We start from the raw sequence: 144,179 nt of genomic DNA, 5'->3' as shown, positions 1-144,179 counted from the left end.
TCTAAGATAAATCAAAGGTAACCTGAGTAAACACAAAATACAGTTTTTAAATGATAATGTTATTTATTGAACCAAAAAAGTTATCCAGTACCAACTAGGCCTGTGTGAAAATGTATTTGCCCCCGTAGTTACTAATTCCACAAATCTATGAAACTGCATTCATAATGAGCTTCAGCTGGACTAGACGCAACCAGGTCTGATTACTGCAAACCCTGTTCAATCACATCAACACTTAAATAGAACTTTTTCAACAGCATGAAGTTGGTTAAAAGGTCTTACAGAGTAACACAGTATGGCAAAGTTTGAAAGAAATTTTAGAAATGATGAGGAAGAAGGTGATTGAAAGACATCAGTCTGGGAAGGGTTACAAAGCTATTTCAAAGGCTCTGGGACTCCAAAGAACCACAGTGAGAGACGTTATCTCCAAATGGAAAAACTCTGCACAGTAGTGAACCTTCCCAGAAGTGGCCGACCTTCTACAGTTCCTCCAAGAGCACAGCGATGACTCATCCAGCAAGTCAGAAAAGACCCAAGGACAACATCAAAGGACCTACAGACCTCTCTTGCATCAATAAAGATCACTGTTCATGACTCCACTATCAGAAAGACTCTGAGAAAAAATGGCATACATGGAAGAGCGACGAGGTGAAAACCACTGCTGACCCAGAAGAACATTTATGCTCGTATGAATTTTGCCAAAACACACCTTGATGATCCTCAAACCTTTTGGGAGAATGTTCTGTGGATTGATGAGTCGAAAGTGGGACTGTTTGGAAGACGGGGGTCCCGTTACATCTGCCAAACACCGAATCCCACAAAAAGATCATCATACCTACGGTGAAGCATGGTGGTGGCAGTGTGATGCTGTGGGGATGCTTTGCTGCTTCAGGGCCTGGACAACTCGCAATAACTGAGGGAAACATGAATTCTGCTCTCTACCAGAAAATCCTACAGGAGAATGTCCGGTCTTCAGTCTGAAAGTTCACATTCAAGAGCAACTGGATTATGCAGCAAGACAATGATCCAAAGCATAGGAGTAAATCCTAGTCCTAGAAGTAAGTGAAAGACTGATCTCCAGTTATAAGAAGTGTTTGTTTGCAGTTATTGCTGCTAAAGGTGGCACAACCAGACTTGAAGTTTAAGGGGACAATTCGTTCTTCACATTGCTGATTAGTGTTGGATAACTTTTTTTTTTTTGCTTCAATAAAAAAAAAAACGGTATTGTGTGTTTACTCAGGTTGCCTTTGTTTTATGTTCTATTTCATTTGAAGATCTAAAACTATTTAGTGTGAGATATACACAAAAACAGAAGAAATCAGGATGGGGTCAAATACTTTTTCACACCATTGTACATACATGTGTTGCATAGCTGAAGAATCGGTGCACTTTAGGTATGGCTATTCAGACTGAAAATGATCCATTAGTCATAATTATCATAATATTATGGTCAGTTTAAATGAAAATTCACAGACACAAACAAGAAATCTGAAACGCGTGAAATGTGTTTAGGCTATATTTGTGTTGTTCGGTGATTCTGTTGCTAATTTGCTGGTTGCTATTTTCGTTATTCACGTGGGAAGTTAGCAGCTGTGTTCCACACTGACATCACAGGGGTGATTCTAACTACTGGCAGCTTGTTCTTAGGTGCAGGTAGGATTGGTAGAGCCCAACCATATACAGTGCATCGGCCATTTAACAAATTCTAGTCTCTCATTCACAACTCCATATATACTAATAAATCAGTTTTTAAAAAACTAATTACCTCTTTGAGTGACCTTTTTTTTTAATGTTGCTGTTTGACAGATATAATCTGAAGTTCCATTGATTTGCTCATCTTTCTAGTTGATGCACAGTTGTACGGCAGCATGCTCAGAACCCCATTTAGCTCCACAGACCTAAATGACCTTGCACCTAGTGGTTGAAAAGGGGAACTACAACAAGCAATAGTAAAGTCCCATGGGGAAGAATCATGCTGCCCCATGGTTGTTCTGTGCATGTTTTGGTTATGCTGACAGGACAGTTAATGGTATTAGATCTAGTAGAAAGGATGTGATTAATCTGCACTGTTATCTAGTTGGCTACATAAGTAGCTAGTTTGTTAGTGTCATCGGCGTGCAATTATCAGAAACCATCATAATTGCACCATTTGCTTAAAAATCATGTTTTCAATAAAGCAATGAACGACAAATTGTAATTGAGACAGTCCTTAAAATGGCCGACACTCTGATCAGTGCCCCGACTATTGAACTAGGGAGCTGATTGAGACATACCCAGCGACAGTGCCTCACAAGCTGTGACTTAAAGACTAGTGCTCATTAAACATAAACATGAATCAGGTCATGTGACGTGAGTGTCGTGATCAGATCGTGTGATGTGACGTGAGTGTCACGATCAGTGCAACCATGAAAATATGTACGTCATTTTGGGTGGTTTTTCATCCATTAGAGATCGTGCTGAATGTACTAATAATGTTTTTTTTTTTTCATCTGGTTATACTCTTTGAACATTAATGCATTTCGATCCATACTTTTGATCTTTTAATGGCCATTTTCAGCCAGAAGTTGATTCTGACTTGGTCAATAATGACCAGCACATTTGCACAGCTTAAAAGGCTCCATGGAAGTGATACTGTATGAGTCATATACTGTATGTTAAATTTAATTATTATAATATTCAGATAATTGCTTTTTGTGCATTTATGTCCAGTGTAACTGTGTGTAGTCGACCACAGACGTGATTATAATCCATGATTGTCGGTTGTTGTAGATCATGGGTTGTCTCGGCATCATGTTTAACCTGCAATTACTGCACAACATGTTCACTTACTCCTTTATGTTTAAGTGTTACCATGCAATCTGAAGAAAGCTTTTTCCGCTGAATGATCATATTTAATATTTGCCTACACAAGCTCATTTGCTTCTTTAATCTACTCTCAACTGGTTGTGTGGTTTCTATTTTTATAGTTTAATCACAATGAAACATTAATCAGGGTAATTAAGTGAGTAAGAATTGCACTGCAGGAGCTAAGTAAACACAGGACAAATTATATATGTCATTATGTTACTAAGTCATTAACTTTTTTCCCCCGTAATATTTTAGCCCCTAGCGAAAGATGAATCAATGTCTATCACATTGAAACACATTAAAGTTCATGGCAGGCAGGGGGGACATGTTCCGATGTTTAGATGCAGGGGCTGCTAATCCATCACTTCACCTTTTGCTCAGTATTAGTGTTCACCATTCGCTCAGTGCTTCACCATTCTTCAGTACCTTTGGGCGACATTTTAATCCATCTTATCAGCTAAAGTGCACTCCTGTCTTCTCAAAGGTCACTGACACCATCATATAATGCTCAATATTTTTGCTATCCCCTGCCAGACTCACATTCATCTCACCGCATTGCCCCCCCCCCCCCCCCCCCACCACAACAGACCACCATAATCTCAATTCCTGGAAGTGCTCCGACATAATGGAGTGTATCCACACAGAAAGCACAATGAGCCTACTGGCTCGTGTCTGTTGTCATACAACGGTGATGGACGATACAGTGTAATGTAACGGGTGTGGCTGGTGGCTAAAATGTTTTGTATTCCTTATGTAATGCATTTTGAGGTCCAGTGTGAGTATAACCCCATGGTGTATAGTTGCAAAGCATGACAGTAAAACAGACAGACAGACAGACAGACAGAGCGAGAGAGAGAAGACCGTATAGTATTCAGAACAAATCTTTGCTGAAAATGATTCCGACAATTAACCGAAAGTCTTACAACAATTCATCCATGATTTGTGACCAGTTTGTAGACATTTTCATATTAGATACCACATGCTGGCACATGATGTGGCAAGTCAGTCTTTTTTCCAAATATTTTTTGACTGAGAATGGCAGCACAGTGTCCCTTATTCTTTGTAAATAAATAAATAAATAAATAAATAAATATATACACATACATAAATCCGACATAGACCGTCAGCTGACCTGATGCCCAGTGAGTGTTTGTCAGTTATTTAAGATAAAAACCACAAAATTAGCCAAAAGCAATCACTAGTGAGGAAACCTCGGGCAGTTTATTTTAAGATTCTGATTAATTAATGAGAAATCCAGAGTGCTGGAATTCAGAGCCAAATACACCAAAAGAAAATGTTCTACGGTCAAATAATTTTATAATATTTAATTATATATTAAATATTTACTGGATATAAACTGTATATAAAATTTCCCTCAGTATATTGCTATAGTATTGCAACGTTATACAGTTGTACTCATAAATTTACACACCCCTTGCCGAATCTCAAAATGTTAATAATTTTGTTGTGTATTTAGTCCTGTCCTGAATAAACTATTTCACATAACAGATGTTTACATATAGTCCACAAGACACAATAATAACTGAATTTACACAAATGAACCAGTTCAAAAGTTTACACACGCTTGATTATTAATCCCGTGTGTCGTTTTGTGATAGTTCTTCATCAGTCCCTTGTTTGTCCTGAGCAGTTAAACTGCCCACTGTTCTTCAGAAAAATCCTCCAGGCCCTGCACATTCTTTACTTTTCCAGCATCATCTGCATATTCGACCCTTTTCCAACAGCGACTATATGATGTCGAGATCCGTCTTTTCACGCTGAGGACGACTGAGGGACTCGTACACGACTATTACATAAGGTGCAAACGTTCACTGATGCTCAAGAAGGCAACACGATACATTAAGAGTCAGGGGGGTGTAAACTTCTGAATTTTTTTTAATTGTTATTATTTTGTCTTCTGGGAAACATATAATATATCTGATATAGCTTCTGAAGGGAAGTACTAAATGAAGAAAAAAAAATTAACAAAATAATAATTTACACTAACCATCCTGTTCAAAAGTTTACACCCCTGAATAGTTTATTCAGGGCCGTACTAAATAAGAAACAAAATGCAATTTTTTATGATCCCTCTTTTATCTTTATTATTATTATTATTATTATTATTATTATTCTTAACATTTTGCAGATTCTGCAAGGCGTATGTAAATTCATGAGCACAACTGAATTACTGTATTTTACATCTTAAATGTAAATGCTTAATCAAGCTGGCTACATTACTCAACCAGTGACACATGCTAAAAAAAAAAAAACCAACTGGTTATAGCTGGGGATGTATAAACAAGCACAATGTACACAGCAGCACACAGTATACATATTCTGAGAGTGATTCATCCAGAAATCAGCCTGAAACAGAAGCAGAACTGTAGCAAAGGTTAAGCTCTGTGCAGATATGGAGATGAATACAGCCACTGAGAATATCAACTGCTTCTTTATCTATGCTGGGCCATGATAAGGCCTGGGAATGCAATTATAACCCTGAAGAGTTGCCTTTTTCAATATATTCAGCGATTTATTAAATCCACCCACGATATCTAAAAAAAATGCGTACTTTCCTCTCTGCCTGAGATGGTACAAGCAAAGGTCTTACGACATGATTTTGGTTACAGGCATATTCAGGCCTGAACATTTTAACATTTGAAACTCATTTTGACATGTGTTGCGTGTACAAAGAGTAAACATAAGAGAAGATCTTTCCCAAGAGACGTTAGTGTGTAGCCTGAGGCGCAGCTCAAAAATATATCTTCTTGTATATTCGCCATGTTAGAGCTCCAGAGGGGCTATGAAGAACTGAAGCACTTTTCAAGTGTACAAAGGCACCAAGTGGATTTCTTGCGGCTTTCCTTTTTTGTTCCCGATAAGGCTGTGTTGCTTCCATCTAATATGCAAGAGGTTATGTAGAGGTTAAAATGGAACAATTTCCTGTTTGACTGTGTTTTCTGTTTGAATGACTGCATCCACATAAATATTCATAACATAACAGAAGGGCATATATTCTTTCACTTTATTTCATCAGCCGCTTTTTGCAGTCCACAGGAAAGTCCACAAGACCGAAATTAAGAAAACCGAGAGCCATGACAGCTCAGTGCAACATAAGAATCCGAACAACAGGACTTATAGGAACAGAAGAGATGTTCAGATGAGCACACATTCCAGCATGCGGAGAAAGCAGAAAGTCCTCCAGCGAAATCTCCCAGAGGATCCGTTCAAGGGGAAAGAGCCTTGGTGAGTGGGAGAGCAAGGAGCAGAAGTCATGGAACAGAAGAAATAAAAGATCCAGGATGTGAACAAAGCAGTGGAGCTGGATAAGTGGGAGGCAACAGCTCAGAGCATGAGATGCGTGGGAAGGGGTGGACCAGGGTTGCCAAGCACTCTCACCAGGAAGCAGGAAAACTGGGTCCAAATGGACGGAGTTACAGCCTCGAACATGGCAACCAGAAACAGTTCATTAGCATTGAACAGGGTTTGTATAGGAACATCTAAGTCAATGAGCATGACATGGTGTTTTGAGTGTGTCAGAAGGTCTAAAAGGATATTGTTTGCTAAAGGCCATGGTCGTAGAGAGCTAGATAATCTGATAAGTGGAATATACCTAAATCAGTACATTCCCTATATGACACGCATAGCAGCTTTAACAAGTTGTATAAAATATCCCAGACACCTCTGTGACTGCTTAGTGTTTTACTACGATGTTTCCATGTCGCCTGACACTGCCTTGATGCATTTATCACCTTTATTAGTATATGCAAAAATATGGCTAATGCATAACTATAGTTTGTAAAAAGACTCGATGTTGAAAATGATTTTCAGAACACCAAATCTGCATGTAACATTCACATCTAACGCTCGTGTTGGTACAGCTCTATAGCACAGCAGCAAGTGTTTCCACCTCACAGCTCCAGGGTTTGATCCTGAGCTCGGCTTACGGTCTGTGAGGCGTTTCATGCGGTCCGTACAGGATTTCATTTTCTTTTGTGTGATTGTCGCGGTCAAAAATGCTAGATTTTGCCGCAGCTTTATCGAGGAAAAACTACTTGAATTTGGCAAAACGCAATTGCACGAAATTGTTTCGCGGTGATGTTTGTTGGTAAATGAGACCTTTGAGCTGTATTCATGTGCGACGGACATGAATCGAAGTCGGCGTCGACTGAAGGCGCTTTATGATGACGTCACACCACGTGTCTTGGCCCATATCTGTGGAAAAGCTGCGGTAATTTTGAAAAATTGCAAGCTCCTCCGAATATTGTGGCGTTTCCTTGATTTTGCGATCATTTCTGCAATTGCAAAATCACCAAATCGTGGAGGGACTGGTTTCATGTTCTCACCATGTCTGTGTCGGTTTCCTCCAGGTTCTCCAGTTGCCTCCCAAAAACATGCTGGATTGGTGGATTGGCTATGCTAAATTGCCAGTAGGAGTAAATGAATGTGCATGGTACCCTGAGTGGTACTCACCCATGGTGTGCTCCCGCCTCATGCCCAGTGTTCCCTGGATAGTTGTCCGGATCAATCACAACCCCGATCAAGCTAAAGCACTTACTGAAGATTAAATGAATAAATGAATGATTCTTATTAAGGGTCTAACAGCACTTGCATTTTCACCCATGCCGACAAACAACAAATCTAGTCAATGAGCAATAGTGCCTGGCTTTTGGAAAAGAAGAGAAAAATAAATAAATAAATAAACAAACACCTTCAATGACTGCTTTACCTTTAATACAGCATGCAATATCGAACAGACTAGATTACTGAAAAGCTAGTGCTTTTTCAAGACATTATTTTCAGTAAATCCCTGTTTACACCATTTCGGTAAGCAGCAGTGAGTGTAAATGACCTGGAGCATGTTTGAGGTGGCAGCATGAACAGTGTGATGGAGCCGGAGTCCATCTGTGAGTGGAACAGTATGAGGTGGGAAGATATGCTGGTTGTTTCAAGCAAAAATCTCAATTCTGTGAGTCAAAAGCAACTGCAGAGGATAAGCCCTTGAGCAGTGATGTGATCTTACTGCTGCAGAGAGAGATAGGGAGAGAGTGAGAGCTCTCGACTCTGCATTAGACTCATTTATAAATTGCTTATGCTTTACTGATGCCCTCAAATACATCCGCTGATGCAGAGAGAAGACAATATAGTCACACAAACCACAGCCTGTTCTCACTACCGTGCTCAGGCAAATGCTACTGCAGCATGAGAATGGTCCACGAGCCGGGCGGAATTTCTTTTATCTCCGTTTCGTGGACACACACTCACTCATCCAGCTGCACCTTTGAGAACTTGGACTGTTCTCACATATCATTGATTCCAACGGATTCATTCCATCATACGAATCAGGACGTTCGTGTACATATTGTGTATCGCTTATATGCAAGCTCGTCTGATACTGCAGTGCACATTCTGTATTAAGACGTGTATAGTTTATGTATAGTCCGTATGACGAGCGCATGAAATACACCTACTGTAAGTGTAATATTTGAATGCTTAATGGACTCTGAAGGCCTGAAGTGTTTTCAGTGTACTGACACTTATTGAACGGTGTATCACTTCTCATAAGCCTTCGGAGTGTTGGAAAGGCACCTCACGGGGGGGAAAGTCAACTTATGAAACTGAAACGCCTCCGCCCACTTCCACACCAATTGGCAGGTAGCAATGTGTAAATGATTGCGGATGGGGTTGTGGAAGCTGGTGGGAGCTTCGACCCTGCATGTCTGACACCCTTTCTTTAAACGTGTTAATCACAGTGTTGAGCAGTAGTGACGCTACCATTCTAACAGCGTTTCCCATTACAAGGTGGAAGCATTTTTAAATCGAGCAGCTTGTATTTTCTCCACCACGTGACAGCTCTACACTCTACACTGATTTAAAAACTACTGTAAATAACTCTATACAGTAAAATGTAGTTTAGACAGTGCTAAAATGATACAAACAGCGTAGAGTTTACTCTTCTAATAATAGTTGAACAGGTCATGCGCGGCATATCCTGTTGGATGGGAAAGGCCGTTTATCGCATTCAGTTCAGTGCGGTGAAGCTGTTTCTTATTGAATCAGCGTTTAGGGACTTTTCGTAGAATAACTTGCAATATTAAAGTAACTTGTCAAACTGTAATACCTTATTCAGTTGATTCATTTTCCACAGATGAGGTGAAGGATTGTATAAGTATTTTATAAGTATCTTGGAGTTGTTATTTGCCATGATGAAAGGCCCAGACTCTGCAGCAGAAATCCACAGATATGGATAGGGAATGACCTTGATGCCTTGGAGAGCACATACATACACACACACACACACACAGACAGTGAGAGACGGAGAGATTAGCAGAGAGGTTTTTTTTTTTCTTCTCGGGCAGAATAGTTAGAAAGTGTGCGTGTGAAGACAGCGAGCCTGTTAGATTGATCTCTGTTAGAAGATTGTGTGAAGATCCAATAAACATCCCTTCTCCTACGTTTTGTGCCTGCATGTCCCTTAATTGTCACTGGAACCTGGGATTGAAGACAAACAGCGCAATCTAACAAATTCAGGAGGCCACAGCGAAAACAGTAACATCACTCATCACAGTCAACAAACCATATTATAATATGTAATTTAAAAAAAAAATAAAAAAATTTGCAATTGTGAATATACTTAGCAGCCACTTTATTAGGAACACCTGTGCATCTGCTCATTATTTCAATTATCAAATAAGCCAGTGCATAAAATCATGCAGATACAGGTCAAGTGACTTCTCTGCTTGTTGGTACCAGACAAGCCAGTTTGAATAATTCAGAAGCGTCTGATCCTTGGATTTTCATGCACAAAAATATCACCTGGTCTTTTTCCAATACTCGACTGAAGAGTTTAAAATAATAAAGAATTTAAAATAAATTGATCAATGAACGATCGTCAGCTCAGCTAACGTGATATTTGTGAATGCACACAAATAACCAAATGGCTTAATTTTAAAACATTTCATTTGAATGTATTTTGATACATTTAACAAATAAATATATATATGATATTATTTAAACATTTTTAAAACTTTCCTACGGACCTGCTGCAATTACACCACTGACCACTAGGGTAACACTGCACTAGAGTAGAGAACACAGTGCATAGTGTAAGTGTATAGTACGTCATTTGGGGCACAACATTAGTATTTACTCTCCGAAGCGTGTTTTCGGAACAGAAGTAACGTAGTGAGTAAACGTACCGTGTGCAGACCAACTAATCGATAATGAGATTCGTTGACAACGATTTTCATTCTCGATTTTAGCGATTAGCCGTTTCAGCTCGACATTTTTCCCGATTTTGATGTTTGATGTGAGCATTAATTGAAGCTCTTGACATGTATCTGCATAATTTTATGCCACATGACTGGCTGATTGGATAATTGAATGAATATACAGGTGTTCGTATTAAAGGTGAATTGCCCTGAGGCCCACTTTGGGAAACGCAGGTCTATCACAAAACATGACTCCCTAGATCGTGAATCAGTATATCGTGTAGAGTCCGGGCACTGGTAAGGAATGTAGCTCATTACACATTAAGACTCTGATGACTCAATGTACGGCGACATGACTACGTACTCACATGTCACCAAAAATAAAAAACTTTAAAATATTTCAGTTTTATGTCATAAATTTGTCAGCGTAATCACACACATTTAGTACTTCAAATCGTAGCCAGATCATAGGCTAGCTTGTGGATTTTTTTTTTAAAAAAAATCATTAAACACTTAAAAGTCATTGGCTCAAACAAATCGTATATATAGAAGATCAAATAAAGTTAAAATCGCTAATATAAGTAATCATTTGAGAGCTACAAGCTACGTATATTTGTAGACGGATGTTGGTTGAGCATTCGTCCCTGATTTTTTTGAGCTGAGAGGCTTCATAAAACATGATGTCATTTCCAGTAAGGGAACATAGTGAGCATCAGTGCTCCCTGGTTTTTGCGGTCCATTGTGGGAATTTTTAGGGAGCAAACTTTCCAGTGAACTGGAAGGATTTTGTGACCGAAACAGCCCTTAAAATGTCTGACTCTCTGATCAGTACCCTGACTATTGAACTAGGGAGCTTGATCGTTGGTGCATTACATCATCTGCAAAGCTTCAACTTAAAATAAAGTGCTCGGATACTTTGGTTCTCTTGACACCTTAGTGTCAATCTCTGCTGAGGCCTTCTTCCTGTGGTACACATTATGATCAGTGTGTGTCTATGCTTCCCTCCCATGTAATTGTTCCTCTCTTGTAGCATACAGCCCTCTGAAGGACGGAAAGGCGGCAAGAAAAGCGAGCACCGGGAGTGTGTCGAGGCAGCACACCCTCCACAACAGCACAGGGGGCTTAATTTGACAGGGCCGGAAACAAAAGGCCAAGTGTAATCATTATCTGGTGCTGACTGACACTGCAGGTGCTTAATAAGCATTCAGTGACGCATTTTTGCCCTGGCTTTAGTCAGCCAAAGACCCCTGTCTCAATCCCTGATTGGAGCATGAATCTGCTGTGGTACAGACACTAATTTGTGACTTGTGAACCAACTGCTTCTTAATCACTGTAATTAACTTAATTAGTTTGGACACGGGCCGAGTTGTCGAGCTACTGTGGCGTGAAATGCCTTTTGGTCTGGAACGCATTTGCTGAAGATGTGTGCGTGTATTAGAGTCTATTTATGATTATTCAGTTGTGGCGTCAAAAGGAAACGTAAACATAAATAAATAATTATATCAGTTCATTATCAAATCAAAGATTATCACGTTGTTCCTCGAGTGATCTATTTTGAGTGCAGAAACGGAATGACAGAAATCTTACATCTCTACATCTAATAGATTACATTTGGATAAACGTGTTGCAGGGTCGGGGGTCCGATTCCCACCGTGGCCCTGTGTGTGTGGAGTTTGCATGTTCTCCCCGTGCTGCGGGGGTTTCCTCCGGGTACTCCGGTTTCCTCCCCCAGTCCAAAGACGTGCATGGTAGGCTGATTGGCGTGTCTAAAGTGTCCGTAGTGTGTGAATGTGTATGTGTTTGTGCCCTGTGATGGACTGGGTATCCCGCCTTGTGCCCCATGCTCCCTGGGATAGGCTCCAGGTTCCCCCGTGACCCTGAAAAGGATAAAGCGGTGTAAAAGATGGATGGATGGATATTAATGTATTCAGTGATGTTCAGAGCATGCATGTAGCATTACTAAGGGTTTGATTATTTCAGCACCTAACATGTCCTTGTGTTAGAAACTACTTTCTGTGATACAAATTAGTGAGTGAGTGAGTGAAGAATGCTGGGAAACAGTTTCCAAATTATTTTATCTCCTCCTGAAAGCCCTGCAGCATGTCTGTTTAATCTGTTTCCTCGCTGGAACTAAGCTTTCTATTAAGAAAAATGGCCAAAAACCAATAAAAACACAAGGATGCTCCAGTCTCTCATCTTCAAAGACGCTGATTCAGAATACATTCCCTAAAAAGCCAACAGTGGCCCTGTTGCTAAGCTGAAGGGCAATGGAGCCTATTAGAAACGTGCTTTTTGGTGCATTATCGAGGAAGCAGTTCCCTACAGCCGAGCACTCAGTATAATACCATTAGCTGTTTTGTTCCACAAGCTCTTTTGGGGGCGTAATTAGAGTTGCAGTGGTCACATAAGATATCATTCATTCCTTTACAAAGGAAATGGGAGACTACTACTACAGTAAAGCTCCTATATGATCTATACACTTTACTGTATGTGAGGCCCTGTTATGGAAGCAAGAAAAAAGAAAGACACAGAAAGATTTGAATGTTTTAAAGCTACTGATTTTTTTTTTTAATAAAGAAATGTAAACACTATTAAATTCATAACATTTAAAATAAATGACCTAGAAACAATACGTCTGTATTTATTTGTTTTACATGAACCTCCTTTAAATTTCCATGTTCAGAGATTCACATTTTAAATCTCAAGTTTAAATAAAACAGCAAGCATCTATGTTCAAAAGGTTTCACAAATTCAGATTCAATCATTTTAGAGATATATAAAAAAATAAATAAAAAAAAAACAGTACTATTCAGGTTGAGGTTCCAGTGCTGAGATTCGACTAGTCAAATCGATTCATTCATTCATCTTCAGTGACTTCTTTATATAGCTCAGGGTCGCACTGGATCCGGAGCCTATCCTGGTAACCTAGTAACAGTCCATCGTAGGGCACCATGCACACACACACTCATTCACACCTACAGGCAATTTAACATACTCGGTCTACCTACCTGCATTTTCCTTGGACAGGTGGAGAAAACCGTTTAACATGGAGGAAACCCATGCAAACATGAGGAAAATGTGAAACTGTAACCCAAACTCGGGATTGAATTGGAGAAAAAAAGCATCCAAACTATCCGAAGAAAACAAAGCAAAAACGATCGAGCCTAGAATGAAATATCTAGCCATTCAAGCCAACCTTGGCAAACATGTATTCATGTCTTGAGTCTACAATTATGTGCTTCTAACACTGTGGCAAGTATTTTTGGGGAGACCCACAGATGTGTGTGATGGTCAGGTGTCCACAAACATTTGGCCACATAGGTATGTAGGTATTTAAATTTCATTATTAAGAATTCAGTGGGTTTACGTATGTTTTTTTTTTTTTACTTTGATACCCTGTATACTTTGTAGCATGACATTCAAATGTTGTTTGAAATATCTTTTTTAAAAAAAAGACTATAAAATAAATGTGCTGTATATCTAGAGAAAGTAATATTTCACTAACCACAGACAAGACCACCAACGGAATATCTGATTGGTAAAATGAAATTACCTAAATGAAATTAGGTAAGAAAGGGCTGCCCCAGATAGGAATGACAGATTACTGTATTTATTTGAGTTAGTGTAATGTGCTTGGCAGTGAGGGCATTCTAGTCATATAATATACTCCTAGCCATGTCTATTTAAAGTGTGCATGTGGGTTCACTCTATCTGTCTCTGATAACAGGCGGTACCTGGTATTACTTTACTCCATTACTGTTGAACAATCACTGACATCGTTGGATGTTGATTTTATGTCCATCAGCAACAGAAGTTAGTATATAGAGACAGCCCCAGGATTATGACGTTGAGTTTGTGTTCCTGCGAATATTTCTGTGTTGATTTGGATGTACATTTAAACTCATTATCTTGCTAAATAATTAATCTACGGTTATTGACTTAAATCTTAATTCCCGTGGCCAGGGTTTGGGCTAAAATATTGATGCCATCAACCTTCACAGCAGCCATGGGATAAAAGCCTTTTCCACATCTTGTTGGAAACGTTGTTGTTTCTGTTGTTTCTGATTTTCAAGAGAATTTGTTTATACTAAATTTATTTGTTCCATAATTTTATTTTTGGCATATAACCTTTTGAGAGAAAGGTTTAATGTTGTAATGTCTACTTTAGTGTATATAATTAGGTTCCACCCATTATTTGATGGTTGCCAGTAATTTTGGATTTGACTATACGCATATGGACTGTATAATAACTCATTTGTTCATCATTCCGTTGTGTAGGTGAGGGCCAGTGAATAATTGCTGGCCTCCAGGCATGTGAGGCGCTCTGAGATTGGAGGTGTGCGGATGAAAGATGACTTTACTGGCTGGCGATGGCTCTGACTATGACTACAGTGCCTTGAGCTGCCTCTCGGACACCTCGCTGAACCCACCACCCATCCAGGATAGTGAGGCCCTTAAGGGTGTTTACTACAAACGTGCCCGGTGCCTTGCTAAGGATCCTGACGCTGATGCCAGCCTCTTGCCTGGCTCCCAACGCTTACATGCCATCATCAATGTGGGTGGCCTGCGCTACCAGTTGCCATGGAGCACGCTGGATGACTTTCCACTGTCACGGCTAGGCCGCCTGCGTCTGTGTACAAGCTTCGATGAGATCATGTGTGTGTGCGACGACTACGATGTGGCTCGTAATGAGTTCTTCTTTGACCGAAGCCCGTGTGCTTTCCGTGCCATCCTGACGTTCCTGCGTGCCGGCAAGCTGCGTGCTTTGAGGGACACTTGCGCTCTGTCCTTCCGGGAAGAACTGCTGTACTGGGGTGTCCCAGAGGAAAAGCTGGAGTGGTGCTGTCGAAGGCGCCTGATTCAGCGCATAGAAGAGCGAGACGAGCTTGAAAGGGTGGCCGATGAAGATGAGGAAGAAGAGGATGATGAGAGTGACAGAGGTGGTAGGGAGGAAGGCACTGACAGAGAATCTCGACTGGGCCGCTGCATGGTCAAGCTAAGAGACATGGTGGAAAGGCCGCACTCAGGTCTTCCCGGAAAGATCTTCGCTTGCCTCTCAGTGCTTTTTGTCACTATCACAGCCATTAATCTGTCCATAAGCACCATGCCTGCCATGAGAGAGGAGGAAGAAAATGTAAGTTCCTGAATGTGTGTGCCTGCAGAATAATCAATCTATAGTTCAGGTCATAGTACTAGAACCTGCATCTGAATTGAATTCATCATGCTTGAAAGACTGATTTGAATGAAACTGATGTGAAAATATCTGGCCTCCTTCTAAGCAGCTTGGATGACTCTGAGGATGATGCAAATGTGAAATGAGCAAATACTGCCATCCTTTCTTTAACTGCCCAGAATAGTAACATCCTATAGCTAGTAAACATAAACATGGCATTTCACAATTGCTTTTTTTTTCTCACCGAGTTGATGTATGAATGGCAGAAGAATAACACTTTAGTTGTCTTCCTTTTGTTCACAGCTGTGCAGAGTGAAAGGAATGCAAATAGGCAGCTTTCTGATGTTTTTTTTTTAAAAAAAAAAAACAAAAAAAAAAAACCAACCCAGTCAGAACATCCTCCCAGTCAACATTCACAGCATCATTCTCTTTGTTTTTACAGTCTGAATTTCCATCGCTTATGTTTCCAACCATGTGACTATGAGTTGCTGAATGTTATCCCCGCACAGTTTTTAAAACCTAAATACTAAAGAGGTTAACGAAATATACAAATATCTACAAATCGGAGTGAAAAATGATATTAACATGATTATGCAGGGATTTTTTCTTTCAGACATCATGACTGCTGGATCTGCCCATGTGGAAATCTGATATGTGGACATATAGACATTGGCTATACTGTAGTATGTGTATGTGTGGCAGTGGGGGCGTGGTCAAGCATCAGCTGCAGATGGCGAGGAAGAGGGGTGGAACTGGCAGTTAATGCGTGATGAAATTAAAAATAAAAGAAGCACAACGCTTTGTCTCCCAAGTCCTCCTTTCCACCCACATACACCAGGGTTCTACAGTGGTGCCGAAACCCGGAAGGAGATACCATTCACCATCGTGGAACATTTTCCCGGGTTTAAGCACCAGTGTAAAACCCTGGTGTGTGTGGGTGCTATGACTTTATATTATGGAGGAGCTGGATAATTTACTTCAAATAATAAAGCTTGATTGGTTACAGTGCTAATATTGATCCTACAACAGTATGTTCTCTATTGCGACCATTGTGGCAGATTTGATTATACGTCTTGAGTATGTATATAAAAAAGAAGTAATAAACATCGCTATCAGAAGTGCACACATCTTCCATGTCCCATGTCTTCTCCCCTAAAGTGAACTGGCTTGGTGAATTTTATTCACCTTTGGACTGACCGCTGCTAAAAAACAGAAAAGTGTTTAGGTGTCTCCATATCACTGTCAAAAATGATATAAAAATATATACATTCCAGAGGCGCATGGTGGTTAGTGGTTAGCACGTTCGCCTCACACCTCCAGGGTCGGGGGTTCGATTCCCACCGTGGCCCTGTGTGTGCGGAGTTTGCATGTTCTCCCCGTGCTGCGAGGGTTTCCTCCGGGTACTCCGGTTTCCTCCCCCAGTCCAAACACATGCATGGTAGGCTGATTGGCGTGTCCAAAGTGTTCGTAGTGTGTGAGTGTGTATGTGAGTGTGCCCTGCGATGGACTGGCACCCTGTCCAGGGTGTACCCCGCCTTGTGCCCCACGCCTTCCGTGACCCTGAAAAGGATAAGCGGTATAGAAGATGGATGGATATGTTCCAGAGAATTCTGAGAAAAAGGCTCATGAATTTTAGCTAACTGTGTTAACGCAGTCTGCTGCCACCCTCAGGTGAAGGAAAAAATTGCAACATGTTGGTCTGTGGGCTATTGTATGATTATACATTCTAATAGAGAAGCCATGGGCCAGTAACCTGTCCCCGAGCCAGACTTTATATAAAGACACCCCTTATATAAAGTATGTTAGCAATCTTGAAATAATTGTACACTTTATAGCCAAAAGCTTGTGAACATCTCACCATCACACCCATATGTGCTTTTTGAACGTCCCATTCCAGATTTAGTCCCCCTTTGATGTTATAAAAACCTCCACTCTTCTGAGAAGGCTTTCCACTAGATTTTGGATCGTAGCTGGGTGGATTTGCACATTCAGCTACTAGTGTTACTGAGGTCAGGCACTTATGTCAGACAAGAAGGCAGCAGTCTATGATTGGTAATGATGTATTCGCTGAGGAAATTAGTCCGCCTTGGCCTTTTGTTGTCCGCTTTTGTTAGTCCGCTTTGGCCTTTTTGTTGACACGGCAAACAAATAGCTTGTTTTAATGGTCTATAGTACTACCACCAAGACAGCAAGGTATCTCTTTGCATGCCAAATAAACTCCCACGCATGTGTTCCAACTACAGAAAGTCATGAACAGCGACATGCACTATTCATGGTCAGTCTGCCTGGTGATGGAGCAAAAATGAATTTGCGAAATGATGTGTATCATTTCTAAGAACCGAGGACACTTCAAAAAAGACAGACTGATTTTAAATAAGAAACGTGCTGCAGTTACGCCGGTTTACAGATTCAGCAGCCTCTTATGCTAATCGAATTTAGATGCCGCTTGAATATAAATGAATATAAATAAGAAGAGAACCAGGGCATGTGATTATCAATTATGACGTATTCAAACATTGTCCTACCTCGACAGACGTTTTAATGTCGTGTATGCTTGAAATGAACCGTATATACAGTACGAATCCCATTATATTCTACTTAAGGTATTACATAAACACAGATCTACATAGTGAACCTGCTACAAATGCATGCAACCGCCAGTAATGCAGCTATAATACATTAATATTTAATAATGTGCATAGAAAAAGGGTGAAATTCTGCCGAAATAATTCATTTGACCATTTTTTCCTCTTCGTAATCGTATCAGAGAGCATGTGTATTTACGCACAGTATATCCATTACAGCTTTTACATAATTATCCGTATATTTCAGAACATTTATGTTTGACCTTTTCCGCATCAGTACTAGTAAAGGCGCTGAGTTTAATGCATCACTTTAGTACTTCAGTACCACTTAGCCTTAATTCTGCATTTGTGGGAGTATGTTTCGTAACACCGAAGTCTTTCCTCTTAAGCCAACATCAAAAGTAGTGCTGAAATGCAGGACTGGATGTAATTTATTAAAGGACAGGGAGATTAATTCATCTCAATTTACAATTCCGAACGAGACGGTCTGGGGTTTCTTCCCGGGAGACATGTAATAACAGCGTCCTGTGCTCATCTGTGGAAACCTTGTTAGAATGGCAATATGCTTAGTCATTCCTAACGTTTTCAATGCGGCAATGGTCACATACACGGTTTTGCAGAACATATCAACAGCAGCATGTAGTGCCAGGGTGCAAGACGGCTGTTATTGAGGTCAGGAGATCTTGAAATCGATAAGAATGAAGATGCGCGAGTAGAGAATACCGTACCGGTTAAGAGAACTGAAGGAAATCATTCGAGTAATACTTGTTCTTCAGATAGTAAACATTGTTTACACAGTGTTTGAAAGAAATGCAAATATGTGGCTTTCGGGTGTTTTTTTGTTTTGTTTTGTTTTTTAACCCAGCCTCGTAGTGGATATTTACATCACCATTCTCAATTGTTCCATGACATAGATCTTCATAACCATATACAGTAACTTTAAATTGTTCAATTTACAGACAAAACCTAAATACTCCATAGGTCAGTCTGGATTTCAGACTCATGTGGACATGAGATCTAAGGCCATATACACGTTTGTATACTGGATATGGATGTTAAATCCTCACACATAGACATACTGTACTGCTTATACCAAATCTGGAAACTGGCTTAAAGATTTTCATATATGGGGCTATATTTACACAATAAAAATGAACATTAACACGTATAGGGGGCGCATGGGGGTTAGTGCTTAGCACGTTCGCCTCACACCTCCAGGGTCGGGGGTTCGATTCCCACCGTGGCCCTGTGTGTGCGGAGTTTGCATGTTCTCCCCGTGCTGCAGGGGTTTCCTCCGGGTACTCCGGTTTCCTCCCCCAGTCCAAAGACATGCATGGTAGGCTGATTGGCGTGTCCAAGGTGTCCGTAGTGTATGAATGGGTGTGTGAGTGTGTATGTGATGGACTGGCACCCTGTCCAGGGTGTACCCCGCCTTGTGCCCCATGCTCCCTGGGATCCTGAAAAGGATAAAGTGGTATAGAAGATGGATGGATGGATTAACACATTTAATCGTATATGCTCGACAAATGTATATGACTTCATATTATGGTTGAGTGGTGGAGTTCTGAAATAAAACGATATGATGGGCCACTGTTAATATGGAACCGAATGTGTGTAAGGATGTGTAAAAAATAGCACTGGTTAAGACTAATGAAGAAATTGGATGAAGAAGCTGATTTCTGTAGTGACACAGTGCTGGAATCTGGAAGGTAATGCTTCCCTCTGCTGGTATGTGTTCAGCCTTGCAACCGTGAAAAGCCCAGACCAAAATGATTACTCGTCGCTATCAAAAATGTCCTTCCTTACACAAATAACACGCTTTTCGATAGTTTTATCTCCACCGCACGCTTCAGTCATTTTCACATGATCTGTTTTGTCGTTTTCTCGCGCGTTTCATTCTTCATTTTTATTTCTCCCAGAAGGCTAAATCTTTCCTTTTCACACGTGATATCCCAAATGATTCGCATGATGTCACGTGTTTACTTGAGTTCTCATTTCCTGGCATAATAGTGAAATGCGTGTTCACGTTTGTCACGTGAAAATCTGTGATCGTGTGTAATGTACGCTATGTGTTTTTTGTTTTTTTTTTCATTTTGAGCACATTAGTACTGTTTCTTTTCTCTCTCTCTCTCTTTGTTTTTTAATCTGATAGTTTAACGTGAAGTTACTGATGAAGATATACTGTAGTGTGTATGATTAGGATATTGTCTTTTTAAGGAACTGTGCATGGAGGTGTGGTAGCGATATACAAGGATAACATTCAAATATTTGTAAAAAAAAAAAAAGGCTTACTTTGAAAGCGATACAATACTAATTGCTCTTGTTGCATGTTGTAGGGCAAATGCTCCCAGATGTGCTACAACATCTTCATTGTGGAGACCGTGTGTGTGGCATGGTTTTCTCTTGAGTTTACACTGCGCTTCATTCAGGACCGCAGCAAGCTGGCCTTCCTCCGGCATCCGCTCAACCTGATTGACGTGGTGGCCATCTTGCCCTACTACATCACCCTGGCTGTGGACGGCACCTCCACGGGCTCGGGCAGCAGCTATCTGGACAAAGTTGGGCTTGTTCTGCGTGTCCTGCGGGCTCTGCGCATCCTGTACGTGATGCGTCTGGCACGGCATTCACTCGGGCTTCAGACGCTGGGCCTTACTGCACGCCGCTGCACGCGCGAGTTCGGCCTGCTGCTGCTGTTCCTGTGCGTGGCCATCGCGCTCTTCTCCCCGCTCCTGTACCTGATCGAGAACGAGGTGGCGGCCACGCAGGAGTTCAGCAGCATCCCGGCCACATACTGGTGGGCGGTGATCACGATGACGACGGTGGGCTACGGTGACATGGTGCCACGCAGCATACCTGGCCAGGTGGTGGCACTCAGCAGCATCCTGAGCGGCATCCTTCTCATGGCCTTCCCCGTGACATCCATCTTCCACACGTTCTCCCGTTCCTACGTGGAGCTGAAGCAGGAGCAGCAGCGCCTCCTCCAGCGGCGGACTCACTTCCTCTTGCGAGGGCGCGTGCCCGGCCTCGGGAGTAACGGGTCACTAGAGAGCGACGTCCTGTTTCCCAGCGCCTCGTCCGACCCGAGAGACCTCGAGGACTGAAACAAAAAACACGGCAAATGACGTGAATAAGGACAGAGAACTTTTAGACGTCAGTTTTCAGCAATCTGAACTTTGAACCGAGGTCAAAGTATGCTTAGCTGTTTTTCAGGAGTCAGCCATTAACCGACACAGGGTGAATTCAGGTGCAGCAGATAAAATGATCACGTCTCTAAGTGGTGGTTTCCTACTTCTGTTCTTAAACTGAATACACTGGGGGGAGAAATGGTAAGAGAACGTACATTTACGGCATTTGGTAGACGCCCTTATCCGGATCGACTTACATTTATCTCATTTATACATCTGAGCAGTCGAGGGTCAAGGGCCTTGCTCAAGGGCCCAGCAAATTTCCCATCAAGACGTGATTTCATTGCATATACCAAACTTACCTAAACAAGTTCTAAGTAATCGAATGAATTATGTAAGCATGAGCGATTCACACTGTATTAACCGAAACCACGAGACAGTCACGAGACTGTCGGCACTGACCGGAATGATAACTAACTGCTGTGGTCGTACATCGCAGTTGCAGCACACACACTTATTTCAGGGCTTTGAAAATACACGATCGAATCATGTCGGATGTATGAAAACGAGCTATCTTACTGTAACTCAGTGAAATCACATGGAACCGACGTTCACATTTGAATTCAACGAGCTTCTTTCTTTTCAGTGTACGAACGTGGAGAAAATAGCATTTTCCAAACCCTGTTAATAGACACTGTATGGCCAAAAGTATGTCATCATAGCACCTATAATATGAAGGTCTTCGCTAAACATTTGCCACGGAACGCACAGTTGTCTGTAATGTCTTTGCATGCTGTAGCATTAAGATTTACCTTCAGGAACGAAGAGGCCCAAACATAATATTCCAGCATGACCATGCCCCTGTGCACAGAGTGAGGTCTGTAAAGACATGGTATTTCCAACGCTGGAGTGGAATCTGGAATGGGATGTTCAAAAAGCACCTATTAGTATGAGGGTCAGGTTTCCACAAAAATCTAGCCCATGTAGTGTATGTGTCCCAAACGAACAAATGTGTCATTAAAAGTGATCTTTTATTATTATTATTATTATTATTATTATAATTCAAATAATAATAAAAAAAAAACTGTCCCAATATATCTGAATTCACCCTATTAAAATGCACATTATACAAATATACCTTGTTCTCCTTTCTAACCGTTACAATTCCCATGATATAAAAACAAAGAGGAGGGTCCCATGTTTAAAGTAATCAAGCGAACTACTTATTCCTTAAATGGTTATAACCTGTAAATCATATATATATTGTTTGTATGTATGCATTTATTCCTCATAATATTTCTGAATATTGCCAACTTCAAAGCACGAGTTTAAATCTAAAGAACGTCCTGTCCTACACTATAGGCTATTTAAGCACAACGCCCTAACGCTACGTTTAACACATTAAACACACTAATCACATAAAGAGCCAGGTCAATGGTCTTCTCTACTACTGTTGAATGAAGTCAGAATTTTGTTTAGTGACTTGAAGAGTGATTTCTTAAATACACACATGGAGTATTAAAGGAATACATTTCTTTTGATTTGTGTTGGTGAAGATTTACTCTTTACATACAGCTTCTCAAGGATACATGGTACATTGTAGCTCTGATTATGTTCACTTGAATTGTTTGTTCCTGTGGATTGTTATGGCATGTTTTTTTTTTTTGGCTGGAGTTGATGTGAGTGAACACCAGAGGGCAGCACCATATCTACTTTGCTGCAGAATTCCAGTGAAAGGTGTATGGGATTCTGGGAGGCGAGACAAGGCAAGACAATTTCACCAGCTTCTGAACATTTCTTTTCACTCGAAGGAAATTTATTAAAACACCAGAATATGGCGCTTCTTTGTATGTGTACATTAACATAAGTATGTATTTTTTTTATTATTATTATTATTTTTTGTATATTTATCATTTTAGACAAACATAGGGTGTCCCAAAAGTCTCCATGCATGGGGGAAATTACCATTTTAAGAATATCTTTGACAAAACAATGTATTGAAATCATTCTCATGGCTGGATCAGGAAGCTGCCGCCATGTTGGAAATGCTGCGAGCACATCACACACAACACTGTCGCCAAACTTATTAACAAATTCAAAAAGACTGGAAGTGTTGCGGACCGACCGAGGAGTGGACGTCCACGAACATCCACTGAAGAAAGCACAGTCGACGTGATACTGGTAAACATAGTCCCCAGAACAAGCACTTTTATGTCTAACTGGCAACGTAGACTTTGAACGCTAGCACAGAATTCATTTGAATCCTTTACTGAATAGTATCTTCTTATCCATCATCAACAGAAACATAGTGACACGTCCCAATCACTACCTCTCCTTATTTCATATTCCACTCTGTTAAACCTCCCACATGTGCACTTAATCTACTCCATCCCTCTGCGAGTCAAATACCTCAAAGTCACGTGCCAACGGAGGTTATTATGTATGCAGGAGCAGAAATTGCAGAAAGATAATTAACATCATCTGGGCTGGTGATCAGACAGAGTGAAGTTGCATCGGGTGAAGTATGAGACATCCTCTAATACAGGGGTTCCCGAACTTTTCCAGGGCAAGGCCCCCCAAATGGCATTAACATTTGACCGAGGTCCCCCTTTTGCGAGATGTCTTTAAAACACATTAAAAATACAGACTTCTGAATATATCCCCCCTTTTTTTTTATTAATAATTACATCTTACATCTTTACAGTACATTAGGAATGTTTTGTCTGTTTAGCAATTAGCAAGTTAGGTATAGCAAATGTGATTTTAATATGTATTGTTACAAATAACATGTTATAGTAATGCATATATATATATATATATATATATATATATATACACATACACGTACACACACATATAAAATCATGTATTTATTTATTTTTCACATCAAATTTTTGAGGCCCCCTGGGCGCCCCCTGGTGGCCCCCACTTTGAAAACCACTGATCTAATATATGAAAGCTTGTTAACATTTGTACAATAATCTAAAAGGATTTTACCCTAAGCAATGACCTGCTTTGTAGTCAAAGAAAACAAAGAGTAATTAAGATATTGACTGAGTTATTGGTCAAAGGTTAGTAGGATAATGTAGAACACAGACACTGGCAATGTTAAATGACCATCGGAGCAGTATTAGTCACCTTAATCTAGAAGTCATACAAAGCATAGAACGCCTTTGGTACAGTATGTTCACCACACACACACACACACATAGATTATATATATTTTATTTCACCTTCTTACTCTCAGATCAATGTGACAGGAAAATCATCTAGGTAATATAAACGTAATTTTTCATCATGCTTTTTTCACTGTTCATTAGATAAATTAAATCAAGAACATAAAGACTATACAAATCATTTTTGTGTTGCTCCGTTTGTAATATCAGTTTAATATAGAACGTTACTCTTGATGCGATGGCCATGGTCACTATTCCGATGATCACAATTTGACTTAACAGAGCATGACGATTGAGTGGCCCAGTTACCTTATGTTTCTGTTGGGGCAATAGGCAGGGGCTAAATGTGTGCATGCTGGCATCACTGCTGGATGAATGGAAAATAAACCCTAAATTAAATCTTATCCTAAGCTCCAGTTTAACCTTTAACTTCCAGTTATCAAATGGCAAAGTTGGCTAGCCTGTTTGACATTATTTCCACTTTCAAATGAGCATTTCACTTATTGACGCTACTTCCTTATATAAGCCAAAGCGACAGCGTTGTTTATTTCAGCAGGCAGTGGAGCAGCTGTTCTTTATCCTGTGCCAACCAGCTTGGGCTGTGTTTGACCTCATTTGACGTAACATTCATTGATCAGTGGTATGGGAATGTGAGACATCTGTTGATAGGGAAATATCAATGGAGAGAAAGTGCCACTGTTGGTAGAGACTAGACGTAAGACAAGAGTGCTTTTCAAATGCCCTTGTTAACTTGTGTTCACCATTTTGTATTTAGCGGTTTAGGCTCTGAGTTACTGATCAGAAGGTCGGGGGTTCAAGCCCCAGCAATGCCAAGCTGCCACTGTTGGTAGAGACTAGACGTAAAACAATAGTGCTTTTCAAATGCCCTTGTTCAATGCCCTCTCTGCTCCAGGGGGCGCTGTATCATGGCTGACCCTGCGCTCTGACCCCAACTTCCTGGCATGCTGGGGTATGCGAAGAAAAGAATTTCACTGTTCTGTCATGTATATGTGATTAATAAAGACTCGTTATCAGTACTATACATGTACACATATACACCTTTACAGTACATCTGTTGTGCTGTGTAGCTGTGACTTGTGAAGACGGAGACGCTGTACAGTACTCTCCATCTGTAAACCTACAACATGTAACAACAAGGTAGATTTTTTCTAATAATGGGGGCAATAGATCTTTACTGTGTTTAAAAATCAAAGCTACTGTACCTGTTACAAGTGTACCAGTGATGCACACACACACACACACACACACACACACACACACACGCACAACCATGCTACTAACATGTCAGTGTCACTGCAATGGCCCACCACCAAAATAATAACAGATCAGAAGTGATGAACAGGGTCGAGGATAACAAACTGTACATGGCTACAGCCAATAATTTCATACCTGCAATAATGTACATGGAGGGTAGCTAGATGAACACTGGGTTGCCTGAATGAGTAGTGAAGCTCCTGGATGTTGTGAATAACAAAATGAGTAAGCTGCAATATCCTGTTTCTCCATCAGGTCGACTGTCAGTGTTGGGAACTGCTGCGCAACAAAGAGACAGGACCTCAACTCTAGCATCTGTCACAACTGAGAAAGAAGTAGCTGAGAGACAACATAGCTAATTATATATAAATTCTAGTTAGTACACTTCTAGGAAACACATTGTTAGGATGGACCTCCTCACTACATTCACTGCATTATGAGTGCATGATCTGGATTAGAGTTTGCTTTGCCTGGGTCAAATGAATATATGGTGTATACAATATATATGGTAAATTCACCCATTTACACTCACACCAATGGGAGCAGAGCTGCCATGCAAGGCGCTAGCTTGCCATCAGAAGCAACTTGGTGTTCAGTGTCTCGCCCAAGGACACTTCAGCATGTGGAGTCATCGAACCACCAACCCTACGATTAGTGGACAACCCGCTCTACCTGAGCCACAGCCACCCACAATATATAACAGTAAATAGTTCTAACTGTTCAGTACTGACCTCTGCTGGATAGCACCTTATATTTTTTTTTGTATGCAGCAGCCAGCATTATGGGTTTTTTGGTCTGAAAATAATGTTGGGAAATATTTTAGTTTTTTTTTTTACTGACTCTATGATTTAGAAGTGATCAAATATATATCGATAACAAATACATATAAACAATGTAGTAACAAATATACGTTGCCTGAGATGAGTCGAAACGGATAATATAAATAACAGTGATGTAGTGTTGCTGTTGCACAGCTCCAGGGTCCCTGGTTCAATCCAGAGCTCAGGTTACTGTCTGTATGGAGTTCCACCTGTTCTCTGTATATGTTTGTTTGAGGTTTGAGTATCCTCCAGGTTCTGTGGTTTCCTCCCACCATCCAAAAACATGACGGTAAGCAGATTGGCTATGCTGAACTGCTCCAGTTGTGAATAATAGCTGTGTCTTGCAGTGCACTGGGGACCCATTCATGGACCTTGCAGCCAATTTTATTGGGATAGGCTCTGGATGCACTGCAGCCCTGACCAGGATAAATGTTGTTCTGGAAGAAAAACTATTACAAAACTATATCATTGACACAGTGGGGTTCAAAAGTCTGAGACCACTTATCTTTATCTTGCTGAAAATGCTTCTATTTTGCATTCTTTTCTAATTTAATACAACAATTCTCATTTCAGTGCCCTGCGATGGACTGGCACCCTGTCCAGGGTGTACCCCGCCCTGTGCCCGATGCTCCCTGGGATTGGCTCCAGGTTCCCCCGTGACCCTGAAGAAGGATAAGCGGTATAGAAGATGGATGGATGGATTCTCACTTCACGAATTACACTGTTTTATTGACAAGAACTGCAGTGAAAAGTAGTATATCTTTGAAATGTTTACATGAATTCAGTGTTTGGTTTGTCCCCTTATTGCTTTAATGACACTGTGCGCTTGAGCTGGCATGGAGTCCACAAGTTCATGCAAAACCTTTTAGATCAACTCCATCAGTGTGAACTGAACAGGTGCTTCAATAAAAGAGATTAGGCATTAGGAAAATCTGACCTTTTGTATAAAGAAGATAACATGGTTAACATCACAAATTTGCTTAGATATAAATGCGGAGGGGACACATTGGCCTAGTGGCCATTTGTCTTTCATCTCCAGGGGTGAGGGTTCGAATCCTACCTCCGCCCTGTGTGTGCGGAGCTTGTGTGTTCTCCCTGTGCTTCGAGGGTTTCCTCCAGGTACTCTGATATGTCCAAAGAAACGTGTTGTAGGCTGATTGGCATTTCCAAATTGTCCATAGTGTGTGATTGTGCCCTGTGATGTGTTGGCACCCTGTCCAGAGTGTCTTGCGCCCCAGGTTCCCTGGGAAAGGCTCCAGGGTCCCCCGCGGCCCTGTGTATGATAAGCGGTGTGAAGTCTGTACAGGATTTTTCTGAGTGTTTTGTGATTGTTGTGGCCAAAAATGCTAGATTTTGCTGCCAATTTTTTTGGCAACTTGCAGAGTTTTTTTAAATTTATTTATGTTTTTTGTGGAAAACGACTTGAATTGGTGAAATTGCAAATGCACCAAATTGTTTTTTGCTGTCTTTCGTAGTGATGAGATAAGACCTTTCAGCTGTACTCATGTTCAACGCACGTGAACTGAAGAGCGCTTTGGCTGAATGCGCGTTGTGACGATGTCACATGATGCGTCTTGGTCCAAACCTGTGGTAATTGTGAAAAACTGCACGCTTGTCCAGATATTGTGGTGTTTGCTTGATTTTGCATTCATTTCTGTGATCGCAAAATCACAAAATCCTGGCGGGATAGAGTATTGCAAATAGATGGATGAACATATACTTTCTTTGTTTTAAATATTTCAAAATTCGAAAACCGTCTGTTTATTTCCAGTTTTAAATGAAACAAAAAAATTATTAATGTGGTCTCCGATTTTGGGACCCCACTGTATAGCGATTTATCATAAATTCTTTTGTAATGCTCCTGCTGAAAAAACTCCAGTAAAAACCATCACAGAATTTATAATGTTTTTAATGGTTATAATAAGAATTGTATTTCTTTTAATGGAAACTGTAATGGTCCCTGTGGGTCTCTACTGGTAATTCGTTGCCTCCTATTGGTGGCATATTACGTTTAGTGGATACCACCAGGACAGCCGGGAACCTTGGGGTGACTTTTGATGACAGCTTGACCTTTACAGACCACGTTTCAACAACTGCAAGAGCCTGTACGTTCATTCTGTATAACATCAAGAAAATCAGACCCTCTCTCACCGAACAGGCTACACGGGTACTCGTCCAGGCTCTTGTCAAATCAAAGCTGGACGACTGCAACGCACTACTCTCGGGCCTCCCAACCAGCTCCATCAAACCCCTTCAGACGATTCAGAACGCAGCAGCACGCCTCGTCTTCAACCAGCCCAAAAGAACCCATGTCACACCCCTCTTCATCTCCCTCCACTAGCTTCCTGTAACCGCCCGCATCAAATTCAAGGCCTTGATGCTCACCTACAAAACCTTATCTGGAACACCACCCCCTACCTCAACTCTCTCCTGAAGGCTTCCGTTCCCTCACGCAATCTGCGATCGATCAACGACCGACGCTTAGTAGCGCCTACTCAGTGTGGCTCAAGATCCCTTTCCAGAACCTTCACACTAACCGTCCCTCAGCGGTGGAATGAACTTCAGTCCGGACCGCAGAATCTCTCACCATCTTCAAGAAACAGCTGAAGACCCACCTCTTCCCTGAACACCGAACTAACCCCTAAAACGCCAACCCACATTATCCTTTCTAAAGAAAATAATAATAAAAAAACCTTCCTCTGGCACTTACTCCTCTACTCTGTGCACTTTGCTTTTCTAGAACTCAATTATAAGATCCTGTACAGTAGCACTACTTGTACTGTTCTCTGCTTGATATATCGCTTTGCTTGTATTTCCTCATTTGTAAGTCGCTTTGGATAAAAGCGTCCGCTAAATGAATAAATGTAAATGTACCATTAAGGGCCAGTAATGTTAACCCTTAAACAGGCAGCGTTCACCACAAGATGCATGCTCTTTAGTTTCTTGTAGAGAGCATGAGAAAGAGTTTTTCACCCAATCCTGTCTAATCAAAGTTGGGTCTGTTTTCAGTATATCATTGAGAGGAATAAAAGTAAGGGTGCGAGTTATAGAGCAGATCCCAGCGAGCTCTCCAGATTCTGAGACCAATTTTAATTTAACTTATAACAGTCATTGATAATTTGTTGTTCTTCACGTGGATTAACTTGGACATAAAAAGTCTACACACACCTGTTGGTAAAATTTCAGGTTATAAATCATGTCAGAACTTTTTCCACCCTCAATGTGAAATTACAACAAATAAAAATTCAGCGGAAAACTATTTTAAAAAAATACCTTTTAGGGAAACTGTACAATAACCTGGTTGCATAAGTGTGCGCATCCTTTTATAATTGGGTATGTGGCTGTGTTCAGAATGAACCAAACACATTCAAGCTTGTGTTCAAAAGTAATTAACATACAGCAGGAATTAACCTCAAATAAAGATCAGCTGTTTCTGTAGGATTGTCTTCACATCTTCGTGGTTTCATCTGACTGCTGAAGCCATGGTCTGCAAACAGCTTACAAAGCCTGTACAGGGTCTCACTATCAAAAGATATAAATCAGGAGAGGAGTACAAAAACAATTCCAAAACATTTGATGTGCCATGGAACACCGTGAAGGCCATGATCAAAAAGTGGAGAAAATGGAGCGCCACAGTGACATCAGCAAGCACAGGACATCCCTCCAAAATGTATAAAAGGACCAGACAAAAACTTACCAGGGAGGCTGCCAAGAGGTCTACAGCAACATTAAAGGAGCTGCAGGAATGTTATGGTCTGGTGAGACTAATTCCAAAAGGTATAATAATTCCATATTTTCAAAAGGTATGTTTGGGGGGAAATAAATGCACATCACCAAAAGAACAGCATACCCAGAGTGACGCGTGGTGGTGGCAGCATCATGCTTTAGGGCTGCTTTTCTTCAGCCAGAACTGGGGCTTTTAACAAGGTGGACACTGCATGAAAAGAGCTGTAATCGGACCAGTAGACTCCTGTATACACCACTGAATTTCAGACGTATTCAGAAATGTACTGGCCGGGAGTGTTAAATTGCATGTTCATATACACCTGGTTATATACCAATTCAGATGTATAGTGACTGACGTACCCTTCTGTGCTATGGCCATTTGTTGCCATGGAAGATAATCCTGTCAGGGGATGTTTTCACACCCAAGTGATAATTAACATTTCTCACCTAATGTTCATTAATCTCAAACTGGATTGGTTGCCCTGGATTGGGGGCGGCTGTGACTCAGGTTGTAGAGCAGGTTGTCCACTAATCATAGGGTTGGTGGTTTGATTCCCGGCCCACGTGACTCCGCATGCCGAAGTGTCCTTGGGCAAGACACTGAACCGCAAGTTGCTCCCGATGGCAAGTTAGTGCCTTACATGCCTTACAGCTCTGCTACCATTGGTGTGTGTGTGTGTGTGTGTGAATGGGTGAATGAGACACAGTGTAAAGCGCTTTGGATAAAAGCGCTATATAAGTGCGCCATTTACCATTTTTACCATTTACCCTCAAACTTAACCTACCCTGAAATCTTGACAGCCATTAGGTCACTGCATGGATTGGCTTTCATTTTATTGGTTAGACTTAAAATTCAGCCTACCCAAAACCCACAGCCTTAGAATATACACCTTGCTACAGGCCTTCAATTAACATTGTTTACAATATAAATTCTGAGACAATAATCGGGCTTTAAATATCTTTATTAAAAGAATGACATATACAAAACAACAGGAATTGGCTCCTCTGTGCCCGTGGTTTAACAACCCACACCGGCCTCCCATCAACAATACCATCTTCTTCATAGGACATCATGTCCACGGTTGCTGCCTCCCACAGTTCTCTTTCCAAGTCTGTCTGCAAGACCTTAGACCTGGACTTCACCAACTAACATAACAACAACTTAACCACTGAATGGCTAATAGCATTTTGAAAAGAAAAAAAGCTACATTAACTACATCAATCAAATTCCTTAACTTACTCTTCTCTTTCTTTGCTCGTTTTTTGCCGCCGCTTTAACAGAGTTTCTCAGCTCTGCTCTTTCTGGCTGGCCCATTGAATGTTTCCTCCTTAGAGTTTCATAATATGAAGGTCATTCACAGCCTGGAGGTCAACTAGCACGATAAATCATTCTGACCTGAAACCAGCTGCTTTATCTGACTGGACTTGCTGTTGGCTGTTGATCGACTTCTGCATGCCACTGTAAAAATTTTGCAACGTCATGTGTATTTGTATATATTTATCTGAAACACAAATACGATGCTGCGTTATCCTTTTCTGCCAACATGGAAAGACAATCTGCTATTGATAACAAAACGAAGAAAAGAGAATGGTGCTTTTGCCAAGCACTGCAACAAGGTTTTATCACATGCACTGTTTTATTGTCACACAGTTTGGAGCAAGGTTTTCGCAAATGACAGCACAGCAGTGTTTCAAAAAGGATATCTTTGACGAAGAGTTAGAACACTTGGAGGATGATTGTTACATAATAAGAGCTTTATTAAAGAGAAGCAGGCAGACAAATCCAAATCGTGAGATAATAGTGTGGTCTAAAACAGGCCAACAATCATAAACTAGCAAAACAGAATCAAACAACGGGGTCGACAACAGGATCAAACCTAAGAGACACGACACTATAAACAAAGGCTTGGTACACAGGGAAACTCATGCAATACTTCGCAACGAACAAAGAGACACAAGAGGTTTAAATACTAAACATAATCAGGGTAAACACAAAACAGCTGAGACCAATGATGCTACTTATGGGAAACATCCAATGACAATACAGGGGCGGAGACAGGACAGAACTCACAACAAAACACACGTGTCAGAAGTAAACAAAAAGTCAGTGTCACTGACAAACCCGGAAGCGCACTCACACTTTGATCTCACGCTTCGGGTTTCAGAGCGCACCGTATGCTCCAGCGCTAGCGCGAGGGGAAATCGCGACAGTGATAATCTGTTGGGTAAGTTCTTTAATTGACTTTGGTAATGTAAAAACAGAAGTGCTATTTTGAAAGGTAATTATTTATTTGTAAGTTAGCTATGGTATGCTCACATAAGGGTTATTGTATTAATATTTTCAAGAAATCTTTCCGTCCATCCATTTTCTATGCCGCTTATCCTTCCGCAGGGAACCTGGAGCGTATCCGGAGGTACACCCTAGGGTTAGGGGTTAGGGTTGTGGACGGGGTGCCAATCCATCGCAGGGCACAATCACATACACATTCACAAACTACAAACACTTTGGACATGCCAATCAGTCTACCATGCATGTCTTTGGACTGGGGGAGGAAACCCTCACAGTCCCTAGAGAACCTGCAAACTCCGCACACACAGGGCACCGGCGGGAATTGAACCCCCAACCCTGGCGATGTGAGGCAAACGTGCTAACCACTAAGTCACCGTGCACCCCTCGAGAAATTTTTTTATTGTATTTATTGCCGCTTATAAAGTTATGTTAGTTAAGTTATATAGGTTATAAGTTAGTTGCAACGTATGGGTATTATGGCATACTTTGATTACGTTTTGTGAACTCATTTGGTTATGTTTTCTTGATTTGTTAAATTCACGAAGACCAAACAAACAAAAGGTCCTGACTACGTGAAAACGTCTGTCCACCATTTCATTTGTTGTCATGAATGGCACTTCAGCACATGCATAGGATAACAAAGTGCACAACTGCAGGGTGATTAACAGGTGCTCTCAGGAGATATACAAACATTCACTCCCTGTCTGAGTTAAGGCATAATGAATAGTTCCATAACAAGGTGTAACATCTCAGATATTAACCCATGGCTTTACAAGAATTTATAGAGTTATCTTCTATCACAGTTGAATAACTAGGTACATAAATAACTATAGCTGATTCTAAATTTATTTCATTTTATTACAGGCAACTAAGGCAATCCACACAAAGGGAATCTGTGCATGCCTAATGAAGACATTCAGTCGACTGAAGTTCCAGATCCACCAGAAGGTATGCTTACTTTATCCACAATCACCGAAGGTGGGAGTAGAAAAATGTCGAAATGTTCTTCCAAGATAAAATGATATAACATGATTTTCTCAGTTGTTTCTTCTGTGATTGCCGAAATGCTTTTCTTATTATTTTGAAGATGATGACGGCGATGAGCTCGTGCTTTTCCTGCAGTCCAGTGAAACAGAGTCTTCAGATGAATACCATGAGCCCTTGAACATTTGGGTTTAACAGCAGATGAAAACAAGGATGCAGAGGAGACAACCGGAAATAGCTCTGGGAAGTTATTTCAATCAATGATGCTTTTAACCTGGCAAGCTGCATTTAATATATCTGATAATAATCACATCACTGCTGCTATGCCTACGGCAGATTATGTGTTTCATGGGAAATATTCTCTGTGTTAATTCGATTAGCAGTTTTGCCAGTATGATTCCCAAGACTTTACTGGGAAAATTTACTAGCATAAACAGAGACAACCTCTGTGAATTATGTTGTGTGTCCCAAGTATATGACAACATATACACTTACTGAGTTCTACCATGTTACCAGGGATGGATCAGCAACCGGTAACACGTGTGGATATGTTCCATTTCACAAACATCCACACAAGACATCTGCTCTGAGAAAGAAATGTGGCTCTCTCTTAATGACTAAGATGATAAGTTTTAATAGCAAATAATACTTCTACCCAATACGAACCTATTGCTATAAGAAAGTGGTTCAGTCTCTAGAGACCTTGGTATAAAGACCCAGGTTATTGGAAAAGTGTGAAAAGTGGTGAAATTCCTAATGATGTTATGGCAGAATAATTTGAGCTGACTTTCAGTATGTTAATGGACAGCCTTTTCTAGCAGAACCAAACAATTTTGCCCTTATGATGAATGTTGATTGGTATCAGCCTTTCAAACATTTGCCATATTCTGTAGGGGACATTTATCTGGTGCAGCTCAGAAAAGATTGGAAGCACACTACGGTGCCAGATGGTCTGAATTTTTTCACCTGAAATACTATGATGCCATAAGCTTTGTTGCCATTGATCCAATTGTCACGATTTCCCCTTGAGTCAGCGCTGTAATATTGCAGCGTGCTCAGGAAACCGAAGCGCAAGCCCGTGCGCGAGCCCTTAGCGAACGCACGCTTTTCGGTCTTCATGACATTGACTTTGCTTACGTTGGACACGTGCTTTTGTTATGGTTATGTTCTGTCTCCGTCCCTGTTTTGTCCTTGGTTGTTTTCCGAATGTGTCATCATTGTTTTCAGCTGTCCCGTGTTTAACCCATGATTACGTTTGTTATATAAACCCCTCGTGTCTCTGTGCACAGCGCGTAGTAACAGAGTGTATTCTCGTTACCAAGCGGTTGTTCTTTGTTCTCGTTCTCGTTTCATGTTTATTGACTTTTGTTCGTTCTGAATTCTAGCCTAGCCCAGTTTATGCCTGTTTGTAGATCGCCTGACCCGTTGCCTGCTTTGACCATGCTTCTGTATCATGATTTGGATTTGTCTGCCTGTCGCTCGTAAATAAAAGTCTTTTACTGCACTTGCATCCGTCCTATCCTCCCTTACGTTCCGGGACGTGACACCAATGCACAATCTACTTCTTGGAACAGCTAGGCACATTTTAGGTTATGGATTGAGCTTGGTGTTTTAAGTACCCAAAAACTTCATGAAATACAAAGAAAAAATAGACTGTGTAAAGGTGCCTCGGGATATGGGAACGATTCCCCGTAAAATTACCTCTAGATTCAGTAGATGTACTGCTCACCAAAGGACAAACACCTATTCTCTGTTTTGTTTGAAGGGACTGATTTGCAGCAGATACTATGAAAAGTGGTTTGACTTTGTACAAGCATGCATCATATGCTCAAGAGTTATGTCCATTGATCGACTGCAAATAGCTGACAGGTATCTGCCAGCATTTTTGTCCAAGTTTGTTCATCTTGATGGGCCACTGAACTGCACACAGGTACAAGCTATACTGTACAACCTGTACTGTACAGTATACTGGTTATACCCGCATTGTTAAAAAAAAAAAAAAAATCGTAAATAAATGCTGGAATGTTGTTTGGTTGATGTTTCTTGATTTACTCGGTAATTGTATTGAACGATCCATCAGTCATTTAACTTTAGCCATTATATCAGCATATGATAGTGTAGGTGTTAAAAAACAACGTGGTAAGATAAATCTCCTTATTTTAGAAAACGAGTTCAAATCAAAATGTTGTGTAATGGTTGTATACAAAAATGTTATATATACAAAAATAGATAAATATGTAGTTATGATATATCACCACTGTTTTGTTAATTTTCGCATTAGGTTGTTTAATTTAGTCTGTATTTCTTTGCAGTAATGTAGTTTGCTGTGACCAGCCAATTTGTTTCCCTACACCTTTCTCTTGCAATTGCCAGTCATTAACATATGAAAGGCCCTCACATAGCAGGACAGCCAGCAGTCCTCACAGCTAGAATTTCAACCATAATAGTGGGTCAAACTGGTTGTTTGGGAAGATTTAATGTTTTTTTTTTTGCGTAAGCTGGGTCCGTCTGTACCCTTGTACATCTGAGAAACTTGCAGTTAAGTGGGAGTTTACCAAATCCACTTACATCCAGATTCCACTCTTTTCCTACAGTTGGACGGAATCATGAATAGCTACAAATACCAGTCGATTTTAGTGCAAAACCTTCAGATGTCTGCTAGTAAGCTGAAGATGAAAAGGAATGTCCTCTTTTAGCATGACAGTGACCCAAAGCATACATCCAAATCAACAAAGGAATGTTGTCAATGTTTTTGAATGACCTAGCCAGAGTCCAGACCTGAACCCAACTAAAAAAAATCAGTGGGGTGACCTGAAGTGGGCTGTGTACAGAAGATACCCTTACAGTCTGATGGATCTAGAATGTTTTATTGATATTTAGAAAATATTACCAAGTCAAGATGTGCCACGCTGGTAGACTCGTATCCAAAAAAAGCCAGAGTGGTGTAATAAAATCGAAAGGTGCTTCAACAAAGTATTAGTTTAGGGGTGTATACACTTATGCACCTAAGTTATTGTAAGTTTATCATTTTTCCTTTTTTTTCCCCCCCAAAAATGTTTGATTGTGATTGTTTTTCATTTCATTTATATACGTTGTAATTTCACATTGAGGGTGGAAAAAGTTCTGACATGATTTATCTTGTTTTCGTTTATTTTATTTTTTTTTAAACGAATGAATAAATATGTATGACGTTTTAAAATAATTGGTGAAATCAGAAACTCATCTTTTATTTATTTATTTTTTGGCATCAAATAAATAAATAAATAGGGATGACTGACTGTTTTGTACCTTAATATAAAAAATTCCTTTGGATATGTTTTTACTTGAATCCAAATGATATATAAAATGACATGAAAATTTTTTTTGTTGTTGTTGTTAATCATTTTCAACTCTCGCTTGTTTAAGGGTTAATGGTAATGGTTTGTAATGGTATTTGTAGTGGAAACCATTCGAAATTCTGTGATAGTTTCTATTGTTTTTTTTTTGTTTTTTTTTTCTTTCAGCAGGAGCAGAATAATAACTGAAACAATGGTACAGACTGGGTTTGTCGCCCCCTACAGGTTACAATCTGAAAGTCAGCCTCTTTCTCTCTCTCTCTCTCTCTCTCTCTCTCTCTCTCTTCCTAGTTTTTCTCCATAGCTTTAACGTTCAGCATTGTGGGCAGCTCCTCATTGTAACAGGTTTCTACTATTCGGCGGTTATTTGTTATCCTACATGTCGTAACCCTGGATAGCCTTTGAATGACAAAAATATACATGTAAATAGTCAAAAGTAGGATGCTTACAGCTGCCAGAACCGTGGATATCCCTTTCATTACCAAAAACTGGTCATAATTAGGATGTTTGCAGCTGGCGTGCGGATTGTCAGGGCTGGTCATGACCTCACTAACCCTCCCCTGTTCCCTCAATGAGTCTCTCTCAGGAGCTCTGGCCGGTCGTCTTGTTTATGGTGCATTTCTGACGATGGAAATCTGAGTTCGGCTCTTTCTGGAACTACTGGGGTGTGTGTGTGTGAGTGAAGCGAGAGACCGGTGTAGCAAACGGGAAGACGCCGGGGTGAGTGTATATTATTATTATTATTATTATTATTATTATTATGATTATTATTTCTACCTACAAGCGACGCATGTTGCTAAATATGGTGCTGTAGCTTACTATTGTGACCCAGAGTACCATTTAACCTAGTAGGCTTAGTGTACTATTTAACCTAGTAGGCTTACTGTGCTATTTAACCTAGTAGGCTTAGTGTACTATTTAACCTAGTAGGCTTAGTGTACTATTTAACCTAGTAGGCTTAGTGTACTATTTAACCTAGTAGGCTTACTGTGCTATTTAACCTAGTAGGCTTAGTGTACTATTTAACCTAGTAGGCTTAGTGTACTATTTAACCTAGTAGGCTTAGTGTACTATTTAACCTAGTAGGCTTACTGTGCTATTTAACCTAGTAGGCTTACTGTGCTATTTAACCTAGTAGGCTTACTGTGCTATTTAACCTAGTAGGCTTACTGTACTATTTAACCTAGTAGGCTTAGTGTACTATTTAACCTAGTAGGCTTACTGTGCTATTTAACCTAGTAGGCTTAGTGTACTATTTAACCTAGTAGGCTTAGTGTGCTATTTAACCTAGTAGGCTTACTGTGCTATTTAACCTAGTAGGCTTAGTGTACTATTTAACCTAGTAGGCTTACTGTGCTATTTAACCTAGTAGGCTTAGTGTACTATTTAACCTAGTAGGCTTACTGTGCTATTTAACCTAGTAGGCTTAGTGTACTATTTAACCTAGTAGGCTTAGTGTACTATTTAACCTAGTAGGCTTAGTGTACTATTTAACCTAGTAGGCTTACTGTGCTATTTAACCTAGTAGGCTTACTGTGCTATTTAACCTAGTAGGCTTAGTGTACTATTTAACCTAGTAGGCTTAGTGTACTATTTAACCTAGTAGGCTTAGTGTACTATTTAACCTAGTAGGCTTAGTGTACTATTTAACCTAGTAGGCTTACTGTGCTATTTAACCTAGTAGGCTTAGTGTACTATTTAACCTAGTAGGCTTAGTGTACTATTTAACCTAGTAGGCTTACTTTGCTATTTAACCTAGTAGGCTTAGTGTGTGGTTTCCTGTAGGATGTAGGCTATCCATACACCTATACATTGTGTCGTTTTTTATTTGAGACTTCCTCCAAATGCTCAGTCCATTATTCCGTTACCCACCATAACACTATTTTAATTTACTAAAATAACAAGGGGGAAAAAATGAATTTAAATGAAACTTCACTGTTCAGGAATCACTTAACATCCATAACGAGAGTTCAGAATCAAAGTCAAACGTGTATTTTAGAACAAAAAGCCCCATATTCATTCACAGTCCTGATTTCCTGTTATGTCCTGAACAGTCGTATGGCTGGTGGTGTTTTCAAATTCTCATTAATGAAGAAGAACTTCTCTTCTGCACGGTCATGTGCTCAGGATTCTCTTCCCACTCCAAATGACTCAAAACGTCCTCAAAATAAACAGTGCTTGGGAATTTTTAAAAAAAAATTTTTTTTCTCCTTTTGCTTAAGAATCAGACCAAGGAACATTCACAGATTTTTTATGACTACTGAGCTGAGACTTCTCAAAGATATATAAATAAAAAGCCATTTAATAAGGAAGTCCTGCGGAAAAGCCTACGGGATCCATCTTCCAAGGGACCTTCATATATTAAAAAAAAAAACAAAACGAATAAATCTAAGGAAGCCTGTCTTTAAACACTACTAGAGTTAAACTACCATTTTATTTGTTTCAGTAAGTACCTGACTTTTTTTCTCTTCATTAGTTAAATCAATTGATTAGCAAATCATAACTAAGGATAAATCTTATAAACTAATCTGAAAAGAGAGAGAGAGAGAGAGGGAGAGACGCACAGGCTGGTAATGCAACAGCTGCTTATAACAGCTATAACTTAAGGGATAGCAGGAAGTAACTTGTTTTGAAGAATATTAAATGTAACTATAACCAGATAAAACGTATCATGTGGTGTTCTTTACTTTAATAAAATTGTTAGCGTTATAAAAGTACTCCTTCCCTTCCAAGTAGAAAACCCATTAATAAGAATGTTAACCGTCTGAAGAACCCTCGAGGAGCCTTTTTTCTTTCTTTCTTTTTCTAATAGTGTAGTGGATAATGATGGGTACATATCGTGGATGTATTTGCATGCTAATGGTCTTACTCCCTTGTCTGTTGGAAAGTCCAGCTTGGCTGCGAAACCATTTTTAGCAGCTAAGAAGTTATTTCCCAGCGTGCTTATTCCTGATTGTTCAATAATAGTTTGAGATTTTCCGATCGACATTAACCATTGTCTTATTTATCTGTCTTAGTTTGTCGTAATTCAGAGACTGTTGCCTTTTTACCAGGACTTACCAGATAGCAAAGATGGTCTTGGATTTTCAGCAGGGTTGTAAAGAATAAGCACAGATGTGTTCATATCTGTCCTCTTATCATGTTACGTGCAACCCTTAGAAGGTCACCCTTTCAAGGTCAGCATCCATTAGTAAGAGTTTACGTAAAAATAATATTTGATGACTAAAATGCATTGTTTCTAATCTCCTTTTTTTTTTTTTTTTTTTAATTCTTTAAAACCTATTAAAGAATTAAAAATACAACCTGTACTTTCCTTTGGTGCAAATGTGGAAACCACTCGTATGTGATTTTTTGAAACTAAATGAATAGTCCTTCATTAGACATTTTCACCACACCAGTATAGACCTTTGGAAAGGGAGCAAAGAGCCAATTAAGTGAGCTTAATGCCTGTTGGAATTCTGTGAATGCCTCAGAGGGAAAGCTATGCATGTTTACGCCAGCCTCGAATGAGATCACTGGAAAATCAGCTCTTGAAGGCAAGATTCCTGTTAATTTGGGAGCATGCCAATGTACTGGCGCCTTTGTGTAAAACACACTGGAACTCTCTGTCCATGGATACACTAGGCCACACCATCAATGGCTCTGCTGTTTCCCCAAATTTGTTGGATATCTGGCAAGTGGATAAAAGTAGCTTCATCTTTAGATATGTATGAGACGGATCATGAAAGGAACCAAGGCCTCAAGTCCTACTGGGAATTCTTTTGGAGAAGTTTATTAAACTGGACCGCATGACCAAATGAACTAAAGGCTCACATCGTGTGTGGTTTGGAGCGGGTTGCTTTTTTCATTAATGAAGTTCTCTTACATTTGGTGTCGTTGTGGATCTTTAAAACATAATTGCACATTACGAGACGGTAGTGCCACTGCCGTTGGGGTGAAAATGGAGATGTTTCCATATCATTTTCAACGGAAAGTAGTCGGTCATATAGAAATTTATATAAATGAGTTGTATATAAGCCACTTTTTATATATATATAAAAAAATAATAATAAAAACCACACTAGAGTCAGTGTCATTTCCAGTGTAGGTGGCCTCAGACCGGCGAATGTGGTGGTTTTAGTTTTGATTCGTAATAAACAGGGTAAAACTTGCGTCAGAATCGCTTAATGTCCTGATAAACTGTTTTATTGTTTGTTTTATATACTTTAAAAAAAAAAAAACCCTTCTGCACTCTTATGCAAACCTCAGTTATTTATTAACATCAGTTTGTTCAGTAGATTTTCAGATGATGGCCGTGTTTTCATTTCTTTTTGCTGTTATTATGCATTCTCAGTTATATTCCATGATAAACTTTCCATTATCGGTTATCAGGATCAATATATTATTGCACAGGTTTCTCATTCCGTTTAGGACATCGGTTTTCTATGACACTTGTACACAGTTACTGATTTAAAGGCAATCATCTTCGAATGAGTCACATCTGCCCACATCTTTTAAGATTTAGAGTAGGTTTGTTACAGTGTCATGGTTTCACGGTTCGTCATGATGTATAATTGAATGGTTACCTCACCACTGACTTTTTTGTTTTGTTTTTCAAATCACTGATTAAAATGCATTTCCATCTATAACCATCCAGTGATTCTCATTCATTTTGTGTCTGGCTGTGACTCACAAGCCCCTCCCTCTGGACCTTATATCATACTACAGCCCCTCTACTTCTCGGCATGGAGTATGTGACTGCAGTGAAATCAACTTGGTTGTGCACATAGGTTATATTGCCACCTTTGCTGCTACCACTAGCATGTTCATAACATGATCGTACACTCTGGCTATCAAAAATGCTGAAGATCATTGGTTTGCTGACTGGAAACAACTATGGTACCATCCACTTTAATAGGAACACCTGCACATTCGTGCAGTTATCTAAGAGGCTAATCATGTGGCAGCAGCACAATGCGGAAAATCATGCAGCTATAGATCAAGAGCTTCAGTTAATGGTCACGTCGAACATCAGAATGAAGAAAAAGTGTGATCTCTGTGACTTGGATCGTGGCATGGATGTTAGTACTAGATGGGCTGGTTTGAGTATTTCAGAAACTGCTGATCTCCTGGGAATTTCACACGCAACGGTCTCTAAAGTTTACACAGAATGTTGCGAACATAGCGAGTTACAGGCTTGTGGGTGGAAATGCCTTGATGATGAGAGAGGGCAGAGAAAAATTGCCAGGAGGGATATAGTAACTCGTACTGTATAATCACGCTTTACAACCATGGTGAGCAGAAGCATCTCAGCCTGCACAAAACATCAAACCTTGAGGTGGATGGGCTACGGTAGCAGAAGACAACTTTGGGTTTCACTTCTATCGGCCAAGAAAAGGAATCTGACTGGCATCCAAACTGGAGCCTGCGATCACTTGAAAAATGGGTGTCGGAAGACCAGGTTGTAATTCGCAAAGAAATACAGAGATGAGCCACAAAAGTTCAAAAACCAAGATGAACCTCTACCAACGTGATGGAAAGGCCAGAGCGTGGAGAAAGAAATGATCTGCTCATGATCCAAAACATATGAGCTCATTGGGCAAGCATGGTGGAGGTAGCGTCATGGCTTGGGCTTGCATGGCTGCTTCTGGAACAGGCGCACTAATCTTTATCGATGGTGTAACTCATGATGGTGGCAATAGAATGAATACAGAAGCCTACAGAAACGTTATCTGACAATATACAGAGAAATGCATCCGATCCAACTGGGAGGAACTTCATCATGCAGCAAGACAATGACCCAAAACACACTGCCAACACAACAAAGGACTTCATCACGGGGAAAAAGTGGGAAGTTATACACCGGCCAAGTCACTCACCAGATTTTAAACCACTGGCGCATGTTTTTCACCTCCTGAAGAGGAGAACCCCTAGTAGTGAGAAACCCCTCAGAACAAACCGCAACTGAAAGAAGCTGCTGTACAAGTCTGGAAAAGCATCACAAAAGAAGAATGCAACAGTTTGGTGTTGTCAGTGGGTCAAAGGCAGCGACTTGATGCAGTTATTGCAAGCAAGGCATACGCAACCAAATATTAAGCGTTCTCTACTTTAAGACTCTCTGTTCCAATACTTTCGCTCAACAAAAAATCGGGTGGTCTGCACACGTTTCAAGTTATTTAACCCCTCTAGATGTACGTATCGGGAAATGAAAGCAGAAATTCTGATCTGTTGATCTCAAACCTAAAATGTCTGCAGTATGTGTGCATGTGTGTGTCTTTAATAATGGCGCCCAAATTATGTATCGTCACAGCTCTGGTTTTGTCAGGGATGTTGTCTTCGAATGACATTTTCACTAACGCCAAAATGCCATCATTTTCCTCTTGATGATGCGACTTGAACACCTTGGACATGAGTCCCTGATGTGCCCAAACTGAGCCTTCAACTATCGCAAGAGGCGTGCCGTGCGCTGATCCATGAACGATTCATTTCAAAAGCATTCAGAACCATTCTGCAGTGTTCCGAAGAGCTTGTGTATTCTGTGGTGCAGACAGTTCACTCCTGGCAGTATATGTAACTGTCTCATCATTTTCTGTCACACTGGCCCACTTCTGGTCCTAATTAGCTCCGTGTGATTTTCAAGGACATATGGCTGACTGGGGAAATGCCAACAGTTTTTGTGGCAGAGCTTGCTTCACTGGCCCAATACTAGTGACTGGAGGAGTTTGACTGCTGGTTGCTTGAACAAGTCTATTCAGTTAGCATACTCTGAGAACAAAGCTAGAACTGTAAATGTTTACACACCAAAGTGCGTTATTCTAATTTGTGTTCAACTAGTTCGCTTTAGAAAGATTTCTATTTGGCCTACTGCCATTTCTCTTTAGAACTAAAGACACAGCGACGAGACAAACTGCAAGCAGTGTTTTCGGTTGGTTGGTTAGTGTAAACGTAGCGTAAGCCTTTTTAGGTTAAGAACATTTTAAAGTAATTCAAATAAAATAAAAACCTGTGGGAAGGTGAAAAGAACGTGAGAAGGACGATGTGGCTAACCAGCCAGAGATCTGGTCCCCTGCATCTATACACATGTTCAGGCCATTAGAATGGAAGATGTGATGTGAGCGTTCACGGCGCGGAACACAGAGTGACTCTGTCCTCGCAGAGTTAAGTTCACTTCCTGTCAGCTTGGGAGAAGAGAGAAGCCACAGAAGCTGTACATCTCTTCTCAATTCCTCCTCTGTTCTCTCCTTTCTTTCTCCTCAGATTTTTTCCCCCCACCTCTCCTGCACTCGGGTGACATGAAAAAGGAGCAAGCTGAGATTTAGTGCGACACAAACCTTTTTTTCTTTCTTTCTTTCTTTCTTGCTGTACAAGAATAGAAATCCCGCTCCCTGAAGAAGTGCTTGTGCACTAAGAGGACCTTTATGTGGACTTGTGGCTTCTTCCTCATGAAATTCAGTTAAATTGTTGAACTCCGGTTTTCATACATTGTTTTGTCTAAAAAGGCTTTGGTGCTAGATTACGTGTATAAATCGACGTCAAGGCCATATTGTTATGAAGAGCCAGCTAGTATAGTAACTTCTTTGGAATGCATGGTTGATGATAACTGGGAGGCAATTTATAGTCTTAGGTTTCAATGTAGAATATGTAGGGGCTGAAATTCTACACCAGACACTAGTACACGATTAAATCATGAAATATTTGATTTACCCCTCATTGATATTTGCAGCTGATTAGGAACGGGTTGTGGTGGAGGAACACTAGAGTACTGCTCTATGATGTCTAGTTTAGATGCTGGATTTTTGATTAAAACAATTAAAGGCTTGAAATAATTTCACTTTGTCTAATGAATCTAGAATATATGAAAGTTCCACTTTTTGACGATATTCAAATTTTGGGGAGATGCACCTCCTATATTTTCACATCCCGCAGAACCAGTTTTGAAAATCACCTGTCGTGAGACCACTTTCAGCCTGTCAGTCCTCTCTGAGCTTCACTCTTTAATGTCTCGTGCGCCACTGTTAGGTCCACCTCATTTCAAGTCATTCATCTTATTAATATTAATTGTGTTATTAATATAAACTCATGCATTGGTCATTTATTAGTCTCTCCACAGATTTTCAGCCAGCGCCAAATACATTAGTTATAAACGGGAATTTTGAAAATGCCCATGTAGCGCTGGACCGTGCACGTGATTTACGTTAACTTGGCCATGAAATACTGACTCGAGGTCACAAAACGTTAATGGACACACATTACTTTATCCACGCTGTCAATTCTTGTATCTACAGTTCTCTAATTTAAGTGTACCCGTGTTTTAGTTCATTTGTGCGCTCCTCTAAAGGTAATAATCTGGTAGCTGTGCTTCTACCAAGGAAGTTATCATTATACGGTAGATTTTACTAGAGCACTTTGATTGGATTTGATTGAATTAGATGAATTAGAATGAGATTAGACTTAAAATAGATTGGTCTGAAGGTGCTGATTCGTTTTCTATAAGAGTAGCTTTGACAATAGTGTAGCTGGTATTCCAATCATGGGTTTATTGTATATTCATGCACTAGTTTTAATGCAGTTAAGTGTCGTATACTCACTGATATGGTAAGGCTTTATTATAAGGAGATGTTTATGTAATGTTTATGGAAGGAGTCTCTAGTGTCAGGGGCGCACGGTGGCTTAGTGGTTAGCACGTTCGCCTCCAGGGTTGGGGGTTCGATTCCCACCGTGGCCCTGTGTGTGCGGAGTTTGCATGTTCTCCCCGTGCTGCAGGGGTTTCCTCTGGGTACTCCGGTTTCCTCCCCCAGTCCAAAGACATGCATGGTAGGCTGATTGGCGTGTCCAAAGTGTCCGTAGTGTATGAATGGGTGTGTGAGTGTGTATGTGATTGTGCCCTGCGATGGATTGGCACCCTGTCCAGGGTGTACCCCGCCTTGTGCCCCATGCTCCCTGGGATAGACTCCAGGGTTCCCCGTGACCCTGAAAAGGATAAAACGGTCTAGAAGATGGATGGTCTGTAGTGTCAGCGCTTTCTAACAGTGAATATGTTTTCTGGCTCAGAAAAGCCTTCAAGACAGAGGAGCTTGCACTTTTCAGTTTCACAGTAACATGCCAATCTGCATAGTTTTGTATTATTAACGTCACGGGGGAGGAAAAAAAAAAAAAAAGAGAGGCTTTACAGGTTATAGCTGCTGTAATGTAAGTGATGACAGGAACTAACTTGGTGGTATAAAAGGAATAAAAACACTTCAGGGCATGCTTTTATTGGAAACACACCACCATGTCATTGACGCCTATGACAGCACATCCCGTCATGCTTTATTTCTTAATTGTATAATATATAATATTATTGAAGATAATTAAATAGGACCAAGAACCCTAATATTTAGTTCATCTAGCTAGCCTATATAAATGTTGAGTAAAACAGAACTTTACGTTCATTCAACAGGACTAGAGCTGAAAAGAGCCTTTTAACAGTATTTCAAAAGAAATATAGTGAACCCGTTAGACAAGGAGTGTGTCCAGGTGTAAGTGAAAAGTCTGTAAACCAAAATGCAAACCCTGTGTCTTAGTGTAAATAGTGTGATGTGAATATTCTGCAAAAGATAATGAAGAAAGGATCATTAAAACAGCACCCATACAAGACGTTTTGGTTAAATATTTGGTTAAGGATTTTATGTACTGATCAGAGGCTTGTGAGGTCTAGCCCCGGCATGGCCGAGCTGCCACTGTTGGGTGCTTGAGCAAGCCCCCTTTAACTCTGTGTGCTCCAGGGGCACTGTAACATAGCTAACGTTCTGCTCTGACCCCCAACTCCTATCTAACTGGGGATTTTCACAGTACTCTACTTTTATTGTGTCAGTAAAGGCGGTCTTTTAGTATGTAAGCCTGAACCACGTATTCCAGTTGCTAATGAAGTCACACAATGGCTTAAAACTGGCGTATGAACAACTTACTACAGTTCTCCAAGTATGCAGGATGAAGTAATACCGACATGGCATGTCTAACATCAAAGTGAACTAAGCACAACAGTCCAAACCTTCTCGATATATCACTTCCTAAAGGGAGTTCCTGTCTCTAAACTTATTGATTTATTTATTGATTTATTTATTTGACTTGAACTGAAGCAGTACTAGCAGTGTGCTGATGTGCAGCATGTTGTATAGAATAATAAATGAATGTCATAAAAATCAAGTATACTTTTTTTTTTTTTTTTTTTTAAAGCCATGTAAATAGTGAGGCTGTGCAGTGCTACATGTTATAATATCTTGCTTCAAAGCTTCAAGCGGCATTCACAAGCGTGTATTGTCCATGGAACCATCAGATTTAATGTGTGTCAGAGAGTGTGCTAGCAGAACCGTGCATTTGGAGGAAGTCATTTGTATATTGAAATATCAGCCAGAACAATGATGGAAATCAAAACTCTGCTTTGGGCGCCAGCCTACACACTGGTATGGAAATCTGGAGGGTGTGAGTCAGTTTGACTGCGTGACACCGTACATTACAAGGGAGAACCTTGTGATTTGGGTATTTGGACTGCTGGCTCCTTCTTGATGGCTGATCCTGATATACCATTTGTGTTGTATTTCAGTTTGAATGCCATGAGTGATTATACTAATGGCAGGAGGAGGATTTGTGACACTGTATGTGCTCGTACTTTTGCTGTTGCCTTTCGCTGACTTTGGCAGAGAGTTTACTTGTTGTTGTTTTGGTTTTTTTTGCAGCAGTGCTGTAAGGTTCTTGCATGTTGATGCAACCTACAAAGTCCCCTTTACCCAGACTTACCTTTGTACTGATTTACAAATGTGAGACTGATAAATATAGTCTCCGTCTACACCTAGCACAGGTGTAGCCTGTATAAATGTTATGGGCACGCATTCCGCCTTAGCTTGCATTGAACGGAAACTTGCAGCTAGCATTTATAGTAAAGGTCAGAGCAGTCAGTTTGCATTGATTCCATTATGAGTATTTCAAGGCATTATCTCCTATTATTCAGACAGGGTAAGATTTCGGTCACATCTGATTCCACCACGTCACTCCTTCGTCCATCTGGGTTCACTGGTGTTTCTTTCAGTCGTTTCTCTCTGATTGATTCTGAGGCTCTCACAAGGGAGGTGTCTAGCATGAACGCTACCACTTGCTTCCTCGATCCTATTCCCACAAGCCTATTTAAATCGTGCTTCGATGTTTGCTGCCCTACTATCCTCAGCATTATAAATGAATCATTGGAGACTGGGGTCGTTCCAGCAGTACTAAAGATTATCGCTGTAACACCTGTGCCAAAAAGAAAATGCTGCCTTGGGTGATTTGAACAATTTTCGTCCCATCTCAAATCGTCCGTTTTTGGTCAAAGATACTTTTGTGCGTTGTTGCCTCTCAGTTAATTGTAAGATGACTACAATTCTATGGGTGGCTACAGGTCTGACACTAGCTCTGTGCTCACTGGTGTTCCTCAGGGATCAGTTTTAGGCCCTCTACTCGTCAATATTTATGTATCTCCACTTGGGCATCTGCTGCGATCGCTCAGCCTTCATCATCACTTTTATGCTGACGATACCCAAATCTACATTCACTCAACATCTGGGGAAAACCTTGATGTTTGTTTTCTTTCTGAATGTATTTCTGAGATAAAAAAAAAAAAAAACGAAACATGGATGAATAATAATTTTCTGTGCCGGGATAGCGGTAAAACTGAGGTTATGCTTATAGGTTCCCGTCATCAAATTCTCAAAGCTGTTTAGTTGATGGTTCTGTTTTGGGAACTCAAAGTAAAATGAGGAACCTCGGAGTCATTTCCGATAGCAGTCTTCCATTTGATTCTTTTGAACAGAGCGCTGTTAAAGCATCTTTCTTTCGCCTCAGGAATAGAGCAAGATTGCGCCCTGTGCTAAATTCCTCTGTAGCTGAAAAGCCGATAAACTCGTTCGTTGTCTCTCAGATAGATTATCAGATTATCAGATAAGCTCCAATATGTATAAAACTCTGCATATCCTGGTCCCAGTCAGGATCCTGGCGGCAATCACATTACTCCTGTTTCGGCGTCCTCGCTCTGGCTCCCGGTCAGGCTCCGTGTCCATTTTAAAATTATGATGCTGACCTACAAAGCATTACGTGGCTTGGCTCCGCATTACTTATCTACTCCTCACAGTCTAATTTGTTAACTGTTCCACAAACACGCTTAAAATCTACGGGTGACGGGGCTTTTTCTCTCTCTATTCCTTCACTTTGGAACTCTCTTCCTCTTGAACTGAGGGAAGCTCAGATCTATTCAATTTTTTTTAAAGCTCAACCCGAGACATACCTTTTTAAACTAGCATTTGCTTGCTGATGTATACTTTTATTTATTTATTTATTTATTCCCCCACGTACTGCTTATTTTGTGTACAGCACTTTGAGAAGCTGCTTTTGAAGACACTCTATAAAATAAAGTTGTTTACTATTATTATTATTAGTCCATAAATATCTGTTAAGTAGCGTTGCCGGAGTACATAAGTAGTAACTAAGATTGAATTGTAAAGGATAAGTGATGGCTGTATAAGTCATAAGGTGCGGGGGGGAGTGTACTGCTTTCTTGTACAGTTCAAACAGGAAGGAAGAAAAACCATTTCAGACACTTGACCTTACTGTGACCTTGATCCCCATTTGGATCAGTTCCAAAATCTAATCCGTTAACCTGCTGGTTCCAACGGCATTTCTTTATAAATCCTTCAAGCATTCGTTATTGAGGGATCACGCTCACGGACGCTCATCTCTGTCGGATGGGCCGTGGCAGGCACGCACGCACGGACGACCGGAAAGCGTAATGCCTCCTCCATCTAATGGCTGAGGCATGAAGGAATTCAAAACCTCTTTTCCCACAGGATATAATGGAAATGAAATGGAAACGTCTCAATTCAGACAGGATATGAATTGGCCATTTTATAGAAAGAAAGAATATGGCATAATCTTTTCAGATCCTTGGAGTTTTCACTTGCAGTCAGTAAAAATGACTGACACGACAGATCCAGACATGACTCAAATTCTCGAGTCACACAGGTACTAATTACATTCCCTCTCCTCCCCATGTAACACTAGTCCAACACTGATTAGGGCTTTAGATGGAACGGAGCATATTCCCTGCAGCATATGTACAGCATTATACATATTTTGACAGGCTACGTTGATTCATAAGGAAGGTTCAATTTATTAATGGAACTTTTTTTTTTTTTTTGGAGTGACTACAATGCATGTAGTTACATGTATCCACTCCATTGTAATTATACCGGAAATCTCTTATCCTCTGCAAATCCATCATAACCATGAGTTTTCTAGACCTAATTTACTAAGGACTGAACACTACTGTATTATTTAGCGTAAGTTAATTTTAGTATTTTGCATCCCCATCATACTGTTCTGGTTTGCACACATCTATAACTATCTTGGACATGGATACCGTAGGCACGTGCAATTTTTTTGTCGAAATTACCGCAGGTTCGGGCCAAGATGTGTCACGTGACGGCGTCACAACGCGCGTTCAGCCAAAGCCCTTGTTGATTCAAACATCACGGCAGAACACCATGCAAAATAATTTTGTGCAGTTTAAGGCTGCAACTTACGATTATTTTCATAATCAATTAGTTGGCCGATTTATTTTTTCGATTAATCGGAGGGGGGCGGGGCAAACGTGCACTACCATTTTTATTTATTTTTTTTTTTCGTTTATTTAAAATAAAACCTACAATCTGAGTGTTACAAATATAAACTTCAGACTAAAACTTTACACAAATGTTTGTCCAATTATATAAGACTGAAAAGAACCCAATACACACACACACACACACACACACACACACACACACCAGAATATTTATTATGCATTTAGGACTGTAGTTTAATTCAGTGCTTTTTGTGCATCCATAAAAATAATGCATAAATACTATAAAATAAAGCAACTCGCGACAGCATCACTGTCCGGCTTCCGTGCTACACAAACTCCACTTTATAAAGTTTGATCTTTGTTTAATATAAAATGCTCCCCTGCCTCAGAGGACTCGGAGGTCGCACACGTGCTTCCTCAGTCACTTGACGATTCCACCTCCGTCTGATGGAGACTGCGGTCATGTTGGGAATCAAAGGTAACGCTGGCAGAAAGTAAACTGCAGAAAGTCATGTACGGTGACTCTGGGTATTAGGCTAAAGCTAGCGGCGTCGCATTACGTGCGTATGACGTCATGCGCCATTGACTAGGAAAAAAAACACGCTAGTGTTCCATTTGAGATGATATTCCCTTTCTAAAGTGCACAGATAGACGGTAGGGTACATGGTGCATAGTGTAAGTGTACAGTACTTCATTTCGGACACAATTTTAGCATTTACTCTCCTGAGCGTATTGAGTAAACAGGCCACAGACAGACCAACTAATCGATAATGAGATTCGTTGACAACGATTTTCATAATCGATTATTATCCAGTTTATCGATTAGTTGTTGCAGCTCTAGTGCAGTTGCAATTTCACCAAGTCAAGTAATGCTATTTGAGGCCTTTATTATTATTATTATTATTATTATTATTATTATTATTATTATACTGTTAATAAGTCAGGCTGATAGTATTATGTCCATTTTAAGGGTTTGGGGTTTTTTTTTCCCTCCACACCGAGAACAACATAATTAGAGACTAGCTGTAAACATGGCAGATGACTGCTCGGTCAGCTTATCCTTCATACCATGAGCACGTTTTCTTTGTAGGAACGCGCATCACATTAACGGAAACGTTGGCCTTATTTTATTAATGCAGCAACTCAAAATAGCTCATTTTACGAGCAATAAAATATCCTACAATAACGCGTCCATCTCGTGGCTTTATTACGTGCTGCAAACGTGTAACGGATCACATGCTATTTTCTAAGCTGCTGATTTAATGCGGATGGAAACCATTTGTTCAACTGAACCAGTAATCAGAAAACCAGCCCAGAAAGAGGTGCATAACCCAAGTCTGAATATTGAGAACTTTCCCCACATAAAGAAGTTGAATTTCTCGGCGGTACAGTCTTGCCTTGACGCTGATCACTAGCCAGCTGATTCCGACCCTGTGCGTGAACAGTTCAGGAATCGGACTGATGATGTGTGAGAATGTATTCGAGTGTAACCTGCTCATGTACGTTAACACTCAGGTGTTTAGGTTCTTTTAATCAAATGGTAGGGCTTGTGTCTGGCGATGGACGCTGAAAAGTTCACTAGGAGATGTGTTGAGAAGATTGGCGAACAGGAGAATGTTTGCTTTCTGGGCTGATATATGTGTAGTTGCTGTGTGTGAGTTACGACCCTAGCATATCAGCTGCTCTGGGTGTGTGTGTGTGTGTGTGTGTGAGTGAGATGTCCGGACTTGTTCTTTCAGTGAGCTGTGCATTCCTGACGTGGTTGAGTCACCCATCGTCTCAGTCCACCTGGCGCACGCATACGCAGAGCTAGGCTGTAATTTTGAGGCCAGTTGCAGGTTTGTCATAGTTAAGACTGACGAAGCTCTCACACAGCTTGTGATACTTGCCTATCTAGAGAGTGTCTCATTTCAGCTTTCGTTTGTGTTGTCGACCATCTTAGTTTACTGCCAACAGCATTCTAATGGCTCCAAGGTAAAACGTTCTGCAGTTTGACATTCCTTGTACGTTTTAAGCGCACATTTAAAACTACAGTACTAGTTTGGCTGTGATGGAGTTGAACAGTTCTTGTTTCTGATTTGTTTGATTTTCCTCTTACCCCTGGGAAATCTTTAATGGCATTCAGTAATGAGTAAACTTGAAAATAGAGAAGAGGAAAACCTTGGGGTTTAACTATCACACGCACGCACGCACGCACACGCACACACTCCCCCTTCTGTTCTGTCGTTTCTCGACTCATCCCCCAACGTGCCTGACCACAGATCACTGCTCTTTGAATTCAGCATGACCATATTTAGATGAAGAAGAGGAACAGTGGTAGTATGATTGTTTACAGATGATTGTGCTTATGGTAGTGATTTTAAGTGTATTGCAAAGTAACGTTGCTTTTCATTTAAGAAGGAACCGATATATGTGACCGCTTCTCTTCTATTATTTGAATCACTTCCTTCCTTGTTTGAACTGTTTTTTTTTTTTTTTTTGGGGGGGGGGACGGGCGGTTTCTTCCCATTAACATAATATTAGTAATAAAACATTTTGGAATCAAATTATGGAGATCTGTGCATCGCTGAACAATTATTTAAAGAAGCGATCACGTTTATTAGTGAGATACTGTACTCGTCAGTAGCACGCAGTGGTCACGTCAGGTCCAGACCGAACCCGGTATGACTCCGTACCTGCACACCGCACTTTACAAAGCCGCATCAGTCACTTTTATATAACCGAACTTCTTTGACTTTTTTGCCGCCAGTATTGCTGCTATACTTGTGCTGCTACACTCCGCAATAGTTTTCGGTTTACAGCCCATGTCCTGTGTATTTATTGTCCTGTTCTGCACGTCTGTTGTCTTGTCTGCTTGTCTGACACTGTTGTGTATTTGCACTTTATGTAGTCCTACGTGCTCTTGTGTTGCACCATGGTCTTGAAGAAACGACATCTTGTTCCAAGGTATATAAAGGAACGACAGTAAAAACTCACTTGACTTGTTAGGTGTTTTTTTTATTATTATTATTAAAGCCATTGATTTGAAGAGAAAAGACTCTTGAGAGGGCGCACGGTGGCGTAGTGGTTAGCACGTTCGAATCACACCTCCAGGGTCGGGGGTTCGATTTCCACCGTGGCCCTGTGTGTGCGGAGTTTGCATGTTCTCCCCGTGCTGCGGGGGTTTCCTCCGGGTACTCCGGTTTCCTCCCCCAGTCCAAAGACATGCATGGTAGGCTGATTGGCGTGTCTAAAGTGTCCGAAGTGTATGAATGGGTGTGTGAGTGTGTATGTGATTGTGCCCTGCGATGTATTGGCACCCTGTCCAGGGTGTACCCCGCCTTGTGCCCGATTCTCCCTGGGATAGACTCCAGGTTTCCCCGTGACCCTGAAAAGGATAAAGCGGTATAGACGATGGATGGATGGACTCTTGAGAATAGGAAATTGACTTTACATGTAAAAGCTTAATGACAACTAGGCCTGTCTGTTCTATGTCTCTGTAAACAAGTTTGTTTTGAGCTATTTTTGTTTTAAGATTCCACCGTGTCCCAGTATAATAGACTGTCAGCTAGCTGGGGTGGTGAGTGACTCTTTCGGTAGACATGAATCATAAGTCCACATCCCCTTTTTTTCCTCCCTCACAGTGACAGCAGGACGCCCTCCAAACAAAGTGCTAAAGTCATGCTGGGTTACAAGGTTGCACTGAAATGATCAGCTCGGTCTTTATTTTGCACCATGCCGATTTCAAATTGGGAACGCAGTGCAAAACGCAGCACCAGCCTTCCCGAATTTCCTTCTTGATCTGTGTAATAATCAAGAAAACGATCCTGCATGGGTTAACCCAGTACATATAATAGTCCACAAACCTCCTTTCTATTTGACAGTGTCCCAATGTTACAATGGCAATGGCTGCTGTAAAAGAGATGTCCCGTCACACTGTGAAGCGTATCACCCAGACGTTTTCCTCTCGACGCATAAAGTCCATTCCATAATTTATTCCGGTACATTTTACCGTTCCATGTGTATTTGTATTTGTCGCACATCTTGCAACTTAACATTACTCAGATATTCCGGTCCAATTGGAACTATGTTGCTGGAAAAAGATGGCCGACGGAAAAGGAACCCACAATCTTGTAATTATGCTGCTGACAGCAGTGCAAGGTTGTTCTTGAGCTCTGAAGAGAGGGTAAGAAACGAGCTCGTGTCTAATGAGTGTGTAAAATTTACATTCATTTGCATGCAGATGTGACGCTATGAAACATGTGGGGAACATCCTCATGGGATCGCTATAGCAAGTGGCCCGGATGATTTTTTATTTTTTATTATTATTTTTTTTTAATAAACCCTAATTATTTCAAGTGTCGTTGACTCGAGTATGCGGAATAACGTCCCTGGTGAAACAGCTGTTACGCCTGATTATTTCGGTCAGAAGTCATCGAAACCAATTATGAGGAATCGGAACATGTTGCATTTTATTGTGTTTGTTTGAGATTTTTTATATGCTGTAAACTGCATTATGGAATGCTGGCCTCTAAGTTCAAGAGCGTACAGCTGTTGAGCATTTTACTAATGACTGCGTGGGGGTGTTTTAAACAGACTTTGGAAAAAGAAAGCACATGCACGGTAATAGCAGAAGAGACAACTCGTCAGTCTTCATAATCCTCCTAATGCAAAGAACCACGCATGTAGGGCGCTGAACGTAGGGCGCCGTTCTCCTAAAGACCAGAGATCTAACCCGGGTTAATTGAGGTTAACAGGTTGCATGAAGCTGGTGATCAACTTTGTCAGTCAACGCAGGTTTTAACCCTGAATCCAGCGTGTACTCAGCGTGTGCGCATGCACATAAAAGCCAGACGTTTGCAGCAAACAGCCAATAGCGTTCAACATGGGGGAAAAAACAGCAGGTGTGCATACTTCCTCCGGTTGAAGAGCTCGGAATTATGTGGAAATGTGAGGAATTTAAACCTACACTAACCGCAGAAAGGAACGCCGTTTCTGCTGCCAAAGCTCGGGAAAATTACCGAGCGTGGAAATGCCTACGCTTACTTTTACAGGCTCGAATGAGGATAAACGGATTGAAAACGTATAACTCCAATGTCATTTCGTTTACTGTAAATGTAACTTTTTCAAATGAAACTTTAATAAAATGTAGATCAATTTGTGAAAATATATCAGGACGGGAGGAATAATGCCATCGCGTGACGCGTATCACTGGCAAAGGAGCACAAAGCAACACGTACGGCTTGCGGTACAGTAAGAGCGGCTCCGGCGGGTCAGGTTCTTAACGCGTGTCTCAAGAAGCCGACAGAGATGAACTGTGCCATCTGCCCAAAATCCATACCTTTCGTACAGATGGTCATCGGGAAAAGCCAGCACAAACACTAAAGGGTTAACTTGCATGCGTCAGATTTCCTCACAGCTGATTGGTCCAATTTGGGTTAGAGTTTTCTTACCCATAATAAAACCTGCTCATATTTCATGGAGCGTAAGTTACCATGGAGATGGAAACCCCCCCACCCCCCCACCCCCTCCGGGTGGTTTGCTCAAACTAAACTCAAACTTTTCTGGGTAGCCACTAAAACCAGCTTCGTGAAACAGGCCTCTGAGAATGCTCGGTTTCAGAAATGCAGTGACTCATGTCCGTGGCAACACCTTGATCTGCTTCTTTTAGAGCAAATATTGACTCGTGCACCTCCTGTCACAGGGATCCTGGTTGATCAAAGAGCTCACCTTTGGGCCGTGAATACACTGATGATGGTGAGTGCCGGAAGATGGTTTCGGTATTATGCTTTTACTCACTCAGCCCTGGTTTAATGATTGATTAAACAGTGCCTGTAAATAATGAGCGGGGACTGCCCCTGTGTCTGTCTGTGCAAAAGTACTCACAGGGAGTGGGTGTTGAACAAGCTGACATTGTCAACAGTGGAGTCTTCTGTGTACAGTGCGCTGTGTGTGTGTGTGTGTGTACAGGTGCTATTAGAGTGTAGATGAAGCAGGATTGGGTTTCATATTACTATTTGTTCTGCTTTTATGCAAGTCCATGCCATTGCCATTCTGATGAATTCAGTAACTTAAACAGTTATTGACGCCGTGATACTTTTACTAAATTAGTATTTACGTGTATAAAGGTTTGTGTTGCTCGTGTCGTAGTTGTTCAGGCTGTCAGTATGCAATGAGTGGCATACTGTTATAACTAAAGAGCTTGTGTCGAAACTGGTGTCATTTGGTGGAGCACCAACGGAACGTGACCGTGACCGTCGAATGTGATTAGAGAATTAAACGCTGGAGAATCTTGCTAGAGCAAGCATTTGGGTTAGATTGTTTACTGTTATGGCATGGGATGAAAGCATCCTACTTTCATTCATTCATCTTCAGTAAGCTCTTTATCCTGGACGGTGTCCCAATGAATCCGGAGTCTATCCCGGCAACAATGGGATATTTCGCCCCGGGTGGGATTCCAGTTCAGTTCAGTTCAGTTTTATTTGTGTAGCGCTTTTAACAATGGACGTCGTCTCAAAGCTGCTTTACAGAAGCATATAAACACAGGATACAGATTTTAAGTGTGTGAATTTATCCCCAGTTGGTGAGACCTCCATCCAGAGGTAGGGAATCAGGATGGATCAGGCACGTCTGGAGAGTAGAAAGGGTCAGGGTCGCTGGAATTTCCATAAAATCGTGTGTGGCTCTACAGACGGAGAGAGGGAGAGGGAGGAAAAGAGAGGGAGAGCTTATTAGGTATGCTTACTATCCTGTGATGGATGATGCCAGTCATCACACGCACGCACACATTGTCACCCCTCGGGGGCAATTTAGCGTAGCCTATCTGTATATTTTAGGACAGTGGGGGGGGGAAAAAAAGCTAGAGAACCTGGAGGAAACCTACGTGAGAAGATGAGAACATGCGAAACGCCACAGACGGTACCCCGGGCTCAGGATCAAACAGGACACCCTGGAATTATGAGGCAGAAATGCTACCCTTGGCACTGCCACCCATTTAAATTTCATTTCAATAAATTGCAGCTAGCATATCAAGATAAAACACAAGCACAGCGAAGCGAACCTAATCGCGATGGATTCATTTTACATGCGGAGATGGTATTTTTATTCAGTCTGAATCCATACCATCATTTTTACAAACGATGTGAGCGTATGTCCGGAAAGATTACACTGTACTTTACCTTCTAGAGATTTACCAATAGATATAACCCTAAGTAATAGATATCCTGTCTGAAGGATTCCATCATATCCTGAAGGGAAATGGGTTTTCACACTTTTTTTTTCTTTTCTTTTCTTAACAAGGAAGACTCACTTTTCTGTCGTCCTTCGCCGAAAACAAACGCTGAACAACGGCGAATAGACTCAATTCGAAAGGAATTAGAGGAGAGACACTTCTAGCAGCTTTAAACATGTTATTGTTATCTCAGCAGAATTATAGCCATTTTATACCCGCGGAGCTTGCTATATCGATCAAGCTCAACTTGCGCTGACGTACTCCCAATGACGAGCACTCACAAGGGCAATTAACTGGCATTAAAGAGGTGTGTTTGGGATTACAGTACGACTTCTAAATGTGGTACTTTATTAGTTCTTTGTAGTTCATAATAACCCTTGAGGGAGAATGTTTTATACTGTGTTTCTTGCTTTTCGGGCATGATGACAATATGTACATTGTGCTGAAGACACTCCAGTCTCTATAGTGTGAGTCAGACATGATAAATATAGACATTGTCTGGAAACATTACTTAACAGACATGTCTGGAAGGCTTATCCTGTCTAAATAGTACTCGGTATAAAGCTCATGTAAAGACGTTTGGGATTGCTTTTAGCGCTAAAAAATCGTTCCGGTTATTCACGGAAGCTTAAATTTAACGCCTCTTAAATTTGGTTTTCTCATACCCGATCGTTGTCGTATAAGTCGGCCTTGTTTGTCAGCCTTACCGCCTGACCCTGATGATACGTGTCACGTCGATGGCTCAGCATGTGGGCTGTAAACTGTCTAAACATGACACGAGGCTCATTACAGCAGAACTTGTCTGATGCTGTAGTTAGATTTTTATCGCATGTGAGATTCAAACATGTTCCTGCACATGCTTTGAACAAACCGTTCTACGGCAACTTGTCCTGGACTAGCGCCACGTTCGATGTGGAATCGATGCAAATGCAAGAAAAGCAAGATGACAATCTCCAGCAGGCTTGTACTGTACCTTGCGTGATAGTGTTCCGCTCTCCTCTAAATGTCACGAGCACACAGTGGCAGCGGACTAATGGAGTCAAAATGGTGGTTTTGTTTTGCACTTACCGAAGGCTGCAGGTTTTGTACCTGCCTTGAGAGCTTTTCTTTGTGTGTCTGAGTGATAAACTGCTTGAGTGAGTAGAATGTAATTAAAGAAGGCCCCAGACCAGCAGTAACACTAGAACCACGTTTACCATATCTATCATGGCGAAGACCTTGAAAAACTCGAATGCGGTTTACAGTGCGAGTTCTTTTCACGAGTATGTAATAAATACTCCATTATGTATGAGGGTGAGTCAAATGAAAACCTTTTTATTCCATTTTTTTATTTTTTAAATGGGTATCACAGAGCTTTTTTTTTTTTTTTTTTTTTTTTTTTTTTACTGCAAATAGGCCTAGAACATTTTTACTTACATTTTACAGCCAATCACTTGGAGGCAGTGCCGTGCATAAAATCATGCAGGTACAGGTCAAAAACTTCAGTTAATGTTTACATAAAACATTGGAAAAGGAAGAAAAAAAAAAACACACACACACAAAGCCGGTATTTCAGAAACTGATGATCTCCTGGGATTTTAATGAACATCAGGACTCTAACACACACACCCCCACCCCCACCCCCACTGTTCTACCTTACAGAGAGTTCATGTTGCAGAACATTTTGACGTCGTTGTTGTTTTGTCTGCAGTTAAGGGAAACACTACGTAAGCCTTTGGTTACCTTTCCAACCTCCACTCAACTAACTGAAGGTTTTAATTAAAAAAATAAATAAATAAATAAAAAAAGGGTTGGAGATGTACTAGATATCTCTGACGTTCTCCCGAGGCTTAGTGCAGTTTGCTAGACAGCATGATACTTATAATGACATCGTAGAAGAAGCTGTTACATAAAAGTGTATGGTGGTGAATAGGCGTAAAATACAAAAAGCTGCCGATTGTGTGGGTTTGTGTGTTTGTCTAAGCAAACATTTCAAGGGCTTTCTTTAATTCATCTATGTGCCACTCCATAGTTACTGTACAGTCATGTGTAATGATGTACACCCTATGGAAGTTTTTATATATATATATATATATAATATATAATTTGGACAAGCAAACATTTGATCCTCTTTGAAAGAGTGCCTATTAATAAAGGTGATGCACTCTATCAAATTACACATAAAATTGACATTTTGTAGTAATGTTCACAAATTAAATTAACATAAAAACAGATCAGTCACATGGAAAAAGTACGTACACACCTTCAAACCCATGAAATTAGAATCAGGTGTTAAGATCGGGTGCCAGTGATTAGAACCTGCTCAGGGAGTGGAACTGGTCTTATTTGTACCCCTCTCATATCTAGTGTCTGGAGTTCCCTTTGTTATGCCAAGATCTAAAGAGTTCTGTAAGGCCTTCAGGGGGAAAAAAAAAAAGGTTGTAAGATGCCTCTGAGTCTGGGCAAGGGATTTAAAAATATTTGAAATACGTCATTCCACTGTAAGGAAAATAATCTACAAATGGCTCAGATTTCAAACAATTGCCAATTTGTCCTGGACTGACCGTCCCAGCGAAATTCAGCCCAAGAGCAGACTGTCTTATGCAAAAAGGAGTCTCCAAGAACCACAAAATTTCATCACAGGATCTACTAGGAAGTCTTGCAACTGTTAGTGTCAGAGTGCACGCTTCTACAATCAGAAAGAGATTGCACAGATTTGACCCGCATGTAAGTGTATGAATGTAAGCATGCTAGGAAAAAGTCTATGAGCATATAGGAAAAAACCAGGCCTTTTGGAATAATGTGTTCTGGACAGACAAAGCAAAGATTCAGGAGAAGCACCTCAGAACTATGAAGCACGGTGGTGGAATTGTTATGGTTTGGGGTTGCTTCGCTGCCTCAGGGACTGGACAGCTCGCATTCATTGATCCAACTGTGAATTCTGCATCATATCAAAGAGTGCTTGAAGATAATGCGAGGCCGTCTGAAGTTGAACCGAAAGTGGATCTTTTAACAGGATAATGATCCTAAGCACACGAGCAAATCCACCAAGGAACGGCTCAAAAAGAAGAAATGCAGGGTTATGGAATGGCCGAGTCAAATCCCGGATGTGAATGTTGTGGGGGGATTTGAAACGTGCAGCACATACAAGAAAACCCTCAAACATCTTGAAACTGAAAGAATACTGCATGGAAAAGTGGTCATAAATTCCAGGAGGCCTGGTGGACAATTATGCAAAACGCCTACAAGAAGTTATTTCTGCTAAAGGGGGCAATACTAGCTTCTGAGGCCAAGGGTGTACTTACTTTTTCCGCTCAAGAATATATCTCTGTTGATATTTCTGTTGAATAAATGATTGAAAAAGCTAATTTTCCTTGTTGTTTTGTTCAAATATATCAGCTTCATTAACAGGCTCCGTTTCAAATATGATCAAATGTTTGCATGGCAAAAAAGCCAACCATTTCCATGGGGTGTACTTATTATTTCACACGACTGTATATTCAGAGACACATCGTAAATGTATCGCAGTACTGACAAGTCATTGCAATTATACTTGAATCGTGGCGACATTGCTCCAGCTGATGAAGCCCCTCGGATGAAAGGAGAAACTTGGTGTTTAAAACACAAGCCCAGCCGCCAGGACTTATTCCTCTGAGGCATGCCAGTAAATACATAACTTGATCTAAATCTGAGGGAGTCTCTGCTGTCTCTCCCCCACACTAACTCTCAAGCATGGATCACAGAAGATGATGTAATCACACAGCTTGAAACATACACAGGCTCCAGAATTCCTCCTTCCAAAAACATGCCCCGTTTCCGAATTCCTCCCACTGGAAACATGCATCAACCCCCAAATTATAGCTCCCTCCTGAAACAGCTGCTTGGAGCCATGAGGCTCAGTACGTCTGATCCTATGGAATCTCTTCACCTGGCAGATAAGAGAGAAAGCATCATGCTGTTGTCTCCTGGGAGGCTTCTCATATGACAAAGGGCTCTAGCATCTGACAAATGAAAAATGGTGCAAGTTCAAGTTTCAGAGGCGCCCCCCCCCCCTATCCCCACTCTCAAATCGTCCGTCGATGGGTTGCTATTTTGTGACGATGCATCAGACGCTTACTTAGGAATGAAATCTATTGTTTCTTATGTTCCCTAAAAGCACTGGATTAACACGGCACATTTTGTGCAGAATTCGGCCCCATCACAACGAGCCATTTAGGAAAAACCATGACTGCTGCTGTCACAAACCATCTTAATTGAGGCTGGCACTGTCATAGCCCAAGGCTGAAACCTGACTGTGGGAGGTCACTCTGTATCTTGTCCCCAAACTGCCGACATCCAAATCTATTTGTGCACAGCGAGAGATTGATCCGTCTTCCATTTGTGTCCTGATTTAAACTAACGATTCATTCATATTTGCGAAAATCATACCCATGTAGCAGCACTTTTGCTACCACTGTTACATTATAGAACATGAAAAACAGGGTCGGTAATACTGATTATAGAGAACAACTGCACTAAATCAATGGCTGTAGTCGGGGCTGGAAGTTCTTCCTGCATGACATAATGTACGATTAGTCAGTGCCGATCCTGGCTCATGTGGACCAGCTCCAGCAGAGTCAGCTAAGGACAGCAGCATCACTGGATTTAAAGTAGCTGCTGTACAGTCCTTTCCCCTGCAATGAAGACCAAATGCAAGTGTTCTTGTGTTCCCATGAATTATGATTTTGAGCATATGGCACTAGGGAATACAAATGAGCAAATGTGTTGTTTTTTTTTCTCTCTCTCTCTCTAGTGGGTTTGTTTTACCGCCCTGGCAATAAAGGATAATAAAACAAGGATTGTCTTCCAGATGATTCTGATTAGAAGTGCGTACATACTCTGTAGCGTTCGGGCGCTGTGAGCGTTTACTTAATCCTTCATTTATCGTCATCTGAATTTCCTGTGAAGCTGGAACACTACAGTCGGGTTAGTATGTAAACACCTTACAACCACTGCAGTGACCAGGATTTCATTTCAAGTGAGGCGCTGGTTAGAAGTTGGATCGGACAGGTGGAAAGCAGTTGGTCTCAGCCGAGGTTGACATTCTTCCTTACCACCACGCCTGAGCAATCTTTCCTCCCTAACTGCTGAGAACATTAACACATGCTGCCAATATTTCATTTCTACTGCTTATCCCTACTCTTTGTTACCCCTCTCTCGGCTCATCTTTCTACCGAAGACTTGCAGCAACTTATCGCCTCCTGCAATCCCATCCCTTTCACAACCTTCCTGAATATCTCTTAGGACCTTCTCACGTTCATCACTTCCATTGTAAATGACTCCATAACGTCTGGTCACGGAGTTCTTTCAAAATAGCAAGGGGTCGACCCGTTCGTAAAAAAAAAAAGCCCAGACAGCTTGAACGTGGACAACAACCAACTAGTATTAGATCTTTCTTTTCTTTGAAAAACTCTTGAACATGTACAGTGGGTTGTCTTTCGTTTTAACCTGTAACATCCGAGGTCACGCTACAAAGACGACCCTTGTGGTCGTTACCGAGAGGCCGAATTCTGCTAGTTCAGCCAAACTATTATTGGTCCTGATTTGTCCATCCTTTCAAGCCTTGGAATTAATTGTCTGGCACAGCGCCGACTTGCTTCCTACATGGAGCACCAGTCATATTAAAGGACATGGAAGGTATACACATCTGCTCCATGTAGTTCTCTTCAGTGGTAAACCACAATTCCCAGTGCTTGGTCCTTCTTGATTTTCCTTCTATGCCTGCTCTCTCTCTCTTGATTTTTCATGCCACTGCTATGCTGATGAAGTACAACTCCTGCTCTCCTTTCCTCCCGTAGACACTCATGTGTCTGCACAGATCTCAGCTTGTCTGGCAGACATGTCGTCATGGAGGGCAGCTCATCAACCGAAACTAAATCCCTGAAAAACCGAGCTGCTATATATCCCTGGAGATACCTCCCCACATTTAAGATCTTGTAATCTCCTTGGAGAACTCTTGGTTAAAGCCATTCATCAATGCACAACCACCCATCGTTCTCTTCTCATATTACTAACTTCAGTCATGTAGGTTTCTCATTTATAACATCAAGAGGATCTGGTCTAGGTACTTGTTCAGTCTGTCCTCATCTAAAGATTGGACTAATTCAGCTCATCCGTGGCTGGGATTCCCCTGGATACCATCCAACCCCTGTAACCGATCCAGAATGCAGCTGTTTTACTTGTTTTTAATCTCCCACATCACCCCATTAAAACACTGATGCTTACCTGTAAAGTCTAAAAACGGATCGGCCCCACCTTCCTGAAGGTGCTCGTCATACTCTGTTCAGCACCCCGTTATTTCCGAGCCACTCGCACAGCTCAACTTGACCCACCGCCCTTCAAGATATAAGGAAGGCATGCATCAAGGCTTTTTTTTTTTTGGACTTCTGATTGCTGTCCAAACAGCTGAGGTACCGGCTGCCTTCAGTTGAACAATGAAGACAGGAAGAATCTAGAAACACAGACCTTTATGGCTACAAGATCTCTGAAGATACACTATATGGCCAAAATTATGTAGACGTCTGACCATCATACCCTTACAGTATGTGCGTGTTGAAGATCCCATTCCAAACCTTTGCTGCTATAACAGCCTCTACTCTCATGGGAAGCCTTTCCACTAGATTTTTGAGCATGGCTGTGTGAATTTCCCATTCAGTCACAAAAGCATTAGTGCGGTTGGTCACTGATGTTGGGAATGAGAAGGCCTTCCGTTTAATCTCGAACGTGTTCAGTGAGGTTTGAGTCCGGGATCGGTGCAGACCAATTGAGTTCTTCCACACCACCCTTGGCAAACCATGTCTTTATGGAGCTTGTGCACAGCTGCATTGTCGTTTTGGAACATGTTTGGGTCTCTTAGTTCCAGTGAAGGGAAATCTTAAAGCTACAGCATAAAAAAAAAACCACATTCTAGACAACTGTGCGCTTTTGACTTTGTGGCAACGGTTTGGGGAAGACCCAGATACGTGTATGATGACGTTCACATACGTCTGGCCGTATAGTGAACTTCCCGAGTGATGTTCATTTTATGTTTAGATCGTTTAAAAATATTTTATATAAGGGATGCCATGGCATTTGCCTTATATTTAAGTGTGATATTTTATTAGATGTTTTTTTTTAATTTTTTTCTTTTTATTTTGAAAATAATAAAGCTACCATTGTACTTGTTTCTGAAGTCCCACCTCTGAGAATTTCGAAGTAGCACTAGCAAGCAGAGACTTGATCAGACTGCCAGAGTCAAGAGACACGAGAAAATGGTGTGTGTGTGTGTGTGTGTGTGTGTGTGCGCGTGCGTGTGTGTGTGTTTGGGTGGGTGGGTGGTTGTATGGGAGGATATGGGTGTTTGTGGGTGTAAAGAATGTGTGTGTGAGGCGGGGAGTGTAGGATGTGTAACAGGTATTTATAATGTGAATGTGTGGGTATGTGGTGTGTGTAAAAGGGTTCTGAAGAAATGGCCCAGCATGAAGATCTGATTGCAGCAGCTGGCAGTGTTGTGTGAAGGGAAGCAGCTGTTTGCCTGTACAGTATGGCAAAGCTCACACTAGAGTGCATTGTGCATGGCGGGGCACACAAACCATTACCCATCGCTTCCTCAGCACTTCCTTTTATTGATTTTAAATCAAATCTTATCCACCACATATTGTTTATGCAGAATTCATCGATTTTATCTTTTGCAAAGGTGCTTGTCGACCAGTAATTTTAGAAATACTGTATTGTGTGCCCAAGTTTGTATATGTTTTTATTCATATCTTTTTGTGTTATTTCTCGACTGTTTGTTTTCTTCCTGTAGGCTTAGGACATGGGGGGAAATAAGAGCAAACCCAGAGACCTGGCCCAGCATGCCCGGGGTTTGGATTGCACAGTTAGCATGAACAGTGGGGGTGGCAGCAGTGTCGGACATCACTTCAGCTCGTGCCAGCAGAATTTCACACCCAACCGGACCCCTGCGGTGGATGGCTCGCGGCATGGTGCCCAGAACATCACCAATAATGCTGAACTGCCCTTGTTTGGAGGAGTGCAGTCCATGAACAGCCTCACATCACCTCTTCATAGCGCATTAACAGCAGGTACGAAAATAACAATAATAGTAATGCCCGCTTTACCACATACTGACAACACGGTTTCTTCTTTATAGGAACGGCAATGAAATGTTTAGTCAATGTAGGTCCAAGTGCATTCTAGGAAAGGTGGCCTTTAGATGCGGGATCCTCAGAGAAGAGTGAAATGGATTATAAATATTTAATCATTATCCAAGTTTGTGTGATTTTATTTAATTTTTTTCCTTTTTATTTTTATTTTTATAACCGTAACTGCGTTATAAACGAGGGTTGCCCTAAGTATAATTTCTAAGATTAAAATAAAAGTAAAAAAAAAAAAGATGACTTTGAGTACAATTAGGCCTATGAGGTGGGGGTGGTAGTAATAGTAGTGATAAGTAGAGGTCGACTGATAGTGGATTTTATCATAAACTAAGTTGAGCAGTACCTGTCGATTAATCGATTAATCAACCGATAGTTTTTATGAAAACATAACATTCAAATTAAAATATTGCTGAACTTTATTACAAAAATAAACAGTATGGACTGTACCGTGAAAATGTACTGTACTTTTTTTGTTTTTTTTTTTTTTTTTTATGAAATAAATATATAAATTGGAATATATAGTAATTATTATTAATAAATATTAAAGTAAATAAAAAATATACATCCCAAACTAAACCAAAAAGTCTCGCTCCAAATAATAAAAATAAAAACATCCGGAATGAGTCAAAAACACTTCAAATAACACAACAAAATTAGTCAGTGATGGTTTTTCTTTCGCATCTAGAGGTGTGGATTTGTGCCGATAACCGATATTTCCAACAATCGGTCATCTGTGCCGATTAATCGGCAGAACCTATACGTCGGGCGACCTCTAATAGTGAGTAGTATTCAGTTGTCAGCCAAAGTGAATAAACCTAAATTTAAATTCTTTAAGACATTTCACCATTAAAGAAGGGGCATCATTAGTGTTTTAAAACGTCTTGAAATTTGTAACGCAAGTCCCTTTGCTATGACTCCATATTACTAGACTTTCAGAAGGTCTGTTGGGAACGCCCGCAAAAACTTTTCTCATACGCGGTACTGAGCGTACACTTCCGACATAAAAGTGTATTGTAGAACGACGAGCAGCATGCAACTATTTAACACTCAGCGCTTTTATGATTGGAAGATGAATCTACCATCTAAAATCGAACCGATCTTACATTGAGAGTGCTTAGGCGTCTACGGGAAAGCATCAGGAAAAAAACGTCCGGAGTGGTGGTGCACACACAGAACTGGATCTTGTCACCTGCACGCGCCGTGGGGCGCACGTAGTGGTTAGCACGTTCGCCTCACACCTCCAGGGTCGGGGGTTCGAATTCTCACCGTGGCCCTGTGTGTGCGGAGTTTGCATGTTCTCCCAGTGCTGCGGGGGTTTCCTCCGGGTACTCCGGTTTCCTCCCCCAGTCCAAAGACATGCATGGTAGGCTGATTGGCGTGTCCAAAGTGTCCGTAGTGTATGAATGGGTGTGTGAGTGTGTATGTGATGGATTGGCACCCTGTCCATGGTGTACCCCGCCTTGTTCCCGATGCTCCCTGGGATAGACTCCAGGTTCCCCCGTGACCCTGAAAAGGATAAAGCGGTGTAGAAGATGGATGGACGCTGTACCGTCAGCCAAGTTTTTAACCAGAAACAATGCGGTTATCACGTCACATCCACCGCATTCGCCAGATCTCGCTCCTTGCTCTCGTGCTCTTTGTTTCCGAAATTAAAAATGACAAATTTGTAGTCGCCCTTCCCAGGCATTCAGACACTTGATAACTTTTCTGTCTGTATTAATGCTCTGATTATCTCCTCATATTTGCGTTATGATAGTTATCACAGTTTAGCCTAGTTAATTGGACTTCCAGGCAAGCACAACCTAGGACATTGGGGCTTTCACTTGTGTCAAATTGATTTGAAAAAACACTGATAAATCTAAAAGGTTAGAAAGTTCGAGTTGAGGCCGTAGTAGGTGAGTTTTCCTGTTCTGTGCGTCCGCGTTTAATGTCCCCGACAACCTCTCTAGTCCCATTTAGCCAACTGCCTTTTTCAAGACGCGTCAAAGCTGAACAAAAACTAGCGGGGTATTACTAATGTATTTTATATCCTAGTATAAAACATGAAAATATCTTGAGCTTGTGTTAACCACAGACCTTATTTCAGGCATTGACTTTGGGATGGAAGCGGACGTGCAGAAATGCTAACTCATTTCTTGGTTTTAGGACTCATCGGAATCTGCACCGATTTGTAAATTGTTGCTTTTATTGTCGTTTTATAGGAGGCGTGACTACTTTTGTGGCTTTGTATGACTATGAATCACGCACTGCGTCTGATCTGTCATTCAGGAAAGGAGAACGGCTTCAGATATTCAACAACACGTAAGAAAGTACACACAGACACTCTTGCACAAACGCTGATGCAGTCATTTCTTAGACACCACATTTTCTATTAGAAAGAATCATGCTGTATGTGATCATCATAGTGCAACACGTCATACTCCTTCAGTCCAGTGCACATACTGTACAGACACGCACGTCTATCCTTTGTCTGCACCACCAAGGAGTCTATAACGTCCCCCTTCAAACCCCCCCCCCCCCCCATCACTCAGTGGTAACCATAGGAACAAGCTCCCTCTTTAAAGGCTGGAGATGGTGGTTTTGTTTACTTTTTTCCCCCTACTGTTTCTTTCTCCACTGCACTCCTTTTTAGGATTTTCTGCTCACAGCTGCACATTTTTTTCCCCTCTGCTTACCCTCTAGGAGTGAAAGGGCATTTGCCTCCGTTATTCCAGTGATCACTTCCAGAAAGAGCAAACAAATCCGCCCTCATTAGAAACCAGGCACTCAAATCAAAACCCCTCGTTACTCATGGAACGGGACGCGGCTATCAGAGATGGTATTATAATCCTCTTAAACCGCGTCATAATCAGAAAGCCAGAGCATGCGACAGGGTCCGAGCATCGCCGTGAACACAATCTCTCATATAAATATGATTTCGTAAAAACATGACCGTTCGTTCTGTCCATCGGGCGGAGGACACGAAGGTCGACGGTGGAATGGAACGGTTTGTGGTGGTGTTTATAGTTGGGTGTAAATATTTAAAATGGCCGTTTCAACCTGAATGTGAGGACTGTTATTGTGGAATCGATAGAAGAGGAGCAGAGCGTCACGCAGTCCGTCACCGCGTACACACACGTACACACACGTACACATCGGCCCAGACATTTCAATAGCAGAACTATTGTACTGTTACATTTCCTGTACATATTCATATATTGATTGATTGATTTTATTTATTTTTAAACTTTTCACACCGAGTCATTTTTTTACGTCTTCATTACGTATGAACGATCTCCGATGAGATGAATGCGCCTTTTAAACGGGTTGTGTATTTATTTATTTATTTATTTTATTTTGTTTCATTGACCTGGTCAAACACTGTGAGTTCCTGGTATGTCTTTAGTCTTTGGCTCTGTGGCTTTGCTCTAATTCCTGCTATGTCTGTCTTGTTTTGTTTTAATCACAAACCTATTTCACACTTCCTTCCCCCATATCTCTTCTCATGTGCGGACACTGTTTAAAACAGGAGAAAGCTGAACTGCAGGTAGGTTGAATACTGCTTGCTTTACCTTTTGCTTGATTCATGTGTGTGTCTTCAAGATCATTTAGTCATGCTCATCTGTTTATCAGAGTTACACCTCCAGAGAGAAGGAGTGTGGGGCAATCTGGAAAAACTCGTCGCTTGTGGCTGGATTCTGGAAAACGGCCAAAAAAGGCGGCTTTGACCAGATTATTATTTTTTCCTACCCTAAAGCATGCTTGGACACCATGTCATCGTTACGAAGCCATAAATATACCGTGTCTCGCCAAAACGTCAAAATGTTCGGTTCACTTTATAATCTTGCCTAGGCTGCGAAGATCGTGTTCATAACGATCGATATCAACGAATATGGCGGTAAAAGCAGTCAGGCTATCTAAACCCGTGCAAAAAAATGCTAGGTGAGGGTGATTTCCTTACCCGGCGAGTGCCACGCTTTAATGGAGTTGTTGGAAGGTTACATGTTGGATAATGAAATGGACAGTTTGTAATTAGAGACCAGCTGCAGTTGAAATGGAATCTTTAAACGCAGTTTTCTACCCGTTCACTTTGGGTGTAGCCAGACGTTAAATGTGAGGGTTTTTTTTTTTTTTTTTTGTCTTTCCAGGCCCTCACACATACAGTGGTGTTTGAAAGTCTGTGAACCCTTTAGAATTTTCTATATTTCCGCATAAATATGACCTAAAACTTCATCGGATTTTTCTTAAAGGTAGACGAAATCAGTTAAACAAATGAGACAACGATATTATACGTGGTCATTTATTTATTGAGCCAAAAGGATCCAATGTTACATATCTGTGAGTGGTAAAAGTATGTGAAGCTTTTGCTTTCCGTACGTGGGGTGAGCTCCTTGTGCAGCAATAACTGCAACTAAACGTTTCCGGTAACTGTTGCTTGGAGGAGTTTCAGCCCGTTCCTCAGTACAGAACAGTTTCAGCTCTGGGATGTTGGTGGGTTTCCTCACATGAACTGCTTGCTTCAGGTTCTTCCACAGCATTCCTATTGGATTAAGCTCAGGACTTTGACTTGGCCATTCTTTGGTAGAACAAATTGTATGATGATGATGATGATTATTATTATTATTATTTAACCAGCACTTATTATTATGCTGGTTTTCCTTTCTATTCATTCGCATTTTTTTCTGCCTTTCTTTTTTCCCCCATCTAAATGACATTCAGTACTTTTTTTTTTTTTTTTTTTTTAATCCAGCATTTACATTGTGATCAGTCACGTTTCAATAACCTGAACAACTCCTGATACGTGCGCATTGTGACCAGCACACTGTACTGTGCACACAGACATCGTGATGTGTCACCTGTTATCAGTCATGCCGTACCAGGCATTTCGTAATGAGTTTTAAGAATGTGGGAGGTTTCTCTCAGACTTTGGGAGGTTGTGTGTTGAGTCAGCAGCTCTCTGCGATGTGAAATTGCCAGCGTTGTTCCTCCAGCCAGGGGAGGCAGAGTCTAAATCAGGAACTGATTCATGAGGACGTTAATAATTCACAGCGTAAAAGACCGCAGAGACGTGATGAAAACAAACGCGTAAGGGAAATGCATCATATTGTTAATTATTCACATCATATTGAGATCAGTTACTGGTGTTGAGAACAATGAGCATCAGCCTGGCACGTCAAGTAAATATTTGTATAGTAATAAATGAAACTAATGTTTTAAGTCTGTTCTGTTTCACAGTCTTTCGTTAAAATTTACAGGCATATCACACAGCAATTATTACATTTTTTTCAGTTTTTGTTTGTAGTTACGTCATGGAACATCCATGACACAAGTTAGTTCCTCTTATCACTTACTTTTTTTTCTCTATTGAAGGCAAAAAATGCAGCTGGTCATGTTGTTATCTAGAAGCCACAACCCCCTGTATCCCTGACATTTACCCAGTGCTGTCCAAAAATACTATACAAGTTCCTCCTCACAGAAAACCTTACCATGTCAATATTTACATGCCGTTTAATCAGTTCGTATGCATCGTCTGCCATACACGTCCTTGTGAATTAGCTCTTATTATACCACAGCGCTGCTTAATACTTGATTCTGATTGGCTGATTAGCGTTACTGTTATAGAAAATAACAGAAAAATGCATAGAAAATGCATCAGCACCTTCTGACCAATTAGCACGGAGACTGGATCGTTTATACTTTAGATTACATTTACGGCATTTGGCAGATGCCCTTATCCCGTTATCATGGATGGATGGCAACTAATTATCGCATTTAAATAGTTTTTAAGCTAGACTGAAATTTGACATTGAGTGCCTAATTTATGATCGACGTGGTCTCATGATTTTCAGACTCATAAAAACGTCTGACACTTCTGAGAAGTTACACATTATGTGCATGTGTCTTTCAGGGAAGGAGACTGGTGGCTAGCCAGCTCACTGACCACAGGACAACGCGGCTACATCCCCAGCAACTACGTCGCTCCTTCTGACTCCATCCAGGCCGAAGAGTAACTTTTTTTTTTTTCTTTTTCTTTCTCTGCTTCAAAAACTCCGAACATCCACACACACGTTAGAAAGACCTGACATTTATGTCCAGCATCTTACAAGTCGCTGTGTTTAGTTACTATAGAAATGTACTATACTATAGTTCACTATTACAGCAGGCGCTATTATCATGATGAGTCCTGCTGTTCCGGAAAATTAATCAACACCTTCTGACCAATCAGATTTGAGAATTTATACAACCGCCGTTGGACTGTCTTTCTCTCCGTCCTCGCAGGTGGTTCTTTGGTAAAATTACCCGTAGGGACTCGGAACGGTTGCTGTTGAGTCTTGAGAACAGAAGGGGAACTTTCCTGGTCCGAGAGAGTGAGACCACCAAAGGTGAGTGTAGAAGGTTTTTATTTTTTTTTTTTCCTCATGAAAAATGCAATATAAATATGAAACTATGGATAGCGTCCCACACAAGTGCGTCACATTCTGTCGAACAGTAATAGTAGTTAAGGATTTATTGCACTAACCGGATTGTCTCACGTTCAATCCACAAGGTGCTGAGACTTATTTATATTTACAGCACGTAAAACAGAACCAAGGACCAGTACTGCTCGGAAGGACTTCATATATATATATATATATATATATATATATATATATATATATATATATATATATATATATATATATATATATATATATATATATATATAGACAGATTAGGAAAGCTCTCAACCAAACAGAGCACAGATTTAAACGAGGTTTTTTGCATGAAAGTAACACATTCCTGTAGAGCAACTGGCCTCATTAAAGCTCAGTTAGTCAAGCAGTGTATGTGGGTGTGCATAGTTTTGTGAGTGATGGCGTTTGAAGAGGTGGGAGGTAGGTGGGGGGCGTCCAGGGTGAAGAAAGGAGGGGGTGTTTACAGGAACAGGCACAAAGTAGGCTCTCATCCTGCGGTCAGCATTAAGCAGCAGATATACGCTATATGGACGAAAATATGTTGACACCATACCAGTCACCCCCATATGAGTTTGTCGAACATCCCTTTCTATATTTAGTCTCCCTTTGCTGTTATAATAACCTCCACTAGATTTTGGAAAGTAGCCGTGCGGATTGGTGGTCATTCAGCCACAAGAGCATTAGTGATGTCGGGCGAGGAGGCCTGGTGTGCAGTCGCTGTTCCAGTTCATTCAAAAGGTGTTCAGTGGGGTTGCGGTCAGGGCTCTGCGCAGGTCGCTTCCACACCAACCTTGGCAGACCGTGTCTTCATAAACCTCGCTTTGTGCATTGCCATGCTGTCGTGTCTTACATTGTAAGTGTCTTACAATTAATATCATTAAAGAGAGTGTATGGTGTGTGTGTGTGTATATATATATATATATATATATATTCAATTCAATCCAATTTTATTTATTCACATGCCACTTTTTAATAATGGACATTGTCACAAAGCAGCTGTGCAGAAATCCGGATGTAGGGTAAAGTCATTCCTAATGAGTAAGCCAGAGGGGACGGTGGCAAGGGAAAACTCCCTAAACCAACACGAGGAAGAAACTCGGAGAGGAATCGGACTTAAAAGAGAACCCGACCTCTCCTGTGTGACGACGGATATTCTGATTGAGTCATTAACCATCCACAGCTGTAAACTGTAGAGTGACGAGGATCAGGGTAATTTCTGATTTCATTAGAGGTTTCACTTTGAGTCTGTAAGATCAAAGTGAAGTTGTGCACTGTTCAGTGATTGTGACTTTAGCGTGAACGGTTTTGAGCATGTGCGGTATTTAAGCGATCCACGTAAGAACATCCACAAGCATCCAAGTATGCTATCCAAGTAAGAGGGATCTAACAGCAAACATTAGGCTAGCTAAGTGTGGCCTTCCTCAGCTGCAGCAGGTGATTGTGTGGTGAAGGAGGCTCCAAGCTGAAGTAGAGCATCCGGATGGATCAGGCAGATCCACAGGGCAGGCATCTGGCAGATGGAGTGACGTAGCTCGGAGGGTGGGGGAGGGGACGAGAACCACACATTATTAGGTATGTTCTTGTCCTGTAATGGTTTCAGAAGATGCAGAGTGCAAGCACAGACTCCAGCGGGACTGGCTATGACAGCGTAACTAAAAGGAAGAGCCAGAAGATAACAGGCATATGTTTGAATGCCTGTAATATATTCATGTGTTTTGGTTTGTATGGTTGTGTGACTAAAGTTCACTAGAATTAAACAGATAATGGCAGACAAAGAGAATGAGAGAGAGAGAGACATAAAATGAAAAGATTAAAATCAGAGCAGACAGGAAAAGAGCATGTGCTGTTGTACTCACATGAATGCCACTGTTGTTGGAACAATGCCCCCTAGTGACATTCTTGCAGAGATGCATTTTGTTGTGTTGTCCATTTTGTTGTGTTGTCCATTTTGTGGTTTGTTTCATTTAGTGCTGTTTAACACACCATTCTGCTTTTAACAAACCAACCTTCCAGGTGCCTACTGCCTGTCTGTCCTGGACTACGACAACGTTAAAGGGCTGAATGTGAAGCATTATAAAATCCGGAAGCTGGACAGCGGTGGCTTTTACATTACCTCTCGCACGCAGTTTAATAACCTTCAGCAGTTGGTCAGCCACTACCGCGGTGAGTCACTGGCTCTATTCGCCTTCAGAACCTGACTGTGTGCGTGTGTGTGTGTGTGTGTGTGTGTGTGTGTGTGTTTAAAGCATAGCAATAGCGATTTCTATGAAGAACGTTCCACACCAGAGTGAAATGCATTAAACCCATGAAATACAAAACACGGATGGTATACGGGCCCTGCGTGAGTCAGAATGATATTTTTGCGTGTTTTAGTAGTAATTCTGACCAACTGTTAATGCGGCTGGAATGAAAAACCTGACAGCACCTTCTAGAACACGTCTTAAGGCTGTGATTGGACAGTGATTCCATTTTCAGTGACTAACACACACCGATGAAAATGAAATACAGTGCACTGAGGAATCACACCCAACTCCGTATTTAAATCTTAAAAAAGCAATACCCTGTTTCACAATGCAGAGACCAATCAACAGAAGAGCAGCGCGATGAAGGCTTTGCTTTTCAGCGTGCGGCGTTTTCTGCAAATCACTACCATTCACATTTCATGTATGTTTGTTTGTTTGTTTTTTCACTGATGTGATTGCATTTTGCTCGGGTGAGGAATCTTCTTATATTTCTGTCACATTCTGTATGAACAGAAATAAATAATGCCACTTTCCTAGTATAGTTGTAAGACGCTAGTTTGCGAACAGTACCAATTAAAAAAAACAGTATATAAAAGTCCCCAGTCAATTCTTTATAAGCAGATGCATTGCTCTGGATGTGGTGAGGTTGTTCACTTCAAACAAACATGTTTTTGTTTTTTCTTCTTCTTTCTCAAATTCAATTCAAAATGTATGAATAATTTAAGGAATTATAGTTGAGTACACATTACCTACAATGATAAGTGGCCTATTTCTCCCAGTCAGTGTCTCTTTGTGTCCTTTCCTCCATCTCAGAACATGCTGATGGATTGTGCCACTGCTTGACCGATGTGTGTCCAGTGCTGAAGCCACCACAGACTCAGGGTTTGGCTCGGGATGCCTGGGAAATCCCCCGTGACTCCCTGCGTCTGGACGTGAAACTGGGACAGGGCTGTTTTGGAGAGGTCTGGATGGGTAAGAACAACCAATGTGTAGTTCCTGTGGTGAATTTTCAGCTAGCTTTTAATCACAGGTTAAAGTGCACGAGTTTATATTTATTACAATTAGGCTTCTTGTTAAAGGAACTCACTTAAATGAGAGATTACTGTTCCCTTGAAATGCTACAGCCCAGGGAATGACTAACAGCGGCTTAGGAACACCACTACACCTTTACCCTAATTACAGACACCTACGAAGATGAATGTTTGCTAACACAAACACCATTGTATATAATTGGCATTTGCGTTCTGACTAGATTTAACCATTTATTGGTCATATTTTTGGGGTGTACAGGTTAGTTAAACAAATATGATCATGTCTATCATGTTCATGAGCTATCTTTCGTCCAAACCCTAATTGAGAAATTCCATCTCACGTGTTTAACTGAGATTCTTGTGTATATGGTGTATTCAGCTTGTCTGGTGGTAGGCTGAGTAAATAACGTCGACGTTTCTGGTTAGGCACGTGGAACGGGACAACGCGAGTGGCCATCAAGACGCTGAAACCGGGCACCATGTCTCCGGAAGCCTTCTTGCAGGAGGCTCAGGTCATGAAGAAACTGCGACATGAGAAGCTGGTGCAGCTCTACGCTGTGGTATCTGAAGAGCCCATTTATATTGTCACTGAGTATATGAGCCAAGGTGAGGGTTCTTCTCAGCTTTCCACCATAACAATGAGACTGTGATGATGACGATCACTGTGATGATGACGACAAAATGCATACATGATCCTCGCACACACGTTCTTTTTCTTTTTTTTTTTTTTCTATTAATTGATAGCTAATACATGTACAGTAGTTCTTAATATAAGTACACACTTAAATGAACCTCACCCACAAAAGAGAACATGTTCTATTGAATAGACACGCAGTCTACTAGTCTGACTTTTTACAATGTGGATATATGGTCCAGTATATAAAATGTGCCATTTCCTGGTTTGTCTGCACACAGGTAGTCTGCTTGACTTCTTGAAAGGCGACATGGGGAAGATGCTGCGGTTACCTCAGCTTGTAGACATGGCCTCACAGGTAACGGAATCTTCATTTGGTAGCAAACTCGAGTAAATTCAAGTAGCTACCCATAAATAGCGAAACTGCAAAAAAGTGATCTGACTAGCTAAATAGGGGGGGGGGGGGGGGACAGACGTGTATTAACAGGGATGGAGTCGGACGGATTTTCAGCCCAGGAATGTCATCGGAGCGACCCATGCATGTGGGCCCCCTATATACAGCGCCCACCCGCTCTTGCTTGGAAAGGTCCCCGATACCGAATGCAAAGTAGGCACCAATGACCCCACACGTTAAATTAATATACAGCACGCAAGCAAAATAAACACAATAAATAAAATGCATGTAAATAAACTTACAGATAGCTTCAATAGTATAGGCTAATGAATATCGAGTTAAAATGGAACGCTTACTGTACATCAAAGTAATGTGCAGGATTTCTGAACATTTCCGTGTCTTTGGGATAAGGCTGTCCTATAGCAGTTTTGACACTCGCAAATCAGTCATTCGCAAATATTCCAGCAAGGCTTTGAGAACTCTTGATGCTAAAATTACTAAACGCTAAACTGAAAGTAGCTTGAAAAAGAAGGAAAGATGGGCCACCTAGAAATGGTAGCTCGTCAAGCTGTAAGCTTCTCATGGTTTAAAGCAGGAGAGTATATTCTTATTTGACTTTTTCCTTTGTATTTACACAACCGATCATTCTTTCTTTCTTTCTTTATTTATTTATTTATTTATTTTCCCCCACATTTTTGATTAATAATAGTCATCAAAACTCTGGAAGAACACAAATGGAACTATGAGAATTATGTTGTGATAAAAAAAATCCCAAATAAATCAAAATTTTATATTTTAGCATCTTCAAAGTCGACGCCCTTTTTATCTAGAATTTCCAGAAATGTATTCTCGGCGTTTTCTCACCCGATTTCTTGAGGAATTTCCCCCAGATGTTTTTTAAACAGTATTAAAGGAGTTCACACCGACGCCGGACTCTTATTGGCTGATTTCCGGAATATTTTTCGATTTAAAAAAATAATAATTTTTCTGTGAATAAAATATTAGTTTTCTAATGAAAGAAATGAACATGTTGGGACGATTATATTTTTGTCTACGACACCGATTTCAAACATTCAGTCACACACCTTCAGATCAAAAGCTTTTTAAGATCATGAGAAACGTTTCAGTCGCGCGTCTCCAGACTTTTGACCTGCAGTGTGTATTATTCGCACTGGGATGATTGCGCAACAGTCATTGCTAGAGTAGCGTGTATTGTGCAGTAGATACAGTACCTGTCTCAGCAGCTCCACTGCGATCACTTGGGCTTGTTGATGTCTCAAACAAGTCCAGACTTGGTGCATTTACTTGCGCACAAGTTTGCCTTTACTTTATTTACAAGTTTGGTGTGTTTACTGACGTTCTTCCTCTAACACATTTCTCTTCTTTAACATGGTCTTTCCCGCTCCCGCATTTCTTTTTCTCCTGTCTGTATCGATTAAAAGGCTAAGAAGGCTCTCGGGTCCAGCTGTAAAACTTTACATTTGGCATGTGTCCAGTCTGGAATGACCAATCAGGGATCTCAGAGGTCCACTCTCATTGTGTCCTGTATGGGGAAACCGGGAAATGATTGATAGGCTACCTGTGTGTGTGTGTGTGAGAGTATGTGGCTGAGAGCACAGCTAAGAAGTTCAAGTTATAACACTATCATTACGTTAATTGCGTCACCAGCCCGTGGCCCACCGGGAATTCCAGCATGGAGTGTTCACTACCCGATGGTGCCTATCTACCTCCTTTTTTCATTTATACTTAATCTTATCTATCCATATATGCCACATGTTTCATCCAAAATACATAGGATGAACTCAGTAAAGGTAAATGTGTTTTTTTTTCTTCCAGACATGTGCTTTTACCGTTGTTTGTCAGGTGAGAATTGTCATTGGCTTTGTGTTTCATCCAGTGGCGTTTCAGCAAAACCTGACCCAAATGCTGGGGAAGAAATAAACAAAACACTGGGTACTAATAGCAGTCTAGTCATTATGAGGAATGAAACATTAAGGGGTGTGCTGTTATATAGGCCAATGTTTATTTATTTATTTATTTATTTATTTATTTATTTATTACTGGGTTAACATCTGAAATTACCCAAGAAAATGACGCAACCTCCTCAACCCAGCATCTGGGTAATGTACATGAAATAACCAGGTTTTTTTTTTTGGTTTTGTTTAGAGTGTGGAAAAGTTCAGTATCTGCCACGATTATTTCTTCAGTGTGCGCGACAGACTCTGTTTGAGACACTACACTATGCAGTGTGTTCAGTCTGGCTGCCTGTTGTGCCGTCCTCAGATCACCTCTGGCATGGCGTATGTGGAGAGAATGAACTACGTCCACCGGGACCTCAGGGCCGCCAACATCCTGGTGGGAGAGAACCTGGTGTGTAAGGTGGCTGATTTTGGCCTCGCTCGCCTCATAGAGGACAACGAATACACTGCAAGGCAGGGTGAGTGAGCCAGCTAGAGCACTCTATCACTCGCTCTCTCTCTCTCAGTTTGCATGTTTGCTTGCTCTCTCATTTCTCTCCCTTTATCTTACACCAGCTCACTTTATATCCATAATACACTTCCTGATCTGTATACACAGGTGCCAAGTTTCCTATAAAGTGGACTGCACCCGAAGCTGCTCTGTACGGTCGCTTCACCATCAAATCTGACGTCTGGTCGTTTGGGGTTTTACTTACTGAGCTGGCCACTAAAGGCAGGGTGCCGTATCCAGGTACACATTTGAATGAACTCTGTAATATTACATGATTAATGAACGCAGGGATTAAAGAGGAGGGGTGTGAGCCCCCTGCTGGGCAAACAATTCACACGTCTCCACAATAGCACTGGTAGAGAGATCAAACAGACAGCACAACTAAAGCTTTTACGATGGTAAAATACCGTGCACGGCTGCCACAACATTTAGGCCATGTTTACACTAGTGCGTTTTAGTTTTAAAACACGTAACTTTTGCCATGGTTACGCCCGTCTTCTACACTCCTCCGGCGTTTTTTAAAACACGGAGACTTTTGGAAACACAGAAGACCCGGTTTTAGTTTGGAAACTCCGGGCTCACGTTTCAGTGCAAACAGACCAAAACTTTTGAAAACAAAGGCGTGGCTTCGCCCACGTTCGCCCCCTGATCGGGTCTTCTGGATCAACGCGTATCCTTCCCTGATTCGTCAAGCCCCTACCGTATGATCATTACGCTACCTTGATGGTAAACACAACAACACGGAGACTGAACCGCAAGCTTTGCTGGCTTTGTTGTCATTCCTAGCAGCATTCCTATTGTGCAGTTCAATTCTATATTTTATAACATGCGCAAGAGGCGAGCTACGATTAGAGCGATCGCCAACAAATCTCATTTCAAGCGGCGTAAGCCCTACACGGAACGCCGGTTTCTTGTGCCTGCCGGTGACTAGCAACCACGCATGCCCAGTGTGCCCAGTGGTCATGTGACATGAGTATTTGGTTGAGTAGTGTGGACGGAGATCGCAGCGGAAACGCCAGTGTGGACGAGGATCGTTTTCATTTTAAAACGCCAGTGTTAAAATGAAAACACGCTAGTGTAAACAGGGCCTTAAACCTAGTAGACCAGATTAAAAAAACATAGGAAAAACTGCAAATTCTAAAATCCCCGAGTGTCTACTTTCATACAGGCCATTAAGCATTATTGTGGATTGTGACGTCACAAATAAATTCACGGGCACCGCCAAAACAGGCGGAAACCATAAATATATTTCACCAAAACTAGCTGCTGTGTTTTTTTTTGTTTGTTCCCCCCCCCGCCCTTTTTTTTAAATCTTACCCATGCTATCGTCCTTCAAAGCTCGTGTTTTAACAAGTGCTAAAGCAGTCAGCCTGCCTAAAGTTGTGTTCAAACAGTGTTCAAACAGTTGTCGGAGAGATTAGATAGACAGCCACAGTGAGACGGACATGGGCCTAATCAATTCAGTCTGTAATAAAACACTGGCGGTCAGAATGTCTGTGATGCTCCTGCACCGCGGTCACGATGGAATCTTTAAATGAACATTTTCTCCCTTTTCAGTTTAAATGCTCTAACTTCAGAGAAAATGAATACAAAATGTGATTTAAAAAAAAAAAAAGTATATATGTGTATATGAAATATATACATAAAAATGTGAATACTTATGTACATGTGCTTTTGTTTTTTTGTTTTTTATTTTTAAGAAATTTGAAGAGATTTCAAACAAACTTCTTTCACGTTGTCATTATGGGGTATTGTTTGTAGAATTCTGAGGAAAATAATGAATTTAATCCATGTTGGAATAAGGCTGTAACATAACATCTGGAAAAAGTGAAGCGCTGTGAATACTTTCCGGATGCACTGTATATGTGTGTATATATATATATTTACCTGAACTGAACAAAGGGTTCAAGTGTAATAATCATTTTAAGTCATTTTAAGTTTCTGAATTTGTTTCCTCTATGTTCTGCGCAGGCATGGTGAACCGCGAGGTGCTGGATCAGGTGGAGCGTGGCTACAGGATGCCGTGCCCAGCAGAGTGCCCCGAATCACTACACGAGCTCATGCTTACGTGTTGGAGGAAAGAACCTGAGGAGCGGCCCACTTTTGAATACCTGCAGAGTTTCCTGGAGGACTATTTTACCTCCACAGAGCCGCAGTACCAGCCGGGAGAAAACCTGTAAAGAAAATCCAGTAGCGCCGTTTCATCTGGGAGCAGGAGAGAGGATGGAGGATGGAGGCTTTCTGTACCGCGCTCCTTAAAGACAGCATGAGTGTTTAACGTGACCGTTTACGTGCACGCCGAATTCCAACCGAGTGCTGCGGCTAGGCGATCGATAGCAGGCTGGACGATGGATGAGCTCAGCCAGAGAGAATCAGGGGCCTTGTTAAACCGCTTTCTTTAAAAAGACGACAGGTGCTACGCGACCACTCACTTGCACGGCGAAACGAGAGAACAGCTGCTTTCACCAGTTTACACAATGAAAGAAAATTGACCGCACATAAGTACTGAACATTTCAAATCAAGTCTTGACATCACGTAAACATAATCGCGTTTTTAAAGTCCGCCGAAGCTGAAGGATTCTGGAGGCGGGGCCAAATTAGCTGTTAAAGAGGACATAAGCGTGAGGTTACAGTTGAATGAATTAAAGGAAAAGGCAACCACTTCTTTTTTTTATTTTTTTTTTTAACTCCAAAACATTTCACACATGTCCATTGTTGTATATTATGCGTTCCGCGGTTTTAAATAGCTACGCAACGATTTAAAGATGTCGTCACACGTTGATTTGTTTTTAACAAGCATGCATTTGTTATATTTCAGAGTTGTGGTAACCGACTCTGAGGCGGAAGGTGGCTGGAGAAGAATGAGAGGCCGTGCTTTACCTTTCTCCTTAAAGAGAACAAAAGCGTTGTTACAGTTCATTGCACAGCTCTTAGAATGATTACCACGAAATAACGACGACGACGACGACGACATCTTCACCTCCTATAAAAGACTAATAGAGAAGTCGTTATGGTTACTTCTCATTTGCTCTACTGTTTTGTAGGTCAGTGAAGATCACTCATTAGCTCCTATTTCAACCACGCCTTTGTTAAACTCTCTGCGCGTACTCCAGATATGTCACTCTTCCTCTCGATGACCCCCCCCATCTCATGCTCCAACAACTCCACCGAGTCCTCCATCCTGTTCACTCCATTCAGGACACCCTATCAACATCCTTTTATTTTCTTATAAGATATTAAAAAAAAAAACCCATCAGGCAACTGGAGAAGGACCCTTTAAGACTGAATTTTATTTGATAGTTTTCTTATCAATTAGGAGACGTCTTAAACCGTCACCAGTCTTCCAATACACATCTGATTGAACTCCTTTTAATGTTGCCTAAAAGATGACGTCCTATCTGCTGTCCCCTACTTCCTGACCTGGGATCGGTCGAATAAGGACAAAGACTGTCGAGCAGCAATCGGTTTTGAATCACACTGACCAGATGGAATGCAGTCGTAGTGAGAAATCCAACGAACTGAGCAAATGACGTGTTCTAGACCAAACACCAAAATGCAACAAAGCAGCTGCCTTTATACATACAGCTTTCTGAATATTTTATTCTTTTTTTTCTTCTGATTTCTTTCCTATAGATATATAGGAATATAATATATATTATGTTTGACTTTTCTGATATTATCCAATGTTTTCTGATAGGACTCAAATCTACTGATGGTCTTTTACACCTGTGTAGTTTTCTGCTTTTTTTTTTTTTTTCCTTCTTCTATTTTATATATATATATATATATGTGTGTGTGTGTAAATGGTATTTTTATTGATGATATCAATTGTTATCAGATTGTAATTTGTAGTTTAGTCGGAACTGTAAGTTAGGAACATCAACCTCCTCAAATCACCAAATGACCTGGCTTTTGGCCTACAGTATGTAAAGTGTCGAGTGTTTTGAGGCCCATATGCTGTATGCGCTGGCTAGTATTGTCCAGAGCCGGTACCACGGTCATAAAAAGCAGGAAAGACTTCTAATCTGCTCTCATGTTTAGCGCCACAATGTTTTGCTAATTAACACCGCGTATGCTTTTCAGAGGCCGACAGTAGGATAGCATTTGACTTGAAACGTATAAATAGCCGACACACGTCATTCTGTACATCACTGGACTTCTGATTATATACAAACATAAGGCAGAGTGTTATATCCAGCCTTCTTCCTTAATTTGCCTCTGAGGTGTTCTGTTTTGTTGTGAGTTTAGAAAGGTTTGTAGGAATCGTCGGGCGTATTTATGCATAAGGGTGGTGATTTGGATCTGTGAATAGTACTCGTCGGGGAGTAGGTAGTCGCTCGTGCACTGTTTTCTGTTCGCGTTTCTCACTTTTGAGTGCTCTCATGACACTGGACAGTTTGTTGTAAATAGTTTCTAGTGTAAATATTTCACGGCGTTCAGATTATCCGTTTTTAATGGTCTCTTAGGATTGCCTCGACCACTCTGAAATCCCACGCGAAGGAGTGGTTTTTCGAGAAACCGGTCAAACATCGGCAATCTGCATAAGAAATCAGGTGTCTGTGCAACCACTCCGTATTTCCACTTATAGTTTCTTCTTCACTAAATTCCTTTTTTTAAGGAAGAGATCCGGCACTGAGATTTGATCTGGGTTAATGTGGTAATATGCATGGTTGGGTGATGGTTAGTTATTTGACTAGCTGATAATCATCATCACAGCCTTACATTTTCAAATTTGTTCTATTTTTGTCTACTATTCCTACATTTTAAAGTAAACAGGCTTTTCAAGATGCTGTTGTCTGCTCATATCGCAATGATGTAATCAGCCTATGCAGTTTTTCCTCCTGTCTTTTTTTGTTCCACCTTTTTTTTTTTTTTTTTAAAAAAAACAGCATTTTCTATTGTACAGCTCTGTTACGCCATGACCTGTTCCATATAAAGACTTTGCAATGAGAGATGTATACTTCAACTGTTGATACATTATCTTTTCTAAGTGCAATAAAGTACATTTTTAAAGTTTGGATTTTGAAGAATATTTGTATATTTCTATGCATATACCTTTGTATGTGTTTAAAAAAAAAAAAAAAAACACAACATGCAAAATATACCTTAGTTCAGTGGTTTTCAAAGTGGGGGCCACCAGGGGGCGCCAGGGGGCCTCAACAATTTGGTGTGAAAAATAAATAAATACATGATTTTCTCTTTCTCGCTCTCAGACAACCACACACACACACACACACACACACACACACACACAATCAATTCCTAATGTAATGTAATGATGTAAGATGTAATTATTAATAATAATAATAAAAAAGGGGGGGGGGGGGGTGTATTCAGAATTCTGTATTTTTAATGTGTTTTAAAGACATCTTGCAAAAGGGGGGCCTCGGTCAAATGTTAATGCCATTTGAGGGGCCTTTCCCCGGAAAAGTTTGAGTACCCCTGCCTTAGTTAGTTTGTTCAGTGCATTCTGCCATCACAAAGAAAGCAAAAGCGATATAACTAAAGTCGAACTAAAAATGTTAATGCCAGTTCACTCATTCATCTTGAGTAAATGATTTATCCGGATCAGGGTTGCTGTGGAAATAGAGCCTGTCCCAGGAGCACTAGGTGCAAGGCAGGGGAATTCACTGTGGGATGGGGTGCTACACTGTTGCAGGGCAGTGCACAAACACATTCACACCTATGGTCAAGTTACTGTAAGCAATCCTACTTGCAGGTGAACGAAGGAAGGAATGAACGGCAGGGCCGTGGCGCAGCAGATAGCATTGACACTGCACTGTTCCGGGGTCAGTGGTCCTGATCCCAAGCTTGGGTTATTGTCTGTAGGTTTCATGGGTTCTCTCCATGTCCATGTGGGTTTCCTCCGGGTTAATTCCTCCGTACTCTCATTTGCCCCATGGCAACTGAATGAGTAAGTGTGTGTGTGTGTGTGTGTGTGTGCGTGCGCCCTGCACTTGGACTGGCATTCTATTCAGGGTGAATTCCCAGCTCAGGACAAACAAGGGACTCATGAACAGCTATCATGAAACATAAAAACAGTCGTTTTATCGTCCAGGTAACGACACACAGGATTAATAATCAAGGGTGTGTAAACTTTTGAACTGGCTCGTTTGTGTAAATTCAATTATTATTGTGTCTTGTGGACTATATGTAAACATCTGTGATGTGAAATAGCTTATTCAGAGTAGTGCTAAATAAAAAAACTAAATGCTATTTTAAAAATTATTATTAACATTCTGTAGGGGTGCACAGTGGCTTAGTGGTCAGCACGTTCGCCTCACACCTCCAGGGTCGGGGGTTCGATTCCCACCGTGGCCCTGTGTGTGCGGAGTTTGCATGTTCTCCCCGTCCCCGTGGGTTTTCTCCGGGTACTCCGGTTTCCTCCCCCATGCAAAGACAAGTAGGCTGATTGGCGTGTCTGTAGTGTATGAATGTGTGTGTGATTGTGCCCTGTGATGGATTGGCACCCTGTCCAGGGTGTACCCCACCTTGTGCCCGATGCTCCCTGGGATAGACTCCAGGTTTCCCCGTGACCCTGAAAAAGGAGTAAGCGGTATGGATGGATGGATGGATGGATGGAACATTCTGCAAGGTGTTGTATGTAAACGTATGACCTCAGCTGTAGATAGATAGTGTTGCGCAATAGCGTACGTTTGCCACTAGAGGACGCCAGACCGTTAAAACCGATAGTTCTTTATTTTGATTCCGTATAGAACCAATTTATTAATTAGTCAACTATTTAATCAAGTCATCCCATAATAAATGCATTTCCCATAATGCAAATTTGCCCTTAAGTGCTGTAATTAGCCTTATGTGCTATATATAAATCTCTATCTATCTATCTATAAATCTCTCTCTCTCTCTCTCTCTCTATATATATATATACACACACACACACACATACACATACATACATACAAATATATATTTTACCCTGGTACAGACTGCTGGGAAGAAAGTAAGAGAAGTGAATTATCATTCTTTGAAAACAAATGATGTCTATCACAGATGATGTGCAGTAATTAGAAATGTAATTAAAGGTTATTAGGGGGAAATTAGAAGATGACTTATTGTTGTTGTTGCTGTTTTTATTGTTTGCTGTAAATGAACTCTAGCCTGCAGCTACGTGCGCGCGAGCTACAGTTGGTGCCGCCTTTCAATTCTCAAACCGGAAGAGTTGGGCAATTCTTTTTCATTTATTGACAGAGTCTCTGAGAAGTGCAAGTCAACCTGGAGAAAACCGAGTGTTGAACAACTACTGAGACACCGCCGCGACTGTTCGTGTTGTTTTGGAGTGTATGAGGGTGTAAAAGCGGCCACCGCTGACCTGAGGTAAGAGTACCAGAACTTTAACCAGAACTTCAACCAGAACTTCCAGTCAGAGATGCTGTGGAACCTGTCGAGACGCCACCAGGTCGTTTCATTTACAGCGTTATTATTAGTGTTGTTGTTTATTTTTGAGGGAATATTCGAGAAAGAAACCCACATTGACCTCGTCTAAAAATGTCTAAGCTTGCAGTATGAAAAGTTGTATTAGTTTGGTGAATAAATACGTCGAGTGTACTGTGTTATGGTGTTGTGTAGATGTTTCCTGCACACACACACACACACACACACACACAGCGCTCTCTGTTCAGTGTAGTGCAGTTGTTTTGGGTGGTTTTCCACCCATTCTGTGCCTCATGTTTTTTACTGTTAGTGATTTTTAATTCACTTCCGGATGCTAGACTGTTTAAGATAAAATATATAACCCCCCCCCCCCCTTACACACACACACACACACACACACACTTACTCTTCTTATCTTCCTATCTTTGTGGGAACGTTCTATAGACATGAGCAGTTACTTAATGCTTGCCAGGGGTCTAAATAAAACCCAAACCTCATCTCAGTAAGCGAAAGGAAACCTTTTTTGTTGTTGTTCTTGTTTTAAATAAAAGCTGTAATTTTTGTAAGGGAAAAAAAAAATCAGTTTTCCTTGTTGGGAGAAGATTAATGTCCTCGCAAGGTCAAACCTGTGTTTGTGAAGGCGTCCGTAGATACTGGGCACGCATTCCTACACACACGTCAGATGCAATGAGGAAATGGTTAGTTCTACTTTCCATTTGAACCAACAGCACCTGCTCGAGCTCCAGCATCTGAAGTGTTTTTGCAGGTTGCTCGAGTCGAGTCGAGTCGCATCGCACAGTGTCCCTGTGTGGAGAAACTGTTAACCACGTTCCCGCAGAGGCATCGGCGAGCATGATGTGAAGATGAATTCACAGTTTTCTTGCTGCTAAAAAAAAAGAAAGAAGAAGAAGAAAGAAGTGAGGAACTTGTGAGAGAACGGGTTGCGGAGCGTCTGCATATCGGCTCGGGAGGTGTTGCTGCAGGCTTTGTGTCGAGGTGTTTCTAAAGAGTTTTCACCACATTTGGTTTCTGAAGCCCGGACTGACTCCAGCGCCGACCAAACGTGAATCTCGCATGTTCTTAAGTGCGCATGTTTATAGGAAACCATGTAACAATGACGGTTACTAAGCAGTTTGTTACCGAGCAGAACTACCAGTCTTCTGGATAGGCCATATTTAACTTGCCAATTTATGTTTCCAGCAATGAAAGAAGAAGAAAAAAACACTTTTTATGTAGTCTGTGTAGCCACACTGGCAATTGAACCAAATAACAGAGACTGTAAATGAATATACAGATTGAGAAGAACAATATAGTCTATATGTATCCATCCATCCATCTTCTAGACCGCTTATCCTACAGGGGTATGAGGAACCTGGAGCGGGGAGCATGGGGCACAAGGCGGGGTGCCAATCCATCGCAGGGCACAATCACATACACACTCACACACCCATTCATACACTACGGACACTTTAGACGCGCCAGTCAGCCTACCATGCGTGTCTTTGGACTGGGGGAGGAAACCGGAGTACCCGGAGGAAACCCCCACAGCACGGGGAGAACATGCAAACTCACAGTGCTGCGACGGGAATCGAACCCCTTAGACTATATATAAAGGGGAAAAACTGGAAAGACCTTTCGTGTTAGGAGAGAAGAGATGTACCAGCTTGAGAAGCCCATCCAGCCCAGCTGGGGTGTCCCTCGCATAGGATCCGTTTATGCTGATATGATCGTTACCCCTAGTAAAATTTCAGCCAAAGAGAGATGTATGCAGTCTGCACCCCAGGTCTCCTCGCCCCACATCAGTGCCCAAGCTCACCGATGCCCTTGTGGTTGAATGGGCAAATCCCCACACGTCCACGCTCCAACATCTAATTTAAAGCCTTCCCAGAAGACTGGAGACTGTTTATAACAGCAAAAGAATGGGGCAACTCCATATTAATGCCGTGCCTTCGGAATGATATTTTCAAGCACGTATGGGTGTCATGGTCAGGTCTCCACATACTTTTATCCATATAGTGTACGCTTGGACTGTCGGAAGGCTTATGGATAGAACCCTATGGATAGTATGCAGTTAAAATATATCCGTTTATTATCTGTGTAGTCGTTTTAAAGTTTCATGCTGACTCGTGAGGTGTTCAGTTTGACCACAAGCACAAGACAACACCTTTGCATGAGTTGCAAGGTTGTGAACCCCTGGCAACGAGGCATAATTCATGACCGATGGCGACAAAGCTTTGCATGTCATTACCGCACGTCTCAGATAATTTCGTAATCAAAGCTGCTGCACTAAGCAGGGCTTGGCTTGTTAGTTCTCGGAATCTCAGAGAAAGTGACACCTCTAATGCCTGTGTATCTCAGTAAGTATTGTCTGGTCTTCACAGATTAGTTTCAGAATCTCGCCGTGAGCACACCTACGTGTGTTTCAGTATTAGGAATAATCCACAGTATTGTGGCCTAAATGCTAAATAGAGGATTTTATTGCATGCAGACACTTTGCTCAAGGTGGCTACCCTACTCTTTTATAAAACCTAGATAAACAGTATGCCGTGGAACTAATTTGAAGACAAAGCAATGGGCAAACAACACACTCCCTGCTCTGATGAATCATTGGTCTGAAATGAGCTGTAAACGATGCCCCAGGGTGCACAGTTGCACACGAGAAGCAAGAGGTGGTTATGAAATGGATGGCTAGATGTTAAGAGCAGGACTAGTGACTGGATATATTTAGGTGTATCTGCTACTATTGAATGTTTTTGAACAGGTTGATCTTAAACGTACGGGAATAGTAAGTTATTCGTGTCAGGAAACTCTTACCTAGTTTGTTAAAAGGAAATACACTCACTGACTGGCTGTAATAGGAACACCTGTACCCCTGCCCATTAACGCGATTATCCCATCAGCCAATCGTGTGCTTACAATCACGCAGATAAAGTCAAGATTTTCAGTTAACGTGGACGTCAAAAAGTGAGAATGGAGGGAAAAGGTGTGTTCTCGGTGACTTTGATTGGCCGTGGCGTGGTTGTTGATGCCAGATATCGATGCTAGCATTTCAGAAACTGCCCATCGTGTGGGATTTTCACACACGACAGGCGCTAGAGTTTACCAAGAATGGTGTGAAAAGCAAAAAAAAACCCACCCAGTATGTGGCCTGGTTAATGGTTGAGGTCAGAGAAGAACATCTCAGCTGGTCAGGCTGACAGGAAAGCGCCAGTAACGTTAAAAATAAACACTAGGTCTGTGGTGAGCAGAAAAGTCTCTAACATGTCAAACGTTTTGATGCAGATGGGCTATAACAGCCGAAGTCCACATCAGGCTTGGACAGTGCAGAGAGCTCTGATATCGGGACTTTATTGACGGTGGTAAAAGTCCGATTAGTGCTTCACTATCAACTGTGTCAGATTTCTTTATGCACGTATATTATCACGCCCCTCGGAAAGGATTTACCGTACCATGTTTGTAAAGCTTCTGAAGGTGGCGTAAAACACCTGGTTATGTTTTGCAGAACAAATTACTATAGTTCAATTGTATTTTTTTTTTGCCAGAACTTCGTTTCGAACTTTCGTTTTTTCTTTCGTGCTTTGTTTTGTGCTTGCTGGCTTATATTTACATTTAATGGCGTTTGGCAGATGGTCTAATCCAGAGCGATTTACAGAAGTGTTTTGAAGCCTCTATACATAAATACATCCTGATACTGATTCACTACTTACTTAGAGTACGATCGAGCTAAAAAAAAAAAAACCACCCCTCTGTTAGGGAGGTATTCTAGCTTGCTTGCTTTTTCTCCCCATTCTCATGTTTGAGTTAACATTAACTGAAGCTCTTGACCTGAGCGAGAGCAAGAGAACTGCCGATCTCCTGGCATTTTCACTCACGACAGTCTCTAGGGTTTAAAATGTATAGTATGAAAAATAGGAAATAACATACCGCGAATAGCACGTATGTGGGTGGAGAGGCCTTGTTGGCGAGAACGGCCCCACGGTAAGGGTCAGGTAACGCTTTACAACCATGCTGAGCAGAAAAGCATCTCAAAACACACATCCTGTCGAACCTTGTGCTGGATGGACTACAGCAGGGGTGTCCAGACTTTTTGATTTTTTAAAAATTTTTAATTAGCTCTTGCATTTTAGCTAAATGTGTGTAAATGCGCAGTCGCTGTCGGGTGAAAGGAAAAATTGCAGAGTTTCGGCCAGCGGGCCGTCTGTCATACGTACTAACGGAGACGCCTCGGGCCACTCCTGGCGCTACGACAACACAAGTCCGTATTAGGTTGAAGGTTTAAAGCGGCCTATAGCAGATATTGACGCCTATACTTAAAGAGGCCATACATATATTTCACGTACATGATGTGGAAATGTTTTTATCATGTTGTTGTTTTTTAATCTGGCTAGGCTATCATGTTTATATTGGATAAGAAACCTTAGGCAAGCCTCATCAAAATCACCAGGAAGAACAGTCAGCTTTCCTAAAGATGTCTTGGCTTGTTAGTTAAGTGAGCTTTCCTAACACTCTGAGCGGCACTCTTTGATCAAATCTTCGGTAAGTACATGCCCTAGTGAAATGGACATAAGCCAAGTGAGTTGAGTCTGTACTCGCATACCAGCGGTCAGAATATCCACGATGCGCCCGTGATGCAATCTGAAGGGAAGCTTTGAGTGCAGTTTCGCTTTGTGGGTGTGACCCGAATTTAAAACGCTACACGTTCACATGCGCTTGAGGTACATGCGAAAGAGAAACCTATTGCAGCTCCGGGAAGCCGGCAGTTTTCAGAAAATGTCGCCGTTTTTTTTCCACGCGAAGGGTTTTCCCAGGTCACCACAACATGCTGTAACAAATTTGAATGAGACTTGCTTTACTTTGTGCTGATCTGAACTCCACTTCAAGCCTCTATTAATCCACTCTTGATCCTGACCTAACCCCCTCCCCCAAGTCAAAATTGGATTGCAGTAATTAGTCATATTTATTTTTAGGAAGCAGTGGTTATGTAGCACAAGCAGAGGGTAATGTATCATCATTATTTATGGTTTCTTATCTCCATGTCATGAGTTCCTTGCATATATTTATACTTCCTGATTTCCTTGTTTGTTCTGTACAATCCATTATCTGATTTAAAAAAAAAAAAACAGCAGCAACAAAAAAAAAATCCAGGGTGCTGTAGATAAAATATTTATCCTGAACAGCCCGACCAGATGCGCAAATATCCCCAGGCCTTTGAGCTTGCTGGGTTTAAGCATGAAACTGTCTCTGACATGTTCTTACAGACCATGTGAGCATGGGTTTATTTATTTATTTATTTATTTATTTATTTATTTATTTAACAGCCAGCATACAATGGCATCTTACTGTAGAAAACAGAAACTCCTTATTACCACACCGTTTTACAACTTGGTGTTTTATACTATTTTGCAACATCCTCTCTAACATCTATAACACACACACACACACACACACACACACACACACACACAAAGAAATCCACCACTGCAAACTGTCCAGTATTTGTTTACTTCCTTTTTGTCTCTGCATCAAGATACAAATCGGAGATGTGTCAGGACATCCACCAGAAATGTCAGTCGCAAGTTAAGGATCTAAACCCTTCCACTATTTTACAGTGGGCTATACAACAGCGTTCCCTGTCAAGGCCAGAGGTTGTCCGTAGACGGATGATGGCCCAGACGCAGACCCGGTCATGTATTTCAGTGGATCAAGCAAAGTTCTCAAAGAAAAAAAAAAACACATGGGAAAACAATATGCCTATTGTCCGGCGAATGCAGTGTCTTAAACATGAATATCCTGTAGATCGTGGGCTGTGGCGTGTTGTTGCCGATCACGTGCGTTTATATAAATTATTTACCTTAAGGCTGCTCAGAACAGGAAGAGTTTTACATTTGTCTCATTTATGCATCCGAGCAGTCGAGGGTTAAGGGGAGCCCCTTGCTCAGGAGCCCACTGGGGTTTGAACTCGCCAACTTCCCATCAGTAGGCCAACGTCTTAACCACCTCATCAAATCTACCTGATGATGATGAGAGTGTTTAAGGACAATTGGACAGGACAGAAGTACACTCTATGGCCAAAAATATGCAGACACCTGACTATGACTCCCATGTGTGGGCCTTTCCCAAGCAAAGCATCTCCAACATATGATTGTCTAGACTGTCTTTGTCTTTGACTATCTTTTTTCCACCATGACGACGTCCCCGAGCACAAAGTGAGGTCCGTAAAGACGTGATTTGGAAAAGCCCATGGAAAACCTACAGTACGCAACTCCATATTAATGCCATGCGTTTGGAGTAGGGTGCTCAGCAAGCACATACTGTATGGCGTTGGCAGGTGTCCAAATACTTTAGACCATGTAGTGTGTGTGTGTGCATGTTTATTCTCTCTACTTCATGTTCAAAGCAGATGTTTCATCTGTTGAGGGTTTGTGGTGCCAGACAAAAGTGCTACAATGAGCTGCCAGTGTGAAAGAAAACACCCTCTGAATTGATGTCTCATTTATCGCCACGAACTAATCAGTTGATCAGACTTCTGTATTTTATGTAGCTGGGCCTTCCGGTATTTTAGTTGAATATACCATGGGTTTACCTATTTATTTATTTATTTATTTATTTATTGTGGCTTTGATGTCATTCAGCTTGTCTAAGCTGTTCTTTGCTGTTCCCATAAACAGCAGTAAATGCATAGGAAGTGGTGAGCCCTGCGAGGCCACGCTGGTTTATAGCTTCCCAAATAACCATGGGAAGGCAGTCAGCAGAAACCGAAAACATCTCGCACCGGAGGCCTTTCCCCATTTCTGACATAATCGGTGACATGTTGAGCGCGTGCAGATTCTCGTCATGCCCTACTCGCAATCGTGCGTCGTCGTAAATCTTTTCAGTTATAGGGCTGTACAGCCGCATACAGAAAATAGTAGTGGTTTTGCCATTCGTGTCATAACTTACCTTGCTGCAAGGGGTGAAGTGTGAAGCAGGTGACTAATCGTGCAGTTTTGCACGCTCATTGGGCGACTTGTTTCAAATAGGGAAAAAAATGTTTGTCGAGATGCACATGACGCTTTGTGTATTTACAGCTCTGATCATTACTAACAAGATCCAGTGGTGAGTCATATCGAAGAAAATACTAATGTTTCCACAGCAAAGTACTCGGAGTTGTTCTACTCTAAAGAAGGCTACATGTTTTAGATTGTTTAGCCTTATTTACTTACTGTGTGTGTGTTTCACATTGTAAAGTGCTGCCCTAGTAAGACAAAGGCTAGAATCTGCTAACTCTTTTGTTTTGCCATGTTCTGGCCGTGTTCTGTCATATGAACAATTGTACCATTTTTGATAGATTGGTACTTTTTAGATTTTTAGCACTGCTGATGATCTAAGCTAAAAGACATTTCCGTTAGGTGCTATGTTCTGGTTAAGTTACTAGGCGTTTAATTCAGTTCCTGTGCTCTGCTATTTTTTTCATATGACCCTGGACGGGGTGTCAACCCACCACCGGGCACAGATACACACAGCCATTCATACACTACGGACAATTTGGAAATGCCAGTCAGCCTACAACACATAGCTTTGGACTGGGGGAGGAAACTGGAGTACCCATAGAGAGCACAGGGAGAACAGGCAACCTCCACACACAGAGGGCAGAGGCGGGAATCTAACCCCCAACCCCGGAGGTGTGAGGCAAACGTGCTGACCACTAAGCCGCCGTGCTCCCCCAGTTTGATGTTCATGTCCACATGACTGGGCTACATGAGTTTCCAGTCACCTGTGAAGACCACCTACATACCTGACTTTTTTTGTACCTTTCATGAGGGTCTTTATGATCACTTTTCGTCTGACCTCTGCCCTCAGATCTGTTCACCAAGGGTGGCTCTGCTGGGAGCGTTACGCTCCCAGTTCCCTAGCTCTGCGGTACACCCTTTCACCATGACAAGGTATCCATAAAGGGGATCGACATTCACACCTCCTAGTCTGAGGCCATTTTTCTCTCTACCAGAAAAGAGTGAAATGCTTCTATCAGGAGAGGGGTGAGACCTTGCCTCTGGCAGAGGAGTTTAATTACCTTGATCTCTTATTCACAAGTCAGGGAAAAAGTGTGAGACTAATAAACCAACGGGATGAGCAATAGCAGTCACTCCACTGATCTGTGGAAAGCAGGAGCTCAGTTTTTGGATGAAGCTCTCTGTTGATTTGTCTATCCAGGGGACCTGCCTGACCTATGGTCACAAGCTGTAACAGATAATGACCAAAAGTATAATATAACAAGTACAGGCAGAGGAAACTCTGCAGTGTCGCTGGGATTAGCCACGTTATAGGACCAGAAGCTTGGCAATCCAGGACGGGCACAAAGTGGAGCTGCTGCCGGGTTAGATAAGGCACCTTACAAACATTTCCCCAGGGTGGCTCCCACTAGAGCTGGATCAGGCATGTCCCACTGGGGGCAGACCCAGAAGCAACTGACTGTGAAGATCTCACATAGAGCTGGGATTTATGGCAGGGTATTGAAAAGTCTGGGCTGACCATACACTCAAAGCCCACTTACTTACTTCCCTAATAAACAAGGTGCCTGCAGAATGTCCGATCACGTTTTTGTTTTGTTTTTGTTTTTTGCGCCATGGAGAACCCGAAATCAGGAGGTGCAAAGCTCATGTGTCTGACATTTCCGTGACAACTCAGAGCTGTAAATCGCTGCTGAAGGACCATGCACTAAGCATTGACTCTAGACAGTGAGTACTTATCAGTTAAGCAATTTCTAGATTTTTTTTTAAATTTAGAGTTTCTTTTTAAATAATTCTAAGGAGATCTAATAATTTATTTAATCGAAAAATCTGTAGAGAGTCACTTAAAAAGGGGCAGAAATATCCCCACTGTAATATACTTAAATTTGATGTTGCAATATTGCAAAAAGAGAAATAATTTCTAAGGGGTGAATACTTACTGGAGGCACTGTACCTATTTACTGCTTGTTTGCCTGGACATCGGGACCAAGATGAAGCAAATGTTCTCTTTCTAACTCTATGAGCAGTTACTGCCGTCTGCGTTATTAGGGCAGTTTAGATTAAACAGTTGCGACCCAATCTGTTGTGCAAGTTCAAAGGTCAGTGTCGGTGTTTGAACTCCTATTGTGTTTGTCACTTTTGTGCACCTGTTAAGAAGAGCTTATTGGGTCATTCATTGTGTTATCTAGTGCTATTCTTTGGATGACAATGACCTTTGTCTGCTCTAATCAGGATAATACCCGTCTGTTCCACAATTCAAACGCAAATGCCAGTCAGTAACCACCTACTAATGTAAACTCTTGTCATGCGGTGTTGTCTTCCAGGTCATCTTACAGCATGACTGATCAGCAGAACCCTGTTAATTTAAGCCACGCCCTGTTTGACCAGTTCGTGCTAGCTGGGACGTGCAAAGATGTTCAGCAGAATTTCAGTGAGCTCTGTCGCCATCTACAGTTAGATGCCCAGGATTACCGCCACTTTTACGGTAAGCTGAAAGAGAAGCTGAACTATTGGAACGCGAAAGAACTCTGGGAGAAGATTGACAAGAGGGCAGCACACCCAGATTACGACCAGGGCAAACCCTGCGCCAAGACTAAGGTATGAACATATCTAACTGCTCAAAAAATAACGCTGAATATCGAGTACTCCAGATTTCATAGTATCTGTATCGAAGTCGTATCTCGCCGCCCCCCGGTTCTTCTGTTGCAGTGTTTAGTCCTGGGAGCAGGCCCGTGTGGCTTGAGGACAGCCATCGAGTTGGCTCTTCTAGGTGCACAGGTGGTCTTGTTGGAAAAGAGGACATCTTTCTCCAGGAACAATGTCCTGCATCTGTGGCCGTACACCATCCGAGATTTACGCAATCTCGGTGCAAAGAAGTTCTACGGCAAATTCTGCTCTGGTTCTCTCGACCACATTAGTGAGTGTCGTCGTTTTAAAAGGATCCTCTTGTAAATTTATCATTTAAACCACAAATACCTTTTATTTGTCATTCTTGTTAATATTCACATAGTAGCTTTGTACCACTGACATCTCCATATTAATGGTATATTCATTTATGTGTTGAATATAAATCAGAAACTCTATCCACAGCACAGCGTATATAAAACTTGGACAGATCAACTCAAGAAAATATGACTCATGCGTTCATAAATCACGTATATATTACCGTGGAAAAATCAGTAGCCGGTTTTTTTTTTTTTTTTTTTTTTTTTTTTTTTTTTTTTTTACTTCACCAGACGCATCATTCGCTGCGTCCTCTGATGACGTCGCTAACTTTACTGTAGTAAAGCTTTCGGCGGGACTGTTTCTAGAACTGAAAGTTTACAAAAAGTGAGACGTCCCTGTACGGCACTCTTGGAATGCTGCTCATCCGCTCCCGTTAGCGTACCGGAACTATCTCTTGTATAACAAACCGGTTCAACCAGAAAAAGTAAATAAATATATACAATTTTTTAAAAAAAAACTCCACATGCTCCTTAGTGAGTTTCACAAAACAAACATTATATTTGGTATGTATGTCTAACCTTAATACACGTCACGGTGGTTTGACGCACCATAACGCTGTAAATATAGCACACGCTGCCAAATTACACCACCTGCTGCACTTCACATATCGGTCGAGACGTGATCTGGGTGATGGTATTAATTATTTTTTGACGAATACACAGCATGCACAGATGGCAGGGACGAACAAAACCGAGCAAAAAAATAGACTTAAACCCAAAGCCATCGTATAGTATAACTCTCCTGCTAGCACAACATGCAATCAAAAAAATTATAATCATAGAAGCTAGAGGCCATATTAGAATAATAATAATTTTTTTTAACATGAGATTTTAAGGACAGAACATCAAATCTCGTACCCAAAAAAGGATGATGACCTTCGAAACTTTCTTAGAAGAGGATGATGAGCATATACTTATTTGTTGTCATATTAACACACTCACTTGACTAACTAGCTCGTCACGTGCTAATGTTATTACGTTAGGTTTTTGGCCAACCAAGCCATGGGACGTGGGGAGCACACAGGAGTGGAGCATCCTTTTACCTAGTGGGATAGCTAATGAGTTTATGATTTGCACACTGCCGTAGTGTTACTGGATGAACGCGATACAAGGCAAAACCAGCACCATGCATCGATATACACTAACCGTCAAGAGTCTAGAGACGCTCCACTGAAACGTTTCTCATGGTCTTAAAAAGCTTTTGATCTGAAGGTGTGTGATTTAAAATGTTTGAAATCAGTGTCGTAGACAAAAATATAATTGTGCTGACATATTCATGTCTTTCATTAGAAAAGTAACATCTACATAAAAAAAAAAAAAATTTAATGGGTGACTTGGAGCAAAATATTAATACTGTTTAAAAAGCATCTCGGGGGGGGGGGATTCCTCACGAACACGGGTAAGAAAACGCCAGAATACATTTCTGGAAATTCTAGGCAAAAAAGGGGGTCTACTCTGAAGATACTAAAATATGAAATTATTTGGGATTTTTAAAAAAATTTTAAAATCACATCATAATTCCCATAGATCCGTTTGTGTTATTCCAGAGTTTTGCTGACTTTATTATTATTATTATTCTAAAATGTGGTGGGGAAAAATAAAAATAAAGAATGACCGGTAGTGTATTTTCTGACTCGCATGTCTGTGATCGTGGTTTTTTTTGCATACGCAGGTATCCGGCAGTTGCAGTTAATCCTGCTGAAGCTGGCTCTGATCCTGGGGGTTGAGGTTCACACCGGAGTGACCTATAATGGTTTGGTTGAACCCCAAGCATCAGGAACAGGTACGTGATTAGTTGCTATGCAAAGCCTTACTTGGGTTTCTACTGCACGACTGTGGTAAAAATGTGACCCGAACACAGCTGGAAAACAAACCCACTCCGGTTCTTCTTCAGGCTGGAGGGCTTTGTTGCTTCCTGGTTCTCACCCTGCTTCTTCCTATCAGTTTGATGTTTTCATCTCAGCTGGAGGAGGAAGATTTGTACCTGATGGTAAGATTTGTCCGGAAAGAATTTTCGTGATATTTACTTTTTTTAAAGTCCACATTCAAATGTTCTGCTTTACATTCATAAGTGATGTGTAAGTAATAACTGCCTCTCGCTGGCCAAGTAAGTTTTGCATCTCGAAGTAGGAGAAGGGTTGTGAATAAGTGCACGCCATGTTTAATTATGTATCAGTCTAATTAAAGACGTGTACCTGTTCAGACATGTTCTGAAAGTGATGCAAATTTTTTGACATTGCAGTATTCAGTAGCTTTCCATGATGCGTGCTATGCAATAATTATGTTCTATGTTATGCAGCGCGAATATGTTTTGGGATTTGGATTGTGTTGGCTCAGGATCCACAGCAGCTTTGATCAGGATAAAGAGCTTACTGGAAATGAATAAATGAAATCCTTTTTTTTTTTTTTTTTTTTTTTTTTTTAAATGCATTTTAAGACATAAAACAGACAGTGGGGGGGGGACACACGCGCACAAAGATTTAAAAGTGTGTATGTGATTAGTCATATACTCACTATAACTGTTTTCATAGTGTGTGAAACAAATGTAATTGTAAGAACTATTTAAAAAAAAAAAATTTAAAAATTATCGCCATGATATTCCACCCCACTGATGTACAGTCACTTAATCAAGTCATGTAATCAGGAAAAAATCTAAGCGTGCATTCTTAGATTAGTCATTCGTATTCTGATAATTAGTCATGCATGCCGTGTGTGTGTTTCCGCATTAGGGTTTAAGAGAAAGGAGCTGAGAGGGAAGCTGGCCATCGGCATCACTGCTAACTTCGTTAACCGCCGCACCAAAGCCGAGGCTCAGGTGCCCGAGATCAGCGGCGTGGCACGCATTTACAACCAGAAGTTCTTTCGGGACCTTCAGACAGAGATGGGTACGGAAGCAGGACAGTGTGGAAATGTGGGCTTATGAATATAAGTGCACTCGAACTCTTTTATATAGTCACCTGCACGTAAACACTCGTGTACTGTATAATACACGCTCGCATAGCTGACACGTCCACTCCTTCACGTACATGCTAATGGTAATGTACACAGACAGATATACTGCTAGTCCACAGTTTGGGCTCGGTATTAAAGTCGGTTTAAACCCGGTTTAAAGAATTTAAAATATAGTTTAAACATGATAGCTTGTAGTTTTGTTTTGTTTAATATTTTTTTTCTCGTTGGATAATTTGATGTGTTTTATCCGTCAGTGTTATCGTAAATTATTAGAAAAATGCGCTTTTAAAATGCTAATTAAGAAATTAAGCGCTTCTATGAGCAGGGCTGTCCAAACTTTTTTGACTGGTATCATATACACCCATAAATGACTCTCATCTTTTCTGTTCCATGACTGCCTGACATTTTTGGAATTCTTCCTTTCTGTCATTTCTCTCCTCTGGATTGATCAGGCATTGATCTGGAGAACATTGTCTACTACAAAGATGACACTCACTACTTTGTCATGACTGCCAAGAAAAACAGTCTGCTGAAGAAAGGGGTCATCATGCAAGTAAGGCCAGGACACACACTGAACGTTTGAAGCATAACACTGATCGACACTGAGCGCGTTCGTTTAGTTATACAGTGTTTCAGTAGGTCTTTGTAACACACAAACACCTACAGATGGAAACACACACGCGCAGAGACAGGGTTTTTACTGATCCTCAGTATGTTCTCACCATCAAATTTTATGAAATGAATTTCCCAGGATTAGTTTCTTATAGAGGTCGACCGATTGATAGTTTATCCCGGTTGCGTCCATTGCAGGAGCGGCTGAGAAAGGTCTGCTATCATTATACAGTACGAGAGCGGCCTCTAGAGGCGAAATAAAAAATCACTGTCAAATTTTATTGTGTTATTTGAAGTGTTTTTTTTTTGTTTTGGTTCAGTTTGGATGTGTATATTTTTTATTTACATTATTTATTAATAGCTAATATATTTATTTAATTTTAAGAAGTACAGTACATTTTCACAGTACAGTACGTACCGTTTATTTTTGTAATAAAGTTCAGCAATATTTGACTTGGGTGTTTGTTTTCATTCGGTAACAGTTTGAATAACTCTCGGTTGATTTAATCGTTATCGACAGGTACTGACCGACTTAGTTATCGGTAAAACCCACTATCGGTCGACCTCTACTTTGAAGGAGGACCCTCAGTAGCACAACCGTCTTAAGATTTTTACAAAAAATTTGACTGGCTTTATTCAGAAACCCGTGTAGTGTTGGGTTATATCTGATGTCATATCCTTTCATTAAGTCAGTAAATCCTGTCACAGTATTAATGGTGGTTTCGATGACGGTTATGAAGAATAAGTCAAGTTGAGTGTACTTGATTTTAATGCGTTATCTCTTTCTCTTAGGACTATGCTAATGTGGAGCAGCTGTTAGCACCTGCTAACGTTAACGGGGAGGCTTTACTGAACTACGCGCGTGACGCCGCCGAGTTTTCCACGGGCCGCAAACTTCCTAACCTTGAATTCGCGACGAATCACAATGCAGAGGCAGATGTAGCCATGTTCGACTTCACGTGCATGCACCGTGCCGAGCACTCCTCGATGGTGATGGAGCGCAAAGGCAAGAAACTCCTCATTGGCCTGGTGGGAGACTGCCTGGTGGAGGTGTGTGAGCCAAATCTACACATACACACACACACTCACTTCACAGTATAGTCTGATCTTTCTCTGACTTGAGAGTAGGTGCGTATTCCCACGTCGTGTCGGTGCCGTTGTCCGATGTAGGTGAGATGCAGTGAGACGGAAAGCTTTACCATGCTTTGAAGTGAAATGTTAATAAACGTAGTGAGCCGTGTGTATTGGTGATGAAACGATGGCTAGGATGAACACTAAAATAGCTGTATTCTGTTGTATACCTTCTAAAAAAGCATGCATGTATTCTTATCTTGAGCATTTTGATACAGTTGATACAGTGACATTTTTCCACTTTGTAGTAATGCAGCTTTTGATGTGTGTAGCCCTTTTGGCCCTTGGGGACAGGAATTGCACGAGGTTTCCTGGCTGCTTTCGACACGGCGTGGATGGTGAGGAGTTGGGGAAAAGGAACGGCGCATATGCAGGTTCTGGCCGAGAGGTACTGAAGAGCGATGCAGATATTTCTAATGTGTTTATAGTAAATACATCCTCTCTTAATATTTCGTTGGGGTGTTGTGTTTGTGCTGCATGAGTCATTTCAACAGGAAATGTAACACACTGTAGAGCTGGATTTATAGCTGGATCAGATCATGAGATAATAAGATTTTAAAACAGCACCTGATCTCATCTCCTCGCATTATTTGAACGAAACAGGGAAAGTGTGTATCAGTTACTATCTCAGACCACTCCTGAGAACACGAGCAAGAACCACGCCGCCTACAGCATCGATCCGAGCACCCGGTACCCTAATGTGAACATGTCCTCCATAAAACCTATACAAGTAAGAATGTAAATAAGTCCCTTTTTTTTTTTTTTTTTTTTCTTTTTAAAAAAAGGCTTTTATTTTGTAGTGGTGGAGTTTATGAGCCACATCGTGTGTATTCCATATTCGAGGAGTGTATCCGGTTAAATCTGGTGTGATCTGTATGGTTTATGTTTGTGGTTTAGGTGAAGCATCTGTATAATGTTGAGGGCCACTTGAATACCAACAAATCCAGCCCAAAGAACTTGGGTCAAGGTACGTTAAAGTCGCAATCACTTGCTCGTAATTTCACTGTGCCTCCACTGATTTTATCGACTGTTTAAAATCCGGAAGAATGTATCAAACAGCCATTCGATATAAGTAGTAATGGTATAACTCCTTGAAATTCAGTACATCTGCATATCGAACAATACACTCACCACACTAGTAAAGTAGTCTATTTGTCCTTAATTACCATGCTATGTGATAAATATTTAGGCCCACACGTGTTCCTCTGGAGAAAAGTATCTTTCTCTAATAGCATTTCCATTACATGAATTGATAGTACAGTGTGTTTAAATAAATAAAATAAAAAATTTTAATCCACCACACCCAGTGAATGATGAAATCCACGTGTTGTGTGCAGCTTCCCTGCGACGTGTGGCGGACCTGCTGAACTGGTGTCAGAAACACACGGCCTGGTGCAAAAGGGTGAAAGTGAAAGACCTGAGTCAGTCCTGGAGATCTGGCCTGGCGCTCTGTGCCCTGATCCAACACTTCAGACCCAAACTCATGTAAGGCTTCTTTTAATGGCAGAATTACTTATGAAAACAGAATAAGTATTCTCCAAATATGAAGCGATGTGTATTAGGTTACAGCACAGTGCTGTTCTTGAATACGATCAGTCTTGATTCATTGTCTAGAACAGTGGCTCTGACAGTCGTGCCAGCTGCAAGGCAAAGCACATGTTCATATCCATGCGCTCGTTATAAAACGTTGTCATTTCTACTGTACGGTAACAACTCCTCCAGAGGGGCCAAATAATAAATGGATTTTAGAAATGTGCAATTATTTAACAAAGAAACTGTCCGTGGACGTGCCGAAGCTTGCTGTAAAATACGTTTATGTAAGGTAAGGCTGCTCCTTTATGTCGTCTTCCATGGGAAAAGGATGGAGGACATTTGATTTGCACTTTTGTGGTTTCTCTGTAACAATTTATTTCAAGACAAAGTGAGGGAATGAGTGACTGCTTATAACTGCCGTGTAATACGACCCCGATTCCAAACAAGTTGGGACACTGGGTAAAATGTCAATAAAAACAGAAAGCAATGATTCGCAAACCTCATTAACCCCAAATGTTATTCACAGTAGAACATAGAAAACATTTAAACTGAATCAGTGTACCATTTTAGGAAAAAACATTAGCTCATTTTGAATTCGATGGCCTCAAAAAGTTGGGACGGGGGCAACAAAAGGTTGGAAAAGTAAGGCTGGGGTCGTGTGAGTCTTCTTCACTGATGTTGCTCAACATTAAATGCAAACTATAAAATTGTGTGACGTATGCCGTGTTTTGAACTCCCCCCGTTAAGTATTTGACAGCCCGCGATATGTGTACAAACCGACTTGAGTATTTTTGTCATGTTCCAAAGGCCTGAGCAGCACCATCTGTTATTTTCCAAGCCGACTCTTTTCTTCTCTTGCAGAGACGTGTCCACTCTGGATGAAAAAAACGCTGTATACAACAACCAGATGGCCTTTGACATTCTCCAGAAGGAGTTTGGCATCACACCCATCATGTCTGCCAGTGACTTTGCCTCTAGCAAGGAGATTGATCAGCTCTCTGTGGTGCTGTACCTCACTCAGGTCCACAATGCTTTCAGTGAGACTCCCAAACCAGCAGGTAGATGCGTAGTCAGCACTAGCACGACATTTGACGTAGATTTGGTGTTAGATCCAATCTAAATATATCTCGCATACATACAACCTTCACTAATCAAAACACATGGTGGTGTTTCTCACAGTCCCAGGAGTCTAAACCATCACACGTTTGGTATGCGGCATGTGATTTGGGCTACATCCTCATATGGAGATCTGTTTCCGTTCACACATCAATAGAAAGTACACATGTGCTGCCCTCAGCTGTCGGCTTTGCCATGTGTTTGAGCTTCGCAGAGGACATGAGACAATGGGGGGGTAGATATTCAGAGATGGCTCTTAGTTCTTTGTGCAGCACAGAATTGTAAATGTTGAGATTTAGTCGTTTTTGATCGATCAGTATTCACATATATAGCAATGGCCCATGTCTAGCTGGCCAACCGTTACCGTTAGTGTGTTCAAGTCATGTCCTTATTCCATCCGCTCCATATGCATACTGTACATACAGTGAGACAAAATATTTACTACAAGGTCTCCCTTTTCCAAAATAATTTATTGAGAAAGAAAACATGCTTCCGGTCACATAGCAACAATACCGTTCTCATTTTTGTTATACTTACATATACACACATACATACATACATACATACATACATACATACACAGTGTAGAAAAGAAAAACTAAATCAAAGAGTACAATCAACTAAACACTCCCCCACCCCACCCCACCCCGGCTCATCATGGCTAACCAATATCTATACCTGGTTATGTATATATTGTAAAATCCAACAACGGGCACAAAAATTCAAGAGGGCAGTGTCTGTAAGTCCATAAAATATGAAATAAAGGGTTGCCATTTATATATATATAAAAAAAAATTGCCAGTACAACCTCTAATCGTATACTTTATTTTCTCGAGTTTTAAAAAAAACATCACGTCCTTTAGCCACTGGGAGATGGAGGGATATTTAGCAGACTTCCAGTGCAACAATAGGGAACGTCTTGCTATTGGGGATGTGAAAGCGATCGTATCTTTTTGTACAGAGCGTAATGGAACTGAGGCGTCAGGAATCCCAAATATAGCAGTCAATGGGCAAGGTTTTAATCTACTCTGAGAATAGTGGACATGATAATAAAGAAAGCAGTCCAAAAACCATGGAGATCAGGGCAAAAGAAAAATATATTGGATGGCAGGGAGAGCCATGGCATTTATCACACTTGTCCTCTACTTCTGGATATATTACAGAAAGTCTCGACTTGGACAGATGGACTCTGTGTAAAACTTTAAGTTGGATGAGCCCAAGACGAGCACAAGAAGTGGTAGACTGTACCCTCCCTATAGCACGTTCCCAACACTCCTCACTTATCTGTACTCCTAACTCCGTTTCCCACGCATTCTTAACTTCGGTACTCAACTCATTACCTAACGCCAGAATAAAATCAGAAATCTTAGAAATCTTTCCTCTCTGATGTGGATTGTTTGAAAACAAGCTTTCCCAAGCCTGTTCAGGAGGCGCAGAGGGGAAATCAGGAAAACATCTGGAAACGAAATTCCGAATTTGAAAATAACGAAAGAGATGCGTCACAGGGAGGTCATAAGTAGATGACAGATTGGCAAAGCTATAAAAGACACCATCGGGATATAGATTTTTAACTTGTTTAATGCCCTTGTCATACCACACTGAAAATGTAGAGTCCAAACACGATGGAGGAAATAAGTGGTTGTTGCTTAAAGGACCCAAAGAGGACGCACCTACAAACTTAAAGCGCCGTCCAAATTGATACCAAATCTTAAGTGTGTTAAGGACAACTTGATTATCAGTATATAGGGAGAGTTTTGTAGGTAGAGAGGAATAAAGTGAAGCAGGTAAAGAGGATTCCCTACAAGATGATAGCTCCAATTTACACCAAGAAGATCCAGGAGATTTAACCCAGTAGCAAAGTTTATGGATGTGCGCAGCCCAGTAATAGAATTGAAAATTGGGTAATGCAAGTCCTCCACTAAGTCGACATATCTTCAATAAAGATTTACGAACCCTTGGAGGCTTCCCACCCCAAGTAAAAGAACAAATTATTTTATTTTATTATTAACCCTGACTGACTAAATGGAAAAGGTAGATCTGACTGTTGGAGAGAAAATGCTGCAGTATTGACGGGAAAACAGTCACTTTTCTCCAAATTTAACTTATAGCCCGAGACAAAACTGAAGGTTACCAGAACACCAAAGACAGCAGGCATACAGGCAATAGGATCGGTTACATACAATAACAAATCATCAGCATATAGCGACAATTTGTATTCGACACCGTATCGAACTATTCCTTTAAACAAGTGAGAAGATCTTAATACGATAGACAGAGGCTCGATAGCGACAGCAAAAAGCAGAGGGGATAAAGGACAGCCTTGGCAACACCCTCGTCCAAGAGCAAAATAATCCGAATAAACCCCGAATCCGAATTTCCTCAAAACTGCAAACAAATACTCCCACTCAACCCTGTCAAATGCTTTTTCAGCATCTAATGAAATCACAATCTCAGGAAGCTCAGTCAAATGCTTTGAATAAATTATATTAAAGAGTGTACGGGTATTGAAAAACAACTGACGTCCCGTTATAAAACCGTTCTGCTCCTCAGATATAATATAAGCGAGTACATTCTCTAAACGAGGTGCCATTACTTTCACCAACACCTTTACATCTGCATTAAGCAGAGACAGCGGTCTATAAGACCCACAGGAGGATGGATCCTTACCCTCCTTAAGAAGCAGAGCTATCGTGGCTTGTGTCAGAGTCGGAGGCAAAGACCCACATTCCAAGGATTCGTTGAACATAGCCAAAAGCGATGGAGCTAATTTTCCAGTAAACGTTTAAAAAAATTCAATTGGGAACCCGTCCGGGCCAGGAGCTTAATTAGATTGCATAGTTTTAACAGAAATTAACATTTCTTCAAGAGAGAGTGGGGAGTCCAGTTGCTTGGCAGTATTCGAATCAATAACAGGGTTACAAAGGTTTTGAAGAAATGCATTCACTTTAGTATTGTCTGTAGGAAATTCCCATTTATAAAGTGAAGAGTAAAACGATTTAAAAGTAGCATTCATTTCCATGGGATCTGTAGTGACGGTATTATAAGTGTTTTTAATGCTAGGTATGAGACGGGAAGTGGCCTGTCGCCGCAGCTGATGTGCCAGTAAACGACTCGGCTTGCCGCCATGTTCATAGTGTGAACCACGAGTACGCAACAACAAGCGTTCCGCCTCTTTCGTCGAAATCAGATTAAATTCTGCCTGTAAGTCGAGACGCTCTCTAAGAAGTTCTGGAGAAGGGTTCAGTGCATATCTTTGATCGAGGTTAATGGTCGCAGATGTGAGTTCATTAAGCCTAGCAGTGGGTCTTTTTAAATAGAGAGAGCGGAGTAAGAAATAATCTGCCCTCTGATAAAGGATTTAAGTGTCTCCCATAACAATGAATCAGAGGTGGAGTCGTTCTGATTGAAGACGTCGATAGAAGTTGAAATAAGCGTATAGCAAATTGATCTAGATAACAGTCGGAGATGTGACAGTGAGGCGTAAAATGCAGTTTTGCAGCTTGTGTTTATCACCGTGTGGAGGCAGTTGGTCGTTTCCAATGCTGGAGGCTTTGCAGATGCGTCCTATATGAAGTGACTGGAAGCATGAGCGTCCTGTCATGGATGCACTGTCTCTTTAAGAGTTCTTTTCCCAGCATGCTCTGCTGTGAATGGGTTGTCCTGTCTTGTGCTGTCTGTATCTCAAGTGCTGCTGCAGCAGCACACGCAGCATTTATGAAAAGCAGAACTCGGAACGGCTCGTCGTGGGCTAGGGTGGGATTCTCCCAACCCCGCTACAGCTGACACGCACGCACACACACACACACACACACACACACACACTCGCCCGTTCCATACGAGGGGAAGCTGGCGTCGTGTAAGCTGAAAAAAAGAAAGAAAAAAAAAAAGGTATTAGTGTGGTGAGAAATGATTTCACATGCTGGGAAAAGGGCTAGGTCCAGACCTCGGGGTTTTTAATGCTGTGTTCATCTGGAATCCCGACCAGACGTGCAGGCAGAGCTGTCACTCGAACGGAATGATGGATGTGTGGAGGTGTGCATGCAGACAGCAGAACAGAATACTATCTGCTGGGGGTGCGATGTGGAGTCGGGGGGGGAGGATTTTTGTATTCACCTAAAATGATGATTCATGTTTTGATTATGCAAGCCTTAGAAAAAAAATTAATTGCGGTCAAGAATTACACGTATAAATGTTAAAATGATGTCCGGCACAAACATGAGTCATGATTCATTTGATTCGTTGGTGAATTATGCACTTTTTTTTTTTTTTCCTAGCTAGTTCTCTTTTTGTTGTTCAATATTTTTACTTCAATTACTCCCATCACTATTCGACACTTTCACCTACAATTGAATGACGGTGATGTAGAATCTTAACCCCCCACCCCCCCTCCCGGGGAAAAAAAAAAAAAAGATTTGCCTAATGTGAGTCAGCTTACTATTCTTTAAAGAAATACTCTAGTATTTCTGTATTTAAAATATGTCTTCCAGTTATTTCCATCCATGTACTTAGAAATGAACTCGCTTATAATGGAAGCTGTTGGGGCAGGCGATAAATATTTATGGAAATGTATTTTTGGACAGTTTGATGAATTTTTTGCAGTCAGGTGTTTATTATGTAAACGCTCCATTAGAACTGTGTATTCAAAAGAAGATATTTGTGGTTCATTCATTGCTCCAGTGTTGGATAGTTGATAAAAGAACAGCTTTGGTCATATAGGGGTGTAACGATCCAATGACACGGATCGATGCGTTGATTTTAAAACGGCAACGATTGATTACGATTAATCAATGGAACAATCGTGAAATGATTATTATACAAAAAAAAAAATGGACAAACATCTGGTGTGTAAGAAATAATTCATATTTTTAAACTGATGTGTAAATCATTTAATAGCTAGCTGTTATTTTGCCATAACTCCTTCTGTACATCGTCATTCACGAACGAAGGGTAGAACCCTACCCAGGATTCTTAGCAAGATCGGTTACATCGTTTTACATGATACTAAATCGAATCCCATCCTAGCAGATTCAGTGGTGTTGCGAGGATCAGATCGCTGCTTTATGAATCGAGTCGTCACATCGTGTAGACGTTATTGGCTCGCCCCTTATTTTTAAATCCATCAAGTTGTCAATCAGTATTGTTCTCATCTCGTTTTTCTGTTTTCCACATGAACTCGTTTCTGTACAGTTCGAAGTGATTTCATATTTGTTAATGGAGGAATGTTGCTGACTTTGTTGTCATCCTGTGCTCCACAGAGCAGGCCAGCTCGAAGTCCCTTTCCTTAGCTAGAACCCGCTCCGCTGTCTTTTTCCTCAACAAGCTCAAGCACAACTCCCTCCAGAGACGCAAGGTGGGCACCAAACACCAGGCCATGCTCGCATTGTACACTTTTTTTTAAATTTATTTTTAAAATTTTTTCTCCAAACAGCAGTTGCAAATGGCACTAAATTCCTTGTGTACGGTATGTCTGGTTGAATTACATAACACGAGCCACAAATGAGGTCATGTGACTTGTCCCTCAGGAGCGTCTGGCTGCTGAGAGAGAAGCTAAGGAACAAGATATGAGGGAGGAAGAGAAAAAGAAAGATGTGAGTACTGCCTGTTTTAATGTTGGACGTGTGTGTGTGTGTGTGTACAGACGTTTGTTACCCATGTGTGAGACAGTCCCTGTCCATCTCACTGTATCCGTGCAGCATCTTCAAAGAGCGTTTTCTTCTCTTTTCGTTCCTCCTTTTTTAAACTTGCTGAGCAGCACAGACAAAAATAAGGCTTTTGAATATAGGTGATGTGTTTGTATAGTAATGACCTTGTTCATTGTGAGATTATAGATTCATTTTATGCTTCGTTTTTGCCTTGTTTTGATTTGGTCGAGCTCTTCAGTCGGTTGTTTTGCCTCGCAGTAGGTGAGTGGACAACGCTGTTAACATCGTACTTGTTCTGAACTCATGCCATAGCCCGTGCCCACAGTGCCAGTGGCAGACGTAGGAAGCAGCGAGCTGTGTTACTTCTGCAATCAGCAGCTCTACGTGCTGGAGAGGGGCAGTGCTGAGGGCAAGTTCTTCCACCGCAGTTGCTTCACATGCCAGCAATGTGGAACCACACTGCGCCAGGGAGGATACACCTTCTACGCTGACGCAGGTCAGCTTTTTCACTGTACTAGGCTTTGTCACTAGTATAATGCTAAATATTACAGGTGTTATGTATGTATGTGTATATATATGTATATTCGTTTTGTTTTTTGCAATAACTCTATTTAAAATGCATGCGCAATTCCCCCTCTTCTATCGTCTGTAGAGAAGTATGATTGCATGCCAGCATGTTGTGCCAGCTTCAGCTGTTTACTCTTTGCTCTGTCCACAGGGAGGTTTTACTGCGAGCAGCATTCTGAGCCAAAAGAGGAGACTAAGGAGAAGAGAGACTCTGAGCAATCAGATCCGTCTGCAGGTGCAGAGGTATGGAACATATCACAGCTGATTTACACAGTGTGTATTAGTGCTCCCGTCGTTCTCACTCTCCTCGATCAGCGTCACAATGGCGATTAATAATACGAACGTGTGTTCTGCATTGCTGCGGGAGATTCGCTCTACCCTAGCTCATTCTGAACGGTTTACTTCAGCTTACGCTAGAAATAACAGAAAGCAGGCGTGCGGTTATCGCAACAGTGGTGAAAGCATTGAGCTGGGTCGTGTTTCTGCACACTCGGGTTGTATTTTGCTGACGACCGTGTAACATGGCGGCCGCAGAGAGAGGAAACCGTAGGGAGGTGTTTTATCACAAGACTTTTCAGTACTAAGGCGGTATTGTGCTTAGGTTTGAAAACACGTCTTGTCTCGTTTGTCGGATGAATCAGATTAATGCGACGTCACGTTTATTTCACACTGAGTCGGATTTGAAATGGAGCGTATGATCATAAGTTTTTCTTATGATCATATAAGTCTTTATACTTAAAGACTTATTTTAAAAAGTTTTTCTTTCACGATACCGTTTCTGAAGCCTTGAGTATCAGTCAAAGATATATTGTAACTCCTAAGCGTTAGCATGAGCGATTTGTAATCGATGCACTTACCGTGCTCACTCACTCACATAAATGGCCATTCGTGTTTTTTCCTCCGTTATCCCATCCGGCATTTTCTGATACTGATACCCATCGTGGATATCATTTCAGTGCCATATTTAATCATAATCATACTCGCGGTTTCTCTGAGGTGGTTTGATATCAGTAGTGGAACCAGCGCTCTCCAGTCTGAACAGCCTGCTAGTCCACTGCACTTATTGTTGTGCTGGATAAGAGTGTATTCTAAATGGCTAGATGTTGATGTAAATGCAGTGTACATTTTTCTTTTTTTTTTTCCTATCCATACAGGATCTTAAAAGGACACAGGGCAGTCGCAGTAAGCCGAGTGAGGAACAGAATGTGGAGAATGAAGCGAGTAAAAACGTGCAGAAGGAAGAGAGTGTGTTTGATGTGACTCCTAAGATGTGTCGCTCTGTAAAGAGAAAAAGCTCCTATAAAATATCTATAGATCCGGAGTGTGATGAAACCGCAGAGTGCAACACGTTCGGAGAGCACGAGGACCAGCCGGTATTGAGTGGGGATAAAGACAGCAGTACGCCTGCCGTACCTACAGAATTGGGTCCAGTAAGTGAGACCCAGTCAAAGGGCGACGACATCCGAAAAGGCGAGGAGCCTTCCTGTCCTGTCGCCATCCCAGTCCCAGCACCACGCGGTTCTAAAGTGCCCGTCCCTAAACCCCGCAAAATCCATAACGTAGTGTCCTCACGCACCGAACCCAAGGAGAGCCAAGATCCGACTCCAGACCTCACTAGCTTCGTATCGGTGCCAGTAACCGTCCCTGAAAATGACGAGGACTTTCAAACTCCTTCCACTGAGACAGAAAACGGCCCGAAAACGGACAGTGAATCCAAACCCAAGGCCTCACTTAAGAAGCTCCAGTTGTCAACCGAGGAGAAAACGCAGCTGATTGACTTTACCTTCAGCCAGGACTCGGACTCCGAGACACCAGTGTCCTCGTCGTCTACGTCCTCATCCTCCAGGCCACAGGATGGAGGTGGAGCAGAGGAGGAGGGTTACTCGAGCGGGGGAGCATCGTGGGGCTACATTCGACAGAAAAGGCTTTCCCGGGCTTTGAAAAAGAAAGAAGAGGCGCAGAGAGAAAGTCAGCTCCGGCAGGGAAGAATCCGATCCAAGTTCTCACCCTGGAACCTGTCTTCACCAAGGCTGCAGCACCGCTTCAGTGTGCTACGAATCCATCCTGCAGGTACGGAAATATTCCAACTTATTCTCATGGCTGATTTAGCGAGGTCAGCTTAATGAAGGGCTTGGGAATGAAATGATCGTTTGAATAGGTTGTTACACTTACATTTATATAGCGCTTTTCTAGACACTCAAAGTGCTTCACATAGTATGGTTGGGGGGGGCGGGGGTCTTCCTCAATCACCACCAGTGTGTAGCATCCACCTGGATGATGTGACGGCAGCCATAGTGCACCAGAACGCCCATCACATACCATCTATTGGTGGAGAGGAGAGTGATGTAGACTATTAGGGGGCCATGGTAGATAAGGGCCAATGGGGGAATTTCACCAGGACACCGGGGTTATACCCCTACTCTTTTACGTGAAGTGTCCTGGGATTTTTAATGACCACAGAGAGCCAGGACCTCTGTTTAACGTCCCATCCGAAAGACCGTGCTATTTTTACATTATAGTGTGCCCCTCACTACACCGGGGAATTAGGCCTCACACACACCACAGGGTGAACGCCCCCTGCTGGCTACAATACCACTTCCAGCAGCAGCAACCTAAATTTTCCTCAGGAGGTCTCCCATCCAGGTACTGGCCAGGCTCAGCCCTGCTTAGCTTCAGTGAGAAACCAGGCAAGAGCTGCAGGGAGATATGGCTCTGGCAAATGTGTTAAATCAGATAGACACCTGTTTATTTTACAGTGCAGAGGGTGAGGGCCAGAGCGGTGACCAAGAGCTCCCGTGCAGCCCTGTATACAGCTATGCTATTGGCTAGGTTTCTGTGTATATCTCTGATGACCTGTTTCCAACATCATGCTGTAAACTCTCCTAATCTAAACAAAGCTTGCTAGCAAAAAGTCGTCAGTGCAGCTATTGTTCTAGAAAAACCTCTCCAACCTAAGTCAAAAGCTTGATGGACAAGGGGTTGTAGATGTCAAAAGAAATCAAACTTTTATTTAAGCCATAAAGTTGAGATGTCTGCAGACAATCTGAGTTCATGCAGCATACCATGGGTCTTTTATACTATTCTGAACAGTGTGCTCATCTTGGGCGGGGTTTTTCGCCACAATTTATCACGCCTGTCTATATGTTGCCTTTCGCAAGACCAGCCCATCAGTTTTTTTTAAAAAAAGGTTCGTAAGTTCACTCTGTACAAAGTTCGCTCCTACCACCTTAATGGTTTCTCTCTCCTTAGTTACGTTGAGGCTCCAAAACCCATACCATACAGGTATCTCTAACTTACACCGTGGTTTTGCTTGTTGTCTCAAATCACAAGCCTTATAACTCTCCGGGAGTTTATTTACTTAATTATTTATTTATGTTTACTTTGCATTACTAGCACTAGGTCAGGCAGATTCAGACGAGGCGGATGGCGACGACGACGACGACGATGAAGAAGACGATGAAGAGAACGAAGAGGATCTCGCTCTGGAGAATTTCATGGATGGCCAGGTCAGATGCTAGAAAATAATCAGTACTCATATGCTTGTCCCGCTCAGCAGGTGCCGCCTAGAGACCTGCCCTTGAGCAAAGAATCCATCCTTATATGATATGTGCATATTTATTTAAGCGTTTCTCCCTCCTAAACCACCAGCTGAATATAAAATCGAAACCCTTTTTTTTTTTTTTTATGTCTTCTGCTTTGTTTTGTGTCTCAGTGCGTTAACATGATTTGGTTTTGCTCAGGCTGTATCAGTGAACCTGTCTGAGGCGGAGAAACAGGAGTTGATGAAGATGAGGACTCTGGAGCGAAGGGCCAAGATGAGCGAACTTCAGCGCTTGCGTAAAGCTCAGGTTAGAAATCTAACTCCTTTGCAGATAACAAAACCATTTTTGATTTGAACAAATCCACAGTGTGGACATCGTATATTGCACTACTTGGCTCTCGTTATGTAGCTCTCACTGTGAGTGCTGAGAAATCAGCCAGTGGACCGCAGCCAGAAACAGAACTGGTTCCTGTTTAGTTGAGCAGGATCTACTTAAAAAAAACGATAATAATAATAATAATTTTTTGTACTCTTCTTAAAAATGAAAACAAATTCCACAACAGGAGAAACTACTCTCATTCTTTATTTCTCTATATCACGCTTGTCCAACAAACACATGCTCCAACACTAGGTTTGTATGATAGGACCATTGAATCATCTCTGCAGGTTTATGACCTCTTACAGGCATTAAAATATTTTTTCAATATATTTAAATGTATTTTTACACCCCTGTTATTCAGATATAGTGTGTGTGGTGTTTTGTTTTTTTTCTTTCTGTAAACTAAGATTAGATTTGTGCTGCGCCGGTGTGAAATATCCGGGCTTGTATGTGTGAAAACGTTGTCCTACTTTACACCTTCTCGCCCCTGCATTGCAATGGTCCTCACATCATATGTAGCGAAAACAGACTCTAGTCAAGTAAACTTTTTTTTATTTTATTTTACTGCCGCTCATTTATCCCATGCCATAACACTGAAATGTTGAAACACACCCAGTTAAACGTGCGAAATTATTTCTATTCAGTCTCACATTGGACTGTTGTGTAATGTCCAGTGCGATCATCCTCCTGGTGTCTGTCGTGTGTGTGTGTGTGTGTGTGTGTGTGTGTGTGTGTGATCTGTAGTCTATCCAGAGGAGGCTGGAGGAGATTGAGGTGACATTTAAAGACCTGGAGGAGAAGGGAGTGGTGCTAGAGAGATCTCTCCGAGGACAGGCTGGTATGTCTCTTCATCTTCTGATACGTTCTTCACCTATACAGTGTTCAAATACTGATCGATGGACATGCAGTACAGTGCCCTCCACTCTTATTGGCAACATGCTGGTAAAAAGGAGCAAAGAAGGCTGTTCAAAAAAAAAAAAGAACAAAAATACTCTGCTCTCATGGATATCAAACAATTGCAAAAAAAACAACAACAAATAATCTTTATTAAACATAGGTGTGCACAAATTATTGGCGCCGCTATGAATTCATATGAGAGAAATATATTTGAAGTATATTCCCATTGATATTTGACATTTTTATGAGTACACCTGGATGACTAGGAACAGGACTAGGGGTATAAATATGAGTTAACACACAGGCCAAATTCCCGTAGTCACTCATAACAATTGTTAAGACCTAGGCATATAGCTGATGGGCATATGATCAGTTAGGCTTGGCTTTCAGTAGATTAAGAAGTGGCTTCTGCTTGGTTGGAAAGAAAACCTGCACCCACACCGGCCCTTTCCGGATACGATCGGACACTCCTGCTTTAAATGTTCTCAGAGAAATCGAGGAGCGAGGATGCATCTAGAGTGAAGAAACATGCATATTTACAAGTTTTCTTTTTTTTTTTTTTTTAATGTATATTTAATTATATTGTGCTGTAAGCGGTAATGTATACATTTTCACACGATAAAATAAACGATCAAAACAGGCCGTTACAAAATCGATAGAACTAAGTCAATAAGAAATCTTGGATGAACGTTTATTAAAATGTGTCCACTGCGATTTAATACACTTTTTAAAAAAAAAACCAAAAAAAACCAAACGTGCCCTATATAAGAAATCAGTTGATAATGCCGTAGAAAGGTGTATAGGCTAAAACAGCACATGTGCTACAGTATATGTAATATTGTGAGACTTCAGTATGAAACAGTGGTTTATTTGAAAAATACAGATTGTTGACAAATTGAAGGGGGGGAAAAATGTGTTGTTGGGCCAACAAGAACTTCAGAACAGCTTTAGTGTGCATTGGTATCGATTCTACAAGTCCCTGGACCTGTTCTTTCAAAAGATATTTCTTTTAAATGGTGTTTTGATGATGATGATGATGGTAGAGAGGGCCGTCTAACACGTTAGTCCAAAATCTCGGTGACGGTGAAAGCCATAACATACGGTATGATTTATACTCCATTAAACGATTCAGTGAGTCTTCTTGTGCTGTGGATCCTGATCGATAGCATATCATATTATCATATGATAAAGGTGATCAATCTGAGTAGTTTTATATCGATCTGTAGTGACAGCACAATTCCTCTGCTACTCCATCCTGGTATACTGTCCCCATGTCCTCAAAGAGAGGAGCTCAGTGAGTTGGTCAGCCAGTGATTCAGTCAAGTTCATGACATGCTGATGATATCTAAATATATTTGCATTAATTGAAGGGGTCATCGATAGACTAAAGGATAAAAATGTGTTTTATACCATGCCGTCTTGGCTAAGCCAGTTAATGTCCTGTTTTCTTCCTCTTAAGGCTCTGATGCCTCAACAGACATGATTGACCAGTGGATCGACCTGGTGCAACAGAAGAACGCCCTGGTTTCAGAGGAATCTGATCTCATGGTGGCGTAAGTCAAGCCTGCCCATGCTTACACCAGCTCCAAACCTTTCTGTTCTATATATGGTGCAGTCATTTCAACATTTAATTAATACAAGTCTTTCAGGACACAGTTTCCCCCTGTCGTTGCTCCTGGCAACCTTTATTCAAAATGTCTAATGCTTATTAAGATGAATATGGGCGCTGATGGGGTATGTTTAAGCTGCCTTGAGCATGCTGTAGATTTTAGCATATATTTACATACCATAACACTTCCCTACCCCAGCCCCCATACCGATTCCCACCATGTAATGTTAATGCAATATCTGTCTCACTTTTGCTATCCAGATCTCGACAGCTGGAACTGGAGGACAAGCAGAGCATGCTGGAGCTGGAGCTACGTCGCTATATGGAGATAGAAGGTATTACAGGCCACTTATTGGTTGTGTACTTTTGTTGTATTCACCCGTTGCAGATTTTTATCCCCCCACCCCCGCCCCATTCAGAACAGATTTTCTGTGTAGGTTTGAAAAAGAAACCATAAAAGAGACCATGTAGCTCCGTTAGTGATGTCATGTTCTAAGCTTTGACCTAATTCGAGGATGCGGCAGTACCTGGAAGCCACGAAACATGTTTGCTAAGCTAGTTTAGCCTTTCAGGACACCATTTGCATTCTGATATTGCTCCTGGAGATCCTTATTTTCAGAGTCTAATGCTTATTAAGCTGAACGTGGGGGACTGACGGGGTGTATTTAAACTCTGTAAATGCAATTTTACTGACAGTAAAAAAAACATTTTACTGATTAATATATAATATTGTAACATTTATGCATATTATATATATATATATATATATATATATATATATATATATATATATATATATATATAATATGCATAAATGTTACAATATTATATATTTTATGTAATGGTTTAAAATTTGTACCGGATATGTAAACAGGATTGCACATGCTGGTGGCAGTTAGCCTATAGTGAGATATGTGGTTTGATTCATCTATGTACATTTATACAGGACAGGTCAAAATATTGTTCACAATAATGCGTGTGTGTGTGTGTAGATTCTCAGAAGACTGCAGAGCAACTGGCAGAGGAGGGACAGATCCTACAGCAGATGCTGGACGTGGTGGACATGAGGAATTCTCTTGTGTCCTTCCTAGAGGAGAAGAGGCTTAAAGAGATGGAGGAGGAACATCTGAGCTCCGCAGTGATGGAGAACAAGAGACTGTCCACTGCAGGAGCTCAGGTACACTGGGCGTGATAGAACGCACTCACGCGCACATAGAGACTCTTTGTCACCACGTTCTGCCCTTCAGCTTTTACATCTCAAACCAAAGACTTCAAAGCATACAAGCCTACGACTTGTTACTGTGTGCACTTGGACACACTCAGGATCCATGGCTGGAGGTTCAGAATATGTAGTGTGGTTTAAACTGTCAAATCAAATACCGAGGCCACCCATGAAAGACACCCGAGATTATTCCAGAAAACTCTGGCACTTTTATTATGAGCCACCCAAGCCTTCACTGCCTAGTCACAGCCTAGAGAGAAACCAGTGGAAGCCCCATAATGTAGCTAGACTACCACCACCACCACCATACACACACACACACACACACACACACACACACACACACACATACAAACACACAGTATGTACCACACACTGTATCAGACAGTGAAATTGAAAGATTGCATCATTATGGTGTAAGTATCAAAAATGGTTTGAATGTGTATTAATCTATTATATCTCTCATATTTATCCAGCTGTTCTGGCAAGCACATAGCTATTCTGAAAGCTAAATGTTCACACTGTCATTATAAAACTCATTTATAATGTGTTGTTTGTTAGAAATGGTATTTCAGTCTTTTTGCTGCTGCTTATTGACTACATGCCATAATCTGAAATGTCGATGCAAAAGCTGTAAAAATAAATAAATAAATAAATAAATGAACAAAATAAAAAAGGGGAGGGGGGAGGAGAGGGGGTTTAAAATCATAATCCATATATTATTTATGAATGTATTTGATACATTCAGTACCTCTTTACATTTTCTATATTCTCCACAACTTCCTCTTCATCTTCTTCTTCTTCCTCTTATTATTATTATTATTATTATTATTATTATTATGATTTTCATGGAAACCCATTTCAAATGAGTTGATGTTGAAACTCAGGGTTTCTGTTCTGATTTGAAATGCCATGAAATAACAGCTGTATTTTCATCTGAATGGAACGGTGGTCGTGTTGCTTCTGTACGTTGCGGTCGGTAACGTACAACTCGTAGGTGGTACGGTTGTAGAATGGTCCGACGTGGAACTCTTAGAGTTGCTTTGTTTTTGGTTTTCTTTATCGTTTTCTTTTCTTTTACCCATGACGGCACTGGCACGTGGAATTCACACGATAATAAATACAGTGTATAAATGACAACAACTCTGAATTGTCTGGGGTGCTGCTTTTATGCATGTTGTGCTGGATATTGTGTGCTGATATGATTTGAGCTGGAGATACAAAATGCAGAGGGAGTTTTGGTTGAATTTAGACAGGAAGCAGGAAAAGGAGGCTTTCAGAATAACTTGGGGGAGCAACGGCGTTATGAAGCGGGCAACGACAATATGTTTTTACAAACGAAGAATTTTGATCCATCACCTGTGTTATGTGTTTGTCTCGCACCTCCAGGGTTGGGGGTTTCATTCCCGCACATGTTTGGATGTTCACCCCGTGCTCTGGGGGTTTCCTCCGGGTATTCCGGTTTCCTCCCCCAGTCCAAAGACATGCGCTGTAGGCTGATTGGCGTGTCTAAAGTGTCCGTAGTGTGCGTGTGCCCTGTGATGGGTTGGCACTCTGTCATCCAGGGTGTCCCCCACCTTGTGCCCCGAGTTCCCTGATATAGACTCCAGGATTCCCATGACTATTCCCAGGATACGGAAGTGGTACAGAAAATAGTATAGATGTATAGATGGTAGAAATATTTAGTTGTACTGATTTCACACAGCATGTGAAGAATAACAAATATAATTCGTTCACAAAATGCCAATTGTACTGTTTCCATCATTTCAATTCGGGTCATTTTGAGCTCCCAGTAGCCTGCACGCTTCATTCTCACAATAGTAATGGCTGCAGAACAGCAGCAGTGTGCCTGTGTGTGTGTTTTTAAAAGACCTGCAAACCATGAATCGTTTGCTGAACAAAACAAAAGCAGCACTATCTGGGGAATTAGGTTCGACAATGGATGCTCGTGGTTATTTTTCTATCTGAAATATCCTGCTGCGCTGATTATATAGTCTGTGTGATCGTGTGCAGTCTGTTGCGATCTTTACGATGTTCTGTTTTGCTTTAAAAAACAAAAACAAAAAAAAAAGCACGCATACACCTGCCTTGCCTTAATTTGAATCTTGAGTTCTTGTCAAGGTGACTTCTCTTCTACTAAAGTGTAATTACATTCAGCCTGTAAAGGGGCTTCATAATTATTACATGAAATGCATGCACTAAACACGCTGGCAGTGATGTATGCTGGGAATTGGCTGGAACTCTAGTTAATTTAGGGTAAGCAGGACACAATTACAGCTTCCTTTTTGTTTTCCTTCCACAACCACTTCCACTTAAATATACACTATACGGCCAAAGGTTTCTGCACACCTGACCATCACATCTATACTGTATATGGGCCTTCCTCAAACTTGCCACAGAGATGGACGCACACAGTGGTCTAGAATGATTGTGTATGCTGTAGCATTACCAATTTCCTTTCGCCGGAACTAAGAAGCCCAGCCGAAACATGTTCAAGCGAGAGCCATGAAAACATGGTTTGCCAAGGCTGGAGTGAAACAACACAACGCCTTGAACGTAATCACATTGAACACCTTCAGGGTGAACCGGAACACTGACTGCACCCCAGGCCTCCTCGCCTGACGCCAGTAACTGACCTCACTAATGCTCTTGTGACTGGATGAGCACAAATCCCCACAGCCACACTCAAATCTAGTGGAAACAACAAAGGGGGCCTACATCTGGAATGGGATGTTCAGAAACACATATGGGTATGATATTCAGGTGTCTACAAACATTTGACCACATAGTGTATAGTACACTATATGTATTTGCTAATGGTAACCAAAATATTGGCTAAAATCACCACTATTGTGTCACATAAAAAAACATTATCTTAATGCCTACTGTGATCCCAAAGGAAATTGCTTAAGTTCAATTCAAGTTTCTTTTTGTATAGTGCTTTTAGCAAAGCCTTGTTACAGAAATCCAGATGTATATTTTAATTCCTAACAAGTCAGAGCTGACAATGACACGTTAAAAACTCCCCGAGGCAACATGAAGAAGAAACCTTTTAGAGGAACCAGACTAAAAAGGGAACCCATTTTCACCTCGGTAACACCAGATAATAAGGGAGCATTATTATGGCTCCCTCTATTCTCACACTCCCGTGATGAGCACAGCACACCGTTTATGATTTCAGCAGCAGGTATTGTGTTCAAATCTACAGTATCTATGTGAGACTAACCAGCAAGAGTGAGTCTTGGGTATGAACTTTTATTTTTTTTAGAAGCAGAGCATCAGGATGAATCCGGCAGAACGGCAGCGTGAGAGGAGCCATGGCAAAAGTGTATCAGGTCAGACGGTGCATGTCTGAGTAGGAGTGCATGTCAACTCCGTTCCCATTTACCTGAAACGATGCTTGGTAAGCGCTATTATACCCTACGTTGGCCTCATATGGTCAGATTTGTTGTTCAGTCGGTACTCTGTGGTTCCAGATGTCAATAAACAGCTGGCCATCAGCATGTGTGTTTTTATTATTATTATTATTATTTGTGGGGCTCGGGGCCAACATGAACCGCTCATACTGTATGTCCTCTAAAACAGAGTGTGAAACATAAGACAATGATGACACAAACCATTTCTTCCTCATTCACAAATTCCACTTGTATTAGACCAGGGGGGGTCCAATCTTATCCGGAAAGGGCCGCGGTGTGTGTGTGTGTGGGTGCAGGTTTTCATTCCAACCAAGCAGGAGGCACACCTGATTCCACCTGTTTAATCAGTTGAGCCTGGCTTTCAGTAGACTCAGGTGTGGCTTCTGATTGGTTGGAATGGAAACCTGCACCCACACCGGCCCTTTCCGGATACGATTGGACACCCCTGTATTAGACAGTTAGAAGCAACGACAGTAATATACACACATCCAAGTGATGCCAACAATCCCCCTTTCTAAAACACAATAATAACGGAAATAAAAGCCTAAAGTAAAAAAAAGTCTTGAGTACAGTCTTAAGGAATTTGTCATGTTTTCAAAATCACCAAAAATTGCCACCACATTTTGTAGGCATTATATTTCCAGAGTTTAGTCTTGCAATTTTTTGTTGGCCTTGCGAAAATGTATTACTTGACGTACTGTATGATATGTACGCTACTGTATATTATTCATCCATCTGAACACAAACAAAAGTTTCAATAGTAAGCAGACACTGTAATCAATAACACACATTTTAGCCATTAATTACCCAAGATTAACCAGTATATGTACTGTACTGTTCAGATATTTGAAATGAGACCCTCGCTGACTGCGACTCTGGGCAGTGATACAACTGTATGCCTGCATTGTTTTACATCACCACTAGAGGACGCCCTACATCGCTGTTACAAGGAAAGCAAGTAAGATGGAGACTGAAGATCAACACTATACATGTAATAATCTAATGGTACATGTACTATTCTTAAATCATGCTGTACACTGTGAAGTACACTGAAATCATAGATGATATTTTACATTTATTCATTTAGCGGACGCTTTTATCCAAAGTGACTTACAAATGAGGAAATACAAGCAAAGTGATATATCAAGCAGAGAACAGTACAAGTAGTGCTACCGTAAAGATGTATAATTGAGTTCTAGAAAAGCAAAGTGCACAGAGTAGAGGAGTAAGTGCCAGAGGAAGGTTTTTTTATTATTATTTTCTTTAGAAAGGATAATGTGGGTTGGCGTTTTAGGGGTTAGTTCGGTGTTCACGGAAGAGGTGGGTCTTCAGCTGTTTCTTGAAGATGGTGAGAGATTCTGCGGTCCGGATTGAAGTTCGTTCCACCGCTGAGGGACGGTTAGTGTGAAGGTTCTGGAAAGGGATCTTGAGCCACGCTGAGTAGGTACTACTTAAATGATCACAGATTGCGTGAGGGAACGTAAGCCTTCAGGAGAGAGTTGAGGTAGGGGGTGGTGTTCCAGATAAGGTCTTGTAGGTGAGCATCAAGGCCTTGAATTTGATGCGGGCGGCTACAGGAAGCCAGTGGGGGGAGATGAAGAGGGGTGTGACATGGGTCCTTTTGGGCTGGTTGAAGACGAGGCGTGCTGCTGCGTTCTGAATCGTCTGAAGGGGTTTGATGGAGCTGGCTGGGAGGCCCGAGAGTAGTGCGTTGCAGTAGTCCAGTTTTGATATTGGGTGCATGGAGGAGACCCAGCGAAGAGGATCAGAGAGTTCGAGAAGGGGTGTATGGCTGTAAGAGATCTGCAAGGTAAGGTGGAGCGAGGTTATGAAGAGATCCGTAAGTGAGGAGGAGAATTCTGAATTCAGTTCGGAATTTGATAAGGAGCCAGTGAAGCTGTTGAAGGGTTGGAGTAATATGTTGTATAGAAGGAACCCGGGTTATGATATGAGCAGCAGAATTCTGAATCCACTGGAGTTTATTGAGAAGCTTGTGTGGCAAACCAAATAAAAGAGAATTACAGTAGTCAATGCGAGCGGTGACAAGCGAATGAATAAGTTTAGCAGTACTACGCGGGGTGAGAACTGGACGGAGGCGAGCGATATTACGAAGATGAAAATAGCAAGACCTGGTTATGCTATTGATGTGTGCTTCAAAAGAAAGTGCGCTGTTGAAAAGGACACCCAATTTCCTAACCTGGCTGGAAGAAAAAAACGAAGGAACTGTCAATGGATAATGAGAAACTGACAGGAAAAGATTGAGATTGGAAATTTTTTAGTTGTACAGACTGTGTGCGGTTTGAGAGGTATGAAGTGAATCAGGCGAAAGAAATACCAGTGATCCCAATATCGGATAAACGGTTCAACAAAATATTGTGTGAAATGGTGTCAAAAGCTGCAGTCAAATCAAGCAAAACAAGAATAGATAAGGTCCCGCCATCAGCAGCCATTAACAGACCGTTAGTTACTCTCAGCAAGGCGGATAGTAGATAATAGTAACATCCGGTGAACTCAGTAAGTCTCACAATATGTCATGTTTTAAAAATCTACACTAGTGGGTACACAATACCCATAATGCACTTCAGTTCTTTACATGCGCTCTCTATAAGCGCAACAATAATACAATTAGTTGCATCCATTAATAATACCAACTCGTTGCACACTGTCGATGGATGCATGTCAAAGCAGAACACAACACTGTCACTACCGTCTTCCAGGAGGAACAACTGTAGGAGCAGAGGCATTTGTGATTTGTTCGATGAGCCTGATGAGACACTTTGGTGTGTAAAATGAGAGCAAAGGCACTCACAAAATCGGTGAATGAAATAGTGGGCAAAACTTTGGTAGGAACTCAAGATACTGCTGGTGTGTTGCTAAAGTTATGAGAACCAAAACATTGATTGTTAAAGATAAAATGTACATGACTAAGAAGCGTCAGTTCTTATGAATATGGTCCTGATTAATCATCTTTCATCTAGTAATCAGCTAAAGTGCTGAGTCATTCCACTTACATTTGACTTACATAAACACTCTAAGCTGGCTCTTCTTTGCTTGTATTTTCTCATTTATAACTCGCTTTGGATAAAAGCATCTGCTAAATGAATAAATGTAAATTAGGTGTACAAGAAGAGAAAACCTGTTCTAGTCTACAAGAGACGTGAGACTGTGGTGGAGGTTCATCTTCCAACATGACTAAGCTTACTGCCAAAGCAAAGATCCTGAATGTGTCGGAATGGTCCAGTCAAGGGCAGATCTCATTCCAGGTGAGAATCTATGGCTTGAAAATTGCTGTTTACTAATGTTTTCCAACCAATCAGACGGAGCATGAGCGATTTTGTCAAGAAGTATGGGCGAAGATATCAGGATCCAAATGCGCACGGGGGTGAAAACTTATGCAACCGATGAAACCGCACATCTCTCGCCTAACAAAAATGTTGAAAGGAGGTTTCCATCAACGCATTTTGATCAGATCGCACTGCGAGTGTGATGGCATTGTGAGTCTCCTTTCAGTATTCACCTAAAAGCGCCGATTCACATCGCTAATCACTCTACGCCTCTGCATTCTGTACTGAGGTGGAATGTTAGAGATTTGGTGCGCTGTTTATGTAAGGTCTCAGAGAACCGATTGCTCTCTACATGTTGTTAGTTTAAATCAGTCTTAGTGTTTACGTAAGTCAAATGTAAGTGGAATGACTCAGCACTTTAGCTGATTACTAGATGAAAGATGATTAATCAGGACCATATTCATGAGAACTGATGCTTCTTAGTCATGTACATTTTATCTTTTAATAATCAACGTTTTGCTTCTCATAACTTTAACCATACAAAGCAAATGAAAGTAATTTATTATTTTCTTTAACGTGCTTACTTTCACCATTCTTAAATCTCAGTACATGAATTCTCACCCCACCCCCTGCTTCATCTCATAATATTAACGGCCACAGAACAGCAGCAGTGTGTCTTTGCGTGTATGAGGGGAAAACCCCCCCCAAAAAAACCACGATTCACATACTGTAATTGAGACGGAACAGAACAAAGCAGGACCACCTGGGAGCTCTGGAAATGAGAACGGTGATCCAGCACAGTGGGTGACGACTTAGTATCATGTTCTGTTTAATTTCAGAGCCATGTACAGTTATAACGAAACGGGTGGTGGGGGGAAGGCGGGGAGGGGGGCACAATTTACAGAATGTAAAACTATTGCATTTATCGTGTGTAGCAACACATTTTGCATCACAGAATCCATGGTGAAATATCAGCACAGTTGATCATGATCTAGTTGCTCTGCTTTTTAATGCTCGACCAAGACTAAAACACAATGAGTCTGTATTATTATGAAACACGGCACTGTAAGCAGAGGATGTAACACTGGCATGTGGTGGGAAAACTGGAAAGAAATTTGGTGTGATGATTCAACAGGTCTTTATTTCCTGCTTCCTACGCCTTTCTGCAGTTTTATGGGTTTTTCTGAATCACACTCCATTTTCAATTCATTCATACACTGAAAGTGTATCTGAAGTTCTCAATTTAGGCATGTTTATGTAATCCTCATCTGTGCACTTTGAGATATGCAACTGTTTTTTGCAGATATTGGACAACTGCCTAATAATTATGCACTGATATATCTTAATACTTATACTTTTCAATACTTATATACTAATAAGACCACACAGTGTTGTTTTTTTTTTCTTTCTTTCTTTTTCCAATCTTCAACTATCCCGTTTTTGTGACCCTGCCCCCGCTGTAGCCGCAGATTCCTGTTCTGGGAAGACAGAAATGCACCCCAGCATGGTCGGTTTTCTACTGTTGGAACCCAGTCAATTCAAGGTCCGATGTATTATGTGTTTTGAGATGCCTTTCTGCTCACCACGGTTGTGAAGAGTGGCTATTAGAGTTCGCCTTCCTGTCAGGATGAACAATTCTGGCCACTCTTCTCTGATCTCTCACATCAACACATTCCATTCCTCCCTCAAACATTCTTGTTTCTGCATGAATCTTAGCATGTCTGGAAGACATCTCATCATAGATGGCTGCTCATTAACTCAGACTAAATCCCAGCAACTCTGGGACTGTGTGGAACCTTGGGGTAGTCTGGGACAACCAACTACTCTTCTCACCTGACGTCACTAAACTTGATCATGCAGGTTTCTCCTTTAAAACAACAGGAGGATCTGGCCGTTTCTATCCACGCAGGCTGTTCATGTGCATGTTCAGTCCCTTGTCATTTGGAGACTGGACTGAACACAAAGGATTATGCAGCACAGCCTCTTCCACCCACCCTTTCTCTACATGTGTTAGTTATGTAAGACATTACTAACAAAGTACATGACTGAATAATCCTCTAGATCAGCGCCATATGCGCCATTACTCTGCATTGTTTTTGACTGTGAGGGTAACCAAAGCCCCAAAGTTCAAGGAACCAAATGAACGAATGAATGCTCTTGTAGACAATTAGCAAGAGTAAATAAATAAATAAATAAATAAATAAATGACACCCCTGAATGATTTATATCAGCAGAGAGACCCATAACATCTAGAATCCCATATGAAAATATTTTGTTACACGGTAATTCCTGTATTCTTGCAAATTTGTTTCCTTGCCAAGTACCAATACCAAAGTCATCGCTTTGTAACCATGGCCACTACATCACACTCATTCTCTGGCCAATCTTATCATGTTGAGTGTACCAGGTGGGCTGGAGGTCTTCCGTTTTTGTCATAGAACCATGGAAAACTTCTGTTCTACTCCTTTTCATCCCGGGTCACCAGAGCTGTTTATTTCGGAACAGCTGGAGGCCGTATCTCAAAGTTGTCATGAGGCTTCATCACAAGTACTGGTACTGCAACCCACCGAACAATTACAGTCAGCACCCATAAATAATGCCAATACCATGCTTTATCAAAATGAAAATGACTCAAAAGTGTTGATCCTGATGAGGAAAATCACTCAAGAGCTGTTACTGTTCTTGAGAGGAGTAGCAGCCTGACTCCCCTGCTTCGCCATTTACTTCAAAAAGAAGCAAAACTATCGGCCAAGTGTGAAGACCTGGAATCCAGAGCTCGTCGAAACAATCCGCGTATTTATGGGGTGAAAGGAGGAGAGGAAAAGACCGATACGATCACTTTCATTATCAGCCTGATGCGCTCTTCACTAGAGTTACCGGATGATCTGGATTTGTGCATAGAGAAGGCACATCGCTCGCTGACCATGAAACCAAAGGACTCCGCCCCTCCAAGATCTATCATTGTCAGGTTTTCTAACCATAGAGTTAAAGAAACGATACTTCAACAAGCTTGGAAACAACGAGGAGGCACATACAAAGGGCAAAAGGTCTTCTTTGATCAAGACTGACGAGATGTAAGTTCAATCGGCTGGGTTTTTGGAAGTCAGTTCTCAGTTCTTGTTTTGTTGTTGTATACGATGTTCTTCTTCTACACTATGCTTAACGCGTATTTCTATGATTCCAATAGACGTGCAGTCATGTAATACATCACAGGTGATTCACAGGTGTGTTATGTGGAAATTGAGACTTGGGTTGAGATGTAAGGACAAGATTAACACTTTTACCATACGCGCATGAGCAATCTCAACGTAATCACGTATAATGTCCATGGTTTGAATCATCCCATTAAAAGAAAGAAAACAGATAGTCAGCTGAAGAAATTGCACTGCTCACAGAGAATTAAGGAGAGAATGTGTAAACCAAGTATATAGCGCCTCCTTTGGTAAAAAAGGGGGAGTAGCTATTTTAATTAATAAGTCAGTGGCCTTCTGCTTAGAAAATGTCATTCGGGACAAGATGGGGAGGTTTGTCATGATAGTTGGTACAATAGGAGAAGGAGAGATGTCCATTATGAATCTGTACGCCCCAAACGAATACGATCAGACCTTTTTTAAAGACATTGCAAATATCATAGCGGATAATGCCAAGGGCATGATAGTGCTGGGAGGGGACTTCGACGCAGTACAAGATGGAAGGTTCGATAGAACACCGGCAGAGAAAGGATCCCAAACTGAAAAAAAACCAAAACACTTAATGACATGATTTCAGAACTAGGACTGGTTGATCCATGGAGATATAAAAACCCCAAAGGAAAGGACTTCACCTTTTTTTCTAATGTTCATAACTGTTATTCCAGGATTGACTTCTTTGGTCTCTCCCAGCAATATATGTATAAAGTACAAGACTGCCATATTGAGCCAATAACACTGAGTGACCATGCCCCTGTCATGTTAATCATAGAGCTTGGTAAAGAAAGATTTTTCAGATACTGGAGACTAAATGTATCACTACTAACCATCACAACAGTGGTACAAGAACTAAACCAGAACTTAAAAGAATACTTTGAGTTAAATGACAACGGAGAGGTAACACCATCAATCCTACGGGAGGGAGCTAAATCAGTAATAAGAGGGAAAATGATCCAGATTGCATCAAGACTAAAGAAAATACGGCTGGAAGAGCAAATGAAATTAGAAAAGAAAATTTCTCCATGCGTACTGAGGTTACTTTTGGAGTTCCACAGGGTTCTGTTTTAGGCCCACTGCTCTTTACTTTATATATGCTACCCCTAGGACAAATTATTCGTAAACATGGAATTAGCTTCCACTGTTATGCTGATGATACACAGTTGTATGTTTCAGCGAAGCCAGAGGACAGACAGAAGCTTAGTAAAGCTGAGGATTGTGTAAAGGACATTAGACGTTGGATGTTAACTAATTTCCTTCTACTTAATTCTGATAAAACAGAAATACTATTATTAGGATCACGTGTAGCTAGAAATAATCTTTCTGATCACATGGTTACTCTGGATGGTCTTTCTGTTTCATCATGTGCAGCAGTTAAAGACCTTGGAGTGATTATTGACTCCAGCCTATCATTTGATGCTCATGTAGATAATATTACTAGGATAGCCTTCTTTCATCTCAGAAATATTTCTAAGATAAGAAACATAGTCACTACATGATGCGGAAATACTAGTTCATGCTTTCGTCACCTCTAGATTAGATTACTGTAATCCTTACTGTCTGGATGTTCCAGTAGGAATATAAACAAACTCCAGTTAGTCCAGAATGCAGCTGCTAGAGTCCTAACTAGAACCAGGATACGACCACATCACCCCGATCTTACTCCACACTGCATTGGCTCCCAGTGAAATCTCGCATTAACTACAAAATACTATTATTAACCTATAAAGCACTAAATGGTCTCGCGCCACAGTATCTAAGCGACCTTTTGGTTTTCTGTGATCCGCCACGCCTACTTAGATCAAAAGATGCAGGCTATTTGACGGTACCTCGAATAGTGAAGGCTACAGCAGGGGGAAGAGCTTTCTCTTATAGAGCCCCACAGTTATGGAACAGTCTTCCTATTAGTGTTCGGGACTCAGACACAGTCTCAGTGTTTAAGTCTAGGCTTAAAACGTATTTGTTTACTCAAGCCTACCCTGACTAGATTCTGTTCTACTACTTCGCAGTCATAATTATCTTTTTTCTCCCTCTCTCCTTTCGCCGAGCCCCACATGAATTTATGGAGATACTAGAGATCCAGATCCTTTCTGCCTCTGGATGGAGCTCAAATCTTCTCTAATTCCAGACTGCTGGGACTACGGCTGCTCCTAAGGCCATACAGACTTCATATAAATCCATAATGAACTTTTTCACACTATCTGTTGTTACCCAGATGAGGATGGGTTCCCTTCTGAGTCTGGTTCCTCTCAAGGTTTCTTCCTCTTAAAACATCTTAGGGAGTTTTTCCTCGCCACCGTCGCCACTCAGTGGCTTGCTCAGTTGGGATAAATTCACACCTTTAATATCTGTATACCGTGTTGATATTTCTGTAAAGCTGCTTTGAGACAATGTCTATTGTAAAAAGCACTATACAAATAAAATTGAATTGAATTGAAATGAATTGAAAATTAAACGATTAGAGATAGAACATAAAAGTACAGGAGCACAAGCCACTCTACTAGAATTAAAGGAAACTAGGAGGGCCTTGGATAATCTACTTACATATAAGGCGGAAGGAGCATTAAGATTTTCCAGACAGAAATATTACGAGATGACAACAGAACCACCTGCTTGTTGGCTTCTCAACTCCGTAAAGCCCAGGCTAATCGTGTGGTTCCTAAAATTATGCACCCTATTCTCAAAAAAACAGTATCTCATCCAAAGGAAATTGTGGATGCCTTTGCATCTCTCTATAGAAAACTGTATGAAGAGACAAAACCAAAAACGATACGTGATAAATCTGAAACCTTTCTTGCCGGTCTACACTTACCATCACTGTCAGAAGATGAAGCGTTGCAAATGACACTAAATGTTACCGAAAGTGAAATACGAGAAGTTATAAAAAATAAAAAAAAATAAAAAATAACAAATCTCCAGGGACGGACAGTCTCCCTGGTGAACTCTACAAATGCTACATTGATGATTTAGTACCAGTACTAACCAAAGTTTTTAATCACGCCCTTTCCAAAGAAGACCCACCAGCTACATGGTCTGAGGCCAATTGTCTCAGTGATCCATAAAGAAGGCAAAGACCTATTATTCCGCGAGGGGTATAGACCAATTAGCCTGTTATGTAACGATCAAAAAATACTAACCGGTATCTTGGCAAAAAATTTGCAAAAAATGATAGCAAAGTTGATTAAGACGGATCAGACAGGCTTTATCCCTGACAGACAAGGAGCCAACAACATAAGGAGAACATTAAATCTTATAACACGTGCCAAGGAAAGTAAGCAAAATTCCATGTTAATTAGCTTTGATGCACAGAAAGCATTCGACACTGTAAATTGGAAATTCCTGTATAAAACAACGGCTGCAATGGGGTTCCACACAAAATTTGTGGATTGGGTAAAGGTTATATACACAAACCCCAAGTCACGAGTAAGGGTGAATGGATGTTGCTCTGACTTTTTCCACTTTGAGAGGGGGGTCCTCCAGGGCGATTGCCTCAGCCCTTTGCCATAAATATTGAACCCTTAGCAGCACTAATAAGACAAAATGAGACTATCAAGGGTATAAAAGATGAGGATCAAACAGAACACAAGATTTCACTCTACATGGACGACATACTGACATATATATTAGTGATCCAGCCTCCTCTATCCCTTCGCTAATAAGAAACTTAAAGGAGTACGGAGAACTCTCGGGATATGAAATCAACCAATCGAAATCTGAAGCAATGATGCCGGTGGCGCACTGGCCAGCACAACTAACAGGAACATTTCACTTCCGTTGGTCTAATCAAGGTTTTAAATACCTAGGAATCTTCATAACCCCGGATACATCACAGCTATTTAAATTCTAACTACGGGAAATTATTGGGTGAAATAAAAACTGACTTGACAGGGTGGGAATTACTTCCTTTATCTATAATGGGACGAGTGGAAACGATACGAATGAACGTGTTGCCAAGGCTGCTCTTTCTGTTCCAATCCCTGCCCGTAGAGGTTCCCGTTACTACGTTTAAAATAATTAATAAATGGCAGTCCAAATTTATGTGGCAAAATAGTAAACCTACAATGAAATTTAAAAGAATGTTATGTTCCAAAGAAAACGGAGGCCTAGACTTGAAAAACTACTACTGGGCAGCCCAGCTTAGATCAATGGTCTCCTGGATTTCTCAAGATAAAGATGCCATTTGGGTCGGGATGGAACAGAGTGAATGCTCTAATGTCCCTCTAGACACGGTCCCATTTATGCACCAAGATATTTGGAAAGTAAGTGTGAGAAAGAAGCTAAGACTCCCCACATTCATTTCTAGAACAATGAAGATACACGATACTGACTTTCTCCCATCCAAATTAGACGCAAGGTTTAAAAAAGTGGGAAGAAAACGGTCTAATTATGTTCGCTCAGTTATCTGAGGGCGGAGTCCTATTGTCATTTGAACAGCGCCAACATAAATATAATTCGCCAGCCCATGATTTTTTTAGATGCCTGCAGCTAAGGCATTCCTTACAGACACACAGAATGGGATAAACTATGCGCTTCGCCATCTGATATAGAATGTTTTTTTTTTGTGTGTGTTAATAATCAAAAGAACCATCAAAAAGATGATCATATCACACATATATATAAGATCTTACAAGAAGAACTAAAGGATGACAGTTTGGACATTAAGGGAAAATGGGAATTGGAGATGAATACCATCGTTCCAGATGAAAAATGCGCACTATCTTGCGGAGAGGGACACAAAATAACAAGCAGAACCATTTGGAGGGAATCTGAATGGAAAGTCAAGAGGAGATTTTTCAGAACTCCTTTTATTACCTCAAAATTTGGAGACAGCGGCCTGGTGGGAGACCATACACACATATTCTGGGACTGTCCGAAATTAACAGAATATTGGCAAAACGTACAAAATGAGATTTAAAAAAAATGTTTACATATAGAACTGCCTTTAGAATCATCTTGTTATTTATTGGGATTACTTCCAGATGATGTGGAGAACAATAATATGACATTCTTACATAGGAAAGAAGATGATTATGGTCTCCTGGCTGAAGCCGCAGCCCCCCACCATATCACAGCGGAGGGAAAGGGTGAAGGATGTTTATTACGTGGAATAGATAACTGCAAAATTACAACTAAAAACAGAAATGTTTTCAATTAAATGGTCCCCGATCATCTCATGTTTTCTCATGTGATTTGTTGCAGGAGTCGGAGTAGATCTGCCTTGCTATCGGAATGCCATCGTAAGTCAAGCCTCGTGCCATTTTACCGTCTGCGAAGGAGTCCTTTTCATGACTTGAGTTCAGAAGTGACACAACAGGTCATGTTTCTGGCTCGACACAGCAGCCAACCAGCCAGATCACGCACACACGCAGAGCATGCACACGCTTAGCATTTTTCCACTGGTGGTGTGGTGTGGCTCAGCTCAGCAAATACCCATGTCCCCCCATGTGCTTGCTATTGCCATGGCGACATTCCTAAGCACATAATGGCTGCTGAATCTGCTCACCCTTCTTACCCAGGTACCATGCAAGCTGAGCCGGATATACAGTCAGTGTAGACCAATGATTGGTCAAATGCAGTTGAGTAGACATCCTGAACTCTACCAGCACAAAAATCTTCAGTAAAAGGATCGTATCTGTTGGAAAATCAATCTTTTCATATTGCTATTTATCTTGATCTCGATCACAGGTGCGTTTATGCTTTCGTGTGGTTTCGGCTTTGTTAAACACGATCTGGTAAGGTAGTTCACGTGAGAGAGAAACAAACACAGCACATTAGCATCAAAAAAAGACATCATCTTTTTTTATTACAGCATTATTTGTGCCTACCAAATCACCACCCGATAACCTCCAGAGATTCTCTAACTATATTCATCAGTAATGTGATGTAATGGAAAAGTGACACATGAATTTAGATAGTCCTGGTTTCAGATTTATTGCCGGTGGGATCTGCGGTTGTGGTCATTATTTCATTAACCCGCGTTCCCCGTAGTCCACATGTTTTGCAAGCCGTCATATCAGGTTATGTTTCGCTGCATGTTGACCACAGAGCTACATCAGTCTGGACCACTATTGAGACCGCTGGCTTCTGAACCAGAAGCATTGCTGTCGCTCTAAGATTAAGCAGTTGATCCGCTATCCTGTGTGGAAGCTACCGTTTCAGTTTCAATAGGGCAACCATAAAATGCGCCTGCATTTGCCACTGCTTATGAGCCTCATTCCTGTTTTACACTGATGATCAGAGCACTCTGATGGCATGCTATCAGTACTCTATGCAAGTGTGGCTTTCGAGAATGAGAAGCAGCCACTGAGAATACATTCGAGGCCATCTGCATGCGCGACAGCTGTATTAACCACCTCTGACCACATCCTAACATTCCTAACAGCTTTTGAATTTGTCTCACACCTGCTGCCAACTTCTCTTCGTTCCAACAAGGCACTCGCACGTCCCATTCCTGGAGGCTGAGCAGCTGTATTCTGCTCATTTTTATTCCTGCTTTACAACGCACCAGAGACTTGCTTACCTTTTTCTTCCTAGAGGGCTCCATAGCCATGTCTGCTGTTCACTTCACTTCACTCCTTGCTGTGACCATCAGAGGAAGGATAATGAATAACCAGCAGAATGTAATAGCCGGTCTGCTTTGTGCAGAAGGTTGGTGGAGTTCCACAATTCACAATTAGTTCTGAATTTCTAACTAAATTATGACACCGACAACAGGACACATGCCTGTTCTTATTCGACCAGGACAACAACAGTAACATGTTAAAACGCTAGAATCACCCGAGTGGTGTGTCGGTGCACCCGGCACCCACTTCCTCAGTTCCCTGACGAGATGGGAATTGACGAAAGGATAAGCATGATGTAGTGGGGACCTTTCACAGGGTACCCGTGCGGGGTCGCATTCATGGTCACAGTCACAAAGTGACAACTTTGCCGTTGGTACTGAGCAAGGAAACTCCACAAGTTCAGAACCAGACTGCCCTAGTGGTCTGGAACAAAAGCAAGTAGAACCTGGAGAAAATGCTGTGAAATCAAAATATCAAAGATACTGAAGAGAGCAGAATTTTATAAATTGTAAATCCCTTTAATTCCTATACAAAATGCCGATTGCAGTAGCCCCCAAGTGGTGCAACAGGAAAGCATTTAACCTGTTGTAGGTGGGTGCAAGTCCAAATCCTGGCGATGTCATTGCTATGCGTGGCCAGGAGCCAAGGAAGCAAAATTGGCCGTGTTCTCCAGGTGGGGAGGATTTCATACTTTCTCCCCTGTCAATCTCAACAAAACTAGGCAATCATTTGGAAGAGCTCCTCATTTGGCAGGTGGCATACTGTAAAATGAACAAGAACTTTATTTGCTTCAACATGCTTTATGGTAACAAGAGACAAAATAGTTTTCACCATTTCTTCCTGAATCTCCAAGTGTGTAATAGAGAAAGTTCCACATTCATCCATGGAAATGTTAATAGGCCAGTGTATTTTTAAGTCCGCACGGAACGTCACCACCCATCTCTATTCACATCGCTAACACAGAACTGTCTAGAGAACTCCATATTTAGTTTCCAGTCTCCCTTCCTTGGCAACATCAAACACACACATTTGTAATCACCATGTTCACATGGGTTTACTCCTACTGTAACCTTCTCCAGGATGTGCATGTTTGCATGGGAAATCCCACTGAAATCCTGTTGAGATGCTTTTTGTTTTGCTACCTGAACGTCTCACGGCCACCGTTCCCGGGCTGACCGGGATAAACCGGTTACTGAAAATGAATTAATGAATGAATATTATAGCACAAAGAGCACTATTCAGAGGTAGAGCGAGCATCAGAATGAACACTCTCTCTACCGGTTAAAATAATCTTTACAGTGGGTTTGTGAAAGCATAGGGACAGTATGCCTGTATGTATCTACAGACAAACGCGATTAGGAAGAGTCATAAGATGTCATGATATGGTAATCCTGATTGACTGCAGAAGTTAATGTGCTGTCTGAGAGTGTGCCAACTCACCTGCTTGTCACGGATCACCCTGCTTCACTGACAGTAACCACCTGGTATTACTATAATATTTTCTTTATTTGAATAATTAAATTAATATCCTGGCGGTGCAGTGGGTAGCACTGTTTTTCTAAATACTAAATACTTGGGGGGATGTTCTTCTCCTTATGTGTATGTAGGTTTCCTCTGGGGTCTCCGGTTTTCAACCCCCCAAAACATGCATGCAGGTGTACTAGTCACTCATGAATTGCCTTTAGGTTTGAATTAGTATGAATTTGTGTGCATGGTGCCCTGCGAAGTGCATGGTGGATTAGTGGTTCGCACGTTCGCCACACACCACCAGGGTCGGGGGTTCGAATCCTGCCGCTGCCCTGTGTGTGCGGAATTTGCAAGTTCTCCGGGTACTCCGGTTTCCTCCCCCGGTCCAAAGACATGCATGGTAGACTGATTGGCGTGTCCGTAGTGTATGAGTGAGTGTGTGATTGTGCCCTGCGATGGATTGGCACCCTGTCCAGGGTGTACCCCGTGCCTCCTGGGATAGGCTCCAGGTTTCCCCGTGACCCTGAAAAGGATAAAGCGGTGTAGAAGATGGATGGACGGGTGCCCTGTAATGGACTGGCATCTTATACAGGGTCAAGCCCAGTGTTCCTGGGATGGGTTCCAAATCTGCTGAATCTTCCTGGCCAAGATGTTCAAGATGAATGAATGAATGAATGCAGACATAAGGAGCAGTATAGCCTGTTATAATTCAACTGCATGAAACTGTCATTGAAATACAGCCCCATAAGCCTGTAACACTGGCAGGTCTACAGTATGTTGGAGAGAGTGATGCACTGTTCCCCCAGCACCCCTCCCCTCTCAGTGCTCTATCCTCCTTTATGTCCACGCGTCTCCACGAGACAATCTGTCCAAATCTTTTGGCAGGAGAGTCGGAGCGAGGCATCTCACACCCCTCCTCGGCGCTAGGTAAGTCAAAGCTGCACATAAGCTTCTTTCCGCGTTATTCATAAAGCACTGGGACTGGCGCGCGCTGCTGCACGTCGGAGTCAAAGTTTGAACAACGCGCACGCGATCACGATTATTACTTTGCCGTGGTAGATTTTTTCGCTAGGGCACAGGACAGGGTTTATTTGTGGGGAGCTCGTGCACTGTACTTGCATGGTCATGTGCTCCGACCGCACGCGCCTGCGTGGTCCATGTTCGTGTCGCTGAGATCAGCGCATCAGTTGCTCCGCTTGTCTCGCGCTGTCCTCTGTCCCTGCTGTCCCTGTCTACCCATACTAAACACCTGGAGCTCTTACATTCCAGAAGGTAAGGTCGAGCAAATAATAATAATAATAATAATAATAATAATAATAAAAACATCTTTCAGTGAGGGTAATTTAGGCATGCAAACACCACTACATAATGATGCATTATTATTAAATATGTATATTTATATGTATAACTATCATTTAATGCCACTGTTAATGGTCCTCTTTGATCTTTCATGAAATGATAGCTACATTTTTTTATTTTAGTACAAACTTATAGATTAAAAAAAAAAATTTTTTTTTTAAATCTTTTGTTTTATGACTTCTTCATGATCAAGTCAGTACAAAAACATTTTCGATTTCTCAACATTAGTTTCCCAGCCCACAATGAAATATTACCTAAAAACACGCTTGTACGCCAGTGAAGTAAGGTCGTTTCGTTATTTTTGAAGTCATCTTTGCTCCCCAGCATTTCTTTGAACGTGCCTGAAAGCTTTGCAGAGTACCGTGTATACAAAGTGAATAATAGTCAATATGTAAAATATTTCATATTCGAGATTCTGCACGGTTTTCAGGTCCCTGTGTGAAAATGGAAGCAAATTTGACCCATGTGAACCGCTTTGTACAAGAGGGTCAAGTGTTCCTCGTGCATCCCTTCTAGTGGAGCGCGTGTTCGGACGACACTGATGAATTTCATCTGAAATGGATCATAAGGTTTCGCGCACACTTGTGGAGTCCGGTTCTACTTTTCACTCCAGTTCATGTCAATAATCGAATTTGCAATGAAAATACTTGAATAAATTTTGAAAAGAATGTGTGTGTGTGTGTGTGTGTGCCTATCACAGGAAAGGGAGTAAAGTATAGTATAGTCAGTGGTATCGTGATTGCTTTTACAGTGATGCATCAGTAACTGTGCCTTCCTTTAAAAGAATATATAGAGAGAATAGGTAACTGATACGTATTCCATTTAAGGAGCAGGTCAAATTGGATATCTATATGCCTGTCATATTGTGCGTTAAGAAAAAAGGGATATAAACGTGCATATTTGTGATTCTGATGTAGGTTGTGTACTGTACCTTCATTTTAATTTACATAGCGTGTCCTAAAGGAAATAAAGATGAAAAGAAAATAAAAATGATGCGGTGTTAGATTAGGCTTAACTCTGTCTGGCTCACGGCATGTAGATTTGCCCTAATAGGATGTTCTTTTTGTTGTCAGGTTACCCAGTCGTAGTCTATTCATTTACTTACCGAGTTAAATAAATTTAAAAAAATGAACCGATGTGTTATGGAATAATATCTGCACGATACTGCGTCCCTGTTGTGTCCGTACTGTTATTATGCAGTAGCTGTTTATCTTCGATGTCCTAAGTTTGACCTCTTGAACTGTATGGGTTAATTCCTTTGGGGTTAAGTGAATCAAGATTCTTTCCTCCGTTACATAAGAGGAAAGAGGCCAAGTCTTAAAGTCAGACCAGGCTTGCTGATTGACTTCTAATCCTTTCCAGTGCTTTCAAGTGTTGATAAGCTAACCCATTTCCATCCAAGAGGATTTTATTTTCCCCGCACTTCATGTTATGTCTTCCACGTCTTGTTCCGAGCCGAAAGAAATCGGCGTGATAAATAAAAGACAAGTTCCTGCGAGATCCGTTTCACTCGTAGACCTGGACTTGAACTTGAACTTGATTTGGACATTACTCTTTAGGGTGTGTTTCATTAAAAAACAAAACAAAAAACAAAAACAAATAGATATATGTGGGTAAATTGGGGCATGGCATTTTCATATGACGTGTAAATAAGAGACTAGTGGCCGGGAGCTTGTTCCCACACAGCTGACGATCATTCATAATTGTGTTCAAATCACTGCTTGTTTTGATGCTGTATAGCAAATTCACAAATCGAACTCTGTACTATTTGATGAATAAGTACCAGAATCTTCGAGATGGCAGCTAGCTGATGAGCATGAGCAGACCTCCAACACCGATCGCTTCATTTTACAGTGGATTTCCTCACTCCTGGATGAATGCACCTTGAGAAATTACAGAAAACATCATTTAACATTAAGATTTAAGGATTTAACCTTTACGTTAAACACACCGCACATTGTCCAAAATGCCTCGTGGTTCCTGGAATATCAGGAGGTCTTTTTATCTCCCAACAAATGTATAAATCTGGGGCTCTCAATCTGGGACTTGTGTTTCTCTTCTCAGACTGGATCGGTTAGCCTTTAGATTGCTTGGTTCCGTTTGATCTCTGAGTCCTATTTCCTGTGTTATAGAAATCCCTGGAGAAACTTCCGCTGAAATGGGTCGCAAAGAGGCCGACTATGACTGGAAGAAGAGCACTGACAACATCCAAGAAGTGTTCGACTTCATAGAGGTGCTCGGATCGTGAGTACGACATTTGAATAATTATTACCCTAACGATGATCCACTTGGTATTATGACTTTTAGTTTAAACTGTATTAGAAAACAATATTAATGTGCACGACATCGGTATATATCACTATACATGACAATGGTGGTAGATTAGTGATTATACAGTTTATACTGCGATAAATATATGAGTCTATAGGGTATAGAAGCTTCATTTGTGGTAGTATACCACATCGTACACATTACCAGGTGAGTGTTCTTGGCCTAGCTCTGACTGTAATATAGACAAATTGTGAGAGTCTGTGATTGGATTTGAGTGAGGCCTAGGCAGGGCAAGTCGCGACTACAACTGACAAAACTAGCTACAAAACAGAACTGAATAAAATGATCTTGAAATGAAAGATTAGTGATTTGTGGCTTCAATTAGCATCTTGTTTTTCAAACCTCTCATTTGTCTAAGTGGATCATACAATATCATATCCACTGGCTAAACAGCTGTGTCCTCAGGTTATTTAGACCTGGTGTTCTGAAAGTTTTGGCAGCCAGAGAGCCATTTAACTGTAAAATACACGATCACCGTCTACTGTAATATAGGAACACCTGTACACCTGCTCATTTAAGCAGTTATCCAATCAGCCAATCATGGGGCAGCAGCACAGTGCATACAATCATACAGATGCAGATCAAGAGCTTCAGTTCATCAGACATCAGAATGGGGGAAAAGGTTGATCTCATCGACTTTAACTCTGGCATGGTTGTTGGTGCCAGATGGTTTGAGTATTTCAGAACCTGCTGATCTTCTGGGATTTTCACACACAATAGTCTCTGGACTTAACACAGAACGGTGCAAAAAAACAAAACAAAAAACATACGGTGTGCAGAGCGTATGCAAGCTGAAACGCCTTGTTGATGAGAGAGATCATAGGAGAATGATCAGACTGGTCTGAGTTATATAGTAACTCAAGTAAGCACTCTTTACAACCGTGGTGAGCAGAGAAGCATCTCAGCGTGCACAACACATCAAAGAACACGAACAAGCCAAGAACAAGCATCTGAGGCTATCTGAACCTAATGTGGTCTTCTGCTTTGTTGTAGCCCTTCCACCTCAAGGTTCGATGTTTTGTGATGCTTTTCCACTCACCAAAGTTGTAAAGAGGTATTATAATCCTTCCTGGAAGCTTGAACCAATCTGGCCATTTTCCTCTGACCTCAATAAGGTGTTTCCACATCGCCCACAGAGCTCAATGGGTTTTTTTTTTAATCTAAAGACTGTTGTGTGTGAAAATCCCGGGAGATCAGCAGTTTCTGAAATACTCAAACCAGCCAGTCTGGTACCAACAACCCTGCCATGGTTAAACTTACAGAGATCACATTACAGAGATCACAACACCCTCTACATTTCCCTCTATTCTTGGAGACAAGCTGTGAGATATGGAAGGCTGTGATAAGCTGTGATTATTTAATACTCAGGAGTCAGGATCACTTCCAGAACAGTGAACTGGGTAGAGAGGGTTTTGTATTTATCTACAGACAATCTAACTGAGTGGTGCTGGGATTTTTTTTATTTTTATTATTGGACATGTGACACACAACTATTGTCTTGATCATGACAGGAGGAAAGTGCATGTGACCTTCAGATAAGCTTAGTGAAAGCTCTGAAAATCAGTGCAGCATTTACATCCATTGCAACCATCCCCGGTGTCCTTGTTTTGGAGCTATAAAAATGATGCGGTAGGACCAGTGAGAAAAGCTTTGCTTTGGGGAGATGACCCACGCGTTTCCTGCCGAGAAAAACAACCTGAACCAAATCCCAATCTCCCTCAGCAGCACTTACAAGGGAGAGCATGAGCCACTGAAAAACACGGTGAATGAAATTACAACAAATTAATGGCTGCGATTGAGATGTACTGAAGCATCTCCCTTATACGCATCTCCCTGAGCATTGTGCGTAATTACCGGTCAAGTCTTCGCACGTATTAATCTGTCATGGTGCTGAAATCTTTAACATATAGAGAGTCATTAAATCAATCGTATCTATGTCAAGAACACGTATAATTATACCACTAGAATTACTGAATGAAGCGAAGCCTGGCTCAGAACTCTGTTTCATAGCGTTTATATTCAGAGGTAAAATTGCAGAGGCAGAATTTCAGTAACAGAGAGTGTGCTGGCCTCAGAAGAGCTCGGAGGCGGCAATTAAAAGCAATTCTTTGATACGCCGTGTTCTTCATGAATATGTGTGCTTGTGGGGGTGGGCGGGGTGTGAGACAGGGCATGGCAAGTGGGTGTCCTGCTACAAAGCTCCGAGTAAAATAGTTTTTACCCTTGAAAAGGAATATTATAGTGTAAGGACACAATTAAAGCGGATTTATGTATACTGTATATTTATGAATATTTATGAATTACTGAATGAATCTGTTAAAGAAGAAGGGTTTGAGGGTTTCATGGAGCGCTCAGTGACCTGTTTGAAGTGCCACACCTGGATACCTGAGCTGTTACTATTTCCGTTGCGTAGGGGATTTTGACGCTTAATCCCCAGCCAGGACATGTATTCCAGGTTACAGCTTTAGACAGTGTGGAAGGAACAGAGAACAATAAATTAAGCTATCGCTGTGGTTTTATGCCATTCTCCATCCACAAAAGAGCGATTTTGAAATGTAACAAAATACGTTGTTGGCTTCTGATTTCCTTCAAACGTCAGAGTTCTGGTTTTGATTAATGGGGCACAAAATTCATGCATAACATTCAGCATTTGATGATGATACCAGGCGGATGTTTTTCACGGATGAAGTAGTGTGAGGACCGGGGCGGAAAAAACATCACTTAACATTAAGATAATCAGTTGGGCTATTTTCTTACCTCCTCCAGATCCTGGCACAAATGGCTGTTAGGTGTTGTGATACGGATGCGTGCAGAGCTTAACTGAAGTGCCAAAGAGGAATGGCTTTAACAGGTCATCTGCACGTTCTCATTAAAAATGGAGAATGAATCACCTTGTCTGAGACAAGAATATCAGCCGGCTTCTCGACCCTCAGAGTCGTTGTTAACTGTTAAATCTTAATAACTGAACAGCCTCACACAACGTCCTCTTTCTGTGCGTATCTCTACCTCCCTCTGTCTCTTAGGGGAGCGTTCTCTGAGGTGTTCATGGTGAAGGAGAGGAAAACAGGAAAGCTCTTTGCCATAAAGTGTGTGAAGAAAAAGAACAAAAGAGACATCAACTTGGAGAATGAGATTGCTGTGTTAAGGAGGTACAATAAAAAATATATTTTATATATATATATATATATATATATATATATATATATATAATACAGTGTTGTGAAAAAGTGTGTATATAATAGTTATATAAGTAGGCTATATATAAATATATATATATATATATATATATATGAAATCAACAATTCACGTTCTTTTTCTTTTAGGATTAAACATGAAAATGTTGTGGGGTTGGAAGATCTCTACGAAAGTCGCACTCATTACTACCTTGTCATGCAGCTGTAAGTAGTCAGTGTTTGCCTACACTCGGGGCGAAAATGGGCAAAGATACATCAAAATGTAGTGACTAAATGTGTATATATATATATATATATATCAACTAAAAAATACTGCAGCGGAAAAATGTATCATAATATAACGCTGTGTTTTGTGAGATTAGTTCTGATAGCTCACTGGGAAATGGTAATGTTATCGTTAGGGGATATCTTAAATATAATAAAGTCCAGGGGATTGGAAGCACATATTGTACAGTTCACAAACTGCTCACAAGCACAGGGTGCTATTACTTTATAAGGTTTAGTCCTACAAAGAATTTCTAGCTGCTAAAAAAAAATCCATCAGAACTGGATGAGAGTCCGTTCGCACAATTTCCCTACACGAAGCGTTTTCTGTATTTTAGAAAATATAAAAATCCACAACACCAAAAAGTACAAAAACAGAATCTCATACAAATGCGTGTGTGAGACGTCTACCTGTTCCAGCCCATAACTTTTATCTCTATGTTGTGTATTTATACTCGCAGAAGCTATTATCTGATTTTGTGTTTTTGGATTCTTATTTTGGCAGTGTTTCAGGTGGTGAACTGTTCGATCGGATCCTGGACCGGGGAGTGTACTCGGAGAAGGATGCTAGCTTAGTGATCAGGCAGGTACTCGAGGGAGTTAACTACCTGCATAAGAATGGCATAGTACATCGTGACCTCAAGGTATGTGTACGGGCACACACACAGTTCACTAAATACATCCATCTACGCTTTGAATCATGTCTGCTACAATATCTGCTGTAAAGCACAATATCTATTTTTCCTCCAAAGCCTGAGAACTTGTTGTACTACAGTCCAGATGAGGAGTCCAAGATAATGATCAGCGATTTTGGACTTTCAAAGATGGAGGACAAGGGCATCATGTCCACAGCCTGTGGTACCCCAGGCTATGTGGGTAAGTAGGCCATTTAAGGTTCAAAAAAGAAAAGACAAAAATGTACCTATTGTGTAAAGATTGTATTTGAATACGGATTGTTTTTTCTTGCCTATAGCTCCAGAGGTGTTGGCTCAGAAGCCTTACAGTAAAGCAGTGGACTGCTGGTCTATTGGAGTCATTACATACATACTGTAAGATGCCTATAATATACTCTTGCCGTTATTGTTACTATTATTGATAATATTTTTTTCTGTTAAATCTACAACCCCAAGTCCAAAATAGTTGGGACGCTGTGTAAAATGTAAATAAAAACAGAATGCAACGACTTGCAAATCTCATAATCCCGTATGTTATTCGCAATAGAACATAGAAAACATATCACATGTTTAAACTGAGGAAATGTACAGTTTTAAGAAAAAAATAAGGTAATTTTGAATTTGATGGCCGCAACACGTCTCTAAAAAGTTGGGACGGGGGAAACAAAAGGCTGGGAAAGTAAGTGTTACTAAAAAGAAACAGCTGGAGGTTAATCGGCAGCAGGTCAGTTACATGACTGGGTTTAAAAAGAGTATCTTAGACAGGCAGAGTCTCTCAGAAGTAAAGATGGGCGGAGCGTCACCAGTCTGTGAAAAAATGTGTCTGCAATTTGTGGAACATTTTCAGAATAATGTTCCTCAACGTAAAACTGCGAAGACTATGAATATCCCATCATCTACAGTACATAATATCATCAAAAGATTCAGAGAATCGGGAGAAATCTCTGTGCGCGAGGGACGAGGGTGAAAATGAATGCCCGTGATCTTCGGGCCCTCAGGTGGCACTGCATTAAAGACAGGCCTGATTCTGTAATGGAAATCGCTGCATGGGCTCAGAAACTCCTCCAGAACTCAGAACGTGCCATCCACAAATACCAAATAGACATATGTGAACATGATCCAGAAACGCCGCCGTC

General features: G+C 41.3%; 4 protein-coding genes across 5 annotated transcripts in view; all 4 read left to right on the top strand.

The window, feature by feature from the left end:
• The first annotated feature begins 13,556 nt into the window (after positions 1 to 13,556).
• kcng1 (potassium voltage-gated channel, subfamily G, member 1) lies at positions 13,557 to 21,507 on the top strand. Its single transcript, XM_053644334.1, has 2 exons — positions 13,557 to 15,189; positions 20,150 to 21,507. The coding sequence occupies exons 1-2, from the start codon at positions 14,407 to 14,409 to the stop codon at positions 20,912 to 20,914; spliced, it is 1,548 nt and encodes a 515-aa protein (XP_053500309.1). The 5' UTR covers positions 13,557 to 14,406; the 3' UTR covers positions 20,915 to 21,507.
• Positions 21,508 to 35,766: 14,259 nt separating this feature from the next.
• On the top strand, positions 35,767 to 83,597 carry src (v-src avian sarcoma (Schmidt-Ruppin A-2) viral oncogene homolog). Its single transcript, XM_053642935.1, has 12 exons — positions 35,767 to 37,265; positions 65,166 to 65,442; positions 67,719 to 67,818; positions 71,405 to 71,503; positions 71,776 to 71,879; positions 73,965 to 74,114; positions 75,008 to 75,166; positions 75,652 to 75,831; positions 76,141 to 76,217; positions 78,537 to 78,690; positions 78,831 to 78,962; positions 80,694 to 83,597. Exons 2-12 carry the CDS (start codon positions 65,175 to 65,177, stop codon positions 80,900 to 80,902), a joined length of 1,632 nt encoding a protein of 543 aa, XP_053498910.1. The 5' UTR covers positions 35,767 to 37,265; positions 65,166 to 65,174; the 3' UTR covers positions 80,903 to 83,597.
• Positions 83,598 to 85,667: 2,070 nt separating this feature from the next.
• On the top strand, positions 85,668 to 119,113 carry mical1 (microtubule associated monooxygenase, calponin and LIM domain containing 1). Of its 2 annotated transcripts, none has more exons than XM_053643849.1 (25): positions 85,668 to 85,683; positions 85,932 to 86,057; positions 95,425 to 95,698; positions 95,810 to 96,017; positions 97,778 to 97,888; positions 98,000 to 98,095; positions 98,835 to 98,990; positions 99,510 to 99,610; positions 100,462 to 100,719; positions 101,073 to 101,188; positions 101,404 to 101,530; positions 101,698 to 101,767; positions 102,138 to 102,285; positions 103,195 to 103,391; positions 108,705 to 108,799; positions 108,972 to 109,037; positions 109,404 to 109,587; positions 109,810 to 109,901; positions 110,813 to 111,728; positions 113,052 to 113,164; positions 113,399 to 113,506; positions 114,323 to 114,416; positions 115,935 to 116,028; positions 116,346 to 116,419; positions 117,077 to 119,112. In XM_053643849.1, exons 3-25 carry the CDS (start codon positions 95,438 to 95,440, stop codon positions 117,274 to 117,276), a joined length of 3,885 nt encoding a protein of 1,294 aa, XP_053499824.1. In that variant the 5' UTR covers positions 85,668 to 85,683; positions 85,932 to 86,057; positions 95,425 to 95,437; the 3' UTR covers positions 117,277 to 119,112. The 2 variants fall into 2 exon arrangements, with proteins under 2 accessions (XP_053499824.1, XP_053499825.1); XM_053643850.1 differs by lacking the exon at positions 85,668 to 85,683 and adding an exon at positions 94,723 to 94,828 and having other exon boundaries at positions 85,803 to 86,057; positions 117,077 to 119,113.
• Positions 119,114 to 126,707: 7,594 nt separating this feature from the next.
• Positions 126,708 to 144,179, top strand: part of camk1gb (calcium/calmodulin-dependent protein kinase IGb) — a 22,439-nt gene continuing 4,967 nt past the window's right edge. The window contains exons 1-7 of the mRNA XM_053643851.1: positions 126,708 to 127,080; positions 138,713 to 138,824; positions 141,935 to 142,060; positions 142,235 to 142,309; positions 142,875 to 143,013; positions 143,122 to 143,245; positions 143,343 to 143,418. Of these exons, the coding sequence (XP_053499826.1) occupies positions 138,739 to 138,824; positions 141,935 to 142,060; positions 142,235 to 142,309; positions 142,875 to 143,013; positions 143,122 to 143,245; positions 143,343 to 143,418 (626 nt within the window). The 5' untranslated portion in view covers positions 126,708 to 127,080; positions 138,713 to 138,738. The remainder of the gene's footprint in view (positions 127,081 to 138,712; positions 138,825 to 141,934; positions 142,061 to 142,234; positions 142,310 to 142,874; positions 143,014 to 143,121; positions 143,246 to 143,342; positions 143,419 to 144,179) is intronic.

This window comes from Ictalurus furcatus, chromosome 15 (assembly GCF_023375685.1).
Source record: "Ictalurus furcatus strain D&B chromosome 15, Billie_1.0, whole genome shotgun sequence".
Taxonomy (NCBI): Eukaryota; Metazoa; Chordata; class Actinopteri; order Siluriformes; family Ictaluridae; genus Ictalurus; species Ictalurus furcatus.
The sequence above is the reverse complement of the archived record's forward strand: the minus strand, read 5'-3'. Positions and strand labels throughout refer to the sequence as shown.

What these genes read in the sequence shown, in the direction of transcription:
- kcng1 (XM_053644334.1), top strand. Translation starts at nt 14,407, where the DNA reads ATGACTTTACTGGCTGGCGATGGCTCTGACTATGACTACAGTGCCTTG. An exon ending in TGAGAGAGGAGGAAGAAAAT is followed by an intron (nt 15,190 to 20,149) that starts GTAAGTTCCTGA and finishes TGCATGTTGTAG; the next exon opens with GGCAAATGCTCCCAGATGTG.
- src (XM_053642935.1), top strand. Translation starts at nt 65,175, where the DNA reads ATGGGGGGAAATAAGAGCAAACCCAGAGACCTGGCCCAGCATGCCCGG. An exon ending in CTTCAGATATTCAACAACAC is followed by an intron (nt 67,819 to 71,404) that starts GTAAGAAAGTAC and finishes TGTGTCTTTCAG; the next exon opens with GGAAGGAGACTGGTGGCTAG. An exon ending in TTGTAGACATGGCCTCACAG is followed by an intron (nt 76,218 to 78,536) that starts GTAACGGAATCT and finishes TGCCGTCCTCAG; the next exon opens with ATCACCTCTGGCATGGCGTA.
- mical1 (XM_053643850.1), top strand. Translation starts at nt 95,438, where the DNA reads ATGACTGATCAGCAGAACCCTGTTAATTTAAGCCACGCCCTGTTTGAC. An exon ending in AGCGCTTGCGTAAAGCTCAG is followed by an intron (nt 113,507 to 114,322) that starts GTTAGAAATCTA and finishes TGTGATCTGTAG; the next exon opens with TCTATCCAGAGGAGGCTGGA. An exon ending in TCGCTATATGGAGATAGAAG is followed by an intron (nt 116,420 to 117,076) that starts GTATTACAGGCC and finishes GTGTGTGTGTAG; the next exon opens with ATTCTCAGAAGACTGCAGAG.